This window comes from Agelaius tricolor, unplaced genomic scaffold, assembly GCF_023055355.1.
Source record: "Agelaius tricolor isolate 1412-34295 unplaced genomic scaffold, bAgeTri1.0.p SCAF_54, whole genome shotgun sequence".
Classification (NCBI taxonomy): Eukaryota; Metazoa; Chordata; class Aves; order Passeriformes; family Icteridae; genus Agelaius; species Agelaius tricolor.
The window spans coordinates 770771-879603 of NW_027269314.1; the positions used below are offsets into that span (position 1 = coordinate 770771).

A 108833-nucleotide genomic window follows, 5' to 3' on the forward strand; every position below is an offset into this window, starting at 1 on the left:
CCCTGTGTCCCCTCTGTGTCCTCCCTGTGTCCCCCCTGTGTCCCCTCTGTGTCCCCCCTGTGTCCCCCCTGTGTCCCCTCTGTGTCCCCCCTGTGTCCCCCCTGTGTCCCCCCTGTGTCCCCTCTGTGTCACCCCTGTGTCCCCCCCGTGTCCCCTCCGTGTCCCCTCCGTGTCCCCTCTGTGTCACCCCTGTGTCCCCCCCGTGTCCCCTCTGTGTCCCCTCTGTGTCCCCCCTGTGTCCCCTCTGTGTCCCCTCTGTGTCCCCCCTGTGTCCCCCCTGTGTCCCCCCTGTGTCCCCCCTGTGTCCCCTCTGTGTCACCCCTGTGTCCCCCCTGTGTCCCCTCTGTGTCACGCCCCGGTCACGGCGCCCCCGGCTCAGCGCTGCCTCCCGTGCCAGGCCGCGTTAGCGCCGCCCGAGCGACACTTTGTCACCTCCCCCCCTTTGTCCCCTGCTTTGTCCCCTCTGTCACACAAAGGGGGGGTCAGGGGGTGCCTCAGTTGGGGGTTCCCCCAAAATCTTGGGGTGCTGCGGGCTGGAGGTGCTGGCGCTGCTTTTTTTTAGGCCCCAGAGGCCCAAACTGAGCCCATGGGACCCCAAAATGAACGCCCAGAACCCCCAAATGAACCCCCCGTACCCCAAAATGAACCTCCAGAACCCCAAAAACGAGACTCCAAAACGAACCCCACAACACCCCTAAATGAGCACCCCGAAACCCCAAAACACAGAACGAGCACCCCTAAAATGAGCTCAGGGCCCTAAAATGGACCCGAGGACCCCAAAACGAGACCCTAAAATGAACCCCCGAGCACCCCAAAATGAAACCCCAAAAGCCCTAAAATGAGATCAGGACCCTAAAATGAACACCCCAAAATGAAATAACCCCGGACCCCTAAAATGAACTCCTGGTACCCCCAAAATGAGCCCCTCAGAAGCCCTAAAATGAACTCGTGACCCCAAAATGAACCCGCATCACCCCAAAAGGAGCCCTCTGGGATCTTAAAACGAGACCCCCAAAACGAACCCCCCCGGACTCCAAAATGAACCCCCAGAACTCCCCTAAAACGAAACCCCAAAACGAACCCCATAGCACCCCTAAATGAGCACCCCGAAACCCCAAAACACAGAACGAGCACCCCTAAAATGAGCTCGGGACCCCAAAATGAACCCACACCACCCCAAAAGGAGCCCCCCAAGACCCTAAAAGGAGACCCCAAAATGAGATCCCCAGTTCCAAAACGAGCGCCCCAAAATGAGCTCAGGAACCCTAAATGAGCCTCCAGCACCCCAAAATGAACCTCCCAGGGCCCCAAAACGAGACCCCAAAAATGAGCCCCCCAGTACCCCAAAATGAACCCCCCAGGACCCCAAAATGAACCCCCAGAACCCCAAAATGAACTCACAGCACCCCAAAAGGAGCCCTCCAGGACCCCAAAACGAAACCCTAAAATGAACCCCCGAGCGCCCCAAAACGAATCCCCCAAAAGCCCTAAAATGATCTCGGGACCCCAAAGTGCAACATCCAGAACCCTAAAACGAACACCCCAAAATGAAACAACCCCGGACCCCTAAAATGAGCCCCCAGCACCCCAAAAGGAGCCCCCGGGACCCTACAACGAGCACCCCAAAATGAGCACTCCAACACCCCAAAATAAAACCCAGCACCCCTAAAACGAGACCCCAAAATGAACCCGCACCACCCCAAAACGAACCCCCGGACCCCAAAAGGAGCCCTCCAGAACCCCAAAACGAGACCCCAAAGTGAACCCACACCACCCTAAAATTAACTCTCCAGAATCCCAAAACGAGACCCCAAAACGCGACCCCAGAGCACCCCAAATAGAACCCCCCGGACCCCAAAAGGAACCCCCCAAACCCTGCACCCCAAACCCCTCCCAGTCCGGCCCAGTGAGTTTTTTGGGGTCCCTACACACTTTTGGGGGTCCCTCTGCGTTTTGGGGTCTCTGTGGGGTTTTGGGGGTCCTCGCACCCTTTAGAGTCCCCGTCCTTTTGGGGTCCCCTACAGATCGGGGTCCCTGCCGTGTTTTGGGGTCCGTGTACATTTTGGGGTCCCTGCGTGTTTTGGTGTTTCCTTCACAGTTTGGAAGGTCCCTGTAGATTTTTGGGGTCCCCGCACAGTTTTGGGGTGGGTCCCTGTACAGATCAGGGGTTTCTGCCGTGTTTTGGGGTCTCTGCCATATTTTGGGGTCCCTGCACACTTTCGGGGCCCTCCTCGTCTTTTGGGGTCTCTCCGCACCCTTTTGGGGTCCCTCCCGTGTTTTGGGGTCCCTGCACATTTTGGGGTCCCCTTTTCGGGGTTTCCTTCACACTTTGGGGGTCTCTGCATATTTTGGGGTCCCCGCACATTTTGGGGTCCCTGCACATTTTGGGGTCCCTGTACATTTTGGGGTCCCTGCACATTTTGGGGTTTCCCTCACAATTTGTGGGGTCCCATCCATTTCCCGCCTCCTGCAGACTGTGGGGAGTCTCCTCTCCCACTTCTGATCTCCCCGCACCCTTTTGGGGTCCCCCTCGTGTTTTGGGGTCCCTGCACATTTTGGGGTCCCTTTTTCAGGTTTTCCTTCACACTTTGGAGGTCCCTGCACATTTTGGGGTCCTTACCCATATTTTGGGGTCCCTGCACATTTTGGGGTCCCTCCCGTGTTTTGGGATCCCTCCTATGTTTTGGGTTCCCTGTACATTTTGGGGTCCCTGTACATTTTAGGATCCCTTTTCCAGCTTTTCCTTCACACTTTTGGGGTCCCCGCACATTTTGAGGTCCGTATACATTTAGGGCTTTCCCTAACAATTTGTGGGGTTCCATCCATTTCCTTCCTCCTGCAGATTTTGAGGAGCCTTTTCTCCCCCTTCTCATCTCCCCGCACCCTTTTGGGGTCCCCCCCCGCACATTTTGGGGTCCCTCCCATGTTTTGGGGTCCCTGTGCATTTTGGGTTCCCTGCACATTTTAGGATCCCTTTTCCAGGTTTTCCTTTACACTTTTGGGGTCCCCCCCGCACATTTTGGGGTCGCCGTGTCCCCTTAGGCCGCGCGAGTCCTCCAGGCCTGTAGGGGGCGCTCTGCCGCTCTCCCCCTCACGTCTCGTTGGTTCCGGTGCCTCCTCTCGTTGGTTCCGGCGGCGGGCGCGGAGCGGGAGCGGCCCCGGGAGCGGCACCGGGAGCAGCGGCCCCGGGAGCGGCCCGGCCCCGCCATGTGGTTCATGTACGTGCTCAGCTGGCTGTCCCTGCTCGTGCAGGTGGCCTTTGTCACCTTGGCCATCGGTGAGAGCGCCCCGGGGGCTGCGCGAAGGGATTGGGCCCGTTCCGGCCGTGTCGCGATATGGCGGGGGAGGGGACGGGAGGGGGAGGGGCCGGAAGGGCGGAGGGGAGGGGGGAGAACCCCGGGGGTGGCCCGGGGACAGCAGGGGATCGGAGTGTCCTCGAGATTTGGGCTCCCTGGGTGTCCCCAAAGCCTCAGAGTGTCCCCGAGACTGGAGCTCCCTGGGTGTCCCAATAGGGCTTAGAGTGGCCCTGAGATTTGAGAGTCCTTGAGTGTCCCCAAGCTCTCGGAAAGTCCCTGAGATTTGGGATCCTTGGGTGTCCCTGAGTTCTCAGAGTGTCCCCAAGATTGAGGGTCTCTGGGTGTCCCCAAGGCTTTAAATTGTCCCTGAGATTTGGGATCCCTGAATGTCCCTGAGCTCTCAGAGTATCCCCAAGGATTGGGATCTCTGGGTGTCCCTGAGCCCTCAGAGTGTCCCCAACAATGAGGGTCCCTGACTGTCCCCAGACCCTTAAGTCCCTGAGTGTCCCCAAAGCCTCAGTGTCCCCAATACTGCAGGTCTCTGGGTGTCCCCAAGCTCTCAGGATGTCCTGAAGATTGAGGGTCCCAGGGTGTCCCCATGCCCTTAAATTGTGCCAGGGATTTGGGGTACCTGGGTGTCCCCAAGCCCTCAGAAAGTCCCTGAGATTTGGGATCCTTTGGTGTCCTCAAGCCCTCAGAGTGTCCCCAATATTTGCGGTCCCTGGGTGTCCTGAAGTCTTCAGGATGTCCCCAAGATTGAGGGTCCCAGGGTGTCCCCATGTCCTTAAATTGTGCCAGGGATTTGGGGTCCCTGAGTGTCCCCAAGCTCTCAGAGTGTCCCCAAGACTGGAGATCCCAGAGTGTCCCCAAGCCCTTAAATTGTCCCTGAGATTTGGGATCTTTGAGTGTCCCCAAGCTCTCAGAGTGTCCCCAACATTGCGGGTCTCAGGGTGTCCTCAAGCCCTTAAATTGTCCCAGGCATTTGGGGTCTCTGGGTGTCCCTGAGAGCTCTGAGTGTCCCAAGGATTTGGGATCCCTGGGTGTCCCCAAGCCCTCAGGATGTCCCTGAGATTTGGAGTTTCTAAGTGTCCCCAAGCCCTCAGAGTGTCCCCAAGACTGAGGGTCCCAGGGTGTCCCCAAAACCCTTAAATTGTGCCAGGGATTTGGGATCCCTGGGTGTCCCCAAGCCCTCAGAGTGTCCCCAAGCATTGGGATCTCTGGGTGTCCTCGAGCCCTCAGAGTGTCCCCAACACTGAGGGTCCCTGGCTGTCCCCAGACCCTTAAATTTCTACAGGGACTGGAGGTCTCTGGGTGTCCCCAAGCCCTTAAATTGTCCCTGAGATTTGGGATCCCTGGGTGTCCCTGAGCCCTCAGAGTGTCCCCAGGATTTAGGATCCCTGGGTGTCCCCAATTCCTCAGAAAGTCCCTGAGATTTGAGGTCTCTGTGTGTCCCCAAACCCTCAGAGTGTCCCCAATACTGTGGGTCTCAGGGTGTCCCCAGGCTCTCAGGATGTCCCGAAGATTGAGGGTCCCTGGGTGTCCCCATGCCCTTAAATTGTCCCTGAGATTTGGGATCCTTGAGTGTCCCTGAGCTCTCAGAGTGTCCCCAAGATTTGGGGTCCCTGGATGTCCCCGAATCTTCAGGATATCTCCAAGCCCGGGAGTCTCTTGGTGTCCCCAAGGCCTCAAAGTGTCCCCAAGATTTGGGGTCCCTGGGTGTCCCCAAGCCCTCAGAAAGTCACAAAGATTTGGGATCCTTTGGTGTCCTCAAGGCCTCAGAGTGTCCCCAACATTGGGGGTCCCTGGGTGTCCCCGAGTCCTCAGGGCGTCCCCAACATTCTGTGTGTCCCCAAGCCCATGACGTGTCCCCAAGTCTGGGAGCCTCTTGTTGTCCCCAAGCCCCCAGAGTGTCCCAGGGATTTGGGGTCCCTGGGTGTCCCAAGGCCTCAGGATGTCCCCAGGACTCTGAGTCCCTTGGTGTCCCCAAACCCTCAGAAGGTCCCTGAGATTTGGGATCCCTCAGTGTCCCCAGTGTCCCCGAGCCCTCAGAGTGTCCCCAAGATTTGGGGTCTGTGGCTGCCCCCAAGCCCTCAGAGTGTCCCCAGCATTGAGGGTCCCAGGATGTCCCCAAGCCCTTAAATTGTGCCAGGGATTTGGGGTCTCTGGGTGTCCCTGAGGGCTCTGAGTGTCCCCAAGATTTGAGATCCCTGTCTGTCCCCAAACCCTCCGAAAGTCCCTGAGATTTGGGGTACCTGGGTGTCCCCAAACCCTCAGAGTGTCCCCAAGATTGGAGGTCCCAAGGTGTCCCCAAGCCCTTAAATTATCCCTGAGATTTGGGATCTTTGAGTGTCCCCGAGCTCTCAGAGTGTCCCTAATATTTGGGGTCCCTGGGTGTCCCCAGACCCTCAGAGTGTCCCCAATATTTGGGGTGTCTGGGTGTCCTCGAGCTCTGAGGACGTCCCCAGAACTGAAGGTCCCTGGGTGTCCCCAAGCCCTTAAATTGTCCCAGGGATTGTGGTCTCTGGGTGTCCCTGAGCCCTCAGAGTGTCCCCAAGATTGGGGGTCCCTGGGTGTCCCCAAGTCTTCAGGATGTCCCCAAGTTTGGGGGTTCCTGGTGTCCCTGAGCCCTCAGAGTGTCCCCAACAATGAGGGCCCCTGGCTGTCCCCAAACCCTTAAATCACCACAGGGTCTGGAGGTGTCCCCAAGCCCTCAAAATGTCCCCAGGATTTGGGATCTCTGGGCGTCCCCAAGCCCTTAAATTGTCCCTGAGATTTGGGATCCTTGAGTGTCCCCAAGCCCTCAGGATGTCCCCAAGATTTGGGGTCTGTGGCTGTCCTCAGGCCCTCAGTGTCCCAAGGATTTGGGGTCCCTGGGTGTCCCCAAGGCCTCAGGATGTCCCCAAGCCTGGGAGTCTCTTGGTGTCCCCAAGGCCTCAGGATGTCCCCAGGACTCTGAGTCCCTTGGTGTCCCCAAACCTTCAGAAGGTCCCTGAGCTTTGGGATCCCTCAGTGTCCCCAAGCCCTCAGAGTGTCCCCAAGATTTGGGGTCTGTGGCTGTCCCCAAGCCCTCAGTGTCCCAAGGATTTGGGGTCCCTGGGTGTCCCCAAGCCCTCAGAGTGTCCCCAAGCCTGGGAGTCTCTTGGTGTCCCCAAGGCCTCAGGATGTCCCCAGGACTCTGAGTCCCTTGGTGTCCCCAAACCCTCAGAAGGTCCCTGAGCTTCGGGATCCCTCAGTGTCCCCAAGCCCTCAGAGTGTCCCCAAGATTTGGGGTCTGTGGCTGTCCCCAAGACCTCAGAGTGTCCCCAAGATTTGGGCCCCCTGGCTCTCCCTGACCTTTGGGCTCCCACACCCCAGAATTTGGGGCCCCCTGGGTGTCCCCAAAAGCGCCGTGGGCCGGTGCCACCCCCGAGGTGCCATCGGTGCCATCGGTGCCATCGGTGTCCCCGCGCTGTCCCCGCAGCGGCCGGGCTCTATTACCTGGCAGAGCTGATCGAGGAGTACACGGTGGCCACCAGGAGGATCATCAAATCCATGATCTGGGTGAGTCCTGCACCCCAAATCCCCCAAATAAATACCCCAAATAAATACCCCAAATAAATACCCCAAATAAATACCCCAAATAAATACCCCAAACCCCAAATACCCCAAATAAATACCCCAAATAAATACTCCAAATACCCCAAACCCTAAATACCCCAAATACCCCAAATACCCCAAATACCCCAAACCCCAAACCCCAAATAACCCAAATCCCAGAAACCCCAAATACCCCAAACCCCAAATACCCCAAACCCCAAATACCCCAAACCCCAAATACCCCAAATACCCCAAACCCCAAACCCCAAATTACCCAAATCCCAGAAACCCCAAATACCCCAAACCCCAAATACCCCAAACCCCAAACCCCAAATAACCCAAATACCCCAAACCCCAAATACCCCAAACCCCAAACCCCAAATAACCCAAATCCCAGAAACCCCAAATACCCCAAACCCCAAATACCCCAAACCCCAGAAACCCCAAATACCCCAAACCCCAGAAACCCCAAACCTCAGAAACCCCAAATCCTGGAAACCCCAAATCCCAGAAACCCCAAATCCCTGGGAAATCCCAAATCCCTGAAACCTCAGAAATGCTAAATCCCTGGGAAACCCCAAATCCCAGAAACCCCAAATCCCAGAAACCCCAACACCAGGAAATCCCAAATCCCTGAGAAACCCCAAATCCCAGAGAAACCCCAAATCCCAGAAACCCCAACACCAAGAAATCCCAAATCCCAGAAACCCCAAATCCCAGAAATCCCCGGGAAATCCCAAATCTCCGAAACCCCAAACCCCAAAAGCCCCAAACCCCCGAAACCCCAAATGCCAGAAACCCCAAATCCCGGAAACCCCAAATCCCGGAAACCCCAAGACCAGGAAATCCCACATCTCTGGGAAAACTCAAATCCCTGGGAAACCCCAAATCCCCAGGAAATCCCAAATCCCGGAACCCCCCAAATCCCTGGGAAATCCCAAACCCCGGAAACCCCAAATGCCAGAAACCCCAAATCTCTGGGAAACCCCAAATCCCCTGGAAACCCCAAATCCCTGGGAAACCCCAAATCCCTGGGAAACCCCAAATCCCAAATGCCCTGGAAATCCCAAATCCCAGAAACCCCAAATCCCAGAAACCCCAAATCCCCGAAACCCCAAATCCCAGAAACCCCAAATCCCTGAGAAACCCTAAATCCCAGAATCCCCAAATCCCTGGGAAACCCCAAATCCTGGGAAACCCCAAATCCCTGAGAACCCCCAAATCCCGGAAACCCCAAATCCCTGGGAAACCCCAAATCCCTGAGAACCCCCAAATCCCTGGGAAACCCAAATCCCTGGAAAACCCCAAATCCCAGAAACCCCAAATCCCTGAGAACCCCCAAATCCCGGAAACCCCAAATCCCTGGGAAACCCCAAATCCTGGAGACCCCAAATCCCTGGGAAATCCAAACCCAGAATCCCAAATTCCCGAAACCCCAAATCCTGGATACCCCCAAACCCTGGAGATCCCAAACCCCAGACACCCCAAATCCCCAAATCCCATTTTTCTGCTGTTTTTTCCCATTTTTCCCCTTTTTCCCCCCCATTTTTCTCCCTTTATTTCCCATTTTTCCATTTCCCTGCTTTTTGCCTTGGTTTTCCTGATTTTTTCCCATTTCCCCCCTTTCTTTTTTCTCTTTCCCCCCATATTTCCTGTTAATTTCTTCATTTTTCCCAATTTCCCCATTTCCCCATCTTTTTTTCCCATTTTTCTCATTTTCCCCTTTTTTTCCCTATTTTTCCCCATTTTACCTTTTCCCTCCATTTCCCCCCATATTTTTTCCATTATTTCCCCTTTTTTCCCATTTTTCCTCCATTTTTTCCCCATTTCTCCCTGTTTTTTTTCCCTGTTTTTCTGCATTTCCCCCATTTTCTCCCATTATTTCCAACTTTTTATTTTCCATTCTTCTCCCATTTTCCCCATTTTTTCCCCATTTTTTCCTATTTTTCCCCATTTTTCCCCATTTCCCCATCTTTTTCCCATTATTTTCCTCTTTTTTCCCTTTTCTCATTTTCCCCAATTTTTTTCCCTATTTTCCTGTTTTTTTTCCCATTTTACCTTTTCCCTCCATTTTCCCCCATATTTATTCCATTATTTCCCTATTTTTCCCATTTTCCCCCCATTTCTCCCTGGTTTTCTGCATTTCCCCCCCATTTTTTCTCCCCATTTCCCCCCATTTTCTCCCGTTCCCCCCTTTTTATTTTCCATTCTTCCCGTTTTTTGCCCCTTTTTTCTCATTTTTCCCATTTTTTCCTATTTCTCCCAAATTTCCCCCATTTCCCCATCTTTTTTCCCATTATTTTCCTCTTTTTTTTTCCTATTTTCTCATTTTCCCGTGTTTTTTTTCCCTATTTTTCCCTATTTTTCCATTTTACCTTTTCCCTCCATTTCCCCCCATATTTGTTCCATTATTTCCCTTTTTTCCCATTTTTTCCTCCATTTTTCCCCATTTCTCCCTGTTTTTTTTCCCTGTTTTTCTGCATTTCCCCCCATTTTCTCCCATTATTTCCAACTTTTTATTTCCATTCTTCCCCATTTTTCCCTTTTTTTCCATTTTTCCATTTTTTCTTTTCTCCCCATTTTTTCCCATTTTTTCCCCATTTCCCCATCTTTTTTCCCATTATTTCCTCTTTTTTTTTTCCATTTTTCTCATTTTCCCATTTTTTTCCATTTTACCTTTTCCCTCCATTTCCCCCCATATTTTTTCCATTTCTCCCCCATATTTTTTTCCTCCATTTTTCCCCATTTCTCCCTGTTTTTTCCCTGTTTTTCTGCATTTCTCCCCATTTTTTCTCCCTGTTTTCCCCCTCATTTCCCCCCATTATTTCCCTCTTTTTATTTTCCATTCTTCCCCATTTTCCCCCGTTTTTTTCTCATTTTTCCATTTTTTCCTATTTCCCCCATTTTTCCCCATTTCCCCATCTTTTTTCCCATTATTTCCCTCTTTTTTCCCTTTTTCTCATTTACCCTGTTTTTCCCCTATTTTTCCCTTTTTTTTCCCATTTTACCTTTTCCCTCCATTCCCCCCCATATTTTTTCCATTATTTCCCTATTTTTTCCCATTTTCCCCATTTTCCAATTTCTCCCTGTTTTTTCCCTGTTTTCCTGCATTTCTCCCCATTTTTTCTCCCTGTTTTCCCCCCATTTTCTCCCCTTTTCCCCCTCTTTTTACTTTCCATTCTTCCCCATTTTTCCCCGTTTTTCCCATTTTTTCCCGTTTTTTTCCCATTTTACCTTTTCCCTCCATTTTCCCTCCATTTTCTCCATATTTGTTCCATTATTTCCCATTTTTTCCCCATTTTTCCTTGGTTTTTTCCCTGTTTTTCTGCATTTCCCCCCATTTTTTTTCTCCCCATTTTCCCCCCATTTTCTCCTTATATTTCCCTCTTTTACTTTCCATTCTTCCCTGTTTTTTCCCATTTTTTCCCCATTTTTTCCCATTTTTTTCCTATTTCTCCAGTTTTCCCCCCATTTCCTCCATCTTTTTTCCCTTTTTTCTTATTTTCCCCCATTTTTTCCCTATTTTTCCCATTTTACCTTTTCCCTCCATTTCCCCCATATTTGTTCCATTATTTCCCTTTTTTTCCCATTTTTTCCTCCATTTTTTCCCCATTTCTCCCTGTTTTTTTTCCCTGTTTTCCTACATTTCCCCCCATTTTTTCTCCCCATTTCCCCCCATTTTCTCCCATTATTTCCCTCTTTTTATTTTCCATTCTTCCCCATTTTTCCCCGTTTTTTCTTATTTTTCCCATTTCTCCCCATTTTTCCCCATTTCCCCATCTTTTTCCCATTATTTTCCTCTTTTTTTTTCCTATTTTTCTCATTTTCCCCCATTTTTCCCTATTTTTCCCCAGTTTTATTCCCATTTTACCTTTTCCCTCCATTTTCCCCCATATTTTTTCCATTATTTCCCCATTTTCCCCCATTTCTCCTTGGTTTTTCCCAGTTTTTCTGCATTTCCCCCCCATTTTTCCTCCCTGTTTTTCCCCCATTTCTCCCCTTTTCCCCCTCTTTTTATTTTCCCATTTTTCTCATTTTCCCCTTTTTTTCCCCATTTTTTTCCCATTTTACCTTTTCCCTCCATTTTCCCCCATATTTTATTCCATTATTCCCCTATTTTTCCCCATTTTTTCCTGTTTTTCTGCATTTCCCCCCATTTTCTCCCATTATTTCCCTCTTTTTATTCTCCATTCTTCCCCATTTTTTCCCTATTTTTTCTCATTTTTTCCTATTTTCCCCATCTTGTTTTTTTTTCCTATTTTCCCCATCTTGTTTTTCCCCTTTTTCTCATTTCCCCCATTTTTTCCCGTTTTTTCCTATTTTCCCATTTTACCTTTTCCCTCCATTCCCCCCCATATTTTTTCCATTATTTCCCTGTTTTTCCCCATTTCTCCCTGTTTTTTCCCTGTTTTTCTGCATTTCCCCCCATTTTTTTCCCTCCATTTTTCCCCCATTTCCCCCCATTATTTCCCTCTTTTTATTTTCCATTCTTCCCGTTTTTCCCCTGTTTTTTCCCTATTTTTTCTCATTTTTTCCTATTTTCCCCATCTTTTTTTCCCATTTTTCTCATTTCCCCTGTTCTTTCCCATTTTACCTTTTCCCTCCATTTTCCCTCCATTCCCCCCCATATTTGTTCCATTATTCCCTTATTTTCCCCCATTTTTTCTCCACTTTTCCCTGTTTTCTGCATTTCCCCCCCCATTTTTTCTCCCCATTTTCCTCCCATTTCCCCCCATTATTTCCCTCTTTTACTTCCCATTCTTCCCCATTTTTCCCCATTTTTATCATTTTTCCCCATTTTTTTCCTATTTCTCCCTATTTTTCCCCCATTTCCCATTTTTACCCCCATTTTTCCCCATTCCCCCATCTTTTTTCCCATTATTTCCCTCTTTTTTCCCCATTTTTCTCATTTTACCCCCATTTTTTCCCTATTTTTCCGTTTTTTTCCCATTTTACCTTTTCCCCCACATTTTTTCCATTATTTCCCTATTTTTCCCCATTTCTTCCTGTTTTTTCCCTGTTTTTCTGCATTTCCCCCCATTTTTTTTCTCCCTGTTTTTCCCCCATTTTCTCCCCTTTTCTCCTATTATTTCCCTCTTTTTATTTTCCATTCTTCTCCATTTTTTCCCCGTTTTTTTCTCATTTTTTCCCATTTTTTCCCTATTTCTCCCAGTTTTCCCCCCATTTCCTCCATCTTTTTTTCCCATTTCCCCCATCTTTTTCCCCATTTTTCTCATTTTCCCCCGTTTTTTCCCTATTTTTCCCCGTTTTTTCCCATTTTACCTTTTCCCTCCATTTTCCCCCCTATTTTTTCCATTATTTCCCTTTTTTTCCCATTTTTTCCTCCATTTTTTCCCAATTTCTCCCATTTTTCCCTGTTTTTCTACATTTCCCCCCCATTTTTTCTCCCCATTTCCCCCCCATTTCCCCCCATTATTTTCCCTCTTTTTATTTTCCATTCTTCCCCATTTTTTCCCCGTTTTTTTCTCATTTTTTCCCATTTTTTCCTATTTCTCCCAGTTTTCCCCCCATTTCCCCCATCTTTTTTCCCCATTTTTCTCATTTTTCCCCCGTTTTTTCCCTATTTTTCCCCTGTTCTTTTCCATTTTACCTTTTCCCCCATATTTTTTCCATTATTTCCCTATTTTTCCCCCATTTTTTCTCCATTTTCCCCCTGTTTTTCTGCATTCCCCCCCATTTTTTCTCCTTGTTTTTCCCCATTTTCCCCCCATTTTCCCCCATTATTTCCCTCTTTTTATTTTCCATTCTTCCCCATTTTTTCCCCATTTTTTCCTCATTTTTTCCTATTTTCCCCATCTTTTTTTCCCCTTTTTTCTCATTTCCCCCATTTTTTCCTGTTTTTTCCTATTTTCCCATTTTACCCTTTCCCTCCATTTCCCCCCATATTTTTTCCATTATTTCCCTATTTTTCCCCCATTTTCCCCCATTTTTCCCTATTTTTCCCCTGGTTTTTTTTCCCATTTTACCCTTTCCCTCCATTTTCCCCCATATTTTATTCCATTATTCCCTATTTTTCCCCATTTTTTCCCCATTTCTCCCTGTTTTTTTTCCCTGTTTTTCTACATTTCCCCCCCATTTTTTCTCCCCATTTCCCCCCATTTTCTCCCATTATTTCCCTCTTTTTATTTTCCATTCTTCTCCATTTTTCCCTGTTTTTTCTCATTTTTCCCATTTTTCCTATTTCTCCCAAGTTTTCCTCCATTTCCACCTTTTACCCCCATTTCCCCATCTTTTTTCCCCATTTTTTCTCATTTTCCCCCGTTTTTTCCCTATTTTTCCCCTGTTTTTTTCCCATTTTACCTTTTCCCCCATATTTTTTCCATTATTTCCCCATTTTTCCCCATTTTTTCTCCATTTTTCTGTTTTCCTTCACTCCCCCATTTTTTCTCCCCATTTTCCTCCCATTTTCTCCCCTTTTTCCCCATTATTTCCCTCTTTTTACTTCCCATTCCTCCCCATTTTCCCCCCATTTCTTCTCATTTTTCCCCTTTCCCCCCCGTTTTTTGCCCCATTTTTCCCCATTTTTTCCCCATTTTTCCCCATTTTTTTCCCCATTTTTCCCCCTTTTTTCCCCATTTCCCCCCCAACCCCATTATTTCCCATATTTTCCCCCCTAATCCCATTCTTTCCATTATTCCCAGTTCTCCTCTGCCGTGCACCTGGGGCTCTTCCTGTTCGAGCACTTCCCGGCCTTCCTGGTGGCCACGGGGCTCTTCAGCAACCTCGTGTACCTGGGGCTGCTGCAGAGCTTCCCCTGCATCGTCCTCACCTCCTCCAACTTCCTCCTCTCCTGTGGTCAGACACAATTTTGGGATTTTAGGGGTTTGGGGAATTTTTTGGGATTTTTTTGGGATTTTTTTGGGATTTTTTGGGGATTTTTCGGGCATTTTCCGGGCATTTTTGAGGATTTTTTCGGGATTTTTTGAACAATTCTGAGGAATTTTTGAGGAATTTTTGGATGATTTTTTTGGGTTTTTCTTGAGGAATTTTTTGGGAATTATTGAGGGAATTTTGGGATTCTTTCAGTGCCCCAAAAGGCTGGGAATGTTCCAGAACTTTGGGGTTCCTGGTGGCCACGGGCTCCTCAGCAACCTCGTGTACCTGGGGCTGCTGCAGAGCTTCCCCTGCATCGTCCTCACCTCCTCCAACTTCCTCCTCTCCTGTGGTCAGAAATGCTTTGGGGTTTTTAGGGGTTTGGGGCTTTTTTTGGGATTTTTTTGGGATTTTTTGGGATTTTTTTGGGATTTTTCGGGCATTTTTCGGCGATTTTTAGGCATTTTTGAGGATTTTTTCAGGATTTTTTTGAACAATTCTGAGGGAATTTTTGAGGAATTTTTTGATGATTTTTTGGGAGATTTTTTAAGGAATTTTGAGGGAATTTTTGAGGGAATTTTGGGATTCTTTCAGTGCCCCAAAAGGCTGGAATGTTCCAGAACTTTGGGGTTCCTGGTGGCCACGGGGCTCCTCAGCAACCTCGTGTACCTGGGGCTGCTGCAGAGCTTCCCCTGCATCGTCCTCACCTCCTCCAACTTCCTCCTCTCCTGTGGTCAGGCACAATTTGGGGATTTTAGGGGTTTGGGGAATTTTTTGGATTTTTTTGGGATTTTTCGGGCACTTTTCGGGCACTTTTCGGGCATTTTTCGGGCATTTTTCAGGCATTTTTGAGGATTTTTTCAGCATTTTTTGAACAATTCTGAGGGAATTTTTGAGGAATTTTTTGATGATTTTTTTGGGTTTTTTTTTCTTGAGGAATTTTGAGGGGAATTTTTGAGGGAATTTTGGGGTTCTTTCAATGCCCCAAAAGGCTGGGAATGTTCCAGAACTTTGGGGTTCCTGGTGGCCACGGGGCTCCTCAGCAACCTCGTGTACCTGGGGCTGCTGCAGAGCTTCCCCTGCATCGTCCTCACCTCCTCCAACTTCCTCCTCTCCTGTGGTCAGGCACAATTTGGGGATTTTAGGGTTTTGGGGATTTTTTGGGTTTTTTTTGGGATTTTTTTGGGATTTTTCGGGCATTTTTCGGCCATTTTTCGGGCATTTTTGAGGATTTTTTCAGCATTTTTTGAAGAATTTTGAGGGGGATTATTGGGGATTTTTTCAAGATTTTTTGAGGAATTTTGAGGGGATTATTGGGGATTTTTTGGGGAATTTTTGAGGATTTTCAGGATTTTTTCAGGATTTTTTCAAGAATTTTGAGGGAATTATTGGGGATTTTTTGGGGGATTTTTGAGGATTTTTGGATTTTTTTGCAGATTTTTTCAAAGAATTTTGAGGGCATTATTGAGGACTTTTTGAGGAATTATTGAGGATTTTTTGAGGAATTTTGCGGGAATTATTGTGGATTTTTTGAAGAATTTTTGGGATTTTTTGAGGGAATTTTGAGGGAAATATTGGGGATTTTATGGGATTCTTTTTGGGGATTTCTTGAGGAATTTTGAGGGAATTATTGGGGATTTTTTGAGGGTTTTGGGGGATTTTTTTGGGATTTTTCAGGATTTTTTGAGGACTTTTTCAAGAATTTTGAGGGAATTATTAAGGATTTTTTTGGGGAATTTTTGAGGATTTTTGGGATTTTTTGAGGAATTTTGAGGGAATTATTGAGGATTTTTTGGGGGAATTTTTGAGGATTTTTGGGATTTTTTGAGGAATTTTGAGGGAAATATTGGGGATTTTTTGAGGAATTTTGCGGGAATTATTGTGGATTTTTTGGAGAATTTTTGGGACTTTTTGAGGGAATTTTGAGGGAAATATTGGGGATTTTATGGGATTCTTTTTGGGACATTTTTTAAGGAATTTTGAGGGAATTTTTGAGGGAATTTTGGGATTCTTTCAGTGCCCCAAAAGGCTCAGAATGTTCCAGAACTTTGGGGTTCCTGGTGGCCACGGGGCTCCTCAGCAACCTCGTGTACCTGGGGCTGCTGCAGAGCTTCCCCTGCATCGTCCTCACCTCCTCCAACTTCCTCCTCTCCTGTGCTCAGGCACAATTTGGGGATTTTAGGGGTTTGGGGATTTTTTGGGTTTTTTTTGGGATTTTTTTGGGATTTTTCGGGCATTTTTCGGGCATTTTTTGGGCATTTTTGAGGATTTTTTCAGCATTTTTGAAGAATTTTGAGGGGATTATTGGGGATTTTTTCAAGATTTTTTCAAGAATTTTGAGGGAATTATTGGGGATTTTTTGGGGATTTTTGAGGATTTTTGGGATTTTTTTGCAGATTTTTCAAAGAATTTTGAGGGCATTATTGAGGACTTTTTGAGGAATTATTGAGGATTTTTTGAGGAATTTTGCGGGAATTATTGTGGATTTTTTGAAGAATTTTTGGGATTTTTTGAGGGAATTTTGAGGAAATATTGGGGATATTATGGGATTCTTTTTGGGGATTTCTTGAGGAATTTTGAGGGAATTATTGGGATTTTTTGAGGAATTTTGGTGAATTATTATGGATTTTTTGGGCAATTTTTGGGCAATTTTTGAGGATTTTTTTGCTAGATTTTTTCAAGATTTTTGGGGAATTATTGGGATTTTTTGAGGAATTTTGAGGGAATTATTGGGGATTTTTTGGGGGGATTTTTGAGGATTTTTTGGATTTTTTGAGTATTTTTTGCAGGAATTATTTGATTTTTTGTATTTTTTTGTGGATTTTTTTGGATTTTTGATGATTTTTTTTAGGATTTTTTGGGCATTTTTGAGGATTTTTTCAGGATTTTTCAAGAATGTTGAGGGAATTATTTGGGATTTTTTTGAGGAATTTTGAGGAAATTAATGGGGATTTTTCTGGGAGTTTTCGAGAATATTTTGGGATTTTTCGGGATTTTTTGGGGGATTTTCGGCGATTTTTTGTGCATTTTTAAGGATTTTTCGGGATTTTTTCAAGAATTTTGAGGGAATTATTGGGATTTTTTGGGGGAATTTTTGAGGATTTTTGGGACTTTTTTTGGGGTTTTTTGAGGAATTTTGAGGGAATTATTGGGGAACTTTGGCGGATTTTTGGGATTTTTTCAGGATTTTTTGAGGATTTTTTTGGGGATTTTTTGGGGATTTTTTCAAGAATTTTGAGGGAATTATTGGGAATTTTTTGGGGAATTTTGGAGGATTTTTGGGATTTTTTTTGGGGATTTTTTGAAGAATTTTGAGGGAATTATTGGGGATTTTTTACGGAATTTTTCAGTTTTCTTTCAAGAATTTTGAGGGAATTATTGGGGTTTTTTGAGGACTTTTTCAGGATTTTTTCAAGAATGTTAAGGGAATTATTGAGTATTTTTTGGGGGAATATTTGAGGATTTTTGGGATTTTTTGAGGAATTTTGCGGGAATTATCGGGGAATTTTTGGGGATTTTTGGGATTTTTTTAGGATTTTTTTGGGATTTTTTTAGGATTTTTTTGGGATTTTTTCAGGATTTTTGAGGGAATTTTTGAGGATTTTTGGGATTATTTTTGAGGATTTTTTGAGTAATTTTGAGGGAATTATTGGGGATTTTTTGGGGAATTTTTGAGGATTTTTGGGACTTTTTTTGGGATTTTTTGAGGAATTTTGAGGGAATTATTGGGGAATTTTTGAGGATTTTGGGGATTTTTTTAGGATTTTTTTGGGATTTTTTCAGGATTTTTTGAGGATTTTTTTGGGATTTTTTGAGGATTTTTTCAAGAATTTTGAGGGAATTTTTGAGGATTTTTGAGATTATTTTTGAGGATTTTTTGAGGAATTTTGAGGGAATTATTGGGGATTTTTTGGGGAATTTTGGAGGATTTTTGGGACTTTTTTTGGGATTTTTTGAGGAATTTTGAGGGAATTATTGGGGAACTTTGGAGGATTTTTGGGATTTTTTCAGGATTTTTTGGGGATTTTTTGAGGATTTTTTCAGCATTTTTTGAAGAATTTTGAGGGGATTATTGGGGATTTTTGAGGACTTTTTCAGGATTTTTTCAAGAATTTCGAGGGAATTATTGAGGATTTTTTGGGGGATTTTTGGGATTTTTTTTAGGATTTTTTTTTTGGATTTTTTCAGGATTTTTTGAGGATTTTTTGGGGGATTTTTTGGGGATTTTTGAGGATTTTTTCAAGAATTTTGAGGGAATTTTTTAGGATTTTTGGGATTATTTTTGAGGATTTTTTGAGGAATTTTGAGGGAATTATTGGGGATTTTTTGGGGAATTTTTGAGGATTTTTGGGACTTTTGGGGGATTTTTAAAAGAATTTTGAGGGAATTATTGGGGATTTTTTGGGGAAGTTTTGAGGATTTTTTGAGGAATTTTGAGGGAATTATTGGGTATTTTTTGAGGAATTAGTGAGGATTTTTTGGGGGAATTTTTCAGGATTTTTGGGATTTTTTGAGGAATTTTGCAGGAATTATTGTGGATTTTTTGGGGATTTTTGAGGATTTTTTTGGGGATTTTTGAGGATTTTTTTAGGGATTTTTTAGGGATTTTTTGGGCATTTTTGAGGATTTTTTGAGGATTTTTTTAGGGATTTTTTTGGCATTTTTGAGGATTTTTTCAGGACTTTTTCAAGAATGTTGAGGGAATTATTTGGGATTTTTTTGAGGAATTTTGAGGAAATTAATGGGGATTTTTCTGGGCATTTTCGAGAATATTTTGGGATTTTTCAGGGATTTTTTGGGGGATTTTTGGCGATTTTTTGGGCATTTTTGAGGATTTTTTCAGGATTTTTTCAAGAATTTTGAGGGAATTATTGGGTATTTTTTGGGGAATTTTTGAGGATTTTTGGGACTTTTTTTGGGGTTTTTTGAGGAATTTTGAGGGAATTATTGGGGAACTTTGGCGGATTTTGGGGATTTTTTTCAGGATTTTTTGAGGATTTTTTTGGGGATTTTTTGGGGATTTTTTCAAGAATTTTGAGGGAATTATTGGGAATTTTTTGGGGAATTTTGGAGGATTTTTGGGATTTTTTTGGGGGATTTTTTGAAGAATTTTGAGGGAATTATTGGGGATTTTTTGGGGAATTTTTCAGTTTTCTTTCAAGAATTTTGAGGGAATTATTGAGGATTTTTTGAGGACTTTTTCAGGATTTTTTCAAGAATGTTAAGGGAATTATTGAGGATTTTTTGGGGGAATTTTTGAGGATTTTTGGGATTTTTTGAGGAATTTTGCGGGAATTATTGGGGAATTTTTGGGGATTTTTGGGATTTTTTCAGGATTTTTTGGGGATTTTTTGGGGATTTTTTGAGGATTTTTTCAGCATTTTTTGAAGAATTTTGAGGGGATTATTGGGGATTTTTGAGGACTTTTTCAGGATTTTTTCAAGAATTTCGAGGGAATTATTGAGGATTTTTTGGGGGATTTTTGGGATTTTTTTAGGATTTTTTTTTTATTTTTTCAGGATTTTTTGAGGATTTTTTTGGGGATTTTTCGGGGATTTTTGAGGATTTTTTCAAGAATTTTGAGGGAATTTTTTAGGATTTTTTGGGGGAATTTTTGAGGATTTTTTGAGGAATTTTGAGGGAATTTTTTAGGATTTTTTGGGGGAATTTTTGAGGATTTTTTGAGGAATTTTGAGGGAATTATTGGTGATTTTTTGGGGAATTTTTGAGGATTTTTGGGACTTTTGGGGGATTTTTAAAAGAATTTTGAGGGAATTTTTGGGGATTTTTTGGGGAAGTTTTGAGGAATTTTGAGGGAATTATTGCAGAATTTTGGGGGATTTTTGGGGGGATTTCTTGAGGAATTTTGAGGGAATTATTGCGGATTTTTGGGAATTTTTGAGGAATTTTGAGGGAATTATTGGGGATTTTTTTTAATTTTTGGAAGAATTTTTGGGATGTTTTGGGGGACTTAATGGGGATTTTTCTGGGAATTTTCAAGAATATTTTGGGAATTTTTAGGGATTTTTTTTGGAATTTTTAGGGATTTTTTGGGAATTTTTCGGTAATTTTTGAGAATTTTTGGACAACTTTTAGGGGATTTTGAGAGAATTTTTGGGGACTTTTTAGGGAATGTTTTGGATTTCTTTGGGGAAATTTTGGGGATTTTTAAGGGATTTTTTTGGGAGTTTTGGAGGAATTTTTTTGGAGATTTAAAAAAATTTTTTAGGGATTTTTAAAGGATTTTTTGGGATATTTTTCAGGGATTGTTTTGGATTTTCTGGGGTATTTTGGGGGATATTTTAGGAGATTTCTGGGAATTTTTGAGGCATTTTGGGGAGATTTTTTTAGGATTTGTTTGGATTTTGTGAGGATTTTTGTGAGGATTTTTGGGATTTTTCCAGGATTTTTTGAGGGGTTTTGAGGTAATTTTTGGGGATTTTTTTTTTTTTTTAATTTTTTGGGATTTTTTAGGAATTTTTTTTATTATTTTCATGGATTTATTAGGATTTTTTTGCAGATCCTTAGGAATTTTTGGGAGAATTTAGGGGGAATATTTGCAAGGATTTGGGGGAGTTTTGGGGGGATTTTAGGGATTTTTTCAGATTTTTTTTGGGAATTCTTGGCAATTTTGGGAGGGGTTTTTGGAGAGATTTTGGGGGGAATTTTGGGGGATTTATGGGGATTCTATGGGAATTCTTGGGGGGCTTTTTGGGGAATTCTATGGGAATATTTGGGGGAGATTTTTAGGGATATTTGGGGGGAATTTTGGGGATTTTTTGGGGGAACTTTTGAGGATTCTTTGGGAATTTTGGGGGGAATTTTGATGAATTTTTGGGGCAATTTTGAAGGAATTTTTTGAGATTTGGGATCCCAAATTTTGGGATCCTTGAACACCCCAAACCCCCAAAAATCCCCCAAATCCCCCCAATTTTCACCCCCACCTCAAAATTCCCAAACATTTGGGGCCTGGCCAGAATTCCAGGTTTTGGGATTGGCCTGGGGGAGAACGGGAAGGCTCCAAAATTTGGGATTTTCCCTCTGGAATGTTCTGATCCCGTTGTTTTTCCTGGTTTTTCCTCCAGTTCTGGTGGTGGTCAATCACTACCTGGCATTCCAATATTTTGCTGAGGAATTTTACCTTTTCTCCGAGGTAAGATCCCAAAAATTCTGGGATTTTTCCCCATTTTCCCCATTGGAAAAATCCCAATTTTTGGGTTGGTAGCTCTGAATTTCTTCAAAATAAAATTGATTTTTTAAATTTTTTCCAATTTTTTTTGGGGGGGTTTCTTGAGGTTCTGAAATTCCCTGGCTGTTTTCAGGTTTAGGGTTTTCCCAGGAAATTCCAGGAATGTGGAATGTTCATCCCAATTTATCCCAAAAATGTGAAAAATTTTAGGAAATACGAGAAATTTTAGGAAAAATAGGAAAGAAATCATTGAAATTCCATTTTTTTTACCATTCAACCCCAAATCTTTTCCCATTGGGAATTCCATGACAAAAATCCCAAGAGGCCAAAATTCCATAAAAACCAAGGAAAATCCAATTTTTCCTTGAAGTTTTTGGATTTTGAAAATGAATTAAATTCAATTTTTCCATATGGATTTCATTGAATGAATTAAAATCTTAATTAAAATCTGGGAATTCAAAACCAGGAAGAGCAAAATAATTGGGAAAACCTCAAGGGAACTTTTTTATCCCACAAAAAAAAAGGATGAGGTAGAAATTTTCCATAGGAATTCTTGGAATTTTGGGGTTGGAACTTTGGGATTTCTGAGCTGGAATTTTGGGATTTCCGAGCTGGAATTTTAGGGAATTGTGCAGGTCCTGACTGGAAATTTTCCACAGGAATTTTTGGGGTTGGAATTTTGGGGTTTCCAAGCTGGAATTTTGGGATTTCAGAGCTGGAATTCTGGGATTTCCAGCTGGAATCTTGGGAATTCTGGGTTGGAATTCTGGGAATTCTGGGTTGGAATTTTGGGAATTCTGGGTTGGAATTCTGGGAATTCTGGCTTAGTTCAAGGAAGAGCAAAAAATTTTTGGGAACACCTCGAGGAAACTTTTCCCCCACAAGAAAAGGGCTGAGATTGGAAATTTTCCTTAGGAATTCTTGGAATTTTGGGGTTTTGGGGTTGGAACTTTGGGATTTCTGAGCTGGAATTTTGGGATTTCCGAGCTGGAATTTTAGGGAATTGTGCAGGTCCTGACTGGAAATTTTCCACAGGAATTTTTGGAATTTTTGGGGTTGGAATTTTGGGGTTTCCAAGCTGGAATTTTGGGATTTCAGAGCTGGAATTCTGGGATTTCCAGCTGGAATCTTGGGAATTCTGGGTTGGAATTTTAGGGAATTCTGGGTTGGAATTTCGGGAATTCTGGGTTGGAATTCTGGGAATTCTGGCTTAGTTCAAGGAAGAGTAAAAATTTTTGGGAACACCTCGAGGAAACTTTTCCCCCACAAGAAAAGGGCTGAGATTGGAAATTTTCCATAGGAATTCTTGGAATTTTGGGGTTTTGGGGTTGGAACTTTGGGATTTCCGAGCTGGAATTTTAGGGAATTGTGCAGGTCCTGACTGGAAATTTTCCACAGGAATTTTTGGGGTTGGAATTTTGGGGTTTCCAGGCTGGAATTTTGGGATTTCAGAGCTGGAATTTTGGGATTTCCAAGCTGGAATTTTGGGATTTCAGAGCTGGAATTTTGGGATTTCCGAGCTGGAATTTTAGGGAATTGTGCAGGTCCTGGCTGGAAATTTTCCACAGGAATTTTTGGAATTTTTGGGGTTGGAACTTTGGGATTTCCGAGCTGGAATTCTGGGTTGGAATCTCAGGAATTCTGGGTTGGAATCTTGGGAATTCTGGGTTGGAATATTTTGGGAATTCTGGCTTCTTTTGAGGAACAGCAAAAAATTTGGGAACAACTCAAGGAAACTTTTCCCCCACAAGAAAAGGAGTGAGATTGGAAATTTTCCATAGGAATTCTTGGAATTTTGGGGTTTTGGGGTTGGAATTTTGGGATTTCCAAGCTGGAACTTTGGGATTTCCAAGCTGGAATTTTAGGGAATTGTGCAGGTCCTGGCTGGAAATTTTCCACAGGAATTTTTGGGGTTGGAATTTTGGGATTTCCAAGGTGGAATTTTGGGATTTCCAAGCTGGAATTCTGGGATTTCCAGCTGGAATCTTGGGAATTCTGGGTTGGAATTTTGGGAATTCTGGGTTGGAATTCTGGGAATTCTGGCTTAGTTCAAGGAAGAGCAAAAAATTTTTGGGAACACCTCGAGGAAACTTTTCCCCCACAAGAAAAGGGCTGAGATTGGAAATTTTCCATAGGAATTCTTGGAATTTTGGGGTTTTGGGGTTGGAACTTTGGGATTTCCAAGCTGGAATTTTAGGGAATCGTGCAGGTCCTGACTGGAAATTTTCCACAGGAATTTTTGGGGTTGGAACTTTGGGATTTCCGAGCTGGAATTTTGGGATTTCAGAGCTGGAATTCTGGGTTGGAATTTCAGGAATTCTGGGTTGGAATTTTGGGAATTCTGGGTTGGAATTTTGGGAATTCTGGCTTAGTTCAAGGAAGAGTAAAAATTTTTGGGAACACCTCGAGGAAACTTTTCCCCCACAAGAAAAGGGCTGAGATTGGAAATTTTCCATAGGAATTCTTGGAATTTTGGGGTTTTGGGGTTGGAACTTTGGGATTTCCGAGCTGGAATTTTAGGGAATTGTGCAGGTCCTGGCTGGAAATTTTCCACAGGAATTTTTGGGGTTGGAATTTTGGGATTTCTGAGCTGGAATTTTGGGATTTCCAAGTTGGAATTTTAGGGAATTGTGCAGGTCCTGGCTGGAAATTTTCCACAGGAATTTTTGGGGTTGGAATTTTGGGGTTTCCAGGCTGGAATTTTGGGATTTCAGAGCTGGAATTCTGGGTTGGAATCTCAGGAATTCTGGGTTGGAATTTTGGGAATTCTGGCTTCTTTTGAGGAAGAGCAAAAAATTTGGGAACAACTCAAGGAAACTTTTCCCCCACAAGAAAAGGGGCGAGATTGGAAATTTTCCATAGGAATTCTTGGAATTTTGGGGTTTTGGGGTTGGAACTTTGGGATTTCCGAGCTGAAATTTTGGGATTTCCGGGCTGGAATTTTAGGGAATTGTGCAGGTCCTGGCTGGAAATTTTCCACAGGAATTTTTGGGGTTGGAATTTTGGGGTTTCCAGGCTGGAATTTTGGGATTTCAGAGCTGGAATTTTGGGATTTCCAAGCTGGAATTTTGGGATTTCAGAGCTGGAATTTTGGGATTTCCGAGCTGGAATTTTAGGGAATTGTGCAGGTCCTGGCTGGAAATTTTCCACAGGAATTTTTGGAATTTTTGGGGTTGGAACTTTGGGATTTCCGAGCTGGAATTCTGGGTTGGAATTTCAGGAATTCTGGGTTGGAATTTTGGGAATTCTGGGTTGGAATTCTGGGAATTCTGGCTTAGTTCAAGGAAGAGTAAAAATTTTTGGGAACACCTCGAGGAAACTTTTCCCCCATAAGAAAAGGGCTGAGATTGGAAATTTTCCATAGGAATTCTTGGAATTTTGGGGTTTTGGGGTTGGAACTTTGGGATTTCCAAGCTGGAATTTTAGGGAATTGTGCAGGTCCTGACTGGAAATTTTCCACAGGAATTTTAGGGTTGGAATTTTGGGGTTTCCAGGCTGGAATTTTGGGATTTCAGAGCTGGAATTTTGGGATTTCTGAGCTGGAATTTTAGGGAATTGTGCAGGTCCTGGCTGGAAATTTTCCACAGGAATTTTTGGGGTTGGAATTTTGGGGTTTCCAGGCTGGAATTTTGGGATTTCAGAGCTGGAATTCTGGGTTGGAATTTTGGGAATTCTGGGTTGGAATATTTTGGGAATTCTGGCTTCTTTCGAGGAAGAGCAAAAAATTTGGGAACAACTCAAGGAAACTTTTCCCCCACAAAAAAAGGGGTGAGATGGACGCTTTTCCTTAGGAATTCTTGGCGTTTTGGGGTTGGAATTTTTGGGGTTTTTGGCTTGGAATTTTGGGAATTCTGGTTGGAATTTTGGGAATTCTGCAGGTCCTGGCTTATTTCACCTTCTGCCTGTGGTTGATTCCCTTCGCCTTCTTCGTGTCGCTGTCGGCCGGGGAGAACGTCCTGCCCTCCACGGTGCAGCCCGGAGGTGGGAATGGGATTGGGAATGGGATTGGGAATGGGGTTGGGAATGGGGTTGGGAATGGGGTTGGGAATGGGATTGGGAATGGGAAAGGATTTTGAGTTTGTCCGGTTTCGATCCTGCTCAGAACGTCCTGGAAATTTGGGATTTTGGGGGCATCAAGGGTGACAATGTCGAGGAAATTTGGGATTTTTGGGGCTCCTTGAGGCCTCAGAGAATCCCAGAAATTTGGGGTCCTTGAGCCTGCTCAGAACGTCCCAGAAATTTGGGATTTTTGGGGTTCCCAAGGGCTCAGAATGTCCCAGAAATTTGGGATTTTGGAGGCATCCCTGAGCCCTTAGAGAATCCCAAGGATTGAACTCCATGGTGCAGCCCGGAGGTGGGAACGGGGTCGGGAATGGGATTGGGAATGGGATTGGGAATGGGAATAGGGTTGGGATTGGGCTTGGGAATGGGCTTGGGAATGGGCTTGGGAATGGGGTTGGGAATGGGGTTGGGATGGGCTTGGGAATGGGAATGGGATTGGGGTGGGAATGGGATTGGGATGGGGTTGGGAATGGGGTTGGGAATGGGGTTGGGAATGGGGTTGGGAATGGGATTGGGAATGGGAATGGGCGGGAAAGGATTTTGAGCTCGTCCAGTTCCGATCCTGCTCAGAACGTCCCGGAAATTTGGGATTTTTGGGGTTCCCAAGGGCTCAGAATGTCCTGGAAATTTGGGGTCCCAGAGGCTCAAAATGATCTCAAAAATTTGGGATCTTGGAGTGCCCCCAAAGTCTCTGAATGTCCCAGAAATGTGGGATCCTTGGGGCTTCCCGAGGGCTCAGAATGTCCCAAAAATTTGGGATTCTTGAGGGTCAGAATGTTGTGGAAATTTGGGATTTGGGGGGGATCCCTGAGCCCTTGGGGAATCCCAAGGATTGAACGTCCTGAACTCCATGGTGCAGCCTGGAGGTGGGAACAGGGTCGGGAATGGGGCCGGGAATGGGGTCGGGAATGGGGTCGGGAATGGGGTCGGGAATGGGCTTGGGTGGGAAAGGATTTCGAACTCGTCCAGTTCTGATCCCGCTCAGAATGTCCTGAAAATTTGGGGATTTTTGGTGGTCCCTAAACCTTTGGAGAATCCCAAGGATTGGGAGTGCCAAGGCCTCAGAGAATCCCAGAAATTTGGGATTTTTGGGGGTCATCAAGGGCTTGGAATGTCCCAGAAATTTGGGATCCTTGGGTGCCTCTGAACCCTTGGAGAATCCCAGAAATTTGGGGTCCCTGAATCCTTGGAGAATCCCAAGGACTGGGAGTGCCAAGGCCTCAGAGAATCCCAGAAATTTGGGATTTTTGGAATCCCCAAGAGCTCAGAATATCCCAGAAATTGGGGGTCCCAAAGGCTCAAAGAACCTCAGGAATTTTGGGATTCCTGGGTGCCCCAAATTCTCCAAATGTCCCAAAAATTTGGGATCCCTGAGGGTCCCTGAAATCTCGGAGAATCCCAGAAATTTGGGATTCCTGAGGCTTCCTAAAGGCTCAGAATATTCCAAAATTTTGGGATTTTTGAGGTCCCCAGGGGCTCAGAATATCCCAGAAATTGGGGGTCCCAAAGGCTCAAAGAACCCCAGAAATTTGGGATCCTTGGGTGCTCCACAGGGCTTCAGAGAATCCCAAAAATTTGGGATTCCTGGGGCTTCCTGTGGGCTCAATATCCCAAAAATTTGGGATTTTTAGGGGTCACCAAGGATCAGAATATCCCAGAAATTGGGTGTCCCAAAGGCTCAAAAAACCCCCAAAATTTTGGGATTCCTGGGTGCCCCCAATTCTCTGAATGTCCCAAAAAATTGGGATCACTGGGAGTCCCTAAAATCTCGGAGAATCTCAGAAATTTGGGATTCCTGGGGCTTCCTGTGGGCTCAATATCCCAAAAATTTGGGATTTTTGGGGTCACCAAGGATCAGAATATCCCAGAAATTGGGGGGTCTCAAAGGCTCAAAAAACCCCAGAAATTTGGGATCCTTGGGTGCCCCAAAATGTCCCAGAAATTTGGGATCCCTGGGGCTTCCTAAAGGCTCAGAATATCCCAAAAATTTGGGATTTTTAGGGGTCACCAAGGATCAGAATATCCCAGAAATTGGGGGTCCCAAAGGCTCAAAGAACCCCAGAAATTTTGGGATTCCTGGGTGCCCCAAATTCTCCAAATGTCCCAAAAATTTGGGATCCCTGAGGGTCCCTGAAATCTCGGAGAATCCCAGAAATTTGGGATTCCTGGGGCTTCCTGTGGGCTCAATATCCCAAAATTTTTGGATTTTTAGTGGTCACCAAGGGTGCAGAATATCCCAGAAATTGGGTGTCCCAAAGGCTCAAAAAACCCCCAAAATTTTGGGATTCCTGGGTGCCCCCAATTCTCTGAATGTCCCAAAAATTTGGGATCACTGGGAGTCCCTAAAATCTCAGAGAATCCCAGAAATTTGGGATTCCTGAGGCTTCCTGTGGGCTCAATATCCCAAAAATTTGGGATTTTTAGGGGTCAGCAAGGATCAGAATATCCCAGAAATTGGGGGTCTCAAAGGCTCAAAAAACCCCAGAAATTTGGGATCCTTGGGTGCCCCAAAATGTCCCAGAAATTTGGGATCCCTGGGGCTTCCTAAAGGCTCAGAATATCCCAAAAATTTGGGATTTTTGGGGTCCCCAAGGGCTCAAAATATCCCAGAAATCGGGGGTCCCGAAGGCTCAAAGAATCCCAAAAATTTGGGATTCCTGAACCTTTGGAGAATCCCAGAAATTTGGGATCTCTGGGCACCCCGAAAGCTCCGAGAATTCGATGGAATTGGGATTTCCTGAGTACCCCATAAATTTGGGATCCCTGATAACCCCGAAACTCCAATCCCACATTCCCAGTGGGATCCAGGAGCAGCCACAACTTCTTTGGAAATTCCATCCCAGTCCCAAAAATCCCAAAATCTCCCGAAATCCCCCTCTGGAATTCTGATCCCGCTCCCCGTTTTCCCGCAGACGACGTCGTCTCCAATTATTTCACCAAGGGGAAAAGAGGGAAACGCTCTGGGATTCTCCTGATTTTCTCCTTCATCAAGGAAGCCATCCTGCCCAGCAGGCAGAAAATTTACTGAAATCCGGGAATATTTGGGAATATTTGGGAATATCCAGAAGATCCCCAGCCGGAATATCCCAAATTTTGCCCCTTATCTGGGAATTTCTTTGGGAATTCAGAGACTTGGACACTCCTGGAGGTGCCGACCACGCTTGGGGGTTTTTCCTGCTGATTCCTTGGGAATGTTTTCATGGAGAATCTTGGGAATTTTGGGAATTTCCCAGTTCCCTGTGGGGTTTTTTTTTTGTTTTTTGGAGCTGCTTCTGGATTTTCCTGAGGGTTCCACAGAGCCATGAATTAAAAAAAAATCTATGGGAAAAATTGGGATAAATCCAGAGGATTCCAGGCTGTTCCTTCATCCCGCTTTTCCAGAAGGAATGATCCCCCCAAAAAATCAGGATTTGGGTGGTTTAAATCCTGAAAATTCCCATTTTTCCCTCCAGCAAAGCCTTGGGAAGGAGTTGATGGGCAGGGATTTTCCATGGGAATCTCGGTTTTCCAGGGAATTCCCAGAATTCCGGATTTTTCTGATCCTGCAGACGAGGGGGAATGTTGAGAATTCCCAGATTTTTCCTTCCTCCTTTTCCGAAGGGTGAAAATCCTCCAAGGAGAGCTGCAAATTTCTTCTTTCCCATCAGAAAATTCCTGTTTTTTTTTCCGGAATTTTCCATTCCCACCCCAGCCAGGCTTGGGAATTCCTGATCCAGAAGATTTTTTGAGGAATTCCCCAAAAAAATTCCTTTGGAAAAGATGGAATTTTGCTCTGAGACTTCTTGGATTGGGATTTTTTTGTTGGTTTTTTTGGGTTTTTTATTCCCCTCTGGTTTTGCTGGAAAATTCCAGGATGGGAATGAGGAAAATCAGGAATTCCTGATTCCTTTGAATCCCAAATTCCTGGGAATTTTTCTAGGTGTTTTTCCATATTTTTCCAGCCTGGATTTTCCAGGAGCTGAAGCAGATTTTAGGGAAATCGTGGAATTCCGTAAATATTTAAGCAGGAAAAGGAAATTTGGGATGAAACCCCCGGAAATTTGGGAAAAAACATTCCCAGAAACACCGAGAATGAGAGAAATTTATGAATAAAGTGGAAAAATCCTGGATTTTCCTTGGGGTTTTGAGGGTTTTTATTGGGATTGGGATTTTTCCAGGTCTGTGGAAGTGTCCAAGGCCAGGCTGTGGGATTTGGATGGAATTTTGCCGCAGGAATTCCAGGATTTTGGGGGAAATTCATGGAATCAGATCCCATCCTGTGGGATTGTGGATTTTCCTGGATCTGGAAAGGGCAGGAAAAGGAAAATCCCAAGCTCTGGAATTTCCCTGGAAGCAGCAGGGAGAGCCCAAAAAAAAAGCTGGATTTGGAAAAATCGGGGAAAAATCTCCAGGATTTGGGAGAAATCAGGGAAAAACTCCAGGATTTGAAGAAATCCAGGAAAAAACTGCAGGAAAGTTCCAGGATTTGGAAAAATCAGGGAAAAAACTGCAGGAAAATTCCAGGAATTGGGAAAATCCAGGAAGAAGCTCCAGGAAAGCTCCAGGATTTGGAGAAATCTGGGAAAAATCTCCAGGATTTGGGAAAAATCTGTGAAAAAACTCCAGGATTTGGAAAATTCCATGAAAAAGCTCCAGGAAAGTTCCAGGAATTGGAGAATTGGGGAAAGAGCTCCAGGATTTGGAAAAATCAAGGAAAAAACGTCCAGGAAAGTTCTAGGATTGGGAAAAATCTGGAAAAAAACTCCAGGATTTGGAAAAATGTGGGGAAAAACTTCAGGAAAGTTCCAGGAATTGGAGAAATCTGGGAAAAAGCTCCAGGATTTGGGAAAATCCGTGAAAAAACTCCGGGAAAGTTCCGGGAATTGGAGAAAAATCTGGAAAAACTCCAGGATTCAGAAAAATCAGGGGAAAATCTCCAGGAAAGTTCCAGGATTTGGGAAAAAGCCGGGAAAATTTCTTGCTTCTTTTCCATCAGGAATTTCCCTTTTCCAGGTTTTTTTTTTTTGGGCCTCTCCTTCCCAGTTTTCCTCCAGGAAAAGGAGCAGGAATTCAGGGAAATTTGGGAAAAAAATCCCTCCCAGCCTTAAATCTTTGAGTTCCAGCTGGAGGAGGAGGGGAAAAAAACTGGGAAAAAACCCCCAAATCCAAGGGAATTCCCAGGGAATGGAGGATTTGGGATTCCTGGGAAAGGAGCTTTGGAATAATTCCAGGTGGTTCCAAATCCAAGGGAAATAAAGGATTTTATTTGGAAAAATAGAAAAAATAGGAAAGGAGGAGCTGCCAGAGGTTCTGTGGGGTTTTGGGGAAGGAATTCCCGAATTTTGGGGGAATTTGGAGGGTGGGATGGAATTCCGTGGGGTGGGTGGGGTTTGGGTCCTTCCCAAGGGAAAACAGTGTGGAATTCCAGGGGATCCCATTTTTCCAGGGGTTCCCAGGAGGATGGGAAATTCTGGGAATGGAAGGAGGGAAATCCTGGGATTAAAGGTGGGAAATCCCGGGAAAATCTTGGGAATGGAGCCAGGAAAATTCTGGGAATTGAGGGGGGAAAATCCTGGAAAAATCTTGAGAAAGGAGGCTGGAAAATCTTGGGATAAAAGGATGGGAAATTCTGGGAATGGAAGAAGGGAAATCCTGGGATTAAAGGTGGGAAATCCCAGGATAATCTTGGGAATGGAGCCAGGAAAATTCTAGGAATTGAGGGGGGAAAATCCTGGAAAAATCTTGAGAAAGGAGGCTGGAAAATCTTGGGATAAAAGGATGGGAAATCTTGGGAATTGAGGATGGGAAGTCCTGGAAAGGAGGCAGGAAAATCTTGGGGAAAAAGGGCGGGAAATCCTTGGAAATTAGGGTGGAAAATCTCGGGAATTGGGAGTGGGAAATCCTGGGAAATGAGGCAGGAAAATCCAGGATATAAGGGTGGGAAATTCTGGAAAGGAGGGCGGGAAATCCTGGGAGAGGAGGGTGGGAAATTCTGGGAATTGAGGGTGAAAAATGGTAGGAAAAAAGGGTGGAAAATCCTGGGAAAGGAGGGTGGAAAATCCTGAAAAAATCTTGGGGAAAAGGGGTGGGAAATCCCGGGAAATGAGGGCAGGAAATCCTGGGAAATGAGGATAGGAAATCCTGGAAAGGAGGCAGGAAAATCTTGGGAAAAAGAGTGGGAAATCCTTGGAAATTAGGATGGGAAATCCTGGAAGAATCTTGGGAAAAAAGGGTGGAAAATCCCAGGAAAGGAGGGTGGGAAATTTTGGGGAAAAAGGGGCGGAAATTCCTGGGAAAGGAGGCAGAAAAATCCTGGGAATGGAGGGTGGGAAAATCCTGGGAAAAACCAGTGGAAAATTCTGGGAATGGAGGGTGGGAAATCCTGGGAAATGAGGGTGGAAAATCTTGGGAAAAATGAGTGGAAAATCCCGGGAAATGAGGGTGGAAAATCCGGGAAATGAGGGTGGAAAATCTTGGGAGTGGAGCCAGGAAAATTCTGGGAATTGAGAGTGAAAAACGGTGGGAAAAAAGGGTGGGAAAATCCTGGAAAGGAGGGCGGGAAATCCCAGGAAAAAATGGTGGAAAATTCTGGGAATGGAGGGTGGGAAATCCTGGGAAATGAGGGTGGAAAATCTTGGGAAAAATGAGTGGAAAATCCTGGGAAAGGGGGGTTGGAAATTCTGGGAATTGAGGGTGGAAAATCCCAGGAATATCCTGGGAATGGATGTCAGGAAATCTACGGAAAGGAGGGCAGAAAATCTTGGGAAAGGAGCGTGGAAAATCCCAGGAAATGAGGATGGGAAATCCTGGGAAATAAGGGTGGGAAGGCCTGGAAAGGAGGCAGGAAAATCTTGGGAACGGAGAACAGGAAATGCAGAAAAGAAGGGCAGGAAATCCTGGGAAAAGCGGGTGAAAAATCTTGGGCTAAAAGGATGCAAGACTCTGGGAATCGCTGGTGGGAAAATCCCGGAAAATGAGGGTGGAAAATCCCGGGAAAGGAGGGCGGGGATTCCCGGGAAGTGGCTCCTAGGCCTTGTCCCCGCTGTCCCAAGCCCAGCGGGGCCGGGGACGCGTCCTGGGGAGGCCACCAAGGCCCCGGGGCCGGAAGGGGACAGCAGCCGTGTCCTGGTCCTGGTCCTGGTCCTGGTCCTGATCCTGGTCCTTGTCGCGGTTTCCTGGGAAAAGCCGTGACAGGGATGGCAGCGGGGACAGGAGGGGACGGGGGGTGGCAGCTGCCGGTGTCACCTCCGCGCCCTCCCTGGGGACATCCCCAGCTCCGCACCTGCTGCGTCCGCCTCCTTCCCGGCGCTGCCGCGCTCCTGCGCTCCCGTGGGATTCCCCGTGGAGATGGTGCCCGTGGAACTGGGGCCCATGGAATTCCCCATGGAATTGGTGCCCATGGAATTGGTGCCCATGGAATTGGTGAACATGGAATTGGTGAACGTGGAATTGGTGCCCATGGAATTGGTGCCCATGGAATTGGTGAACATGGAATTGGTGCCCATGGAATTGGTGAACGTGGAATTGGTGCCCATGGAATTGGTGCCCATGGAATTGGTGAACATGGAATTGGTGCCCATGGAATTCCCCATGGGATTGGTGCCCATGGAATTGGTGCCCATGGAATTCCCCATGGAATTGGTGCCCATGGAACTGGTACCCATGGAATTGGTGCTCTTGGAATGGTTTCCCATGGAATTGGTGCCTGTGGAATGGTTCTCCATGGAATGGTTTCCCATGGAATTCCCCATGGAACTGGTGCCCTTGGAACTGGTGCCCATGGAATTGGTGCCCATGGAATTGGTGCCCATGGACTGGTCTCCCATGGAATTGGCGCCCATGTTATTCCCCATGGAATTGGTGGCCATGGAATTCCCCATGGAACTGGTGCCCTTGGAATGGTTTCCCATGGAATTCCCCATGGAACTGGTGCCCTTGGAATGGTTTCCCACGGAATTGGTGCCCATGGAATTGGTGCCCTTGGAACGGTTTCCCACGGAATTGGTGCCCGTGGAATTCCTCATGAAATTGGTGCCCTTGGAGTTCCCCAAGGAACTGTTGCTCATGGAATTCGTGCCCATGGAACTGGTGCCCTTGGACTGGCTTCCCATGGAATTGGTGCCCATGGAATTGCCCATGGAATTGGTGCCCGTGGAATGATTCCTCATGGAATTGGTGCCCATGGAATTCCTCATGGCATTGGTGCCCATGGAATTGCCCTTGGAATTGGTGCCCTTGGAATGGTTTCCTATGGAGTTGGTGCTCATGGAATTGGTGCCCATGGAATTCCCTGTGGACTGTTTTCCCATGGACTGTTTTCCCATGGACTGGTTTCCCATGGAATTGGTGCCTATGTCATTGGTGCCCATGGAATCCCCCGTGGCAGCGTCCAGGGCCCGGCGGCGCCGCTCCAGGATGGATCCCAGCTCCAGGGCCGATCCCAGCTCCCGATCCCGGCTCTGCCGGCTGCGCCTCCGGCTCGGCCTCCGCAGGGCGCCCTGAGACACACGGGGTCACCGGGGGGGACACCACGGGGACAGCGAGGGGAGGGATAGATACCAAGGGGACATCAAAGGGACATCAGTGGGACGGATGTCAAGGGGACATGGAGGGGACACTGCAGGGACAGCATGGCAACACCATGGGTGTACAAAGGGGACATCTAAAGGGGCACCAGGGGGACAGCAAGGGGCACTGCAGGGACATAATGGGGACAGCATGGGGACACCAAAGAGACACCACAGGGACACCAAGAGGACATCAAGGGGGCACTGAGGGGACATCAAGGGCCACCAAAGGGACACAAAGGGGACACCACAGGGACAGAATGGGGACACTGTAGGGACAGCATGTCAACACCATGGCAACGCCATGGGGACAGCAAGGGGACATCAAAGGGACACCAGGGGGACAGCGAGGGGACACCAAGAGGATGCCACAGGGATGGCAAGGGGACACTAGGGGGACACCATGGGGGCATGATGGGGACATTGAGGGGACAGTGTGGGGACATCAAAAGGACATCAAGGGGAACATCATGGAGACATCATGGGGACACCATGGGGACACCATGGGGTACCAAGGGTACACCAAAGGGACACTGAGGGGGCAGCATGGGGACAGTGTGGTGACACTGAGGGGACACCAAGGGGACACTGAGGGGACATTGAGGGGACAGCGCTGCCCACCAGGATCCCCTGCAGCTCCAGCGCTGCGCTCCTCCTCTTGCTGGCTGTGGAGTCCTGCTGGGAAATTGGGAATGGCTCAATCCCGGGAATTCCTGACCCCGGGAATGCCAGGCCTGCCAGCCCCGTTGTCCCCATTGTCACCTGGCACGGGGGTGGCCTGGCCCTGGCCGGCCGCAGGACGATCCCGGTGCGGATCCGCTCCAGCATCTCCTGCACGGCCCTGGCACGGATGTCCTCGGTCCCCGAGTCACCTGCCAGGGTGGCACCGTGTGTCACCTCCCCCCGTGTTGGGGACACCGCTCGGGTCACACTGAGGGTGGAGCTGTCACCTCCCCTGGCAGTGCCACCCTGTCCCCAGATCACCCCCAATGGAGCTGGGGGACCCCTGGAGTGCCCCCTGTCCCTGTGACACTTTGGGGACACTCCTGATGTCACCCACCCCCCCCATCCCGGTAACACTTTGAGGACACTCCTGATATCCCCACATCCCTGTCCCGGTGACACTTTGGGGACATTCCCAATATCCCCACCCTGGTGACACTTCTGATGTCCCCACATCCCTGTCCCGGTGACACTTTGGGGACATTCCCAATATCCCCACCCTGGTGACACTCCTGATGTCCCCACCCCCAGCCTGGTGACACTCTGGGGACATTCCCGATGTCCCCAGCCCTCAGGACTCACTTTGCTCCAGGTTTTTCCGCACCTTCCTCTGCCTGAGGGCGGCCAGGGGGCTGCGGGGGGGACAGGAGGTGACACCGAAGGGGACAGGAGGTGACACATCTGTCACCCCATCCCCTCCCCTCTTGGGACGGGGTGGGGACAGCGGTTTTCCAGGAACATTCCAGAATGCTGGCCGGGAGAAGCCGCTGGGATGTGTCACCTACTCGGCGGGGACGGTGGTGGCAGCGGGCGGTGGCAGCGGTGGCGGCGGTGGCACCTCGGGGTGGCTCTGGGGTGGCGGCTGCTGCGCCAGCTGCTCCCGGAGGGACCCCACTGGAATGAGGCGGGATCGGGATTGGGGATCCCTCTGGAATTGTCTGGAATCCCCCCTGGAACCCTCTAAAATCCCCCTGGGATCCCTCTGGAATTTCTCTGGAATTTTCTGGAATCCCCCCTGGAATCTTCTGGAATCCCCCCTGGAATTCCCCTGGAATCCTCTGAAATCCCCCCTGGAATCTTCTGGAATCCCTTTGGAATCCCCTTGGAATCCTCTGAAATCCCCCCTGGAATCTTCTGGAATCCCTTTGGAATCCCCTATGGAATCTTCTGGAACCTTCTGGGATTCTTTTGAATCCATCTGGGATCCCCTTGGAATCTTCTGGAATTCTCCTGGGATCCCCTCTGGAACAATCTGGAATCATCCCTCAGAATCTTCTAGAATCCCACTGGAATCCTCTAAAATCCCCCTGGAATAATCTGGAATTCTTGCTGAAATCCTCTAAAATCCCTCTGGAATTCTTTGGAATCCATCTGGAATCCTCTAAAATCCCTCTGGAATTCTTTGGAATCCATCTGGAATCCCCCTGGATTTTTTCCCTGGAATCCTCTAAAATCCCCCTGGAATGTTTTTGAATCCCCCTGGAATCCTCTGGAATCCCCCCTGGAATTCTTTGGAATTTTTCTGGAATCCCTCTGGAATTCCACATGGAAATTCCCACCTTCCTTCTCCAGCCCTTCCAGCCTCTCCCTCAGCTCCCGCTTCTCCTCCCGCTCCTCCTCCAGCGCTTCCCGCGCCCGCTGCAGCTCCTCCCGCTCCTGCTCCAGCTCCTCCTCCTGTGGGAATGCGGGAATTCCGGGATCTGGGAAAACCCCAAGGACGGCGACGCTTCCCCGACCCTAAAATCGGGAATTCGGGGAAAAACTCCCGGCGGGTTTAAGGGCAAATCTGCCCTCGCTGTGGGATGGGGTTCCATCAACAGCTTGGGAAATCCATGGAAGGAAATCCATGGAGGGAAATCCATGGAGGGAAATGCATGGAGGGAAATCCATGGAAAGAAATCCATGGCGGGAAATGCATGGAGGGAAATCCATGGAAAGAAATCCGTGGTGGGAAATCCACGGAGGGAACTCCATAGTGGGAAATGCATGGATAGAAATCCATGGAAAGAAATCTGTGGTAGGAAATCCATGGAGGGAAATCCGTGGTGGAAATCTGTGGTGGGAAATCCATGGAAGAAAATCCATGGAGGGAAATCCATGGAAGGAGATCCATGGTGGGAAAACCATGGAGGGAAATCCATGGTGGAAATCCATGATGGGAAATCCATGAAGGGAAATCCATGGGGGGAAATCCACGGAGGGAAGTCCATGGAGGGAAATCCATGGTGGGAAATCCATGGATAGAAATCCATGGAAAGAAATCCATGGAGGGAAATCCATGGGGGGAAATCCATGGAAAGAGATCCATGGTAAGAAATGCATGGAGGGAGATCCATGGGAGAAAATCCAGGGATGGAAATCCATGGAAAGAAATCCATGGAGGGAAATCCACAGTAGGAAATCCATGGTGGGAAATCCATGGAGGGAATTCCACAGTGAGAGATTCACGGTAGGAAATCCATGGAAGGAAATCGGTGGTGGAAAATCCATGAAAGGAGATCCATGGAGGGAAATCCTTGATAGGAAATGCATGGAGGGAAATCCATGGGAGGAAATCAGGTGGGAAATCCATGGAGGGAAATCCACAGATGGAAATCCACGGTGGGAAATCCGTGGAGGGAGATCCATGGAGGGAAATCCATGGTGGAAAATCCATGGTAGGAAATGCATGGTGGGAAATCCATGAAGAAAAGGAAATCCATGGATGGAAATCCATGGTGGTAAATGTATGGAAGGAGATCCATGGATGAAAATCCATGGAGGGAAGTCCATGGTGGGAAATCTGTGGTGGGAGATCCATGGAGGGAAATCCGTGGTGGGAAATGTATGGATAGAAATCCATGGTAGGAAATCCATGGTGGGAAATCCATGGATGGAAATCCATGGTGGGAAATGCATGGAAGGAGATCCATGGTGGGAAATCCATGGAGGGAAGTTCATGGTGGGAAATCTGTGGTAAGAAGAATCCAATTTTCCACGGACGGAAATCCGTGGAAAGAAATCCATGGTGGGAAATCCATGGAGGGAAATGCATGGAAAAGCAGCACTCCATGGAATAATGGGAATGGAGGGGTGGGACCTGGACCCCGCTGTCCCCTGCCCGTGATGTCCCCAAGCTTGGGGACATTCCCTCACCCGCTGGCGCCGTTCCTGCCGCGTCTCCTCCAGCTCCCGGCTGAGTTTTTCCAGTTCCTGGAACGCTTCCAGGATTTGGGAATCGGGCGCGGCGCTCCTCAGCAGGATGGAGCTCTGGCGCTTCGCCTCCTTCTGCTGGACCAGCATCTGCGAGCGCGGGTGTCACCGCAGTGTCACCTCCCTGTCACCCTCGGTGTCACCCTCTGGAGGGCCTGGCGGTGAATCCCACCTGGCTCCATCCCTGGAAACCACACTGGGAGAACCCTGGGATCGTCTCATTCCCTTGGGATCACCCCGTTCCCTCGGGATGGGTGACAGGGATGTGCTGGGACACCCCATTGTCCCCTCTGTGCCACCCTCAGCAGTGTCCCCAACCTCTCAGTGTCACCTTGGTGTCACCTTCTGGAGGGACTGGTGGCTCCATCCCAGGAAACCACAGCGGGAGAATCCTGGGATCGTCCCATTCCCTTGGGATCACCTCATTCCCTCGGGATGGGTGACCCCACTGCCACCTCCGTGCCACCCCCAGCGGTGTCCCCAAGGCCTTGGTGGCACCTGGTGGGCGAAGGCCTCGGCGTGGCAGCGCAGGTCCTGCTCCAGCTCCAGCTGCTCCAGGGCCTGGCAGTAATCCTGGGTGACAATCTGGGACACTGCGGGGACAGCGGGGTGGGAAAGGGGGGAAAAGATTTGGGAAATGGGAGGGAAAAAGGGTGGGAAAAAGGATGGGAAAAGGGGGTGGGAAATGGGGGAAAAAGAGTTGGAAAAGTGTAGGAAAAGGGGGGAAGGGAAAGGTGGGAAAGGGGGGAAATGAGGGGTGGGAAATGGGGGAAGGAAAGGAGAGGGAAAAGGTTAAAAAAGGGTGGGAAAAGGGGAAAATGAGGCGTGATAAGGGGGGAAAAGGGTGGGAGAAGTTTGGGAAATGGGGAGAAAAGGGTGGGAAAAGGGGAGAGGGAAAGATGGGAAATAAGGGAGGATAAAGTGGGAAAGAGGAAATGAGGGGTGGGAAAAGGGGAAAAAAAGGGGGGGAAGGGCAGGAAAAAGGTGGAAAATAGGGGAGGAAAGGAGGGAAAGTGGAAGAAAAATGTGGGTAAGGTTTGAGAAATGGGAGGGAAAAGGGTGGGAAAAAGGATAGGAAAAAGGGGTGGGAAATGGGGGGAAAAGGGTCGGAAAAATGTAGGAAATATGGGAGGGAAAGGTGGGAAAAGGGGGAAATGAGGGGTGGGAAATGGGGGAAAAAGGGGTGGAAAAAGAGTGGGAAATGGGGGAAGGAAAGGCAGGAAAGGAGGGGGAAAAGGTTAAAAAAGGGTGGGAAAAGTTTGGGAAATGGGGGGAAAAGGGTGGCAAAAGGGGGGAGGAAAGGTGGGAAATAGGGGAGGAAAAAGTGGGAAAGAGGAAATGAGGGGTGGGAAATGGGGTGGGAAAAGGGGGAATGAGGGGAGGGAAATGGGAAAAAAAAGGGGGGGGAAGGGCAGAGAAAGAGTGGAAAATGGGGGAGGAAAAGGGGGGAAAGTGGAAGAAAAGAGTGGGGAAGGTTTGAGAAATGGGAGGGAAAAGGGTGGGAAATGAAAAGGAAATGAGGTGGAGGGAAAGGGGGGAAAAGGGTGGGAAAGGGGGTGAAAAATGATGGGAAAATGGGGAAAAGGGTGGAAAATAGGGGTGGGATAGGGAGGGAAGAAGGGTGGGGAAAAGATGGGGAAAAAGGAGAAAAAGGGGGAAAAAGGGAGGAAAAGGAGGCAAAAAGGAGTGGGAAAAGGGGGAAATGAAGGTGATGCCACCACGGGCAGCTGCCAGCCGTTGGTTTGGGGTGGCACTGGTGGCACTGGAGGGGACATGGGGACCCTGCTGACCTCTCTTGAAGGACCTCAGTGCCCTCTGGCTGGCGGCCAGGGCTGCCCGCAGGCGCTGCTGCTCCTCCCGCTCCAGCTCCAGCTGTGCCGGGAAAATACAGGAAAATACGTGAGAAATCTGGGAAATATCCGGGAGAAAATCAGTGAAAAATCCATGACAAACCCGTGAAACATCTGGGAGAAAATCTGGGAGAAAATAAGTGAAAAATCCATGACAAACCCGTGAAAAATCTGGGAGAAAATCTGGGACAAAATAAGTGAAAAATTCATGACAAATCCGCAAAAATCCGCGAAAAATATCTGGGAGAAAATCCGGGAGAAAAATCTGTGACAGATCCTCAAAAAAAATCTGTGAAAACGTCATGAAGAATCTGTGAATAATCAGGGAGAAATCCAGGAGAAATCTAGGAGAAAATCTGTGGCAATCCCCAAGAACTCGGTGAAAAATCTGGGAGAAAATCTGGGAGAAAATCTGGGACAAATCTGTGAAAATTCGTGAAAAATCCAGAAGAAAATCCATGAGAAAATCCAGGAGAAATCCACAAAAATTTTGTGAAAAATTTAGCAAAAAAATCTGTGAAAAATATGGGAGAAAATCAGTGAAAAAAATCCATGAAAAATCCACAAAAAATCTGCAAAAATTTGGGAGAAAATCCATGAAAAATCTGCAAAAAATCTGTGAGAAATCAGCGAGAACTTAAAGAAAAATCCACGAAAAATCCGTGAAAAATCCCACCCTGAGCCCTGGGACATTGTGGGGGGGGCTTAATCCCAAAAATCTCCAAAATCCCAAAAAGGGAAAGGGGGGTTTGGGTGGTTTTGGGGTACCTGGGTGTGCAGGTGCTGCAGCTGTGCCTGGAGGTCCCGGTGCTGTTCCAGGAGCTGGGAGAGATCTTCCTGTGGAGCTGGGGGAAAAGTGGGAATGAGGGGTGGGAAAGGGGGAAAAGGGGAAAAATGGGGGGGAAAGGGGGAAATGGGGAAATTGAGGGGTGGGAAAGGGGGAAAAAGGGGGAAAAGGGGGGAAAAAGGGGGGGAAAGGGGGAAAGGGGGAAAAAGGAGGAAGGGGAAAAAGGGGGGAAAGGATGAAAAAGGAGTGGGAAATGGGGGGAATGAGGAGTGGAAAAGGGAGAGAAAAAGTGGGAAATGGGGGAGGAAAGATTGGGAAAAGGGGAACTGAAGGGTGGGAATGGGGGAAAGGGGAAAGGGTGGGAAAGGGAGGGAACGAGAGGTGTGAAAGGGGAAAAAAGGGGGAAAAAGGGGGAAAAAGGGGGGAAAAGGGGGGGAAAAGGGGGAAAATGGGGGTCAGAATGAGGAGTGGGAAAGGGAGATAAAAAGTGGGAAATGGGGAAGAAAAAAATTGGGAAAGGGGGAATTGAGGAGTGGGAAATAGGGGGGAATGAGGAGCTGGAAATGAGGGGGAAAAAGGTTGGGAAAGGGGGAATTGAGGGGTGGGAAAAGGGGGAGAAAAAGAGTGGAAAAGAGGGAAAAAAGGGATGGAAAGGGCAGCGCAGCCCTCCTGGAGCGGAGCCCCCCTGGTCACCCCATCCCAGCTGTGTCCCCAATATCCCGACTGGAATCTGCTCTGCAAGGGGATCCAGCGGGAATGAGGTGTGACAGCGGGGGTGGCGCCCCTGGGACACCCCAAACACCCCCCAGGGATCATCCTGGGGTGCGATCAGGGCATTGGGGGTGTCCCCATGAGGTCCCCAGAGGCTGCCGAGAACCGGAAGCGGCACCTTGGGAAAAGAGGATGGGAAAGGGGAAGCGCGAGCGGTGTCGGCGACCGCGGTTGGATTTCGGTGTCGCTTTCGCTTGGTTTGACCCAAAACGGGGCTTGGGAACGCCCCCAAAGCTCGGTGTGGGGACAGTCTGGGATTTGGGGACATTGGGAGGGGACAGCGGGGCAGGGATGGGGTGGGGTGGGGTGGGATTGGGATGGATGGGATGAGATTGGGATGGGATTGGGATTGGGATGGGATTGGGATGGGGTGGGATGGAATTGGGATAATTTGGGGTGGGTTAGGATGGGATTGGGATGCGATGGGATGGGATTGGGATTGGGATGGGATTGGGATGGGGTGGGACGGGATAGGATATGATGGATGGATGGATGGATGGATGGATGGATGGATGGAACAGAAGGAATGGGAAGGAATTGGGATGATTTGGGATGAGATGGAATTGGGATGAAATGGGGTGGGATAAAATGAGATGGGGAGGAAATGCAATGGGATGGAATGGGATGGGATGGGATCCATGGGATGTGATCCATGGGATGGGATGGGATGGGATCCATGGGATGGGATGGGATCCATGGGATGGGATGGGATGGGATGGGATGGGATGGGATCCATGGGATGGGATGGGATGGGATGGGATGGGATGGGATGGGATCCATGGGATGGGATCCATGGGATGGGATGGGATGGGATCCATGGGATGGGATCCATGGGATGGGATCCATGGGATGGGATGGGATGGGATCCATGGGATGGGATGGGATGGGATGGGATGGGATCCATGGGATGGGATCCATGGGATGGGATGGGATGGGACACCTCAGGCTCACCTGGGAGCTGGGCAGGGGTGGGTGACTCTTCCAGGGCCACCCCTGTGGGTGTCACCTCCTCTGGGGTCACCTCAGGGGTCCCTCTGGGGCTCCTGGCCAGGCCGATCCTCTCCAGCCGCGCATTCTCCTGCTCCACCAGAATTCCAGAATCCCAGAACCGGGGTTTCCCCCATGGCCCTCGAGCCGGGCATGCCCCGAGGGTGCCCCAGCACCTTTGTCCCCATGAAGGGACAAATCTGGGGACCTGTCCCCATCCCCACCTGGGCACTGAAGGCCTGGGCTCGCTGCCGGCTCTGCTGCTCCAGCTCCACCTCGGTGTCCAGCGCCGCCAGCTCGGCCAGCAGCGCCTGTGACGCTGAGGGTGACACCGGTGGTGACATCGGGGATCAGGTGCCACCAGTGTGCCCAGAGCCCGGCCAGGGCACCCAGGGGCGGGGCTGGCACCGAGCCAGGGGGGGGATTTACCCCAGGGGGGTGCCAGGGACAATGGGGACATGGGAATGGGACAATGGGATGGGACATTGGGATGGGACACTGGGATGGGACATTGGGACACTGGGATGGGACACTGGGATGGGACATTGGGATGGGACACAGGGATGGGACAATGGGATGGGACAATGGGATGGGACACGGGGATGGGACATTGGGATGGGACACGGGGATGGGACACGGGGATGGGACATTGGGATGGGACATTGGGATGGGACATTGGGATGGGGCATTGGGGATGGGGCATTGGGATGGGACACAGGGATGGGGCATTGGGATGGGACACGGGGATGGGACATTGGGATGGGACACGGGGATGGGGCATTGGGATGGGACACAGGGATGGGGCATTGGGATGGGACACAGGGATGGGACACCAGGAATGGACAGGGCTCACCTTGCTCCAGCTGGGCCAGCCGAGTCTCGGTGTCATCTGGCACTGCATCCAGGGGCAGGTGCTATGGTGGGAAAAACGGGAATGAGGCTCTGGGTTGGCATGGAATTCCATTGGCACGGAGTTCCCTTGGCACGGCCGTGACAAATGTCACCGTGTTGGCACAACGTGGCATTGTCATGGCGCTGAATGGCCCTCGGGATGGGATTCTGTTGGGGTGGAGTGGCCCTTGGGGTGGAATTCCATTGGGATGGGATGGGATGGGATGGCCCTTGGGATAATGCCCTTGGGATGGGATTCCATTGGCACGGCATTCCATTGTTTGGCACTGGCACCGCTTTTGGCACAGAATTCCATTGGCGTGGCATTTCCACTGGCATGGAATTCCACTGGCCTGGCACTGGCAGGGTATTCCATTGGCATTCCATTGGCACTGGCAGGGTATTCCATTGGCATTCCATTGGAATTCCATTGGCACTGGCAGGGTATTCCATTGGAATTCCATTGGAATTCCATTGGCGAGCCCTGAGCCACCTGGACACCCTCAGTGCCAGGGATGCTGTGCCTGTGTCACCCCCGAAATCCGGACACAGGGCACCCCCCCTTCATCGCCCTGATTTATGGGATCAGGAAGGGGAAATCCAATGGAAAAGGAGCCTGGAAGTGATACCTGTCCAAGAGCTGCCTCTTCCTCCTCCTCCTCCTCGCTGCTCCCGGACTCCAGGATGGCTGTGGTGACACCAGGGGTGACAGTGGGGGACAGGACGGTCCCTGGCACCCCTGAGTGTCCCCTCTGCACACTGGGACACAGCCCTGGGGTCCCCAATGTGGCACTGGGGACATCCATTGTCCCCAGGGTCCCCGGCTCCCCCTGGACCGGTCCCACAATCCCTGATCCAGTTATGAACACGCTCGGGAATCCAAATCCCAACCCCTTTTCCCAGGACAGGACCCTCTCCCCAGCCAATCCCCAATCCTGAGGAGGGAAAATCACCCCCAGACCCCAAATCCCACTGGTGATTCCCCAAAAATCCCCAATTTTGTGGAGGGAAAATCCCCCCCAGCCCCCAAATCCCAGCCCCCAAATGCAACTGGTGACCCCCCAAAAATCTCTGAATCTTGAGGAGGGAAAATCGCCCCCAGAACCCAAATCCCAGCCCCCAAACCCCACTGGTGACCCCCAAAATCCCCCACAAGGTTCCCCCTTACCCGTGAGGTGTCCCCCGACTCCGTCCCCAATCCAGGCCATGCCTGGGGGTCCCCAAACCCCCGAGATTTGGGGGTGCCTCCCTTTCCCCGGCGCTGCCTCCTCGTTCCCCGACAGGGAAGTGAAACCACCCTCCCCTCCCTCTCCCCTCCCCTCCCTCTCCCCTCCCTCCTCCCGAGAGGCCCCGATCCCAACATGGGGGAAGTGAAACCCACAGCAGGATGTTGGGGTTTTCCATGACGAGTTTTCCCCTAAAACACAGAATTATGGGGTTTTGGGGAGCTGCAGTTCAGAGGGGGGTCAGGAACTGCTGCTCCAGGCGTTCCCAGGGTGGGAATTCCATGGCCATGGAAAGGAAATGTTGGAGAACAGAAGGGTTTGGTGACCACAGTTGTTTATTCACCAATAATAACAAATTTTTTTGCCAAAGATTTTAGGGAAGGGGGATCCGATTGCAGGAAAAGGGGGATTTGTGTGGGTCTGGGGTCACAGGGCCGTGCCCTGCTCGGGCGCCTTGGCCTCGCGGGGGTAGAACTCCGCCAGGATGTTCTCGGGGATGCGCTTGAGGAGCTGCTTGGGGAAGATGCGCAGGAGCTGCCAGCCAATGTCCAGCGACTCGAAAATGCTCCGGTTCTCGTAGGGACCTGCCGGGACGAGCGGGGTGGAGGATCTGGGGCTGCTGCAGGGGCTCTCCCGGATCCCAAATGCCCGGTTTAGGGCCGGAGGCTCACCCTGGGAGATGAAGTGCTTCTCGAACTTGTGCAGGAACTCCAGGTACAGGAGGTCGTCGGCAGACAGGGCCTCCTCGCCCACCACGGCCTTCATGGCCTGCACGTCCTTCCCGATGGCGTAGCAGGCGTACTGCGGGATCCAGGGATCCCACCGAGGGATTGGGATGGGCACGGACCCCACAGCCCGGCCGGGGACACCAAGGGACACCTCCCACCATCCCAGTGGTTCAAAGATCCATCCCAACCTGGCCTTGGGCACTGCCAGGGATCCAGGGGCAGCCCCAGCAAATCTGGGAATTCCAGCCCAGGCAGGAATTCCTTGCCAAGATCCCAGCCCAATCTCCCCTTTCCCAGTGGGAGCCATTCCCTGGCTCCTGTCCCTGCAGGCCTTGTCCCCAGCCCCTCTGCAGCTCTCCTGGAGCCCCTGCAGGGACTCTGAGGATTCCCTGGAATTTTCCCTTCTCCAGGTGGGCATTCTGAGCTCTTCCAGCCTGGCTCCAGAACTCTGGGATAGTTTGAGTTGGAAGGACCTTAAATCCCATCCCATTCCACCCCCATTCCATGTTTAGGGACACCTTCCCCTACCCCGGGTTGCTTCTGTGTCATGGAGGGACAGGACACAGAAGCAACCATCCCACCCCATCCCATCCCATCCCATCCCATCCCATCCCATCCCATCCCATCCCATCCCATTTCCTCCCTATCTCATTTTATCCCACCCCGTTTCATCCCAATTCCATCTCATCCCAAATCATCCCAATTCCTCCCATCCCAATTCTGTTCCATCCAACCATCATCCATCCATCCATCCATCCATCCATCCATCCATCCATCCATCCATCCATCCAACCAACCTGGCTTTGGACATTCCCAGGGATTTGGGGCATTCCCAGCATTCCTGTGTGTTTCCCTGGATTCTCCCCCCATCCCAATAAAGGCAGCTGAAGATTTGGGATTTAGGACACCCCGTGGAGCTCAGTGGGATCCAATCCTGAATCATCCCAAAATCAGAGCTCTCCTCTGGAATCCCGTGGCCATTCCTGGGGCTCTGAGCTCTTCCCTTTTCCAAGAGAACATTCCCAGCTCTCCCAGCCTGGCTCCAGAGCAGCTCCTCCTCTGGAATTGCTCCAGCAGCTCCAAACCCTCCTGAATTTGGGATCTGGGAGCAGGAGCAGCTCCACGGGTGGGGCCTCACCTGCGCCTCCCAAGCAGGGGGACAGGAGGGCCCTGAAGTGACAAACGCCCCACCCTGAGTGTCCCCAGGCCCTCACCAGCTGGTTGGACACGTCCCCGTGGTCCTTCCTGGTCATTCCCTCTCCGATGGCCGATTTCATCAGCCGGGACAGGGACGGCAGAACGTTGATGGGGGGGTAAATCTGTAGGGTGGGAGTGACCCCAGTGTCCAGCCAGCCCTGGGGGACCCCACCCCTACCCCCGGTGTTCCCGGGTGGTTTCCAGCCCCAGTGGGTGCTGGATCCATCCCTGGATCCCTCCTGGATCCATCCCTGGAGGTGGGGAGGGGTTTGGGAACGAACCTGGCGGTTGTGGAGCTGCCGGTCCACGTAGATCTGGCCCTCGGTGATGAAGCCGGTCAGGTCGGGGATGGGGTGGGTGATGTCTGGGGTGGGGGGACAGAGGGGCTGTGAGACCCCAGAGCAGGGCTGGCAGCTCAGCTGGGCACGGGACAACGCTGTGTGACATCTGTGGGGTCACCGGGGCAGCACAGACCCCACTGAGGTCCATACAGGGGGGTTTGGTGTCACCCCCTTGTCCTGGAGCTGGGACCCCAAATGGGAGGGGATGGGGTGGCTTGGATGGCAGAGAGGGGTCTCAGTGTCACCTCCTTGTCCTGGGGCTGGGAACCCCAAATGGGAGGGCTTTGGTGTCACCCCCATTGTCCTGGAGTGACCCCAAATGGGAGAGGATGGGGGTGGTTGGGGTGGCACAGAGGGGTTTTGGTGTCACCCCCTTGTCGTGGAGTGACCCCAAATGAGAGGGGAAGGGGGTGGTTGGGATGGCATGGGGGGTTTTGGTGTCACCCCATTGTCCTGGAGTTTGGGACCCCAAATGGGAGGGTTTTGGTGTCACCCTCTTGTCCTGGAGTGACCCCAAATGGGAGGGGACGGAGTGGCTTGGATGGCACAGAGCGGTTTTGGTGTCACCCCATTGTCCTGGAGCTGGGGACCCCAAATGGGAGGGTTTTGGTGTCACTCCCTTGTCCTGGAGTGACCCCAAATGGGAGGGGGTGAAGGTGGTTGGGGTGGCACAGAGGGGTCTCAGTGTCACCTCCTTGTCCTGGGGTTTGGGACCCTAAATGAGAGGGGATGGGGTGGCTTGGATGGCACAGAGGGGTTTTGGTGTCACCCCATTGTCCTGCAGTGACCCCAGATGGGAGGGGATGGGGGTGGTTGGGATGGCACAGAGGGGTTTTGGTGTCACCCTCTTATCTTGAAGCCAAGGACCCCAAACAGGAGATGTTGTAGGGTTGCTGGGGACATGGGGAACTCTCAGACCCTAAATCACCCCAGCAGCCTCCCCACCCCAGGAGCTCCCAAAACCGAGTAAAACCAGCACAATTTGGGATTTCCCAACCCTGCGATTCCCCGGAGTGGGGACATCCCGATCTCCCACGGTGTTCCCGCCCCTCCCGGTGTTCCCGGCCCCTCCGTGTCCCGCTGACCGTCGTTGGGCATGGTGAGGATGGGGATCTGGGTGATGGAGCCGTTCCTGCCCTCCACGCGCCCGGCGCGCTCGTAGATGGTGGCCAGGTCCGTGTACATGTAGCCGGGGAAGCCGCGGCGGCCTGGCACCTCCTCCCTGGCTGCTGACACCTGCGGGGTGGGGGGGTCAGAGCATCCCAAACACCCCAAAAACCACGGGAGGCGCGAGGGACACGAGTGTCCTGAGCAGCCCAGGCAACCCCAAAAATCCCAGGTATGCTGCATGCCCCAAACGCCCCAAAAAACTCAAGAAGCTTGGGAGCTCCGGGTGTGCTGGGAATTCTGAGCACCCCAGACACCCCAAAAACCCCAGGTGTGGTGGGTGCCCCAAACACCTCAGAGACCTCAAAACCTCCAAACACCCCAAAAACCATGGGAAACCCAGATGTGCTTGTCACCCTGAGCACCCCAGGTACCCCAAACACCCCAAGAACCGTGGAAACCCCAGGTGTGCTGAGAATCCTGAGCACCCCAAGCACCCTGGACACCCCATAGACCCCAAACACCCCAAAAACTCTGGGCTGTCCTTGTCATTCTGAGCACCCCAAACCTCCCAAGAACCCCAAACACCCCCAGCTGTCCTTGTCACCCTGAGCACCCCAAATCCCCAAGAACCCCGTCACCGCCAGCTGTTCTTGTCACCCTGAGCACCCCAAACTCTCAAAGGACCCTGGAACCTCCATCTGTCCTTGTCACCCTGAGCACCCCAAACCTCCCAAGAACCCCAAACTCCTCCAGTTGTCCTTGTCACCTTGAGCACCCCAAACTCCCCAAGGACCCTGTCACCCCCAGCTGTTCTTGTCACCCTGAGCACCCCAAGTCCCACAAGGACCCTGGGACCTCCAGCTCTCCTTGTCACCCTGGGCATCCCAAACTCTCCCAGGATCCTGGGCTGTCCTTGTCACCCCAAACCTCCCAAGAACCCCAAACACCTCCAGCTGTCCTTGTCACCCTGGGCCCCCCAGGTACCCCAAGAACCCCATCTGTCCTTGTCACCTTGAGCACCCCAGGTACCCCAAGAACCCTGGGCTGTCCTTGTCACCCTGAGCCCCCCAAACCCCGCGGCCACCCTGTGCTGACCTCTCTGAGGGCCTCGGCGTAGGAGCTCATGTCGGTCAGGATGACCAGCACGTGCTTCTCGCACTGGTACGCCAGGAACTCGGCCGTGGTCAGCGCCAGCCGCGGCGTGATGATCCTCTCGATCCTGTGGGACACCCCCAATTAGCACAATTAGGCTAATTAGCCCCCACTGGGCAGGTTTGGGGTGCCAGGAAAGGAAGGGAGAGAAGGAAGAGGGAAGGAAGGAAGAAAGGGAGGGAGGGAGTGAGGGAGGGAGGAAGGAAGGGAGGGAGGGAGGAAGGGAAGGAGGGAGGAAGGGAGAAAAAAGAAGAGGAGGAGGGAGAAGGAGAGGAAGAGGAGGAGGAGGCAGGGCTGTGCCTCACGTGGGGTCGTTGGCCAGGTTGAGGAAGAGGCAGACGTTCTCCATGGAGCCGTTCTGCTCAAAGTCCGACTTGAAGAACCGCGCGGTCTCCATGTTCACCTGCGGGACACGCGGTCGGCGGGTGGGGACATGGGGACACAGGGACAGGGTGGTTCTGGGGTCACCTGGGATGTCCTGACTCACCCCCATGGCCGCGAAGACAATGGCAAAGTTGTCCTCATGGAAATCCACCACATCCTTGGATTTCTTCACCAGCCCGGCCTGGCGGCAGATCTGAGCTGCGATCTGCGGGAGGGGACAGAGACAGGGGTGGCAGCAGGGACACCCCGGAGCGGCCATGGCCCCCGTGGGACTGGGGTATGGCCCCACAGGTCGGGGGCCAGCAGGGTGTCCCCCTCTTGCTGCATCCTGCCTTGCCCGTGGTCACTTCTGACTGGTCAGGGATGCTTCCCATCCCATCCCACCCTATGGATCCTATCCCAATCCCATCCCATGGATCCCATCCCAATACCAATCCCAATCCTATGCCAAGGATCCCATGCCATGCCATCCCATTCCACCCCATGGATCCCATTCCATCCCAATCCCAATCCCAATCCCAATCCCAATCCCCCTCTGGAATTTCCAACCCCTCCTACTCCATCCCACACTCGTGGGGACATGAGAAGGGTCTGGAGCTCCCCAATCCCTGGATTTAGGGGCCCTAAACCAGCCCAGATCCTCCCGCACAGTGCACAGGGATTGCTGTGCCAACAGGGAAACTGAGGCACGAGCTGACAGCAGCTTCCCGACTCCAGGAGCAGGGATTTGACCTTCCCAACCCCTCCATCTTCCTCCTCCCACAATCCCACCTCATTGTGGGGCAGCCCGGCGGCGGAGAAGATGGGAATTTTCTGTCCGCGGGCGATGCTGTTCATGACGTCGATGGGAGAGATCCCGGTCTGGATCATCTCCTCAGGATAGATCCGCCCGTGGGGGTTGATGGGCTGGCCTGGATCATGGAATGGAGGGGTTGGGTGGGGCCTTGAACACATCCAGTCCCACCCAGAGACAATTCCCACCATCCCGGGGTGCTCCAAGCCCTGTCCAGCCTGGCCTTGGATACTTCCAGGGATGGGGGGGAGGAGGATGCAGGGATGGCCCTGGTTGGTGGTGAAAATTGGGAAGGAAGTTCTGGAGATGAGCAGGGAGGCACTCTGGGGGGGGACAGGAACCATCCCAGTGCCTGGACACCCTCCTGGAGCACTCTGGTGGGGATGGAGGGATGGATGGATGGATGATGGATGGATGGATGATGGATGGATGATGGATGGATGGATGGATGGATGGATGATGGATGGATGATGGGATGGATGATGGATGATGGATGGATGATGGATGGATGGATGGATGGATGATGGATGGATGGATGGATGGATGATGGATGGATGGATGGATGATGGATGGATGATGGATGGATGATGGATGGATGATGGATGGATGGATGATGGATGGATGATGGATGGATGGATGGATGGATGATGGATGGATGGATGATGGATGGATGATGGATGGATGGATGATGGATGGATGATGGATGGATGGATGGATGGATGGATGGATGATGGATGGATGATGGATGGATGGATGATGGATGGATGATGGATGGATGATGGATGGATGATGGATGGATGGATGGATGGATGGATGGATGGATGATGGATGGATGGATGATGGATGGATGATGGATGATGGATGATGGATGGATGATGGATGGATGATGGATGGATGGATGGATGGATGGATGGATGGATGGATGATGGATGGATGGATGATGGATGGATGATGGATGGATGGATGGATGATGGATGGATGATGGATGGATGATGGATGATGGATGATGGATGGATGGATGATGGATGGATGATGGATGGATGATGGATGGATGATGGATGGATGGATGATGGATGATGGATGGATGGATCCATGTATGGATGCAGGGATGTGGTGACACCACAGGGCACGGTGACACCATCAGGGCACGCTGTCACCCCCGGTTCCAGCCCATCCCAAGCCCCTCCCGCATTCCCTCATTGCTGTCACCGTTGATGTCCAGGAAGTCCTCGGCCATCACTGGGGGGCCGCTGTCGATGGGTTTGGCGGAGCCGTTGAACACGCGGCCTGTGGGGACACGGGGACTGTCCCTCCTGAGGCCACCACCATGGCCCTGGGACATGGTCCCCAACCTGATCCCGGGATGTGCCTCCCACCCCAGAGGGGACACAGGCACCGGGGGGCAGTGGGGCAGGAAGTGTCACCTGCGGGCTGGGTGACACCGCAGCTCCTGTGGCAGGAAGGTGCTGGCACATGAGGACAAGATCCCCATGTCCCCCCCACGTCCCCAGCCACCCCCATAGCCCTGTCCCCGTGTCCCCATGCCCGCAGCCACCTCCATCACCTCCCCCTTGTGTTCCCAGGCAGGGGGATGACACTGAGACCCCCATAAAGGCACAGGGGACAGGACCTTGTCCCCAACATCCTTTCCATGACCCCATGCCCCCAGTCACCCCCATCACTCTGCCCCTGTGTCCCCATGTCCCCATCACCCTGTCACTGTGTCCCCACATCCCCATCATCCTGTCCCTGTGTCCCTATGTCCCCATCACCCCCATCCCTGTGTCCCCACATCCCCATCACCCTATTCCTGTGTCCCCATCATTCTGTCCCCATGTCCCCATGTCCCCATCACCCTGTCCCCGTGTCCCCACGTCCCCAGTCACTCCCCTCTCTCAGTCCCCATCACCCCCATCACTCTGTCCCTGTGTCCCCATGTCCCCATCACCCTGTCCCCATGTCCCCATCACCCCCATTACCCCCATCACTCTGTCCCCGTGTCCCCACGTCCCCAGTCACTCCCCTCTCGCAGTCCCCAGCTCAGTGGGGTGACACCAACCCCCCCCAAACCATCCCCAGGGAGGGGACGCGGCCTCACCGCTCCCTCTCAGCCTCATCGACCGTCTCGGAGCCGCGGTGGCATCGATCGCCACAAAGCCACGGTTCCCTGACCTCGCCTCGGTGGCTGCCGTCCCCTCCCCGCCCCCCCTGTGCCCCACGGGACGCGGTGGCGGTGCGGGGACACGGCGGCGGTGTCACAGCGCATCAGGGTGATGGCAGCGCCGAGCGCCGAGCACGAAAGGTCAGCGGCCACGGCAGCGGCGACTCCCGGGGGACACCGAGAGCGGCAGGGGGGCGACACCGGGAGGGGGGGCGACACGGGGGAGGTGACACCGCCCCCTGCCCTTTGCGGGAGCGGGACGGGATCGCGGCGGACACGCGGCCCCCGTGGGTGAGGGGACAACGCAGGGACAGGGCCACCCCCCGGCCCGACCCCGAGTGACCCCGGCGGGGTCTGGGGGGCTCGGGGGACATGAGGGGACGGGGGGGGCTCAGAGCTGGATCCCAGAGTGGTTTTGGGGGGGAAGGGACCTTGAATGGCGTCGATGTCACCTCCCTGCCATGGGGACATGGGGACACGTTCCACTGTGCCAGGTGGATTCAGACGCTGGCCAGCCCGGGCTGGGACACTGCCAGGGACGCGGTGACACCGCCAAGGGTGGGGCGACACCGCCAGGGACGCGGTGACACCGCCAGGGACGGGTGACACCGCCAGGGACGCGGTGATGCTTTCAGGGATGGGGTGACACTAGCAGGGATGCCAGGGATAGGGTGACACTGCCAGGGTTGGGGTGACACCTCCAGGGACAGGGTGACAGAAATGGGGGGACACCTCCAAGGATGCGGTGGCACCGCCAGGGACGGGGTGATGCTTTCAGGGATCGGGTGACACCTCCGGGGGTAGGGTGACACTTATAGGGATGGGATGACGCCTCCAGGGATGCGGTGACACCGCCAGGGACAGGGTGGCACCTCCAAGGATAGGGTGGCACCGCCAGGGATGCGGTGACACCTCCAGGGACAGAAGGACGCTTTCAGGGATGGGGTGACACTGCCAGGCACGCGGTGACACTTTCAGGGATGGGGTGACACCTCCAGGGATGGGGTGACATCTCCAGGGATGCGGTGGCACCGCCAGGGACAGGATGATGTTTTCAGGGATGGGGTGACACCGCCAGGGACCCAGTGACACAGGGAGAGGGGGACACTTCCAGCGGTGGGGTGACACCCCCAGGGACGGGGTGACACCCCCAGGGACGAGGTGACACTTTCAGGAACCCGGTGCCACCTCACCTGGCCTCCTTTCTTCCCCCATCCCAGGCGGGATCACCGCGCACAGAGGACGCGGGGACAGGGTGATGGGGACATGGGGACATGGGGACATGGGGACATGGGGACATGGGGACGGGTCCCGGCCTGTCCTAGGTGGCTGTCACAGCTCGGAGGTGACCCAGGGACGTTCTCGGCCCCGGAGCTGAACCCCAAACGCCCGAACCCCCCCGGATTTCGGTGCCAGCCGTGCCCGCGCTCACCCAGCATGTCCTCGGACACCGGCGTGCGCAGGATGTCCCCCGTGAACTCGCACGTTGTCGCCTTGGCATCGATGCCCGATGTGCCCTCAAACACCTGCGGGGTGCCCGCCGAGGGCAATTAACCAGGATTAATTAAGGCTTTGGGGGGCGTGATGTGACCCGCGCTCACCCCAACCCTCCCCGGGAGGGGACATAAAAGAGGGGACAAAGTTTGGGGTTAAAAACCCCTTCTTGAGGGGCTTTGGGGGGATTTTTTGGGGTGGGCGGTGAATGCCGCACCCGCGGGAAAAGCCTTTTTGATCCGGATAATATTTGGCATCATTTGCGTTAATTAACCCCCGGCTCGCCGCTTTAATTAGAGCCGGGTGGCCCCTGGGAGCAGGGGGAGCTGGGGACGGTGACAGGTGACACTTGGAGCCCCCCAGGTGGCTGCGGGTCACCCCCAACAACGCTGAGGCTGCAAAAATCCCCTTTTCTCTCTTTTTTTTCCCCTTCCTTTTATCCCTTTTTCCTCCCTTTTTTTCCCCCTGCCCGAGCCTGACTCCCTAATAGGATTAAAAGGGCATCCCCGAGGCGCAGGTGGCATCAGAGCCGCGATTTTGGGGCAGCTGCGCGGCCCCCCCGAGCCGAGCCCCGCGGGGCCACCTGGGGGGGATCCGGGCTAATCAGGGGGGGTTTGACCCCAAACAGCCCCGGGGCTCGCGGCTCTGGGGACACCCGGGAACCAACGCTGTCCCGGGGTTGGTGGCTTTGGGGACACCCGGGAACCAACGCTGTCCCGGGGCTGGTGGCTCTGGGGACACCCCGGTGGTCTCTGCTGTCCCAGGGTTTGTGGCTTTTGGGACACCCCAGCCAGGGCTGGTGGCATTGAGGACACCCCGGTGGTCCCTGCTGTCCCAGGGCTGGTGGCTTTGGGGACAATGGCCTCGCTGTCCCATGTCTGGTGGCTTTGGGGACACCCCAGCAGCCACTGCGGTCCCAGTGCTGGTGGCATTGGGGACAATGGCCGGGCTGTCCCAGGGTTGGTGGCTTTAGGGGGTGGTGGCAGCGCAGTCCTGGGATGGAGGGGGGGTCAGTGTGGGGTTGTGGGGTGAGGGAGGGGACACGGCCTGTCCAGGACACCCCTGGCCATCCAATGACACTGTCCCCTGTCCCAGGACACCCCTGGCCATCCAATGACACCCCTGGACACCCCTGGACACTGTCCCCTGTCCCAGGACATTTGTCCCAGGACACTGTCCATCACAGGACCCCGCTATCTGTCCAAGGACACTGTCACCTGTCCCAGGACATTGCCCATCCCAGGACATTCCTGGCCATCCCAGAACATCGGTCCCGCCTCTAAAGAGCGCAGGGACACGAGCCCGACAGCCACCACTGGAGGGGGACAGAGCCACGGGACAGAGCCCTGGGACAGGGACAGAGCCTTGGGACAGGGACCCGGGACAGGGACAGGGACCTGGGACAGGGACAGAACCACGGGACAGAGCCCTGGGACAGGGACAGGGACCTGGGACAGGGACAGAGCTCTGGGACAAGGACCTGGGACAGAGCTCCGGCACAGGAACAGAGCTCCGGGACGGGAACAGAGCCTTGGGACAGGGACTCGGGACAGGGACAGAACCCCGGGACAAAGCTCCGGGACAGGGACCCGAGACAAGGACAGAGACCCGGGACAGAGACAGAGCCCTGGCCCGCGTGGCCCCCGCCTGTCGCAGTGCGGTGCTGTCGCCGTGTCCCCGCGGTGTCGCCGTGTCCCCGCGGTGTCGCCGCGTCCCCGCGCTCACCTGCACGATGGCCTTGGCTCCCATCACCTCCAGCACCTGCCCGCTGCGGGTGGTGCCGTTGGGCAGGGTGAAGTTCACGATCTCGGCGTACTGGGCGAACTGTGGGGACAGCGACACTGGCAAACGGGGTGGCGGTGTCCCCTCTGTCCCCTCAGCCCGCCCCTGTCACCCCAGCCCCGCCTGCTCCGCTGGTGCTGCCTCAGTTTCCCTTCCTTTGGTCCTGAAGCCACCAAACTCTTGAGCGGGAGGGGACACCGGGTGGCAAAGAGGTGGCAGGAGGTGGCGCTGCCTGTGCCTGTCACTGTCCCATCCCGGAGCTGCCCCTGGGCTGTGGCACCGCTCCGTGCCTCAGTTTCCCCGATGTCGAGGGGATTTTCCACTCCCGAGGAGGTGACAGCAAACGCTGCCACAGCCAGAGCCACCAGGCTGCCACCACCAGGCTGCCACCGCCTCCAAGGCAGAGGTGTCCCCATGAGGCACGAGTGGCACTCATGGGGACACTGCGGGGCACGCGGAGGGGACGTTTGTGTAGAGGGGACACGTCCTGCTCTGGGGACAATGGCCGATGTCGCAGCACGCTCAGGGCTCTCCTCCTCCTCCTCCTCCTTTGATTGAGCTGATTAATTAATAAATTACAGGGGCCGTGGAAATGCGACACCGGGTGACAAAACCCTCTGGGTGTCACACCGGTGGCCTCAGCCCAGCCAGGAGAGCGGGACAAGGGACAGGGAGGGTGACAGCGAGGGGACACGGCGGTTGTGGAGTGGCCCCGCTCAGAGAAGGGTCCCTGTGGGAGATGGGGCTGGGACGGGGGACAAGGGACAGGGGACAGAGCTGGGAAAGGGGACAGGGGATGGGGGACGAGGAACAGAGCTGGGAAAGGGCACAAGGGACAGGGGACAAGGGACAGGGGACAAGGGATGGAGCTGGGGAAGGGGACAGGGGACAAGGGACAGGGGACAAGGGACAGGGGACAGAGCTGGGGAAGGGGACAGGGGATGGGGGACGAGGAACAGAGCTGGGAAAAGGGGACAGGAGATGGGGGACAAGGGACAGGGAACAAGAGACAGAGCTGGGAAAAGGGACAAGGGACAGGTGACGAGGGACAGAGGACAGAGCTGGGCAGGGGGACAGGGGACAGAACTCAGGCAGGTGCACAGGACACAGGGACAGGAGCCAGAGCTTGGTCAGGGACACGGGGGACAGGGCACAAGGACACAGGGGACACGGGCTGAGCTCGGGCAGGGACACGGGGACACCGGGGACAAGGTGCCCGGACCGAGCGCACACACGTCCCACGGAATGTCCCCAGTGTCCCCCGTGTCGGCGCACACACCAACCGCACGGGGACGTGGGGACACGGGGACACTGGGACACCGGGACACGGGGACACTGGGACACCGGGACATGGGGACACGGGGACACGGGGACATGGGGACACGCCACCCGCGCGTGCAGGCGGGGACAGGGCTCTGCTGCCGAGCGCGTCCAGAGGAGGGAGCTCGGACCCCGGAGAGGAGGGGACAGCCCAGGGGACAGCCAAGGGGACAAGGGACAGGAGGGATGGCCCAGGGAAAGGGGACAGCCCAGGGGACAAGAGATGAAGAGGGGACAGGGGACAGCCCAGGGGACAGGTGACAGGGGACTGGGGACAGGTGACAGGGGACACACTCCCCCCATTGCACCCTCAGCACGGGGGTCCCCAGGCAGTCGCAGGTGCCACCGCCAAGCTGTCCCCATGTCACCCCAGGGCCCTACCTTGACGTTGTCCAGCACCACCAGGGGCCCGTTGACACCGCACACTGTCCTGTAGGCTGGGGGAGGGGACACCGTCAGTGCCCAGGGCCACGGGGCCACCCGGGCAGTGCCACCCCCACGTCCTGTCCCTCTCTGTGTCCCTTTCCCTGTGCCGGTGACACCCCGAGTGACCGGCGGTGGCCCGACTGGACGCTCCGTCCTGCAGGAAATGTCCCTCAGTGGTGACACGGTACTCAGGGGTTGTGTCACCTTCTGGAGGTGTCCCCAAGTGCCCGGCGGGGATGTCACCGCTGGGAATGCCAGCAGGGCCAGCAGGGAAGTGTCCCCTTGTCCCCTCCCAGTCACGCCTTGCCCGAGGATCCTGCCTGGCCCTGTGGGATGTGGGGACACTTCCCAAAGTCCCCTCGGCGCTGGGGGGATCCTGGTGGCCCTGGGGACACCACGGGGGTGACATTGGGGTGGGGAAAGGAGGGTGTGACCCCGCGGGGACAACCCCGGGACAGGCGGTGACAAAGGCGGACAGGGGACAAGGGTGACAAACGGGGGTGAAGCTGGGCAGGAACACAGGGAGAGGCAACAGATCCAGGGAATTTCGGGATTGGGATTCTGGGAATTCTGGGATTGGGATGGGATCCTGGGAATAATGGGATTGGGATCGGATCCCAGGGAATGCCAGGGTTGGAATGGGATCCCAGGACTGAGATGGGATCCTGGGAAATTCCGGGATTGTGATCGGATCCCGGGGATTCTGGGTTTGGGATGGGACCCTGGGAATAACGGGATTTGGATTGGGTCCCCGGGAATAATGGGATAGGGATGGGATCCTGGGAACGACGGGATTTGGATCAGCTCCCGGGAACCCTGTGAGTGGGATCCGCTCCCGGAAGTGCCAGATTTGGGATCAGCTCTGGGATTGGGATTGGATCCCAGGAGTGTCAGGATTATGATCGGCCCCTGGGACTGCCAGGATTGGGATCAGCTCCGGGGAACGCCAGGATTGGGATCAACTCCCGGGAGTGCCAGGATTGGGATCAGTTCCCGGGAACGCCGGGATTTGGATCAGCTCCTGGGAGTACCATGTTTAGGATCAGTTCCTGGGAATGCCGGGACTGGGATCGGCTCCCGGGAACGCCGGGTTTAGGATCAATTCCCGGGAGCGCTGGGGTTTGAGATCGGCTCCTGAGAATGCCGGGGTTTGGGATCGGCTCTCGGGAACGCCGGGATTTGGGATCTCCGGGCTTTGGGATGGGCTCTCGGGAGTGCCGGGGTTTGGGATCTCCGGGGTTTGGGATGGGCTCCCGGGAGTGCCGGGGTTTGGGATCTCCGGGGTTTGGGATCGGCCCCCGGCGGGCGCAGGTGCGGGGGAGCTGATCCGGCTCTAAGCCGCGCCTTGATCCTCGCAGGAAGTGTCAAAGCCCCGAGCGCTGCCCCGGCCCCGCTGACCCCGCCGGGCCCTTTCATGCCCTGCCCCCTCTCCCACACCGGGCTCCGGCATTCCCACCTGATCCTAATAGGATCGGAGAGGCCGGGCCAGCTGCGGGGCGTCCCGCGGGGACGGGGGTCCCTGATGTCCCCGTGCTGACCGTGGCATTGTCCCCCGGCGGGGACAGCCCCAGGGAGCTCACGGCCACAGCCCAGTCCCCAGACACAGCCCCACGGGGCACTGTGGGGTCACCCCGGGGGCACAACGGGACCCTCGGTGTCCCCTGCCCTCAGCCAGGGCAGTGCCAGCGATCCCGGATATCCCAGCAATGGGATCATGGAATTCCAGATTGGTTTGGGTTGGGAATTCCTTAAAGCCCAGGATTTCCACCTCTGGCACCTTCCACTGTCCCAGGTGGACCAAACCCCAGTGTCCAACCTGGCCTTGGGCACTGCCAGGGATCCAGGGGCAGCCCCAGCAAATCTGGGAATTCCAGCCCAGGCAGGAATTCCTTGCCAAGATCCCAGCCCAATCTCCCCTTTCCCAGTGGGAGCCATTCCCTGGCTCCTGTCCCTGCAGGCCTTGTCCCCAGCCCCTCTGCAGCTCTCCTGGAGCCCCTGCAGGCACTCTGAGCATTCCCTGGATTTTTCCCTTCTCCAGGGGAGCATTCCCAGCTCTCCCAGCCTGGCTCCAGAGCAGAGGGGCTCCAGCCCTGGAAACAGCTCTGGAATCTGCTCTGGATTTGCTCCAGCAGCTCCACACCCTCTTGAATTTGGGATCCAGGAGCTGGAGCAGCTCTGCAGGTGGGATACAGAGCACAGGGATGGAATTCCCACCTTTCCCAACTCCATCTTCTCCCAGGGCTGCCCCCAATCCTTTCCCCTCCAGTTGGATTTGTGCCCCATCCCAGCTCCTCCCGCCCTTGGCCTTGCTGAGCCCCACGAGGTGCTCCCAGCCCCACAGCAGGAGCTAATTAGCTAATTAGCCTTCTCTGCCCTTCCCCAATTAGGGCCGGTTCCTGCTGCTCGCCCATTCAGGCTCCGGAGGGGCCGGCACACTGGGAGCCCCCTCCCCGCCTTTTGTCCCCTTTATTCCCAAAGTGACCATCCGGCCTTTTATTCCCGTTCCCGCTTCCCTTCCCCTGGCTGGAGTTTCTGGGATTTTTATTTCCAGCAGCCCCAAAGCCACCACCGTGGCACAGGGACACTGGGAGTGTCACTTGTCCTGCCACGGGGGTGACCAGTGAGGTCCCAGTGGCTGCCACCCCCTTGGGGACGTTCCTGGCTGCCCTCTGGCCCCACCAGGATGGCTCTTCCCACCGGGAATGTGGGAGCCTCTGGCGGTGCTGGTGTCACCGGGGGTGACATCGGATCATTAGCCGAGCTCTTGGGTGGTATGGAAATCCATCCTTAATCCATCCATCTGTCCATCCGTCTGTCCATCCATCCATCCATCATCCATTGTCCCATCCATCCATCCATCCCTCCATCATCCATCCATCATCCATCCATCATCCATCCATCATCCATCCATCCATCCATCATCCATCCATCCATCCATCATCCATCCATCCATCCATCCATCATCCATCCATCATCCATCATCCATCCATCATCCATCCATCCATCCATCCATCCATCATCCATCCATCCATCCATCCATCATCCATCCATCATCCATCATCCATCCATCATCCATCCATCCATCATCCATCCATCCATCCATCATCCATCCATCCATCCATCCATCATCCATCCATCATCCATCATCCATCCATCATCCATCCATCCATCCATCATCCATCCATCATCCATCCATCCATCATCCATCCATCCATCCATCATCCATCCATCCATCATCCATCCATCCATCCATCCATCATCCATCCATCATCCATCATCCATCCATCATCCATCCATCCATCCATCCATCCATCCATCCATCCATCATCCATCCATCATCCATCCATCCATCCATCCATCCATCCATCATCCATCCATCATCCATCATCCATCCATCATCCATCATCCATCCATCCATCCATCATCCATCCATCATCCATCCATCATCCATCCATCCATCCATCCATCCATCATCCATCCATCCATCATCCATCCATCATCCATCCATCCATCCATCCATCCATCCATCATCCATCCATCATCCATCCATCCATCCATCCATCCATCCATCCATCATCCATCCATCCATCCATCATCCATCCATCATCCATCCATCATCCATCCATCCATCCATCCATCCATCCATCATCCATCCATCCATCCATCCATCCATCCATCATCCATCCATCCATCCATCCATCCATCCATCCATCATCCATCCATCCATCCATCCATGCATCCATCCATCATCCATCATCCATCCATCCATCCATCCATCCATCCATCCATCCCTCCATCCATCCATCCATCATCCATCCATCCATCCATCATCCATCCATCATCCATCCATCCATCATCCATCCATCCATCCATCCATCCATCCATCCATCCATCCATGCATCCATCCATCCATCATCCATCATCCATCATCCATCCATCATCCATCATCCATCCATCCACCCATCCATCCATCCATCCATCCATGGGCAGGGACCTCTGGACATCCAGGAATCCTGGACTGGTTTGGGTTGGGAGGGGCCTCAAATCCCACCCGGTTCCATCCAGGGACCCCTCCCACCACCCCAGGCTGCTCCAAGCCCGGTGTCCAGCCTGGCCTTGGACATTTCAGGGGTCATTCCAGCCCCTCATCCCTGCCAGGCTCTGGAATGTTCTGTCGGGACAGAGCGGGAAATCACGACAGCAACGCCACAGGACAGCCTGGGAAGGGATCGGGGTGGGGAGAGAGGAGGAGGAGGAGGAGAAAATTGAAAAGAAGGAAAAGAAGAAGAACAAGGAGGAAGAGGAGAAATAGAAGAAGAAGACGAGGGAGGAGGAAGAGGTGGAAGAGAGGAAGAAGGATGAGAAAGAGAAGAAGAAGAAGAAGAAGAAGAAGAAGAAGAAGAAGAAGAAGAAGAAGAAGAGAAGGCACAGGAGAAGAGGAAGAAGGGGAAGATGAAGAAGAAAAAGAAGAGAAAGAAGAGGAAGAGGAGGAGAAGGAGAAGGACATGAAAGAGAAGAAGTGGAGGAAGAGGAGAAAAAGAGGAAGAAGATGTGGGAGGAGGAAGAGGTGGAAGATGTCAAGAAGGATGAGAAAGAGAAGAAGAAGAAGAAAGAGGAGGAGGAAGGGAAGGACGAGGAAGAAGAGGAGAAGGAGAAGAAGAGGATGAGGACAGGAAGGAGTAGGAGAAGGAGAAGAAGAGGAGGAGAAAGAGAAGAGGAGGAGGAGAAGGAGAATAACAAGAAGAAGAGGAGGAAGAGGAAGAAGAGGAGTAAGAGGAGGAGGACGAGAAGAAGAACAAGAAGAGGAGAAGGAAGAGAAGGAGAAGAAGAAGAAGAAGAAGAAGAAGAAGAAGAAGAAGAAGAAGAAGAGAAGAGAGAAGGAGGAGGAAGAGGAGAGAAGAACAAGAAGAGGAGACGGAACAGAAGGAGAGGAAGAGCAAGAAGAGGAGGAGGAGGGCCGAGAAGCGCAGGGGGAGCACCGGAAAGCCCCAGCAGCGATAATGAAGCCGCAGCCGCAGCAGCCGCGGGCTGGGTGGGCCGTGGCCGCCGGCCGGGGGGCGGGGGGCGAGGGGCCGAGGGGGCAGCAAAGTCTTTCAACCTGGCCTTTCCACACCCCCAGCCCCAAATTCACAGCTGCTGTCACATGCGATCTCCGTCAGCGCTGACACTCACGCACTGCTGCCCGCGCGGGGGGGACCGCGGCCCCCGGTGACAAAGGGGACCCGAGCCGGCTCCACCCGCCGCTAATTGCTCCCGCTCGCCCGCCCTGCCCTCCGCAGCCCCCGCCGCCCCTCCCGGCCCCCCGGCACGTAGGGCTCGGCTGCAAAGTGCGCCGGGGGCTCGCTGCCACCTCCGATGGGGGGCCTGGGGTCGGGGAATGGAGCTTAAGGGCTGTCCCGTTCCGCCAGCTCAGGTGGATCCGAGTCCATCCAGCCTGGCCTTGGGCGCTTCCAAGGATTCAGGGGCAGCCACAGCAAATCTGGGAATGCCATCCCAGCCAGGAATTCCTTCCCAAAATCTCACCCAAATCTCCCCTTTTCCAGTGGGAGCCATTCCCCTTTTTTGTCACCTCATCCTCTGGGCTGGGTGTGGGGTGAGTGATGCTCAACCCCCGTCCCAAATTCCAGAGCTGGGCAGGGATGGGGACACCTGGAGCAGAGATGGGAAGCAGGAGGGATCAACAGCCCCCGAATGCCCCAGGTGCTCAGTCCCAGAGCAAAGCTGTGGGTGCAGGGCTGCCCCAGCAGCTCCAGAGCTGGTCCTGAGCCCCCCTGGGGCACAGGGAGGGTCCCCGGTGTCCCCCAGGGCACAGAGGGGGGACCCCACCCCTGGCACCCCTGGCACCCCTGGCAGGGGCAGGGAGGGGCAGAGGCTGCCGGGCACAGGCTCTGGATGGGGCTGGGTGCATCCCCCATCCCTGGCAGCGTCCAGGGGACAGGGACAGGGCCGGGAGCACCTGGGACAGTGGGAGGTGTCCCTGAGGGTGGCACTGGGTGGGATTTAAACTCCCTCCCAACCCAAAATCCGGGACTTTACGCCCCCAGGAATGCCCGATTTCCAGAACCCACCCCACAAACCCACCACTCCTCCGTTTCCTCCTCCAACTCCTCCTCCCAGTCCCTCTCAGCCCCGAGCCCACCCTGGGACTTTTCCGACAATCCCTAAGTGACCGCTTCCCCCAATCCCGGCCGGCCCTGGTCGCCTCCCGGACCTGCCCATTGTGCCATGTGTCACTTTGTGCCGCGCTGTCAACCCCGCGGGGCTGGCCCGGGGCTGGCAGGGGCCGTGAAAAGCCCGGCGGGGGGTCACACTCTATGCCACTAATTAGGGCCCGGCGGCCGCGGGTTCCCAGACACACCTGCACAGTCATGTGGGGGCAGCCCCAGAAAAGGCGGCCCCAGCCAAGCGTGAAGCCAGCGAGGGGAAAAAAAAAAGAAAAAAAAAAAAAAAAAGAGGATTAAAAAAAAACCAAAAAAAAAAAAGAGAAAAAAAAGAGAGGGAAATTCAATCGTTGCTCGCTGTGGGTTTTGCTGGTGGAAAGAAAATCAGGGAGGGAGGAGAGGGGGAGAGGGGAGGGATCCTAAAGGATGTGGGATATGAAGGGTGGGGGTTGTTGTGGGGCAGTGGGGTCACAGCCCCCCAGGACAGGGTGGCCCAGGGCTGGGAGTGTCCCTGGATCCCCCTCTGCTGCTGCCCGAGTCCCAAACGGCACCAGGGACAGATCCCAAAGGGACCACACCGTGCCTGGAGCAGGAGGCGTGTCAGGGATGGTGGGGACAGCTGGGATGTGGCAGCGTCCCACCAAAATCACTGCTGGGCTGGGGCTGCGGGGCACAAATTGGGTGTGCTGCCTCCTGCTCTGTCCATCTGTCCGTCCAACCATGGATCCATCCATCCATCATCCATCCAACCATGGATCCATCCATCCATCCATCCATCCATCCATCATCCATCCATCCATCATCCATCCATCCATCCATCCATCCATCATCCATCCATCCATCATCCATCCATCCATCCATCCATCCATCATCCATCATCCATCATCCATCCATCCATCATCCATCCATCATCCATCCATCATCCATCATCCATCCATCCATCATCCATCCATCATCCATCCATCCATCCATCATCCATCCATCCATCATCCATCCATCCATCCATCCATCCATCCATCCATCCATCATCCATCCATCATCCATCCATCCATCATCCATCATCCATCCATCATCCATCCATCATCCATCCATCCATCCATCATCCATCCATCCATCATCCATCCATCCATCCATCCATCATCCATCCATCCATCATCCATCCATCATCCATCCATCATCCATCCATCATCCATCCATCCATCCATCATCCATCCATCCATCCATCCATCCATCCATCCATCCATCCATCCATCCATCATCCATCCATCATCCCTCCATCCATCCATCCATCCATCATCCATCCATCCATCCATCCATCCATCCATCCATCCATCCATCCATCCCTGCCCATCCCAGTTCTCCCAGTTCTAGGCACTGGGCTGTAGCTGGGGACAGCAACACCAGCCCTGTGCCCAGTGCCACACTGGGACCCCAAACTGGGACCCCAAGCTGGGATGGCAAGCTAGGACTCCAAACCAGGACCCTAAACTGGGATCCCAAAATGGGACCCCAAACTGGGACCTCAAGCTGGGACCCCAAACTGGGACCCTAAACTGGGACCCTAAACCAGGAACATAAACTGGGACCCCAAACTGGGACCCAGAATTGGGACCCAGAACTGGGACTCCAAACTGGGACCCCGAACTGGGGGAACCCCGCACCCCCTTGAGCTCAGGCGCCCACAGCCCCACGCTGCCCCTGCCCCGTATTCAGGGATGTCCCCACCCCTCTGAATGTCACGGCCAGGTCCCCCCCCCCATCTGTGCCACCCCCCTCTGTCCTTCCTGCCGCCTCCGCTGTCACCTCCCAGAACATTTTGGGACCCGCCTGTCCCAGCTGCCCACCTGGGTGACAGGGACACACCGGGGACAGGACTTTGTCCCCGCCTGGGTGGCGGTGCCGGGCTGGGCACAGGGAGGGGACAAGCGCGTCCCCCGAGGGGACAAACGCGAGCAGCGGGAAGAAACTGGGGCGGTTTTTTCCTGGCAAAGGGACACGCGGGTGACACCCGAGCCAAGGGCTGGCGCTCGGCCAGGCGACACGGGCAGGAGACACCCGCGGGTGGCCGCTGTTGACAGCAAACACGGCGGGTGGCCGGGCAGGGCCAGCTCGGCTCGGGAGGGACCGGAGCCACCCGGTTGGGGACATCGCAGCGAGGTGGCTTCCGAAGGGCCCCGGCAGCAGCGAAGGCGCCAAGGTCACAAGGGACGCCCTTGGTGACAGGGGGGGCTTGGGGACAAGGTGACAGGGGGGATCGTCCAGACCCGTGTGGCGCTGGCACGGTGCCAGGTGTCCCGATGTCACCGTGGGATGGGGACACAGCGGGAAGGGTGCTCCGGTTGTCACCACGGCGCCTCACAGGTGTCCCCAGGGTGGGGACACTTTCTCCGGTCCTTGTGGATGCGGTGCCCAGGAGGGGACACCCCCGCAGCCCCACAGTGTCCCCCTGTCCCCCCGAGAGACATACGTGGCCCCTGTGCCACCCTGCCTGTCGCAGTGCCACCCAGCTGTCCCCTCCTGAGCCAGTGTCACCCGCCCATCCATCCCTGTCACCCCTGCCTGTCCCAGTGCCACCCGCCCGTCCCTGTCACCCCTGCCTGTCCCAGTGCCACCCCTCTGTCCCTTTCTAACCCGGTGTCACCCACCTATCCCTGTCACCCCTGCCTGCCCCAGTGCCACCCGCCTGTCCCTGTACCTGCTCCAGTGTCACCCACGCACTCCTGCCCGGTGTCACCACCTCGTCCCTGCCACCACTGCTCGGGGACAGAGCGATGTCCCTCCCCTCCCCGGGGCTCTCCCCGAGGTGTCCCCTCGGTGTCCCCCACTCACTCAGCCGGGGGTTGCTGTGGAAGTCGCGGGTCACGGCCAGCCCGTGCTCGCGGGCGGCCGCCAGCTCTGTCGCCGCTGCTGTCACCTTGGTGGCGGCCATGGCCCTGTCCCTGTCCCTGTCCTTGTCGCCGTCACGGTCCCGGTCCCGCCGGGCAGGACACGGCAGCGCCGCGGGTTTTGTAGCCCCGGCCCGGCCCCGCCCGCGACACCGGCGGCAAAGGTGACACCGACAGCAAAGGTGACACCTGAGACACAGGTGGCACCGGAGACACAGGTGGCACCGTGTTGGCTGTAAACAGCGGGAGGGAGCGGCCGGGGGCGGGACCGCGGGAGCCGGGATGGGGGCAGGGAATGGGAATGGGAATGGGAACAGGAACGGGAACGGGAACGGGAATGGGAATGGGAACGGGAACGGGAATGGGATAGGGAACGGGAACAGGAGTGGGAATAGGAATGGGAATGGGAATGGGAATGGGAATGGGAATGGGAACGGGAATGGGAGTGGGATAAGGGATAGAGATAGGGGTAGGGATAGGGATAAGGGGTATGAGATAGGGAGTGAACAGGGATAAGGGATAGGGATGGGAATGGGGATAGGGAGAGGGGGAGGGATAAAGAATAGGGGATGAATAGGGGGATGAGGGGCAGGGATAAGAAATGAGGATAGGGATAAGGGATGGGGCAGGGAATAGAGATAAGGGATAAGAATAGGGATAGGGATAAGGATAGGGATAGGGACAGGGACAGGGACAGGGATAGGGATAGGGATAGGGATAGGGATAGGGAATGGGATAGGGATGTAGATAAGTGATAGGGATAAGGGATAGGGATAGGAAAAGGGATAGGGATAGGGATAGGGATAGGGATAGGGATAGGGATAAGGGATAGGGAGAGGGATAAGGGATAGGGATAGGGATAGGGATAGGGATAAGGGATAGGAAAAGGGATAGGAAAAGGGATAGGGATAGGGATAGGGATAGGGATAAGGGATAAGGGATAGGGAGAGCAATTGGGATATTCCCGCTCCTCAGCAGGGATAAGGGATACGAGATAGGGAATGGGATAAAGGATAAAGGCTCGGGACAAGGAAAAGGAGAGGGAGAGGGACGGGGATATGGGATAGAAATGGGAAAAGGGATAGGGGTAAGGATAGGGATAGGGGTAAGGGAATGGGATAGGGATAGGGGTAAGGGAATGGGATAGAGTTAGGGATAAACGATAGGGACTAAGGAATGGAATAGGGAAAGGGACAGGAATAAGGGATAGGGATGTAGATAAGGGATAGGGATCGGGATAGGGATAGGGAATGGGATAGGGAAAGGGACCGGGATAAGGGATAGGGATGTAGATAAGGGATAGGGATCGGGGTAGGGATGAGGGGTTGGGGTAGGGATAAGGGGTTGGGATAGGGATAAGGAATAAAAATAGGGTTAAGGGATAGTGATAAGGGAAGGGAATCGGGGGTAGCGATAAAGGATAAGGAAAAACGGGATTAAAAAATAGGAAAATAGGAAAAATAGGGATAAGGGACTGGGATAAGGAATAAGAATAGGGAACAAGGGGTGCACGGCTCCTCGGGGGCTCTGAGGACAGAGCAGAGAGGGCAATGGTGGCCTTAGAAATGTCACCCCGCGATGTCGCCCACGGGGCCAATGACACCCGGAGCGGGGGAGGATGAGGAGGAGGCGGAAGGAGGCAGGACGTGACTTTTATTGACATTAGAAACCATTAAAAAAACCCCATTTTTCCTTAAAATGTGACATCCGGTTGTTGGTTTTCCGGTCATCCCAGTCTGGAGGAGCCCCTGGCAGCGAGTGGGACAAACTGGGGGTGTCCCCAAGCTGTCCCCGACCCCCGCGACAGCTTCGCTTTGGCGAAAGGAGCTTTGGAAAAGCTTTGGATGGGATTTGGGGATTTTTGGGGTCAAACGGGCAAAAGGGGCAGCGCCGGGATTCCCGCGGAACCAAAGCAGGCAGGAAAACCCCAAGGATATTCCCAAGCCCGCATTCCCAAATCCAACCCGGGCTTTGTTTTGCCCGAAATGTCCCCAAATCCCCTCCGGCCGCGGAGGTTGAGGGGTCTGGGGTTCCCTTCTCCACCCGATCGCTCCCGGTGAGCCCGGGAATTTTCCGGGCTGGAAAATCCCTAAATCCCCTTGGAGTGGGGCTGGGAAAAGGGAAAAGCAAAATCCAAGAGAGGCCCGGGGTGCGGGGGGGTTGGGGACAGAATTCCAGGGGTGGGGACGCGGCCACTTCCCTGTCCTGGCTCCACCTGGATCGGGAAGAGGCGGGATCGACATAAATTAAAGGATTAGGGAATGATCGGGGGAAAAACCCCAAATATCGTTGGAGCAATTCCAGGCAAATTGTGCCATAATTAAAGGACAGGGGGACAGGCAGGATTGTCACTTGTCACCTGTCCCTGCCTCAGTTTCCCCGCCCGAGCCGTCCCCTTGAAAGGCTCCAAAGGGAGCGGAGCAATCAATAACAATTCCCTAAAAACGGGGGGAAATAAAAAAAAAATGACCCAAAGTTTCTCATAAAATCTTTTATTTTAAATATTTCCCTGCAAAATCCTGGGAATTCGGGGCCCCGGGGGATGTGGCCCCGTAGGGAGCAGCAGCCCTGGGATGGCGGGGGGGATGCTCAGTGTTAATGATCATTATTAATTAATTGATTGATTGATTAATTAATCAACAGCAGCGGGTTTGGGGGTGTGGGGGGAGCCCCCGGGGCAGGGCCTGAGTGTGGGGAGGGGGCTCGGGGTGTCCCCCTGGTGCTGCCACAGCCGCGTCCCTGCGGGGTGGGGGGGTGGCACTGAGGGGTGGTGACACCCCAGGGTGTCCTGGCAGGCTGGTGACACCGTGGGGTACCTGGCAATGCCACCCCAGGGTGTCCTGGCAGGGTGGTGACACTGCAGGACACCCGGACACGGTGACGCCACCCCAGGGTGTCCCACAAGGACACTCACACCCCCCCCCAGCAGCTGCTCCTGTCCCCAAGGGCCACCTCATGCAAAGTCCCCCTGGTCCCCAGCCCCACCCTCAGCCCGAGTGGCCCCGCAGGAAGCCACTGTCACCCTCTGGGAGCCGGGAAGGGCCCCTGGCTGTGGCAGGTGACAAGGCGGGTGTGGCAGGTGCCAGTGTCAGCGCGGGGTCACTGCGGTGCCACCCCAGGGTGGGTCTGGGGGCGCTGCTGCCCCGCCCCAGCGCGGCAGATGCCACCGCTGTCACCGCTGTCCCCAGCTGTCACCCAGCGGCGCGGGACAGGGACCCGCGGCCCCTCGGGGGGATCCCTGTGGGGACGGTCCCAAAAAGGGACAGGCAGGGGTTGGGGCCCCGCGGGTGTCCCCGGGGTGGCGGCAGCCGCTTGTTCCCAGCACGGCGACAACTGGGGACATCGCCCGGGACATCGGAGGACAAAGCCCCCTCCCCGGCGCAGGCGGGGAAACTGAGGCACGGGGACAGAGCCCGAAGCCACCTCGCGCTGTCCCTTTTGTCCCCCCGGAGGAGACACCCCAGGGTGTCCCAGCGCCACCGCCCGCTGCTCCCGTCCCCTCCCGCCGATACCTGGAGCGGGGCTTTGGCGACAGCGACACCTCGGAGTGTCACCGGCTCAACCCTGGCCACAGCCGCGCCTCCACCGGCCCGGGGAGGAGCCGCCATTCCCGGGGGGGCCCATTCCCAGCGGGAATTCCCAGTTTGGGGTGGGGGGACGATCTGGGCTTGGTGTGGCGGGGGGGAGGTGACACTTTTTGATACTGGGGTTTTTTGGGGGATTTTTTTTTTGTTTTTTTGGGGGTTTCTTTTTTAAGGGCTCGGCTTCTTGCTGGGTATAGAATTGTCCTTCCTCTCCAGCCGCGTGTAAGGCTCGAACGCGGATGCTCCGGGCGGGTACGGGGCGGGCAGATCGTGCAGGCTGCCCAGCAGCGGCCCCCCGAAACACAGCGGCCTCCCCGGCAGCCGCGGCGACGGCGACAACGAGGACGAGGAGGAGGATGAGGAGGAGGAGGAAGCGGCGAGGGAAGGGACGTGCAGGCCGAAAGGCGGCGGGGCCGGGGGGCTGCCGCTGCCACCGCCCAGCCCCGGAGGGGACGCGGGGACAGGCGGGGCCAGGCTGGCCGCGGGGCTGGCGACAGGGACGGGGTTGGGAGGGGGGGACAGGAGGCTCGGCGGGGCCGGCACGGACAGGAGGCGGCCCTGCTCCAGCAGCCGCAGGATGTTGCAGGTGGCGAAGGACTCGGAGGTGCTGGAGGAGCGTTTCTCAGAGTCCCTGCTCTGGTCCTTCTTCTGCTTCGTGCGGCGGTTCTGGAACCACACCTTGACCTGGGGACAGGCGGGGTTTGGGGTGGGGAAAGGGGGGGCGGGAGGGCACGGACGGAAAGAGAGCGCGGGGGGGGGCCGGGGAGAGAGAGGCGAGAGCCAGGAGAGAGCGAGAGGTACGAGAGAGAGAGAGAGATGGATTAGAATAAACGGCCAAGCGAGACCCGCCCGCCCGGGATCCGGCCGCTGCCGGGGAGAGGGAGAATTCCTGCGGGGCCCGAGCCCGAGGGGGGCACCCCGGGAATGAGAGCTCCGGGATGGGAATCGGGACTGCACCCCAGGAACGGCACCCCGGGAATGGGACTTGGGACAGGAACCCAGGGATGGGATCCCAGGGATGGAACCCCAGGAACGGGATCACAGGGATGCAACTCGGGACTGGACCCCAGGGATGGGACCTGGGACAGGAATCGGGATGGGATCCCAGGGATGCGATCACAGGGATGCAACTCGGGACTGGGCCCCAGGAATGGCACCCCAGGAATGGGACTTGGGACAGGAGCCCAGGGATGGGATCCCAGGGATGGAACCCCAGGAATGGGACTTGGGACAGGAGCCCAGGGATGGGATCCCAGGGATGGAACCCCAGGAATGGGATCACAGGGATGCAACTCGGGATGCAACTGGACCCCAAGAATGGCTCCCCAGGAATGGGACTCGGGACAGGAGCCCAGGGATGGGATCACAGGGATGGAACCCCAAGGATGGAACCTCAGGAACTGGACCCCAGGTTTGGGAGCCTGGGATGGGTCCCCATGGATGTGACCCTTGGAACGGGACCCCTGGAATGGGATCCCAGGAACGGCACCCCAGGAATGGGACTCGGGACAGGAACACGGGGCTGGGATCCCAGGGATGGAACCCCAAGGATGGAACCTCAGGAACGGGATCCCAGGGATGGGACTCGGGACAGGAGCCCAGGAATGGGATCCCAGGGATGGAATCCCAAGGATGGGATCCCAGGGATGGGACCTCAGGAATGGGACTTGGAACAGGAGCCCAGGGTTGGGATTCCAGGGACAGGACCCCAGGAATGGGATCCCAGGGATGGGAATTGGAACAGAAGCCCAGGATTGGGAGCCTGGGGATGGGAGCCTGGGGATGGGACCCCAGGAATGGAACCTCAGGAATGGGACCCCAAGAATAGGACCCCAGGAATGGGATCTCAGGCTCCTGTCCCTGGAATGGGACCCCAGGGATGGGACTCAGGACAGGACCCCAGGAATGGGATCTCAGGGAATGGTATCCCAAGATGGGACCCCAGGAACGGGACCCCATGGATCCCAGGTTCCTGTCCCTGGAATGGGACCCCAGGGATGGGATTTGGGACAGGAGCTCAGGGATGGGACCTCAGGAATGGGACCCCATGGATCCCAGGCTCCTGCTCCTGGAATGGGACGCCTGGAATGGAGCTGGGGACAGGAGCCCAGGGTTGGGAACCCATAGATGGCACCCCAGGAATGGGATCCCAGGGATGAGACCCCAGGAATGGCTTCATAGAGATGGGACTCGGGACAGGAGCTCAGGGATGGGAGCCCAGGGACGGGACCTTGGGGATGGGAGCCTGGGGAAGGAGCCCGGAGCTGGTGCCTGACCCGCCCTGTGCCGTGCTCGGCTCTCCCTGCGCTGCTTTTCCCGGGAATGCTGACAGGGACAGGCTGGATCCTCCTCAAATTCCCAAATTCCCGTCCCCGACTGCAAACCCTCCCACGGCCGGGGCGCAGGGTGACACCTGAGGGGACAGGGTGGCTTCTGGTGGCCCTGGATTGCTGGGGACAGACCCAGCCGGGGACACTCGCACAGGTCAGGAGGGAATCCAGGCTGAGCCCCGCGGGATCCCCGCACCCCAAACCCGCCCCTGCCCACCGCAGATCCCCCTAAACTCCCCCTGCCTCCCTCCCTCCCTCCCTGGCAGAGCAGAGGGGCAGGAGAGGCAGAGAGAGAGACAGAGAGAGGCGGCAGGGACGGACAGACGGACACGGGGTGAGGGAAGGACACACGGGTGGGAAGACACTCGGGTTAGAGCGCGGCGGCGACGAGCGGGAGGGACCCCGAGCCGCGGGGCCGGCGGTGCCGGGCTCCTGCCGGTGTCACCGGCGGCTCCTTGGGGACACGCCGCACAAAGGAGCCCCAGGGCGGGAACCGGGGGACACCGCGGGGACACCGCGGGGACATCGCCTCCCGCCACCGCCGGGCGCTGCCGGCCTGCCGCTCCCCGCGGGGACATCCGCGACACCCGCACGGGGACATGGAGGCACTCACTGCCACCGGGCACGGCCGGGTGCCCAGGGATGGGGTCACCGTGTCACTGACCCCAGGGCTGTGTCACCGTGTCACTGACCCCAGAGCCGTGTCCCCGTGTCACTGATTCCAGAGCTCTGTCCCCATCCCAGTGACCCCATTGGTCACTCCATGCTGACCACTGGGGTGGTTTTGGGAACAGAGCTGGGTCCCCAGGGCTGGTGTCCCCATCCCACTGACCCCAAAACCATCTGAGTCCCTGTCCCACTGATCCCAGAGTGGAGCCCCTGTCCCACTGACCCCAGGGCTGTGTCCCCATGTCACTGACCCCCCTGGTCACTCCATGCTGACCACTGGGATGGTTTGGGAACAGAGCCGGGTCCCCAGGGCTCGTGTCCCCATCCCACTGACCCCAGAGCTGTGTCCCCCATCCCAGTGACCCCAGAGTGGTGTCCCTGTCCACTGACCCCAGGGCTGTGTCACCGTGCCACTGACCCCATTGGTCACTCCTTGCTGACCACTGGGATGGTTTTGGGAACAGATCTGGGTCCCCAGTGCTGATGTCCCCATCCCACTGACCCCAAAACCATCTGAGTCCCTGTCCCACTGACCCCAGGGCTGTGTCCCCATGTCACTGACCCCAGGGCTGTGTCCCCATGTCACTGACCCCCCTGGTCACTCCTTGCTGACCACTGGGATGGTTTGGGAACAACGCCTGTTCCCAGGGCTGGTGTCCCCATCCCAGTGACCCCAGAGCTGTGTCCCCCATCCCAGTGACCCCAGAGTGGTGTCCCTGTCCACTGACCCCAGGGCCGTGTCCCCATCCCAGTGACCCCAGAGTGGTGTCCCTGTCCACTGACCCCAGGGCTGTGTCACCGTGCCACTGACCCCATTGGTCACTCCTTGCTGACCACTGGGATGGTTTTGGGAACAGATCTGGGTCCCCAGTGCTGATGTCCCCATCCCACTGACCCCAAAACCATCTGAGTCCCTGTCCCACTGACCCCAGGGCTGTGTCCCCATGTCACTGACCCCAGGGCTGTGTCCCCATGTCACTGACCCCCCTGGTCACTCCTTGCTGACCACTGGGATGGTTTGGGAACAACGCCTGTTCCCAGGGCTGGTGTCCCCATCCCAGTGACCCCAGAGCTGTGTCACTGTGTCACTGTGACCCCACTGGTCACTCCGTGCTGACCACTGGGATGGTTTTGAGAACAGTCCCACGTCCCCAGACACAGTGACCTGACACAGAATTGTCCCATCCCCTGGAGCAGCCGAATCCTGGGAATTGCAGATCCCAAACCCGCAGTGGTGGGGCCAAAGAGGAACCAGGTGCCCCAAACCCATCTGATTAGTGCCACCTTAACAAAGATCCAGAGTGAACCCGAACAGGATGGACATTCCCAGAACTCTCCTCTCCAAATGTTCCCCATCCAGCAATTCAGGAGGAGCAGGAATTCAGGAAAATCCCTCAGTGGGATTTAATCCTTGGGGATGGGCGCGATGAGCCCATGGATCAGGTTTGGAACTCCAACCCCATCCCTGAACCCCAAACCAGGGGCTGCTCCAAAATCCAACTGCCCCAGGTTTATCCAAGTCCATCCAACCTGGCCTTGGGCACTGCCAGGGATCCAGGGGTTGGGAATTCCTGGAAATTCCCTGGGAATTCCAGCCCAGGCAGGAATTCCTTGCCAAGATCCCAGCCCAATCTCCCCTTTCCCAGTGGGAGCCATTCCCTGGCTCCTGTCCCTGCAGGCCTTGTCCCCAGCCCCTCTGCAGCTCTCCTGGAGCCCCTGCAGGCACTCTGAGGATTCCCTGGAATTTTCCCTTCTCCAGGGGAACATTCCCAGCTCCCCAGTCCACCCAGGAAATGGGAATATGAGAGAAAGGAATCACAGCACAGAGACCCCAAAGCGCTGGGAAAGGGGAGTTCTGAAATTGTGTAAAATATTAAATACTACTAATTCAACATTTATATTAAATAATAAATAAATGAAATAATGTAATATTTTTATTTGGGAAATATAATAATGGGATATTGAAGATATAAAAATTATATATATACACACATTATTTTAGTGTATATAAATACATAATTATTGTTTTCTATTATATTTAATAGCATCTTTATGTTTTCTATATTATATTGAATGACATCTTTATATTTTTATTGCTTTTATTTTATGTTGTATATTAAATATTCTATAATGGAGATATTTTATATTAATTAATAACTATAGTAATAGCTACTATTAATATACACTTATAGAATATAGCTTACTAATATATAATACATAATACATGTGTACATATATAGTATATAATGTAGTTAATGTAATTATAATGTATTATATATTTTATATGATGTATTACATTATATTTTAGATTATATGTTTATATATTGTGATATTGACGGTTTTCCTTATTTTTTATTATTTTATTATTTTATTATTTTATTATTTATTATTTTATTATTTTAATTTTGTTTTATTTTATTTTAATTTTTAAATTGATTTTTAAAAAATATAATTTAATTTTATTTAATTTTTTTTATTTCACTCCTTTGTCTTCTACCAAATTTTTAGAATTCTCTTATACTTATTTGGTTTTCTCCTACTGTATTTTATTTTGCTTTATTCTATTCCATTTTATTTTCCCATCTTTTATTCCATTCTATTCCTTCTCCCTGAGCCAATTTGCTTTCATTATATTCTATATTTTATATTTTATATTTTATATTTTATATTTTATAGTTTATAGTTTATAGTTTATAGTTTATAGTTTATAGTTTATAGTTTATATTATTTTATATTTTGTATTTTAGTTTACATTTTTACTATATTTTATTTATTTATTATTTTTATTTTATAATGTTATATCCTAATTTTATTTTATTTTATTTTATTTTTTATTTTATAATATTTATTATTTTTATTTTATTTCCTATTTCGCTTTGTAATATTTTATATATTTTTTTATTTTATTTTCATTTCCCACTCCCTATTCCACAACCGAATGAGTCCCTGAGATCCCCCCGGATTTCTCCTCCTCCTGCAGATCCTTTCCCTGGGGATTCATCCCTCTGACCCCAGGAAGGCAGGGCTGTGTCCCCTCCCCTGCTCCTGGCACCTGGAATGTCATCCCAAATGTCACCGTGCTTGGAACGCTGCAGCCCAGTGCTCTGGGGAGTTCTGATCCCGGAATCCCAATTCCCGGATCCCCAGCAGGGTGCGGGGAGTGGCGCGCGAAGACAGGAATAAAATGGGAACACGGCGTTATCCGGAGCCTACGGAATCATCTGGAACCTGCAATGTCGGCTCCATCCTGGTTTTCCACGGCTGTTGGCACTGGGATGGAGCCCACAAAGCGCTGGATCCCTGGAATCCCCGGGATGGAGCCCATGAGGGGCTGGATCCCTGGAATCCCCGGGATGGAGCCCACAAAGGGTTGGATCCCTGGAATCCCCGGGATGGAGCCCACAAAGGGTTGGATCCCTGGAATCCCTGGAATGGAGCCCACAAAGGGTTGGATCCCTGGAATCCCCGGGATGGAGCCCATGAGGGGCTGGATCCCTGGAATCCCTGGAATGGAGCTCACGAGGGGTTGGATCCCTGGAATCCCTGGGATGGAGCCCATGAGGGGTTGGATCCCTGGAATCCCCAGGATGGAGCCCATGAGGGGTTGGATCCCTGGAATCCTGTGCTGTGATCTCGGATAGCGCTGAATCCCGGGATTCCTTCTCTGGAGATGCGGGGCTGCTGTTCCCATCCCTGCGCTTCCCCAGATGCCTCTGAGCCACAAAAGGAATTATTCCCAAGAAGGGAATCCTGATGGAAACCCCTTATCTGGGAAGGCAAAGGATGGGAGCTCATCATTCCACGGATCTCAGTGATCCGGGGATTTGCGCACGTTTTCAGTCCAGTAACTGCCCATCCATGTATAATCCATCCGTCCATCCATCCATCCATCCATCCATTGTCCATCCATCCATCCATCCCAGCATCCCGAAGCACTGCACGGATGGAACTGGAATTTTCCTCCTCTCATTACAGCTCCCGTTTTCCATCCTCATCCGCTGCTTCCTGCTGCACTGGGGCCGAGCCATGGTGGGAATCGCTCCTGACTGGGGTCCCAAACCCCAAACACAGACAGATCCTGGGAATATCAACACCGCCCACTCCGGCTCTCCCACATTCCCAAAAAACACCGGAGCGCGTTCTCCCAGTGTTTATGCACCCAACAGGACAATCCTGTTCCCTGCTGCGCGGCTGCGGGGCCGGGGCCGTGTTTGGGGTTTTTAGCGGTGTTTGTTTTGGGCGGCCCTGCCCCGGCGCTGACCCCGGCTCCGTCACGCACTCCTGGCACACGTGTGGCCCCCGGCTCCTCCATCCCGCGCTATTCCTGGCTGCCGAGCGGGAATTGGCTGGGATTAGCTCCCAACCGCCGGCAGCTGACGCTCATTGGGAGCCTGCACTCCGCCATCATCCTGCGCCACCTTCCTCCTCCTCCTCCTCCTCCTCCTCCCCTTCCCCCTTTTCCTGCTTTTCCTCCTCATTCTCCTCTTTCCAGCCCCACTGGGGCTCGGATGCCGGATCCCGGCGTTGTGCAATCCGTCAGGATCGCTGCCCGAACCCGCGGGTTTCGTAACGGCGGCTCCGTGACCCTCCCGCCTCTCCCTGTTCCAAGTGGATGGATTCATCCCTCGGCTGCCATTCCAGCTCATCCCGCTGCGCCAACCATTCCAAACCCTCCGCCGCTCCCTTGGGAATGCGCTTCCAGCCACCAGCGTGGTGGGAATTGTCCCTGACCCTCATCCGGGAGCCCCATTCCCAGCACAGCTCCTTTCCCACCGCTGATCCCAAATTCCAGCCAGCAGCCAGGCCTGTGTCCAGCTCCTGCTCCAAAATTCTGGATAGTCCTGGCTTGGGAATATTTGGATACTGGAAATTCTGAGTATTGTGGCCAGGGAATCTCGCGGGCGCTCTGGCGCCCTTTGGAAATGGAAAATTTGGAGATGCTCGCGAAGCTGGAGGGGAATTCCTCCATTTTTGGGGTTTTGGGAAGTGCTGGGATGGGTGGGGACACCACTCTCCATGAAATCCCAAGGGTCTGGATGGGACCCATGGGTGGGAATTCCAGCCCCAGCATCAGGAGCAGCTCCGAAACTCATGAAAACCATCACCAAACCCAAATCCCACCATTTTCTCAGGAAAACATTTCAATTACATCCACTTGGAGGATGCTGGGATTGCTCTGGGAACACCCAGTTCGGCTTCATCAGGAATCAAAACTTTCCATCAGAAATTCTGAAATCCCAGGATTTATTTTTTGGGGAGGAGGGATTTTGTAAATCCTTAAGTATACAAATCTCAGTGAGTTATTCCCTATTTTTTCCCCCATCAATCATTTCACTCCGTGCTTGGACAATCCTGGAAGTACCTGGATATTTTGGGAAATCCAAACATCCAACTCCTCTATCCCAGCGCACACCCCAATTTCCCGCTCCCCTTTTTAGGAACACTCCCCAAAAATCCCCAATTCATCCCCCCCAGCTGGGATTTTGGGATCCCGATTTTTTGGAATTCGGGAATCTCGGGGGCTGTGCCAGCCTGGCCCTGCCACCGCGGCCTCCCCGCTCAGGCCCGGCTTTGTTGTCCCCCCCACGGCCCCGCTGCCAGGAGGGGCCGGGATTAGCGGGGCCACGTGAGCTGGGCTTGCTCCAGGAACGAGCTCAGACGCAGGCTGGGGTGTGGGAATGGGATCCAGCACCTGCAGGAGGTGCCCAAATCCCGGGAATCTCCGGTGGGTAGCAGGATTTAGGATCTTCCTCTTTTCCGGGTGCTTTCAGCATCCTGGTGCGACCTGATCCCGTTAAATGTGGGATGGTTCAGGCTGATGTTGCCTGTTGGCACCTATTCCCAAGGATTTGGCAGCTGTAGGATGCTGTTCCCAGATCCCTCTGGAACAGCTCAGATCCCTCCTGGAAGTGAGTCAGGGAAGTGCTCCAGGAAAACAGGGTGGGAGAGTTCATCCCATCCCGAAAAACCTTGGGTAGAAGGGATGGAGACAGGGATGGAGGGATGGAAAGATGGAGGGGGGGGGGGGATGGAGGCCCCTCAGGAAAGAATCCCTGAATCCCAGAATTCCCAACTGGTTTGGGTTGGGAAGGATCTTAAAACTTTTCTTCCAAGGACAGGGACACCTCCCACTGCCCCGGGTGGATCCAGCCTGGCCTTGGGCACTGCCAGGGATCCAGGGGCAGCCTCAGCAAATCTGGGAATTCCAGCCCAGCCAGGAATTCCTTGCCAAGATCCCAGCCCTGCCCGTGGAAGGTTCCAAAATCACCTGGTGTGGGTCCTGTCCCTTCCACCGTGTCCCAGTCCAGAGGGAATTGGGAATTATGGGGTTTTGGGGCTCCCAGCTCTTTCCAACCTCATCTTTCCTGCTTTTCTTTTTTTTTCCCCCAGGAGAGGAAAACCTGTGCCAGCCCCAGCCCTTGTCCCCTCGTTCCGTCCCTGCGGGGACCGGGAGCCGTTAACGAGCCGAGGTGATTAAATTTTAACGGCCTCCTCTTAATTGCTGGGCTATAAATAGACCTTCCCGGCCTTCCTCGGCTTTCCCAGATGTTCTTCTCCATGCTGGGAATCCCGGGATGCTCTGGGGGCTGTGGGGCCATGGGCAGTGATGGAGTGGTAGGGTGGCCCAGGAGCTGTCCCCAAGAAGGTCTGGATGGAGCCCGTGGGGACACCTGGAGAATCCCATGGATTTCCAGCAGCCAGGCAGGCAGAAATCATGGAATTATGGGATCAATTAGGTTGGAAAAAACATTGGAGACTCCTGAATTCAGCCAGTCCTCCCAGCACTGCCAAGGCCACCAGCATGTCCCCAAGTGCCACATCCACAGGGCTGGTGAATCCCCCCAGGAATGGGGATCCACCCCTGCCCAGCTGGAAAACCCGTTCCATGTAGGAATTTTCCCAAAAATCCAACCTAAACCTCCCCTGGCACAGTTTGGGACTGTCCCTCATCCCGAGTGTCACTTCCCTGTCCTGGCCCTAAAAAGGGCTGGAAAACACCGGGGTCACTTGAACCCCAGCCTGGCAACTCCAGACCCTGAGAGCAAATCCCATCCCATCCCAATTCCCATCCCATCCCATCCCAATTCCCATCCCATCCCATCCCATCCCAATTCCCATCCCATCCCATCCCATCCCATCCCATTCCATCCCATCCCATTGCATTTCCTCCCCATCTCATTTTATCCCACCCCATCCCCGTTTCATCCCAATTCCATCTCATCCCAAATCATCCCAATTCCTTCCCATCCCAATTCTGTTCCATCAATCCCAATTCCCATCCCATCCCATCCCACGAGGGATTTATGGGAATTCCACCCTCTCCACTGTCCCCTTTTTGCCTCCTCCACCTGGGATTTTCCATCCCATAATGACACTGGAAAGGGACACTTTTCCCTTCAGGATTCTGGTGGGTTTTCCCATAAAAAGCCGGATCCATGGATATGAACTGCCCTGGGGATTTGGGATGGGTTTGGGATGCTCCTGCCACTTCCCAGCTAATCCCAAGGACCTCAGAGCTCTCCTCAGCACCTCCATGGAAATATTCCCCCATGGAAACATTCCCCAGGTTAATTACACTCATTGAACATTAATTATATCTGTGGATTAATTAGGAAAAGCACTGGGAGGTGGAGTGGGGATGTGGATCCCGCGAGGGAAAAGGAATTCCCTGGATGGGTGGAAGGAACTTTGGCTCTGAAATTCCCTCCTCTCCCCTGGGTGATCCCACCCTCACTTCCAGGGAATTCCCATAATTTCTGGGTCATCCCAGCCTCAGTCCTGGGTGATTCCCATAATTTCTGGGTGATTCCCATTTTGTCTGGATGATGCCATCCTCACTTCCAGGTGATTCCCATAATTTCTGGGTTATCCCCCTCTTCCCTGGGTGATCCCTGCTTTCCTTGGATGATCCCGCCTGCACTTCCAGGTGACTCCCATCTTTTCTGGGTTATCCCACCCTCAATTCCTGGGTGATCCCATAATTTCTGGGTGATCCCATCCTCATTCTTGGGTGATTCCCATCATTTCTGTGTGATCCCATCCTCACTTCCAGTTGATTCCCATCATTTCTGGGTGATTCCCATCATTTCTGGGTGATCCCATCCTCACTCCTGGCTGATTCCCATCTTTTCTGAGTGATCTCCCTCTTCCCTGAGTGATTTTTCCTCTCCCTTTAGCAATCCCAGCTCTGTCTGGATGATCCCACCCTCACTTCCTGGAGATTCCCATTTCTCCTGGGTGATCCCTGCTCTCCCTGGGTGATCCCACCCTCACTCCTGGATGATTCCCATCTTTTCTCGCTGATTCCCATCATTTCTTGGTGATCCCATCCTCATATCCAAGTGATTCCCATAATTTCTGGATGATTCCCATAATTTCTGAGTGATCCCACCCTCACTCCTGGATGATTCCCATATTTTTTGGATGATCCCTCTCTCCCTCCTCTCCTCCCAGCGATTCCCTCTCTCCCAGCCCGATCCCCCATTCCTGGAGCACCACTCAGAGCCAAAAAAAAAATCCCAAATCCCGCTCTCCCCAACCCATCCTCCCTCCAACTCTCCCAAACAGCTGCCAGGAGAGTAAAACCAGACCCTAAATCCCCCTTTTTAACCCCATTTCCAGCAGGATTTCTGCAAGATCCCGGCCCCGCTCCCAGGAATGCTGCAGCATTCCAGCTGCGATCACACCGCGTCTCTTCCCATCTCGTCACATTCCCTCCTCGCCGGGATGAATCATCCTTCCCCCTCCCTTCCCAAACATCCACAGGCACAAAAAACAAATCCCAACCCTGGTGGCCCCTTCCCTTTCCTTCAGGGTTCCCGTCACATCCACATGGAAAAGTCAGGAGCAGCTTCCTCGGAATTTAAGATTTAATTGCAAGAATTCGTCTTGGAATTAAAATCCAGCCCAAGGAGGGGCTGGAAAGGATTTGTCCCTTGTCCCAAAAATATAATAAAGAGCCAGGAGATGCTGTTGATTGGGATTCACCACCCAAATTCCCTAAAATTCTGGGAGCTGCTCTGGGAATGAATCACCAGAAGCAGCCAAAATCCTGGGATTGCTGCAAAAGTCGGATTTATCCCAGTTTGGAGGAGCTGGGTGGGGACAGGAGGGGCTGGCCGTGACTTTTCCCTCTCCAGGTCACATCCAGGTGGGATCAGCACCTTCCAGACCCAAAGGGGGCTCGGAAAACTCGGTTTAAAGCTCTTGGAATCCCCAAGGAAAACATCCTGGCCGTGAAAAACCAGGAATGAGGAAAAGGGAGACGCCCGAGTGTGAAACCATCGCTAGAGAGAGGAAGGGGAGGAATTTGGGAATTCTGGGTGGCTGGGAAGAACTGGGGAGCCAAGAAGGTTCTGGAAACTGGGAATTGGCTGCAGGGAAGGAAAAATGGTGTGAAAAGCAGGGAAAGGAATTTAAGGAGACAGGGATGAAGGAGGGAAGGGGGAGAGCAGAGCAGAAGCGACAGCGCCCGGCCCACGGGGTGGGAATTTTCTCACCCAGGGATGGAGGCAGCAGCCGGGCTCCAGAGAAAAGACGGGAATTTCATCCCTAAGGAAAGGCTGTGACCTCCTAGCCCTGGCACCCTGCTGGGCACATCCTCCGTGCCCAGGGGACAAACGCTGACCACGGAGAGAGCCTGGGAAGGGGGATTTGGGAAAGGGGGGATTCGGGAAAGGGGGATTTGGGAAAGGGGGATTTGGGAAAGGGGGATTTGGGAAGGGGGGATTGGGAAGGGGGATGTGGGAAAAGGGATTTGGGAGGGGGGGTTTGGGAAGGGAGATCCTGGGAAGAGCAATTTGGGAAGGGGGATTTGGGAGGGGGGATTCGGAAAGAAGGATGCTGGGAAGGGGGATTTGGGAAGAGGGATCCTGAAAAGTGGGATTTGGGAAGAAGGATTTGGGAAGTGGGACTGGGGAAGGGAGATTAGGGATTTGGGATTTGGGAAGAGGAATTTGGGAAGAAGGATTCTGGGAAGTGGGATGTGTGAAGGGGATTGGGGAAGGGGGATTGGGGAAGGGGGATTTGAAAAGGGGGATGTGGGAAGGGGGATTGGGGAAGGGAGATTTGGGATTTGGGAAGAGGAATTTGGGAAGTGGGATTTGGGAAGTGGGATCCTGGGAAGAGCAATTTAGGAAGGGGGATTTGGGAAGAGGAATTTGGGAAGAGGGACTGGGGAAGGGAGATTTAGGAAGGGGGATTTGGGAAGTGGGATCCTGGGAAGGGGGATGTGGGAAGGGGAATTTGTGAAGAGGGATTTAGGAAGGGGCATTTGGGAAAGGGGATGTGGGAAGGGAGATTCGGAAAGGGGGATCCCATGCCAAGGACACACAGGTTGTCCCTTGTCACCTGTCTCTCCTGGCTCTGTGGAGGTGACACCGGGACCCCAGGAGGAGGAATCCTGGGAAAAGGGAATTGCTGTGCAGCTCCAGCTCCCTGGAATCCTCTGCTCCCGGTTTGCACCATTCCCTCCCCACGGATCTGTGGAGGGGACACTGGGACAGTGGCAAGAGGGACCTTGAGGAAGGGACCCCTCACCACAGGACAAAGCTGTCCCTGCTGTGTGACACGGCCAAGGCCACCTGTGACAGTGCCAGCTCCATGGGGGTGACACTGGGACCTGGGGAAGAGAAATCCCGGGAAAAAGAACCCTGGGAAGAGGGATTACAGGAAAAGGGACTGACCCCAAGAATAGGGACCCATCAGGGGCTGCCTGTGTTGGGGACAAAGCTGTTCCCACAGAGTGACACGGCCAAGGCCACCCGTGACCCTCCTGGCTCCGTGGAGGTGACACTGGGACCTCGGGAAGAGAAACCCTGGGAAGAGGAACCCCAAGAAGAGGAATTCCAGGGAAAGGGAACTCCTCACCAGGGGGACAAAGCTGTGACACTGCCAAGCCCATCCATGACCCTCCCAGCTCCATGGAGGTGACGTTGGGACCTCGGGAAGAGAAACCCTGGGAAGAGGAACCCCAGGAAGAGAGTTCCCAGGAAGAGGGACCTCAGGAAGAAGGACACTGGGCAAAGGGACCCCTCATCAGGGGGACAAAGCTGTTCCCACAGAGTGACACGGCCAAGGCCACCCGTGACTCTCCTGGCTCCGTGGAGGTGACATTGGGACCTCGGGAAGAGAAATCCCAGGAAGAGGAACCTCAGGAAAAGGGATCCAGGGAAAGGAACCCCTCACCAGGGGACAAAACTGTTCCTGCAGTGTGACAAAGCCAAGGCCACCCGTGACCCTCCTGGCACCATGGAGGTGACACTGGGACCTTGGGAAGAGAAATCCCGGGAAGAGGAACCACAGGAAGAGGAATCCCAGGAAGAGGAATCCCATGAAAAGGAACCCTTCACTAGGGGACAAAGCTGTTCCCACAGAGTGACACAGTCACCTGTGACCCTCCTGGCACCATGGAGGTGACACTGGGACCTTGGGAAGAGAAACCCGGGGAAGAGGGACCCCAGGAAGAGGAACCCCAGGAAGAGGAACCCCAGGAAGAGGAACCCCAGGAAGAAGAATCCCAGGAAGAGGAACCCCAGGAAGAAGAATCCCAGGAAGAGGAACCCCAGGAAGAAGAATCCCAGGAAGAGGAATCCCAGGAAGAGGAACCCCAGGAAGAGGAACCCCAGGAAGAAGAATCCCAGGAAGAGGAATCCCAGGAAGAGGAACCCCAGGAAGAGGAACCCCAGGAAGAAGAATCCCAGGAAGAGGAATCCCAGGAAAAGGAACCTCTCACCAGGGGGACAAAGCTGTTCCCGCGTGTGACACGGTTGGTCACCTGTGACCCTCCTGGCTCCACAGAGGTGACACTGGGACCTCGGGAACAGGGAACACAAGGCCACTTTTCTCCCGACCACAGCACAGCCAAATCCCACCCCAAATCCTCCTCCACACCAAAATCCCCCTATTCTACCCTCCAAAAAAATCCCGGAGTGCCGATTTCCCGCTCACCCAGCAGCAGGATTCCCCCCAGTGCCACCCCTCAGAGCCAGGGCCTGGCTGCCCATGGCTGGGATGGGTTTGTTCCATAAAAAGGGTTGGAAAACTTGGAATTATTTCCTGTACAAATGCCATTGCCAGACTTGGCAGGAATGGGGTGGACAAGGCAGAATATTCATAATTATTCTATTACATTCTATTATTATTACATAAACACCATTATTAATATTATTTAATTAATTCTGATTACTATTTAATAATACATTTCTAAGCCAAAACCATCACGACCCATCAGAGGCACCAACCTCAGAGCTCACCCCACTCATTCTCCCAGCTCTCCCCAGCACAGGAAAACCAGGAAAATCCCTTCCCATCATCCACGGAAGGCGATGGAGAAGAGACCCAGGGCTAATTCCTGGATTGCTGGGATTGGGGTGCTGGAAAAGCGGGAGCAGCCCCCACAGACCCCAATCCCCACCATATCCCACCTCAGGTCACTGCTGTCACCCCCTGCTCCTTCCTCTTCCCGCTTTTTCCGGGATCATGGAATGGGTTGGGTTGGGAGCAACCTCAAAGCTCATCCAACTTTGGGTCCAACCTCTCCTTGACCCTTTGCCGGACATTTGAGGGGAGACACCACCAGCTTGGGGGTGTCCCCACAGACCCCTCAGGGCTGTTCCCAACCGTATCCCAACCATTCCAAGGACGCGATGGAGGAAAACCATCGCCGGGAACGCCGCGCGCATTCTGTCGCCGCCTCGCTCCGCGCATCTGACGGCTCGGGGACGCGGCCACCAGCACGGGGACACGGCCACCAGCGCGGGGACACGGCCACCGCGATGTCCCCAGCCCCGAGGAGCCCCCGCGGGTCTCACCTGTGTCTCGGAGAGGTTGAGCTGCCGCGCTAACTCCGTCCTTTCCCGGCCCACCACGTACTGGCAGCGCTGGAACTCCAGCTCCAGGCGGTAGAGCTGCTCCGCCGTGAAGGACGTCCGCGTCCGCTTGGGCCGGTCCAGGTCCAGCCCCTTGGGCAGCACGATCTCACGGATCGTCCCTTTGGCATCTGGGAGGAAAACAGGGAAAAACGGTCAGGAAAAAAAAAAAAAACCAAACCCAAAAAAAGTGAAGAAATCCATCCAAAAATCCAAAAGTGCGGTCAACGGGAGTTGGGAAAATGCAGCATTTCATCCTGGGAATAATAATTTGCAAAGCCAGGAGCAAAAAGGAGATTGATGCCAAGGAAGAACTCAAATTAAAGATCATTTGATTATTTTTTAAATGTAATTTTTATTTAATTTTTGATGGGGAGATCCATCAGGGAAAAAAATAAGTGAAGGAATCTGTCCAAAAATCAAAAAATGTGGTTAACAAGTGTTGGGAAAAAATAGAGTGTTTAATCCTGGGAATAATAGTTTGGAAAGTGTGGAGCAAACAGGACATTGATGCCAAGGAAGGATTCGAATTAAGGATTTTTTAAATGTAATTTTTATATAATTTTTGATGGGGAGATATCTGTCAGGGAAAAAAATAAGTGAAGGAATCAGTCCAAACATCCAAAAATGTGGTTAACAGTTGTTGGGAAAATGGAGTGTTTCATCCTGGGAATAATAGTTAGGAAAGCCAGGAGTAAACAGGAGATTGATGCCAAGGAAGAATTTGAATTAAAAATTTTTTTTTTTCTCTAATTTTTATATAATTTTTCACCGGGAGAATCGTCAAGGAGGAAATAAAGTGAAGGAACGAGTCCAAAAATTAAAAAATGCAGTTAACAAGCGTTGGGAAAATGGAGCATTTCTTCCTGTGAGTAAGAGTTTGGAAAGCCAGGAGCAAACAGGAGATTTATGCCAAGGAAGAATTTAAATTAAAGATTATTTTTTCTGTAATTTTAATATAATTTTTTATATAATTTTTGACAGGGAGAACCATCAGGGACAAAAACAAAATGGAAGGAATTGGTCCAGAGAAAAAAAAGCAAAACTGAAGGAATCGGTCCAAAAATGCAAAAACTGGGGGGAAATGGAAAATAAATGGAATTAAAGAGTGGCTGGATGTGGATTATCCATGGAATTCCCACAGTCTGGAGCTAAATTGTGGCTTGGTTCTTCCTTCCAGCCCCAAATGCTGAGAGTTTATAAATATCCAGGGAAAGGCGACAAATCTCCATGAATTAGGGGTTTTTAAAAGACATAAATAGAAGCCATAATTTTTTTTTTTGGGAAAATGGAGTGCTTAATCCTGGGAATAATAATTTGGAAAGCCAGGAGCAAACAGGAGATTTATGCCAAGGAAGAATTTGAATTAAAGATTTTTTTCCTGTTATTAATGATATAATTTTTGATTTCTGTCCTTCCTTGGGAATACTGGAAAAAAATTCCTCTCTATTACAATTCCCATCTCTCCAGAATTATCCTCACTGCAGGAATATTTCCTTGGAAAGCTCAGCTCCCGTTTTGGGGCGGTTTCCTATTAAAGAAAAAGTTTGGGAAGTGCCGTGGGCGCCGAGCTGCTCCCGGCTGTGGATTTTATGAGGTTGGGAATATCCAGGGAAAGAAAACTTTGAGGGTTTGGGTGTGGGAAGTGGCTCGTGGCCATTCCAGAGGAGCCCCCGTGGCTTCACTTCCCACCAGGAAAGGACAAACTCCACCAAAAAAAATCCACAGGAATTCTGTCCCAGCTCCCAGGAATTAAAATGAGCCTCGGGAATCGCCCACTGGGATCTTCCCAGATCCCAAATCCCAACTGGGTTTGGGTGAGCCCTCCCTGCAGAGCTCACAGGGGCTTTTCCAGAGGGTTAAAATCCAGCCAGGAAGTCGCTCCAAGCCCTGATTTTGGGATGCTGGATCCCAATTCCAGAGGGATCCCGGTTGGAGGTCAATGGCTCTCCCTCCATCTGGCTGAGTCGGGTATGAAGGGGTTACAAAATTCCTGGGGTAGGAAGGAGGAAAACAGCGAGGAAAAGCTGGGAATGGGGTGATGGAGATGGGGTGGGGATGGCAGAGATGGGAATTGTGGCACCGGGATGGGAATGGTGGTGCTGGGATGGGAATGGTGGCACTGGGATCAGAATGAGGGCACTGGGATAGGAGTGGTGGCACTGGGATGGGAATGGTGGCACTGGGATGGGAGTGGTGGCACTGGGACGGGAATGGTGGCACTGGGATGGGAACGGTGGCACTGAGGATGGGAGTGGTGGCACTGGGACGGGAATTGTGGCACTGGGATGGGAACGGTGGCACTGGGATCAGAATGAGGGCACTGGGATAGGAGTGGTGGCACTAGGATGGGAATGGTGGCACTGGTATTGGAATGGTGGCACTGGGATGGGAGTGGCGGCACTGGGATCAGAATGGTGGTGCTGGGATTGCAATGTTGGCACTGGGACTGGAATGGGTGGCACTGGAATGGGAACGGTGGCACCGGGATTGGAATAGCAGCACTGGGATGGGAAGGGTGGCACCAGGATTGGAATGGCGGCACCGGGATTGGAATGGCGGCGCTGGGATGGGAGCGGTGGCACTGGAATGGGAATGGTGGCACTGGGATGGGAACGGTGGCACTGGGATTGGAATGGCGGTGCTGCCATAGGATCAGCAGAGCCAGGATGAGGGCGGCAGATCCGGCACTGGGATGGGAATGGGGGAATGGGGCCCAAACACCGATTTGGGAAAGGGACCCCAATCCCAGAGCCGCGCTCCCACTGTGGAGCTGCGGGACACGGCTGAGGCGCCACCTCGGAATGCGGCACCGGAGGAGTCCCGAGGGCTTGGGGACACCCAGGGTGGCACACGGGGTGGCGACACCTGACCCACACCCCAAACCCCACGGGCTGGAGTGGAGCTGCCGGGAAGCAAAGGGGCTGTCGGCGGATCAGCGGCTTTTCCAGCGGGATCAGAGCCGGGAACCATTTTGTGTGGGAAGCGCCGTGGTGGTGACGATGCCCAGGCCACGTCCGCACTTCCGTGCCCACATCCATGCCCACGTCCGTGCCCACGCCACGGCCCCGGCACAACAACAGCCGGGAATGCCGGGGAATGCTGGATCTGGGGCCGCAGCTGCAGCCTCGGCTCCAGCTCGGGCATTATTTATTGTTATTCCCTGGCAGCTGGAGCAGCTCCGGAGGGATGGCAGGGAAAAGGGCACGGCCGCGGTGCCAGCTCGGCACGGGGGACACCAAACCCCTCGTCCCACCCCACTGACCTTCCCCAGTGGAGGTTTTGGGGTGCTCAGACCATCCTCCCCTTCCAGCCTTTGGAATGCCCTCCTGAGAGCCTTTTCTGGAGCCCCAAAAATTCCCAGCTCCTGCCTGAAGGGTTCCGGAGCCTTGGGCCTCGCTGGTGACACGTCCTGCTCTTGGGGACCAGGGTATTCCTGGTGGCTCTGGAGCCGGGACACAACTGGGATTGAAATCTCCCAAAAGAGCAGAGGGCACCCAAATCCATGGGGACACCTCACCCTGGCACAGGGACACCTCACGCTGGCACAGGGACACCTCACCCTGGCACAGGGACACCTCACCCTGGCACAGGGACACCCCACGCTGGCACAGGACACCCTACGCTGGCACAGGGACACCCCACACTGGAACAGGGACACCCTGTGCCCACCTGGGCTCCCGCACCAACACAGCTGCCAGGACCAACACCAGGGGCACACACCCGCCCTGCCACCCCCTCAGTGCCACGGGGTGGCCATGGTGGCACCAAACGCCACCGCGGTCCCTCCACGTGCTCTGCGGCCACCGGTCCCTGCACTGGGCCAGCCCCGGGAGGGGACACGGGGGAGCATCCCGGGATGTGTCCCCAGCCCCGTGGGGCTGCAGTGGCCCCGGTGACACCGGGACCGGCCCCGGGGTTGCTCAGGTCCCTCCTTGTCCCGTTTATCCCCGAGAGCCACCCCCGGCGAGACGGGGACGGCCGGGAGGTGACCGGGAGGTGGCCGGGAGGCTCCGTCCCGCAAGGACCATCCCCGGTACCGCGGGATCATCACCGAGACCTCGAGAGGACCCCGTCGGTGTGAAGGGGTCACCAGGACCCCCCGACTTCACCGAAAGCACCGCGGGCGAGCACCGGGGCTGCACCGGGGCTGCACCGAGGCTGCACCGGGGCTACACCGAGGCTGCACCGAGGCTGCACCGGGGCTGGCGGCAGCTCCGCGGCCTCCGCTCCTCACCGAGGCCGGGGCTGGCGGGGCCCCTTTCCCTGGGCAGGCAGCGAGAGCGAAACTCAAAATATTAAAAAAGAATCCTTTTAAAACATAAAAATGAGCATTTTAACGTCCCGCTTCGCACGAACCCCACCGGGAGGCTCTGCCCGGGCCCAGCCGCTGCTCGGCCCCGGCCCTGTCTGCCTGCGGGACCGGGTGGGGACCGGCGGCTCCGTGTCCCCGCAGCCCGGGTGGCCCCGCCACGTTCCCCCCGCTTCATTTCGGCTCAGGCCCCGGTGATTTGCGGCGTTTTCTCCCCGCCACCATTTTGTCCGCACCGTGGCGGCTGCAGCAAGATGGTGAAACCGGGCGCTCCCGGTGAGGGTGCCCGGGGTCGGCGGGAGCCGAGACCCGGCCCCGGCCTTGGGCACCGATCCTCGCCCCTCTCCCGGTGCCGGCACCGTCGGGGCGGCCTCGGTGGGGCTGGAACCGGCGGAGGAGAGGCCTGACCCCAGCCTGACCCCGGCGGGACCCGCGGCAGCCCCGCTCGGCGACCCCCGGGGACGCGGGGACAGCACGGGCAGGACCCCGGGGCTCGTGGCCGAGCGCTGCCCGCTGCTCGGCCGCTGTCCCCGGTTCGGGACTGGGATAACCGAGCTGTCGGCGAAGGGCGCCTATCGCGACAACCGGGAGAGAGGCTTGGGTGATGCCCGAGCCCGGGATAACGACGGGACAGGGACCCGGCTCCGGTCCCCGGCAAAGAGGACGGAGGTCACGGCCGCCGCTCCGCTCCCTGCCCGAGCGCTGCGCTGGGCACCGGGAGGCCTCGGCCCTGATCGCCGAGCGGCCGCCGAGCCGCTCCGGGCTCCGGCAGCGGCGGAGGAGCGGCGGGGACGCGGAGCATCCCCGGGATCCCGGGGTCGCGGAGCGCTCGGGACCCGCCCGCCTGCGACAGCCGCGCCAGGGCGCCCCAAACTTCTCGGGGTTCGCCACAAGCCAGAAGTGGTCCTGGCGAGTCCCGGGCCGGCGGGGACTGCGCGCGGGCGGCGGGATGCGGGATGCGGGAGCGCCGAGCCGCAGCCGGGGCCGAGCCGGTGATTTTATAAAGGGGAAAGAAAAAAAAAAATAACCCCCCCGTCGCCCGCCGCCGCTCCGTGACGCTTTTCTCCTGCGACATCGCTCCCAACGCCGAGCCGATGCTGTCCCCCCTCTCCCGCCACCCGCGCGTCCCCCGCGGGGCTCCGCCGGCCCGGCGGCTCCGTGACCCCGGGGCCGTTCCCCCGGAGCCCTCCCGGCCGTCCCCGCTGGGCACGGCCCCGCTCCGAGCCCGCTGCCGGCGGAGCCGGGGCTGGGGCAGCGGGCCCGGTCCGTGCCGCGCTCAGCGGAGCCGGGGCAGGAGCGGCGGGGCCGGGAGGCCGGAGGTCGCAGCCGGGAAGCGCCCGGGATGCGCTGGAAGCGGTGCCGGGGATGCCCCGTGCCCGCAGCGGGAATCCCGGGGGCGGGGGAAGCGGGGAGCGGGGACGGGAGCGGGGAGCGCGCCCGTACCTCGCACCAGGATGCGGCGGCAGTAATCCGCCTCGCCGGTCCCCGACGGGCTCTCGGTGTCCGGGGCGCACTGCTTGGAGGAGCCGGGGCTGACCGCCGACGTTCCCGGGATGTCCTTGAAGCCGCCGGCGGCTCCGCCGCTGCCGCCGCCGCCGCCGCCGCCGGCGCGCAGGGCGCTCTCCAGCTCCGCCCGGGTCGGCAGCTTCTCCCGGGCCCTCCCGGTGGCCGCGGGCTCGGCCAGCAGCACGGGGCTCCCGCCGGGCTCGGCCCCTCCATCGCTCATCCCTGCGGGCGCCGCGGCGGGATCAAGCATCAGGAGGCAGAGAGAGACACGGGGAGAGGGAGAGAGGAGGCAAGGCTGGGCGGGGGGGATGGGAGGGAGCCCCCCCGCCCCCCCCACCCTCCGCAGACCCCTTCCCCTCCCCGCCCCTCCCCGGCCCCCCCGGGGCTCGGCGGCCCCGCTCACCCCCATGGCCGGGGACCGCCGGGGGCCGTCGCCTGTCGCCTGTCGCCCTCTCCCAACCGGGGGCCCGGCATTTAAAGCGCGCACCCCCCCCCGCCGCTCCCCGCCCCGCCGGCCGGGGGTGGTACCGGCAATGGGGGGGACCCGTCGGGGCGTCCCGAGAGGGTGCGAGGCTGGGGGGGAGAAGGAGTTTCAAACTTTGACAGGCGGCCGAGCCCCCCCAGCGCCCCCTCCCCAGCTCCACCTCCCGCAGCACCTCGCTCCGGGCAAACTTCAGGCGCTCCGGCCGCCGCCGCTGCCCTTCCATGGAGCGCCGGTACCGGTGCGGGTCCCGGTGTCGGTGCCGGTACCGGCGGGAGCGGGCGACGGGAGAGCCGCCGGCGGTGCCAGGGCTCGCCGCGCCGCGCTTGGGATTCGCGTGCGGGGGAAATCAATACCGGGAGATTGGGGGCGATGATTTTAGGGGGGTGGTGGGGAGGGAGGGGTGCCGGGGGCGGGAGGGGAGAGGGAGGCCGAGGGGAGGGAGCTGCGGAAGAAGCGGCCGGGGGTGGGACCGGCGAAGAAGCCGGGTCCTTATTCCTCCGGCCCGGCCCTCCCCCGCCGCCGCGCTCCGCTGCGCATCCCCCGGCGGCCGCCGCCGCCGCAGCCGGCAGCGGGGAGCGGGCGGCCGAGCCCCCTCCGCGCCGGGGAGCGGCTGGGGGCGAGCGGGGGGCGAGGAAAGAGCCGATTTTAAATTAACGGCTCGGTACAGACGCAATTTCCTGCCCTCCCGTTCCGTGACACCGATTGGTAAACAAAGAGCCCCCTCGGCGGCCGCTGCCCGGCTCCGACAGCGGCGGCGGCTCCGGTTCCCGGTTTCCTTCTCGGGGGGGCTCACCCTGGGGACCCCCGCCCAGCTCGGGCAGAGGTGGCAACGAATAAAGAAATCCCTCGGCCCCGGCGGGCGCTGCCCCTCCCCGGGCCGGGCGGGGGACGGGGGGCTCCGGTTCCGTTTCCCCTCGCTGCCCCGCAGCTGCCGGAGAGTCCCCGCTGCTCCCGGGGTTACCGCGCTGCCGCCCCGGGATGGGGCAGCGAGGGAGCCCCGAAATTCCCTGATCCGGCACAGCCGCTCCCGGGCACCGGCACCGACACCGGCACCGGCACCGAGCGGGGCGGCTCCCGGTTTCCAGCTGGGAGTGCCGGACCCGGTTTGTGCGGGGGTGTCCCGGGGGTCTCCCCCGCCTCGAGGGGCTCCGTTCCGCCGCTGTGGCCGCGACGGGGCAAAACCGGGCGGAAAAGGCGGCGGCGGCGGCCGCGGTGCTTCCCCGGGGCGGCCGCCCCCCTCCCCGGTACCGCCTGGGATCGGAACGGTTCTAACGGCGGCGGATTGAAAATAAATAAATTAAAAGTTTAAACACAAGCAACCCCGAGATTTCGCAGCCCCTGCGTTCCGTCGCACCCACGGCCCGGTACCGGGCACCGCCCCGGGCTGGGGAGCCCGCAGGGGTCTGGGTAGGGCCCGAGCACCGGATAGAGCCCGGTAGAGGCGGGAGGTGCCCGGTTCGGGCTCTGGAGGGCACCGGGAGTTCAAGGCCTTGGGCTGCAGCGGCCGCTGGATGTCCGAGCCTGCCGCGGCCTGGGCCCGTCCCTGAAATAACCGGAACAGCGCGGGGAAAACAGCAGGAAAAACAAGAAAATTCGAAAGGAAAAAAATAAAATTAAAAGGCGAACTAAACCTGCAGGGATAAGGAAAGTAAAAGGAAAGAAATCAAAAGGGCGAAAAGGGGAAGGAAATAAAGCGAACGAAAAGGGCCGAGCGGGGAGAGCGCAGGGGACGGGCCCTGCTCAAGGCCGGTGGTCCCGGGCTGCAGCCCCGGTTCTGCGGGGCCCGGAGGGGCGAGCGGGGACGGAGCCGCCGCTCCGGGGAAGGTGCTGGCGGTCGGAAACGATTCCCGGCTCCCCGTTCCCGGTTCCCCGCTGCCGCTTCTCCACTCCCGGGGCTGCGGCAGGCCGGGGCCGGACAGCCGGACAGCCGGACAGCCGGACAGCCGGACAGCCGGGCTCCGCCGTGCCCCGCCACCGGGCCCGGTGGTGGCTGCGCCATTAACCAACGACTTTTAACGAAAACGAGGAAAATTACCCCAAACCCAGCCCGCCCTGCGGCCTCAGCCCCTCGGGGCCGCGGGGAAAGGCTGCGGGCCGGTCCCACCGGGAAGACGGAGGGCGGCGATCGCCCGGGAGCCGCTGGAACGAAAATTCCTCCTTTCGCCGAGCCCCGGCCCCGAGCGGCGGCTGAGGCCGCGGAACGAGCGGCGGAGAAGCCGCCCCGGTGCCCGCTAAGCCGCCGGTGCCCGCTCAGCCCCCGCCGCCTCCTCACGGCTCCCGCTCCTTTCCTGCTGTTGTTTTTTGGTTTTTTTGTTTTGCTTGTTTTGATTTGGTTTTTTCCCGTTATCCCCACGATTAACGTGAATAATAACGAGAAGGGATTTGCTTCGGGAGAAGGGGAAACGGGGAAAAGGGGAAAATACCGGGGGAGAGCTGCCGGGAAGGGGAAGCGAGGAAATCCGCGGGCTCCCGATCCTCAAAAAACAACAATATTACAAAAATAACCGTAATTTAAAAATCCCATTTTTTGCTGCATGATTGTTGTTGTTTTCGGGGCGGGTTTAGCGCTGTTGTTGTTGTTTTAATTAGCGTTAATATTAGCGGTATTAGTGTCACTATTAGCCTTGCTATTATTAGTGCCGTTCCTATTCCTATTATTAGTCCTATTAACACCATAATTAGTCCTTATCAGCACCATTTATCGGTGTTTTTATTATCGATATTCCCGTATTTTTCTCGCTGCCGAGCACACCCAGCCCAGCCAAGCCCTGCCCGGGGTGGGAGCGGCCGCGCTCTCCCGGTGCATCCCCGTTCCCGCCGAGCCCCCGGGCCCGCCCCGCCGCATCCTCCGCTTCTCGCCGCTCCGGGAGCGAAAAAACCCCGCGGAATTCCTCGATTTTCCCGGTTTAGAGCCGGATCCGCACCACCCCCCTCCCCGGTTCTCCCGGTGCCCCGGAGATGGAGGTAAGGCCAGGCTCGGTGAGCTCGGCTCGGCCCCGGGCCTGGCTGCGGGGAGGGTGCGGGAGCGGAGCCAGGGCTTCCCCCGGTACCGGACCGGCCGCTCCCGGTGGGTCCCGGGCTCGGAGGGCACCGGGAGTCGGGGGGGGACATTTCTGCTTGTCCCCGCCAAGGAACGGCTGCCCCGGGGACAGCTCCCGGTGGGGACCCCGCCGAGGGACCCCCGGGGCCGGGCTGGGCCGGGAGAGAGCGGCGGAGGCCGGGAACCGTGCGGGGCCTCGGCGGGAGCGGGGACACCGGGGGACAGCGTGGGGACACCCGGGGAGTGTGAAAACACGGGGGGACACTGAGGGGACACGTGGGGACACGGGGGGACACTGAGGGGACACGGGACTGTGAGGGGACATGGGGGGAATGTGCAGGGACACGGGGGGACCGTGAGGGGACATCGGGGACTGTGAGGGGACACGAGGGAACCGTGAGGGGACACCGGGGACTGTGAGGGGACATGGGGGGACTGTGAAAACGCGGGGGGACACTGAGGGGACACGTGGGGACACGTGGGGACACGGGGGGACCCGGGACTGTGAGGGGACACGGGGGGAATGTGCAGGGACACACACGGGGAGAATGTGCAGGGGAGGGGACATCGGGGACTGTGAAAACATGAGGGGACACTGAGGGGACACGGGAACTGTGGGGAGACACCGGGGACTTTGAGGGGACACCGGGAACTGTGAAAACGCGGGGGGACACTGAGGGGACACGTGGGGATTGCGTGGGGACACGGGGGGACATTGAGGGGACACGGGACTGTGAAGGGACATGGGGGGAATGTGAAAAGGCCTGGGGACACTGAGGGGACATCGGGGACTGTGAGGGGACACAGCGAGATTGTGAGAAAACACAGGAGGAATTTTGTGGGGACACGGGGGGACCGTGAAGGGACGCAGGGGGACTGTGCAGGGACACAAAGGGACAGCGTGGGGACACGGGGGGGCTGTGAGGGGACGCGGGGAGGAGTTCAGGGCTGTGGGGGAGCCGTGAAAAACACGGGGGGACGGTGTGGGGACACCGGGAGCTGTTTGGGGACACAGGGGGACAGTGTGGGGACACGGAGGGACTGGGGACAACACGAGGGAGTCGTGAAAAACACGGCGGGACAGTACGGGGACACCGGGAGCTGTATGGGGACACCCCAGAACAGGCTGGGAACACGGAGGGACTGTGTGGGGCTGGGCACGGATACGAGGGGACCGCGTGGGGACACGCGGGGCACGAAAACACGAGGGACAAGGCAGGAACACGGGGGGACCGTGAGGGGACACGAGAATTGTGTGGGGACACGGGAATCTTGTGGCGACACCGGGAATTGTGTGGGGACACGGGAATTGTGTGGGGACACGAGGAATTGTGTGGGGACACGGGAATTGTGTGGGGACACGAGAATTGTGTGGGGACACGGGAATTGTGTGGGGACACCGGGAATTGTGCGGGGACACGGGAATTGTGTGGGGACACCAGGAATTGTGTGGTGACACTGGGAACTGTGTGGGGACACCGGGAATTGTGCGGGGACACCGGGAATTGTGTGGGGACATGGGGAATCTTGTGGCGACACTGGAAGCTGTGTGGGGACACGGGAATTGTGTGGGGACACGGGAATTGTGCGGGGACACCGGGAATTGTGCGGGGACACGGGAATTGTGTGGGGACATCAGGAATTGTGTGGGGACATGGGGAACCTTGTGGGGACACCGGGAGCTGTGTGGGGACACGGGAATTGTGTGGGGACACCGGGAATTGCGTGGGGACACCGGGAGCTGTGAGGGGACACGGGGAACCGGGCAAAAACCCCAGGGACTGTGAGGGGACAACGGGGACACTGTGAGGGGACACCGAGGGGACTGTGAGGGGACATCAGGCAAAAACCCAGGGGGCTGTGAGGGGACACGAGGGGACGGGGACACTGCGTGACAAACAGAGACGGTGCGGGGACACGGGTAAAGGTGAGGGGACAATCGGGACTGTGCGGGGACACGAGGGGACACAGGGCAATGGCCACGGGTGCCGTGGGGCGGTGTCCGGCTGGTGTGAGTGGACACGGCCACGCGGCCCACGGGGCAGCCACGTGGGCAGAGCGTGACCGGCCACCCCTCCTGTCCCCGGGGTGGCGGGTTTGGGGACATCAGGGTGGCCACACCCGCGCTCACACGCGGCTGGGTGCGAGTGGCGCCGTGTGACCGTGCGGGGTCACCCGGGCAGTGTCCCCACCCCGCGGGGTCCCGTAGGTGCCTTTTGTCACGGGGTGGCTGCCCCGAGGCCACCCTCGGGGACATCCCCGCGTGTCCCCAGCCCCGTCGGGCCCGCGCTGAGCTCGGGCAGCGCCGGTTTCGTTACCGGAGCGGCCGCGCCCGAGGAGTCCGGGGTGTCCCCGGTGCGGGAGGGTTGGGGACACCCCCCCAGGCCTTGGGGACACCCCAGCCCCGGGCCTGGCTGTCCCCAACCCCGCCAAGGTCGCCCGAGGGTGGGCGCGCTCCTCCCGGCCCGGCCCGGCCCCGCCGCGCCCGCTCTGGTAAAAAGGAATTAAACGAAATTAAAAGGAATTAAACGAAATCGGGGGGCCCCGGTCCCGCAGCCCCCCCGGGAGCCCCTGCCCCGACACCGAGCCCGTGGCCGAGCCCGCCCGCACCGGGGGCACCCGGCCAGCGCTGCCACCCGGGCTGTGCCCACCCCGAACGAGCGCGGGGCCGCGGCGACAACTCCGTGCGCGGGGCGGCGGGGCCGGGCAGCCCCGATCCTAAAGCGGGATCCTAAACCGGGATCCTAAAGCGGGATCCTAAAGCCGGGATCCTAAACTGGGATCCTAAACCGGGATCCTAAACCGGGATCCTAAACGTGAGATCCTAAACCGGGATCCTAAACCGGGATCCTAAACCGGGATCCTAAAGCCGGGATCCTAAACCGGGATCCTAAACCGGGGATCCTGAACCCGGGATCCTAAAGCCGGGATCCTAAAACGGGATCCTAAACCGGGATCCTAAACCTGGGATCCTAAACCCGGGATCCTAAACCGGGATCCTAAACCCGGGATCCTAAACCGGGATCCTAAAGCCAGGATCCTAAACCGGGATCCTAAACGTGGGATCCTAAACCAGGATCCTAAACCCGGATCCTAAACGTGGGATCCTAAAAGTGGGATCCTAAACGTGGGATCCTGAACCCGGGATCCTAAACCGGGGACCCTAAACCCGGGATCCTAACCCGGCATCCTAAACCGGCATCCTAAACCGGGGACCCTGAACCCGGATCCTAAACCCGGGATCCTCAACCCGGGATCCTAAACCGGGGACCCTAAACCCGGGATCCTAAACGTTGGATCCTAAACCGGGGATCCTAAACGGTGGAACCTAAACCCGGGATCTTAAACGTGGGATCCTAAACCCGGGATCCTAAACGTTGGATCCTAAACCCGGGATCCTAAACGGTGGAACCTAAACCCGGGATCTTAAACGTGAGATCCTAAACCCGGGATCCTAAACCCGGGATCCTAAACGTGAGATCCTAAACCCGGAATCCTAAACCCGGGATCCTAAACCTGGGGCCCCGTTCCTGGGATCCTAAACCTGAGGTCCCATTCTTGGCGTCCTAAACCTGAGATCCTAAACGTGGGATCCTAAACTGGGGATCCTAAACCTGGGATCCAGATCCTAGGATCCTAAACCTGGGATCCCAAACCTGGGATCCCGTTCCTGGGATCCTATGCCTGAGATGCCACTCCTGGGATCCTAACCCAGGGATCCTAACCTGGGGGTCCCGCTCCTGGGTCGCCTCCTGTGGTGTCCCCGTGTGTGTGGTCCTGATCCCGGGATCCTAAACCTGGGGTCTCCCCCTCAGCCATCCCCGTTCCTGGGATCCCGCTCCTGGGATCTCCTCTGGCATCCCAATCCTGCGATCCCGTTCCTGGAATTTCCTTTCCTGGCACTCCTGCTCATCGGATCCAGCTCCTGGGATCCTAAAGCTGAGATCCTAAACCTGGGATCCTGCTCCTGGGATCCTAAACCTGGGGTCCTAAACCTGGGATCCTAAACCCGGGATCCTAAACCTGGGATCCTAAACCTGGCATCCTGCTCCTGGGATCCTAAACCTGGCATCCTAAATCTGGGATTCAGCTCCTGGGATCCTAAACTCGGGATCCTAAAACTGGGGTCCTAAACTAGGGATCCTAAACCTCGGTTACTGCTCCTGGGATCCTAAACCTGGGGTTCCATTCCTGGGATCCTAAACCCGGGATCCTGCTCCTGGGATCCTAAACCTGGGATCCAGGGATCCTAAACGTGGGATCCTAAACCTGGCATTCTAAATCTGGGATTCAGCTCCTGGGATCCTAAACCTGGGGTCCTAAACCTGGGATCCTGCTCCTGGGATCCTAAACCTGGGATCCAGCTCCTGGGATCCCCCCCTAACACCCCAATTCCCGGGATCCCCTCTCCCTCCCGATCTCCCTCAGGGATCCCAGCTCCAGGAATCCCTCTCCGGTCCCTTGGTCCCCCCCCGCCCCGGCCTTGTCCTCCCCGTGTCCCCTCCCATGGCGGGGGTGACACCAGGGTCCCCAAGAGCAGCGACGCCAAAGGAGAGGATAAACCGAGGGGTAAACTGAGGCACACAGCAGATTTGGGGGGGCAAAACCATGGAGGATCCCCCCCCTCGCTTCCCAAATTGGGTTTTGGGGTGACCCTGGGCAGAGAAGGGAGGAGGGGACAGAGCCACGAATTCCTCCCGCTTCCCACGGCAGGGGCGGGTCTGGAGTGGGTGACAGGGACACCCCGACCCTATTGTGGACACCCCGACCCCACTGGGGACACCCCGACCCCACTGGGGACACCCTGACAGGGACACCCCGACCCCACTGGGGACACCCCCCGGCAGAGGGGACCACGAGGAGCAGCCACGTGTGACAAGGGGACAGGGAGGTGGTGGCCTGTCCTGTCACCGCTGTCACTGTCGCCCACAGAGGGGTGGCAGAGAAGGGGGGATGTCCCCGCATGGTGTCCCCACAGGGCCACCAAGCTGTGCTGTCCCCAGGCCACGGGTGACAAGGGACGGGCGGGATGGATTTGGAGGGTGTGGCTTGGGGACACGGCTGGGGACACCCGGGCGGGCTGTGGTGGCAGGGGGAGTCCTGGGAATCCTGGGGGGATCCTAAAGGGGACAATGGGGTTGTCCCAGGATGTCCCCAGAGAGTTCCCACATCCGCCCAGGGAGGGACACGGGTGTCACATCGGTGTGGGGACAATGTGACACTGCTCACAGGGGTGACATCTGCATGGGGACACTGTGACACTGCTCAAAGTGGGTCATACCTGCATGGGGACAGTGTGACACAATTCACAGGGGTGACATCTTCATGGGGACAATGTGACACTGCTCACTGCATGGGGACAATGTGACACTGCTCACAGGGGTCACACCTGCATGTGGACAATGTGACACTGCTCAAAGTGGGTCACACCTGCATGGGGACAGTGTGACACTGCTCACAGGGGTGACACCTGCATGAGGACACTGTGACACAATTCACAGGGATGTCACCGTGCATGGGGACACCAAAACAAGGCTCTCAAGGGCGTCACCCTGCATGGGGACACTGTGACACCACTCAAAGTGGGTCACACCTGCATGGGGACACCAAAACAAGGCTTTCAAGGGTGTCACCCCTGCGTGGGGACACGGTGACACCATTCACAGCGTGTCACCCTGCATGGGGACAATGTGACACCGCTCACACGGTTGTCACCCTCCATGGCACCACCACATACAGCCATCCCAACCAACACCTCCCACCCCTCCAGCGCGATGACAACCCCACCAGGAGCCACCAGCCCCGCTGTCCCCTCCTGTCCCCAACCCCACCAGGAGCCACCAGCTCTGCTGTCCCCTCCTGTCCCCAACCCCACCAGGAGCCCCCAGCTCCTCTGTCCCCTCCTGTCCCCAACCCCACCAGGAGCCACCATCTCTGCTGTCCCCTCCTGTCCCCAACCCACCAGGAGCCATCGGCTCCTCAGTCCCCTCCTGTCCCCTCCTGTCCCCAACCCCACCAGGATCCCCCATCCCCTCCTGTCCCCTCCTGTCCCCTGCTGTCCCCTCCTCCTGCGGGCCAGGATTAGGGGCGGGCAGCAAATCCGGGCCCCGCTCTCTGCACCGGGAGGCGCCGCGCACGTTCCCGGGCCCGGTGGCAAATCCGTGACCTCCCGTTCACCTCCCGACCTGGCCCCGTTCCGCCCGGCCCGGCCCCACGTGACGGGAGGATTTGGCTCAACGTGCCAGGCAGGCAGGGCGGGGGCACGGGGGGAGCTCAGAGAGAGCCCGAGGGGAGCGCGGGCACCGCGCCCGGCGCACGGGAGCTGCTGCAGCGCTGGCACGGGCTAAGGGAGGCTGGCACGGGTTACAGCAGCCTGGCACCGCGATTCCTGCAGCGCCGGCACGGGTTAAGGGAGGCTGGCACGGGTTAAGGGAGGCTGGCACGGGTTAAGGGAGGCTGGCACCGCGATTCCTGCAGCGCTGGCACGGGTTAAGGGAGGCTGGCACGGGTTAAGGGAGCCCTAGTATGGGTTAGGGAGGCTGGCACGGGTTACAGCGGCCTGGCACGGGTTAGAGCGGCCTGGCACCACAATACCTGCAGCGCTGGCACGGGTTACAGTGGCCTGGCACAGGTTACACCAGCCTGGCACGGGTTAGAGCAGCCTGGCACGGCGATTCCTGCAGGGCTGCACGGGTTAGAGCAGCCAGGTATGGGTTAGAGCGGCCTGGCACGGGTTACAGCAGCCTGGCATGGGTTAGAGCAGCCTGGCACCACAATACCTGCAGTGCTGGCACGGGTTACAGCAGACTGATACGGGTTAGAGAGGCCTGGCACGGGTTAGAGAGGCCTGGCACAGGTTAGAGCAGCCTGGCACGGGTTAGAACAGCCTGGCACGGGTTAGAACAGCCTGGCACCGTGACTCCTGCAGGGCTGGCATGGGTTAGAGCAGCCTGGCACAGGTTAAGGGAGCCAGGCACCCAAATTCTTGCAGGGCTGGCACAGGTTACAGCAGCCTGGCACGGGTTAGAGCAGCCTGGCACTACGATTCCTGCAGCACTGGCACGGGTTAAGGGAGCCTGGCACTATGATTCCTGCAGGGCTGGCACGGGTTAAACCTTCCGGGCACCCCAATCCCGTTGCCAGCTGCTCCCCGCCTTTCCCAGCTCCTCTGTCCCCGTGGCTCCGGGCCGGATGGAGACCCCAGAGCCGCTGGAGTCACCCCCAAAGCCCCTCCCTGCCCCCCAAACCCCGGGATCCCTCCCTGCCCTGCTGGGAACAGCCGGGATCCCTTCCCGCTCCCGCTGCGGGCTCAGGGAGCTGATCCCGATCCTGATCCCGATCCTAATCACAATCTATATCCCGATCCCACTCCTGGTCCCCATTCTGCTCCTGATCTCGACCCCAATCCCAATCCTAATCCCAATCCCAATCCCAATCCTGATTCCAATCCCACTCCTACTCCCCAATCCCAATCCCAATCCCAATCCCAATCCCAATCCCAATCCCGCTCCCTATCCTGATCCTGCTCCCGATCCCGATCCAATCCCAATCCCAATCCCAATCCCAATCCCACTCCCACTCCTACTCCTGATTCCAATCCTGCTCCTGCTCCCCATTCCACTCCCAATCCCAATCCCGCTCCTGATCTTGATCCCGACCCCGCTCCCGCTCCCCATCCCCATCCCGACCCCGCTCCCAATCCCGATCCTGATCCCGCTCCACGGGGAATCCAGGCTGGAATTCCCGAGCTCCAGGCCGGGAAAGTGGGAGGAGGAGGAGGAGGAGGAGGAGGAGGAGGAGGAGGAGGAGGCGGGAGCAGGTGGCCAAGGAGGACGCGGGGCGGTGGCACTGGGGGGGTGGCACTGGGACGGTGGCGCTGGGGGTGGTGGCACTGGGGGCGGTGGCAATGGGGGCGGTGGCAATGGGGGTGGTGGCACTGGGACGGTGGCGCTGGAGCCGAGGGTGCTCGGAAAGGTGAGCGCCAGCCCGAGGGCGGGAGCGGCCGGGTCACCTCTGTCACCAGCCGGGCGCAGGTGACAAAGTTTGACCCCGCTGCCCCTCGATGCCCGCGGGGACCGCGGGGAGGAGGGGTGGTGCCACCGCCCTGTCGCCTCCGCGCTGTCACCACCCCGCCAGAGAGCTGTCACCGCACTGCCACCCTGCCCGTGACCCTGCCACCGCCCTGCTGGCCCTGGGCAGGGGACAGGGATGGGGACAGAGATGGGGACAGGGATGGGGACAGAGGTGGGGACAGGGATGGGGCTGGAGACTGGGATGGGGACACGTGTGGGGACATGGATGGGGACACAGATGGGGATGGGGACAGGGGTGGAGACGGGGACGGGGACAGGGGTGGGGACACGGGTGGGGACATAGATGGGGATAATGAGAGAAGAGGGGACAGGGATGGGGACAAGGATGGGGACACGGGTGGGGACAGCAATGGGGACAGAGATGGGACTGGAGATGGGGACAGGGACAGGAGTGGGGACATGGATGTGGACAGAGAAATGGGGACGGGGATGGGGACACAGACAGGGACAAGAGCAGTGACAGGGATGGGGACAGCCCAGCACCTGCTCTGGCAGCAGAACGGGCACAGAGGGGGGATTGAACACCCACGGGAGCCCCCGATCCCAAATCCCCCCCGATCCCAAATCCCCCCCTTTCCCGGGAAGCTCCAGCTCCAATCCCAAAGCCCCATCCCCGCGGCCGAGGCCAGGTCTGGTGGCGAGGTGGCCACACAGTGACCTCTAACGGCAGCGGGGACACGGCCGGAGGGGACACGGCCAGAGGGGACACGGCCCCGCTGCCACCAGCAAGCAGAGTCCCCATGCCCAGGTCCCCTCGTCCCGGGCACTGAGGGGACACGGGTGGCTTGGGGACCGCAGTGTCCCCCCCTCTCCAAGGGGCCACCGGGATGGATGGCAGGGAAAAGGGACAGGTGGTGACAAACAGGACGTTCCCAGCACCGGGAGGTTGGGTTTTATTCTTGTCCCGGGGTTTCCCAGCCCGGAGGTGTCACCTGGTGGTGACAAGGATCCATGGGCAAGGGACGAGGGGCTGGAATGCGGCCGGGGGATCCCCGGGGGAGTCCCTGGATCCAGCCAGGATGGGGAAATTCCAGCGGCCACAGCTGGCCTGGGGTCCGAGAGCCACCGGGTCAGGATGCTCCGTCCATCTGGAAAAGGTTGGGAGTGCCTGGGCACACCTTGTCCTTGTCTGGGGACACCCTGCCCATGGCTGGGGACACCCAGCTCATGTCTAGGGACACCCTGTCCTTGTCTGGGGACGTACAGTCCATGGCTGGGGACACCCTGTCCTTGTCTAGGGACACCTTGTCCTTGTCTGGGGACACCCAGCTCATGTCTAGGGACACCCTGTCCTTGTCTGGGACACCTTGTCCTTGTCTGGAGACACTCTGCCCATGTCTAGGGACACCCTGTCCTTTTCTGGGGACACTCTGCCCTTGGCTCAGGACACTGCTGATGTTTGGGGACACACTGTCCATGGTTGGGGACACCCTGTCCTGGGCAGGGGACACTCTGCCTGTGTCTGGGGACACCCTGTCCTTGTCTGGGGACATCCTGTTTGTGTCTGGGGACACTCTGTCCATGTCTAGGGACACTCTGCCCCTGGTTGGGGACACCCTGCTCATGGTTGGGGACACCCTGTCAATGTCTGGGGACACCCTGCTCATGTCTAGGGATGCCCTGTCCACATCTGGGGACACCCTGTCTGTGTCTGGGGACATCCTGTCCATGTCTAGGGACACCCTGCCCTTGGCTGGGGACACCCTGCCCATGGTTGGGGTCACTCCATGGGGACAGGGGACATCCTGGGAGGGGTTGCCACCCCTCTGTGCTGTGGAGCCCCTCTGGAATGAGGCTGGCACGGGCATTTTGTGTCCCCTCAAGGCTCTGTCTCTCCTGTCCCCGTGACAGTGACAGCCACGGCTGTGGTGGCCTGATCCCAGATCCACGTCCCATTCCCACACTGGGGATTCCTGGATAGGAGCCCCCGAGAGCTCAGGGGACCCCAGTGCTGTCCCAGTGATGTCCCCAGGGCTGTCCCCAGTGATGTCCCCACCTGTGGCAGGTCCTGTTTGCTCCGCAGCTCCAGGGTGTCCTCGGCACGGGACCAGCTCCGGAACTTCCTGATCCTGCCAGGGAGCACAGGGAGCTGCCACCACCCCAGGGTCATTGTCACTGTGCCAGGGTCCCTGTCCCACCGCCCCCAGGGCCTTGTCACTGTGCCAGGGTCACTGTTCCACCACCCTGGGGTCCTTGTCACCACTCCAGGGTCACTGTGCCACCACCCTGGGGTCCTTGTCACCACTCCAGGATCATTGTCCCACCACCCCAGGGTCCTTGTCACCATGCCAGGTCCCTGTCCCACCCTGGGGTCATTGTCACTGTGCCAGGGTCACTGTCCCACCCTGGGGTCCTTGTCACCATGCCAGGGTCACTGTCCCACCATCTCAGGGGCCTTGTCACCACTCCAGGATCATTGTCCCACCACCCCAGGGTCCTTGTCACCATGCCAGGGTCCCTGTCCCACCCTGGGGTCATTGTCACTGTGCCAGGGTCCCTGTCCCACCACCCCCAGGGCCTTGTCACCACCCCAGGGTCACTGTGCCACCACCCCAGGGGCCTTGTCACCAGGCCAGGGTCACTGTCTCACCCTGGGGTCATTGTCACTGTGCCAGGGTCCCTGTCCCACCGCCCCCAGGGCCTTGTCACCACTCCAGGGTCACTGTGCCACCACCCCGGGGTCATTGTCACTGTGCCAGGGTCACTGTCCCACCCTGGGGTCCTTGTCACCGTACAAAGGTCCCTGTCCCACCCTGGGGTCCTTGTCACCACTCCAGGGTCACTGTGCCACCACCCCGGGGTCATTGTCACTGTGCCAGGGTCACTGTCCCACCATCTCAGGTGTCCCTGTCCCTTGATCCCAGGGTCCCTGTGCCACCCTGGTGTCCCTGTCCCCCCACCCCGCCCCATCCAGGACGTCACCTGGGCCACACCTTCAGGGCCAGCAGGGCCACAGTGGCGATGGCCACGATGGCCACGAGCAGCCCGGACAGGACACGGAAGGTCCTCAGGTGGCTCAGAGCTGGGGACAGAGATGGGGACAGTGCCAGCAGGGACCCCCCGGACCTCGGGGTGCCCCAAAAGGGGTGAAGGGGACACTGAGGGGTGACAAAATGGAGGACAGGCAGCATTTGGGGTGAGGACACACATGGGGGGAAGTCACAGGTGGGGACAATTGCTGCTTCTGGCTGCCACTGTCCCCTGTCCCCAAGGCCACCCTACCAGGGACAGGAGATGTCCCCAACACAGCCACAAGTGCCACCCTCACATTTTGCCACTTGACCCCATTCCATTTCCCAGTTCCAGGGATTTTTTTGGGGATTTCCTCCGTCCCCACTCACTGTGGACAACAAAGTCAGTGCTGGCTGTGGCGTTGCCCAGGGTGCCACTGTCCCCTGTCCTAAAGGCCACCCTACCAGGGACAGGAGATGTCCCCAACACAGCCACAAGTGCCACCCTCACATTTTGCCATTTGACCCCATTCCATTTCCCAGTTCCAAGGAATTTTTTGGGATTTCCTCTGGCCCCACTCACTGTGGACAACAAAGCGCTGGCCATGGTGTTGCCCAGAGTGCCACTGTCCCCTGTCCCAAAGGCCACTCTACCAGGGACAGAAGATGTCCCCAACACAGCCACAAGTGCCACCCTCATATTTTGCCATTTGACTTCATCCCATGTCCCAATTCCTGGGATTTTTTTGGGATTCCTCCATCCCCACTCACTGTGGACATCGAAGTCAGCGCTGGCATTGCCCAGGGTGCCACTGTCCCCTGTCCTAAAGGCCACCCTACCAGGGACAGATGCCCCCAACACAGCCACAAATGCCACCCTCACATTTTGCCATTTGACTTCATCCCATGTCCCAATTCCTGGGATTTTTTTGGGATTCCTCCGTCCCCACTCACTGTGGACATCGAAGTCAGCGCTGGCCGTGGCGTTGCCCAGGGCGTTGGTGGCCACGCAGACGTAGCGTCCCCCAGCCCCTGTCCCCAGGGCCGCCAGCTCCACGCGCAGGGCGTTGTGCGAGGGGGTGGCCCGCACCCCCGGGGTGGCAGCGGGGGACAGGCTGGTGGCCAGGAGGTGGCCGTGGTGCAGCAGGGCCAGCGAGGAGGGCGGGTGGCTCTGGGCCGTGCACAGCACGATGGCCCCGTGTCCGTTCTGGTTCTCCAGGAAGGTGCTCACCGAGACGGCCCGAGGGGGGTCTGTGAGGGGACAGCGAGGGTGGCACTGGGGACACGGGGTGGGACAGCCTGGCCTGGCTGTCCAAAAGGGCTTTAAAGTGGCCCTGGGTCTGTCCCATGCCGCTCATCCCGGTGCTGCGGGATTCAAACCCTCTCCAGTCTTTGTCTTGCCACCCCAAAGCTGGAGAATCTTCCTGACTTGGAGCTTCTGGGCTCCAAATCTGATTTTTGAGGGGCAATTCTAAAATAAAAACCCCAAATCCCTTTCCCAAAAGCTTCCTAACGCATCCCTCCTCCAGTCTGGATCATCGCCTCACCCTCTGCTCCCGCCTCCAGCTGGAGAACCCCTCAGGTTGGTGCTTTTTGGCTCCAAATCCAACTTCTGAAGCACCAATCCTAAAAAATCCCCCAAAATCCCCTTCCCCAGGTCACCAAGAGCTTCCTGACTCATCCCTTCTCCATCCTGGATCATCCCCACCCCATCCATCCCTGCCCTGGTGGCTTCCCACGTTCCCCAGCCCCTCATTCCACACCCAACCAGAAAATTCCTCAGCTCTGGAGATTTTTGGCCCCAAATCTACCTAAAAAAAAAAAAACCCAAAAAACAAAAAAACCAAAAACCCCTAAAATCCCCAAAAGGAGAGGAGCAGGACAGGAAGAGGAAGAGGAGGAAACTCCCCTTGTCCTTGCGGAGGTGACACGGGTGACAGGGGCTGGGGACACCTGGCTGTGTTGTGCCTGGTGGCGCTGGGGACACTCACAGAGGACACTGAGGCTGAGGGGGACGGAGGTGGCCGTGCCCCATGTCCCGCTGGCCTGGCACTGGTAGGAGCCGGCGTCGGCGCTGGACACGGGGCTGAGGACGAAGGAGCCGGACGGTCCCTCCCAAAGCCACCTCCCGTCGCGGTACCACGTGTAGTTGACACCTTTGTCCCCCCAGGCGGTGGCCGAGCAGCTCATGGTGGCCTTGGTGCCCTCGGGCACTTCCTGCGAGGGCTCCACCGTCAGCGTGACCCCTGAGGAGCGACATTGGGGGGCTCCAGGAATGCCCGGCGAGCTCCCACGGGGACAACCCCGCTCCTTGGCCACTCGGGGACGCCTCACCTGGCACCTGCAGCCGCAGGGACGCGGTGGCCGAGCCGCGGCTGTTGGTGGCCGAGCACAGGTAGAGCCCCGCGTCGCCCGGCTCCAGCCCCGCCATCCGCACCCGCAGCGACGTGGGGGTGGCCCGCACCTCGAAGCGGGGGTCAGAGGGCCCGAGGCTGGTGGCCAGGGGCGGGTGGCCCTGTCCCCTGCTCACGGCGATGTCCGGCGGGGGGACACCGTCGGCCGAGCACAGCAGCACCGCCTGCCGCCCCCCGCGGGGCTCCACCAGCGCCACAAAGCTGGGCTCCTGCGGGGCATCTGCGGCGACAAGGACAGCGCTGCGTGTCCCCCCCACGCCCCGCCGGGCGACGAGGAGGCCACCCCCGAGCGGGGGCTGCGCTGTCGCCGCGTGTCGCGGGGTGGCGACACAAGACCGGGCAGCGATGTCCCCGCGGGGGTGGCGCGTCCTGCTGTCCCCTCCCGCCCTCCCGGAGGTGTCGCCCCCCACTCACAGAGCACGGCGAGGGCCACGGGCGGGGCGCGGCGCCCCCGGCCCGCCCGGCAGCCGTAGAGCCCCGCGTCGGAGCGGTGGCCGCGGAGCGCCAGCGAGGGCTCGGGTCCCTCTGTCACCCACCGCCCGTTCTTGAACCACGTGTAGAGGGTCCCCGGCTGCGCCTGAGGGGCCTGGCACGTCAGGGTCACCTCTGTCCCCTCCGCCACCTCGGCCGAGGGTCGCACCAGCACCCTGGTGGCTGCGGGGAGCGGGTTTTGGTCACCTTTTCCCTTCGAAGCCTTCAGCCCCAAATTGGTGTCCC

At 55.4% G+C, this 108833-nt stretch overlaps 5 protein-coding genes across 9 annotated transcripts in view; 1 reads left to right on the plus strand and 4 right to left on the minus strand.

The window, feature by feature from the left end:
* Nucleotides 1-1906: 1906 nt before the first annotated feature.
* TEX261 (testis expressed 261) lies at nt 1907-29066 on the plus strand. Its single transcript, XM_071455899.1, has 6 exons — nt 1907-3277; nt 6757-6836; nt 13535-13688; nt 20792-20859; nt 24774-24876; nt 27870-29066. The coding sequence occupies exons 1-6, from the start codon at nt 3208-3210 to the stop codon at nt 27983-27985; spliced, it is 591 nt and encodes a 196-aa protein (XP_071312000.1). The 5' UTR covers nt 1907-3207; the 3' UTR covers nt 27986-29066.
* Nucleotides 29067-31822: 2756 nt separating this feature from the next.
* LOC139604670 (shootin-1-like) lies at nt 31823-43988 on the minus strand. Of its 2 annotated transcripts, none has more exons than XM_071455870.1 (16): nt 43873-43988; nt 43334-43392; nt 42667-42727; nt 42038-42132; nt 41778-41904; nt 40037-40113; nt 39209-39290; nt 37917-38011; nt 37362-37508; nt 35786-35900; nt 35012-35120; nt 34809-34858; nt 34266-34375; nt 34125-34178; nt 32219-33434; nt 31823-32111 (listed from the first exon to the last, which is right to left on the minus strand). In XM_071455870.1, exons 1-16 carry the CDS (start codon nt 43910-43912, stop codon nt 31963-31965), a joined length of 2586 nt encoding a protein of 861 aa, XP_071311971.1. In that variant the 5' UTR covers nt 43913-43988; the 3' UTR covers nt 31823-31962. The 2 variants fall into 2 exon arrangements, with proteins under 2 accessions (XP_071311971.1, XP_071311970.1); XM_071455869.1 differs by having other exon boundaries at nt 34125-34181.
* Nucleotides 43989-44356: 368 nt separating this feature from the next.
* ATP6V1B1 (ATPase H+ transporting V1 subunit B1) lies at nt 44357-65908 on the minus strand. The gene is made up of 14 exons (XM_071455769.1): nt 65809-65908; nt 56774-56829; nt 55016-55114; nt 53229-53322; nt 50845-50922; nt 49614-49753; nt 48946-49047; nt 48764-48861; nt 48402-48525; nt 47282-47432; nt 46137-46219; nt 45873-45977; nt 44602-44731; nt 44357-44514 (listed from the first exon to the last, which is right to left on the minus strand). Exons 1-14 carry the CDS (start codon nt 65906-65908, stop codon nt 44357-44359), a joined length of 1518 nt encoding a protein of 505 aa, XP_071311870.1.
* Nucleotides 65909-68496: 2588 nt separating this feature from the next.
* VAX2 (ventral anterior homeobox 2) lies at nt 68497-92240 on the minus strand. 4 transcript variants are annotated; one of them, XM_071455825.1, is made up of 4 exons: nt 91791-92240; nt 91072-91356; nt 85321-85447; nt 68497-70132 (listed from the first exon to the last, which is right to left on the minus strand). In XM_071455825.1, the coding sequence occupies exons 2-4, from the start codon at nt 91352-91354 to the stop codon at nt 69415-69417; spliced, it is 1128 nt and encodes a 375-aa protein (XP_071311926.1). In that variant the 5' UTR covers nt 91355-91356; nt 91791-92240; the 3' UTR covers nt 68497-69414. The 4 variants fall into 4 exon arrangements, with proteins under 4 accessions (XP_071311926.1, XP_071311927.1, XP_071311925.1 ...); XM_071455826.1 differs by lacking the exon at nt 91791-92240 and adding an exon at nt 91538-91589; XM_071455824.1 differs by lacking the exon at nt 91791-92240 and having other exon boundaries at nt 91072-91415.
* An 11465-nt stretch (nt 92241-103705) lies between these two features.
* SIGLEC1 (sialic acid binding Ig like lectin 1) overlaps nt 103706-108833 on the minus strand; it is a 17088-nt gene continuing 11960 nt past the window's right edge. The window contains exons 12-18 of the mRNA XM_071455802.1: nt 108531-108770; nt 108037-108336; nt 107694-107948; nt 106657-106953; nt 105674-105773; nt 104748-104820; nt 103706-103839 (exon numbers count right to left, since the gene is read on the minus strand). Of these exons, the coding sequence (XP_071311903.1) occupies nt 103822-103839; nt 104748-104820; nt 105674-105773; nt 106657-106953; nt 107694-107948; nt 108037-108336; nt 108531-108770 (1283 nt within the window). The 3' untranslated portion in view covers nt 103706-103821. The remainder of the gene's footprint in view (nt 103840-104747; nt 104821-105673; nt 105774-106656; nt 106954-107693; nt 107949-108036; nt 108337-108530; nt 108771-108833) is intronic.

Coding starts and splice junctions, on each gene's coding strand:
- TEX261 (XM_071455899.1), top strand. CDS start 3,208: ATGTGGTTCATGTACGTGCTCAGCTGGCTGTCCCTGCTCGTGCAGGTG. Junction 13,689..20,791: donor CAACTTCCTCCTCTCCTGTG/GTCAGACACAAT, acceptor TTTTTCCTCCAG/TTCTGGTGGTGGTCAATCAC. Junction 20,860..24,773: donor AATTTTACCTTTTCTCCGAG/GTAAGATCCCAA, acceptor GGAATTCTGCAG/GTCCTGGCTTATTTCACCTT.
- LOC139604670 (XM_071455869.1), bottom strand. CDS start 43,912: ATGGCCTGGATTGGGGACGGAGTCGGGGGACACCTCACGG. Junction 34,859..35,011: donor GCCACCACCGTCCCCGCCGA/GTAGGTGACACA, acceptor TCCCCCCCGCAG/CCCCCTGGCCGCCCTCAGGC. Junction 34,376..34,808: donor GCGGAAAAACCTGGAGCAAA/GTGAGTCCTGAG, acceptor CCACCCTGGCAG/GTGACTCGGGGACCGAGGAC.
- ATP6V1B1 (XM_071455769.1), bottom strand. CDS start 65,908: ATGGCCGCCACCAAGGTGACAGCAGCGGCGACAGAGCTGGCGGCCGCC. Junction 55,115..56,773: donor TGGTGCTGGACAACGTCAAG/GTAGGGCCCTGG, acceptor CTGTCCCCACAG/TTCGCCCAGTACGCCGAGAT. Junction 53,323..55,015: donor GAGCCAAGGCCATCGTGCAG/GTGAGCGCGGGG, acceptor GGCACCCCGCAG/GTGTTTGAGGGCACATCGGG.
- VAX2 (XM_071455824.1), bottom strand. CDS start 91,384: ATGCTTGATCCCGCCGCGGCGCCCGCAGGGATGAGCGATGGAGGGGCC. Junction 85,448..91,071: donor CCGCCGCATCCTGGTGCGAG/GTACGGGCGCGC, acceptor TTTTCCTCCCAG/ATGCCAAAGGGACGATCCGT. Junction 70,133..85,320: donor CTGGAGTTCCAGCGCTGCCA/GTACGTGGTGGG, acceptor GCCTGTCCCCAG/GTCAAGGTGTGGTTCCAGAA.